The sequence below is a fragment of the Phyllobates terribilis genome, unplaced genomic scaffold (assembly GCF_046119375.1).
Source record: "Phyllobates terribilis strain yellow unplaced genomic scaffold, ASM4611937v1 Scaffold_11__3_contigs__length_659146591, whole genome shotgun sequence".
Classification (NCBI taxonomy): Eukaryota; Metazoa; Chordata; class Amphibia; order Anura; family Dendrobatidae; genus Phyllobates; species Phyllobates terribilis.
This window is the reverse complement of record NW_027362771.1, coordinates 173,243,594-173,387,772: the sequence shown is the minus strand read 5'-3', so window position 1 is coordinate 173,387,772 and position 144,179 is coordinate 173,243,594.

The following is a 144,179-nucleotide window of genomic DNA, read 5'->3' as shown; positions in this document are numbered from 1 at the left end:
TATCCGAACATGTGAAAATAATTACAGCTGCTGCGTCTGTGTCCCTATCTTCTACTAATCACTGCATCTGTGCTACTTACAGCCATTTGCTTAGTGATGCCTATGTGGAAAGCTGCCATGTAATTATAAACTCTGCTAAATGAGAAAAGAACTCAGGATGCAAATTATGAAAAGTTCACAATAACGTCACATTCTGTTTTTCTTGTTTACATACCCCTGAAATATATAAATAGTTTTTGACAATCATTTAGGTAATGGAATCATTTGCTTCAAAAATTATTTTACATAGTATTATTAAATTATTGGACATTGCAAATCAGTTTATGAACATAAAGAAAAATAACAAAATGTAGTTATGTGCTTGTAATAAATTACTTCACTACTCCATATATGGGATAAATAGAATTTTGCTTCATTTTACAAGAAAATCAAGTACCAAAAATTACTAAGAAGGCATGCAAACAGCTTTTAATGGCAAATGAATAGTACTGATTTAACAAAAAAGGTTTGACTCAGATAATATAGCTTTGGGATATTAAGCCACAGAAACAAATATAATTCAACAATTAACTTGACATCAGTCAATGGCTTCTGAAATGTTTTTTAAAGATGTATTTTCAAGTTATCAAATTGCTTTAATTAGTTAAAAAGCATGAAAATAAGCCAGTTTGCAAATGATTTACATTTTCTACCTGATGTCATTCTCCTGCAATGACCGCTTTTATCTTACACAGAGTACAACTTGTTTCCACGAACCTTGGCCATTAGTGCTTGCCCAGACCCTGCGTACCATCAGTATATGAATACATCACCAGAAACATCATGAGTAGATGAGTTCAGCACCAGATCCACCATCAGTACAGAAATACAACATCAGAACCATCATCATTGATGATACAACACCAGATACAACACCAGAAATGGCATCAGAACCACAATCAGTGCACAAATATATCACCAGACCCATCATTAGTATGAATACAGCACCACTACCACTATCAATACATACATAGAGCACCAAGCTTAATACAGTGATCAACTGCAATGCCAGGCCAGCCTCCCGCATATACTGTACTATTGGGTTGCATGAACCTGTAACTCCAAGTATGTCCTTAACAATGTTAAGAGAATGATAAGACTTGTTGTTAGCAGTGATAATCAGACTGTAGACAAGAAAGGAATAACCATACTGATTGCAGTAAGCAATAGCACTAAACATTTAAAGAGTAACTTACCTTTTATGAGATATCAAAGAACACACAAGGAGGGCACCATCAAATAAGTAGAATCGGCATGCAGCACGTCAAACAACTGACAAATTTAAGAAAGAGACATGCTTAATTGCAGTGATCACCACACATGTTAAATATAGAAAAATATAAGTTTTATTAAATACAAGCACAAAAGACTTCAAAAATTCATTAAAACACAAGTAAAAACCCAGTTATGCAAACCTAGGTAAGAACCCAAACAAACACTCCATCCCTAGATATAGATTGATAATTTGTACAGGCCCCTGAGGAAGCCACTTGGTGGCGACACGTATAGGGCAGCATATGCCCATCTACTAGTGTTAAGCGAGCACTAAAATGCTCGGGTGCTCGAAGCTCAGGCCGAGCTCACCGTGATACTCTGGTGCTCGACCCGAGCAACGAGCCCAATGTTAGTCTATGGGAGACCCGAGCATTTTTGCGGCGGTACCCACGGCAGTCTGTAGAAAGCCTAAAAAGTGCCCAAAACGATAGTGACAGTGCTCAAATGACATGGGGACAGCATGGGGATCGCCCCAGGAAGCATTTCAGACCTCCAGGTCACTGCTGTCAACAACGTGGTAAGAGGTATTAAGCCACTTTTACGGGCTCACAATAAAACGTTCAAAAACTAAACTGAAACTGTTTTCCTGTGAAATATGTTAAGGAACATCCTTTCCAGAGTTAAGACTTGTGTATAAAGTAAGAGGATTTAGATGAAAAAAAAGGATTTTTCCTGGCCCCTGAGACCTGGGGCTAAGTCTAGCAATTTGAGCAGCAGCAGCACACAGGACTGTAATGCAGTGTTTGTTGGTATAACCACTGCATCTCCTATACAGCCTGCCTGCCTGATATCTGTGATGGATATTAGTCCCCAGAAGGACTGTTTGTTTGATTTTGCAGGCTTTAGAGACCCTACACTACCTATTTTGCAGTATAAATCTCTTCCTAGCTCAGCAGCACTCTCCCTACACTGAACCGGAGCGACTGTGTACAAGATGGCGGCGCCCGGTTTTAAATACTCGAGGTTACGCTGTGCGGCCAGCCAATCACTGTAATGCCCACAACCAACATTTCCGCGGCATTACAGTGACTGGCTGGCAATCCCTGCATGTTCATTGGCTCTGTAAAGAGCGCCAAACATGTAGGGCGGAGACCCACCCGAGTAACCCGAAAATGTTCGGTGCTCGCTGAACATCCATTCCCGAGTAGTGAGATGCTCAGGCGAGTACCGAGCAGTGTCGAGCATGCTCGCTCAACACTACCTTATACACCTCTCTTTGATGCTTGCTTTTGCTTACCTTTTGTGAGACATCTTATATGTTTTAGGCCCTTTAATTCTAAGCAGATTGTGGTGAGTGTGGGAGCTTTGACCTCCACCGATCAGTAAAAAGCCCTAAAAGTGTGCAGTTCAGGAGACAGGAATAGAAAGAAAGCCTATAACTTTTCTACAACTTTCTACTGCATCTTCTCTGCACTGTGTGTATGCTCTTCTGTGGCCTGTGCTATGCACTTTTCAGAGGACTTTTGATTGATTATTGAAGTTCTCAGAAATGAGTCACCCATCGATCTGTTTACAATAAATAGACACAAGACACTGTTAGGTGCAATTTCACTGCCTGAAAATCAAAAAACAAATCTTGGTCTAACTATATGGCTTGTTAAACATCCAATGTACAAGATAAACCTTTGTTCATTGAGTGAAATAATTTTTAAGCTAGCTCAAATATAGTTCTCAGAAGTAGATCATCTATATAAGTGCTTTCGCAGGTTGACTGCACTTTCACGTGCACAGAACGATCGTAATATTATCATTAGGTGCACATAGAATAGCCTTGTTGTGATTGTCCCGTGTAAATTCATCCTTAGATCTAGGTAACTTATAGGTAACATTTTCTTTGATTGAAGTTATTCTCATTCCTTTCTTTGTCTTGTTGCATGCTATTGTTACTGTGCTGGATAGATATGAGGATGAGGAAGCATCCCCTGAAGCCAATACCCCAGACCTGCAAGAGTCCCAGGAAAACTCTGGGACTGCCCAGGTCAGGAACTTAATAGTAAAATCTACTTTGAAAAATGTAAGGGTATTAAATGTCGTTCCCCAGGAGACCGGAACCAGGAGATTGGTTTCTACAAGGGGCCAGGCATAATAATTGGTTCTATTAAGGTGAAAAGTGAAGAGGCGGGTAAAAGAGCGCCTCATCATAGCTCCAGAGGAAAAATCTATGGGTTATTATCTGTTGGGTCGAGTAAGAAAATTTAAGCCTGGAGATCTGGTACTTGAGTTAGTGCCCACGGGGGAGAGCAACTTGCTTACTCAGTGCGAGGGACTGTATAGGGTGATGGAAAAGGTTGGCGAGGTCAGCTATAAAGTACACTGACCAGGGAAAAGGAAGGCCTTTCCCATATGTTATGGCAACCTACTAAAACCCTGGAGGGGTAGGAAAACGCTCATAACCCTTTGCTTGTTGACCCAGTCTGAAGCTAACATTGCGGGTCTCAAAGTGGTAGGAACCTTCCATAAATCAGCATGAAAATTGGTACCCAAAAATACGGGCAGGTTCTTGGAGGTACTAGGTCACCTTAGTGTCATCAAGCATAAGCCTCAAGTTTGGGTCAATTTAAAGCTCTGTAGGCTCTATATGTTAGCAGATGGTGCCCAGCCCCTGTCTTTGGGCATTGGAGGGTGTTTGTAGCAGAGTCAGTTATGCTAGGGCTAAATCTTAGTTCTAGAGGCTCTGATTATTTGCACCCGGCTGGCATTGCATATAATCAGGCTAGGTGTTCACCTTTGCTATTTATTTTTTGCAGGTATTTAACTATTTTGTTTTTATCTTAGGTTTTTTTTCTGTTCACGCTGCATGCATGCCAACTTATATTCCAGCTCATCTCTTGAGGTTTTTGTTTTAGGTGTTCACCTTAGTTAGTCAGCTGGGGTAAGCTGACCAGAGTGGATTTGTGCTATTAAAAAAATCAGAGAGGAATTAATTAGATAATTTTATTATGTAAATGTCAGCACCCTATCTATATTATATTCATGAATCAAGTTTAGAAGAAACTCCTGCACAATGATACTCAAAAAATGAAAAGATGGAGTGTTGACTTCATATGTATAATCAATTAATCATCATTTATTTATCACAAAAATAGACTTGCAGCAAGTTATTTTGTATATAAACATAAATAGAACAGTGGTGCACATAAAGAAGGAATAGTGTCACCCTAGGAGAAAATGTATGGGCAAAAGATTCCCAATTCAAAAGCACAATTCAAAACTCATGACAAGAGGAGGGAAAAGGTAGTTCAATATGCCTAGTACTCTTATACAACCCGTATAGATATATGAAAGCAAAAGGAAATATGTTGCATGTGCATTTAACATAACTCATGTCATTTGTATCTCATGATGTTTGCTAACTAGCGATCATGAATTACATACCAACAAAGTGCATGTATACATAAGGGTCATAATTAGTAAAACTTAACCATAGTAAAGTTCTAGTGCATTCTCCCAGGGGACAGCTCTGATGCTCGTTTCGCTTTTGCTTTCTCACACGGGTGTCAAGATAGCCCTGTGAGAAAGCGAATGCGAAAAGAGCATCGTTTCACCTCCATTTCCTTATATTTGTGATGCCCTATGTGCGCTGACACCTCTACTTCATACTTTACATTTAGGCTTTGCTGACTGATCACAGTAGCACGAACAGCATGCTACCTGATGTTGTCGTATTGAAAAACAGCTTGTGATGCACTTTTGAGAAATGGCCGTATCACTAACTAATCAATGTAATTGTGAGCCGTTTATGTAACTGGAAAAAAAAATAGAGTGGTCCAACTACTGTACTTTATACCACCCCACACCATAATACTGGGTGTAGGACAAGTGCAACATTCCATCATGGATGCCTCTTCATGGCATCTCTAGACCAAATCTGGCTATTAATGCATGTAAGAAAAAATTGGGACTCATCACTAATGAGGATAAACCTCCATTCCATCCTCCACTGTTGTCTTGCTCTGCACTACAATAGCCTTTGATGACATCCAATTTTACTTTCAGGACAGAATGGATCACTTGTGGAACCAGTGATACGGCTCTTTTTCCAAAATGTCCCAGGAGCTGTTTTTCACCACATCATTGCTGAGCTGCATGTTGTTCATATATTTGTGAGCAACCTGCGTGACCTAAACATTCTAACATAGCCTGCAACAACTCTGGACTTCTCTCATCAAGCACATCTGGGAAGTCATTGGCCGGCAATTGCAAATAGAGCTGTCAGCAATGGATTTTCATGACTTGCATGCTTAAGTGCATTAAGTGTGGCAGAACATTCCTCAACAACCATTAATAACCACATTGATACCATCTCATACTCAGTACTAAACATTTTGAAAATTTCAGCAGCAGAAGGGAAGGAAGGGAGACACAGATTCTCTACTTTGTGGGTAGGCGGAGCCCCATAGGATAGTCACCTCAGATTGGAAAATGACGACCGGCTCCTCCTACTCCCATGTTCATCAGTCTTTTTATCTGAGGTCTCAGAGGATAGTCGCTGCTTCGGCAGCTCCTCAGAAGAGTTGTTATTTTATATCCAGCGAGTCCTGAACCCCCCGTGGTCTAGAGGTATCTGGGGGTCTCGGCGCTGCTGAGACCCCTGACCCTCCCCTGGCAGCTCTGTGTACCCCTTGAGGAGGTTCCCACTTATGCCTTCCGGCCCCGGGGGATACAGGGCGCTCCCTGGCGGAGGCGCACACCACACATCTGAGAGGGTCCCTGCATGTTCCGCCATAGGGGGGAGCAAAGGGCCATGGCGCCACACATCCCTGAGGATCCCTGTGGCGTTCAGCCGGGTAAGTGCTCTTTGGTCTAAAGAGTATCTTTGACGGCTACGGCAAGTGTACTGCCTGTGTGTTTCTTGTCTATTTCAGATGCTGCCTTGACTGGGGAGCAGAGTCGGAGGCCAGTAATTTTTATTTTTATTTTTTATTTGCGCATGCTTTTTCGTTTTTACTTCCTTCCTTTATTGAGGCAGGAAGCTCCCTGTATTGGCGCGCGTTTTCTTGCTTTTATTGACTTGCTTCCTGCCTACATAGAGGTAGGAAGTTTTCTGCCCTCGTTTTTGTTGTTTGAATAAGCACGGGCTTTGGTGGGGGGCGTAGCCTAGCGGGGGCGTGGCTTAGCGTCTCCTGGCTTCCTGCCTTCATTACTTAGGCAGGAAGCGCTTGGTTGAGCGTGCGCTGGCGGTCCCTGCTTCTCCCTCCGGCGTCCAGCGGCGCCTCCTGCTCTCTGCTCCCCGTCCGTCCACACACTTAGGAGGAGCGGTCGCCGCAGTACCGGTGAGTCCCCTCTGCCTCTGGCAGGGGTTCTTTGTCAGTGCTGTCTCTCCAGGCTACCTATTAGGAGTCCTCGTGAGCACTGCCGCTTTCTCTCCTAAAGCTATTTACTTCACTGACCTTTTAGGCTGCGCAGTATTATAGTTGCTGTGATGTTAACCCCTTCTGAAAAAGTGGAGCTTTAGGGGAAACACATGGTGTTTAAGGGAGTTTCCCCCTATTGATTTTTTGCTCGGCATTTCTGGGGTAGCTGTTTTCTAAGGGTGAGTTTTAACCCTTCAGAGCCTGTTGCATATATATAAAAAAATTAAAAAAAAAAGAAGTGAGTTTTGAAAACAGGCTGTACAGCTTTCACACTCTTTTGCCATCCTTGTTGTACATCTTGGCATCTGGTGTGGGTGGCATGTCGGATCAGGGGCCTGGGAGTGCGGATCGGTCTCCTGATCCATTTCAGGTTCAGTCGCACGCCTCTGATACACTCAGGCCTTCTACTACATCAAGTTCAACGCTCAGTGATGTTGAGGTGGAGGCGCTCACTCGCTCCATTGATAGTCTCTCTAGTCTCCTGGGACAGTGGGTGTCAGCTAGATCACACCCGATGCCACGAGGTAAAAAGCGCCGCAAGACTATGGTGGCGTTGTCTCCCTCGCAGAGCTCATCAGAGGCTTCGGATTCACCAACAGATTCGGTTGATGAAATTTCTGAGTCCGAAGAGGAGGATCAACAGGATCGCTCTGTTTCTCTTTCTGGTCGCGTAGATGGGCTTATTAAGGACATGCGGGAAGTATTAGAGCTGTCTGAAGAGCCGACAAGACCGTCTAGGTCGGGCCGTCTGTATCAGAAGACGCGCCGTGTTCGTTCTACATTACCTGTGCATGAGGAACTTAACGAAATGGTGGAGAAGGAGCGTCAGTGTCCGGATAAACGCTTCCGAGGAACGCGTTTTTTTGATGCCCTATATCCCTGTGCCAAGGAGATGGTTACTAATTGGGTTCCCTCTCCTGAGGTGGATATATCTGTCTCAGCTGACCAAGTCTTCCCTGCTTCCTGTTAAAGGGAGAGCCAATCTTCAGGATCCTTTGGACAGAAGATCGGAGTCAGCGGCAAAATCCATCTATGAAGCCGCGGATCATGGTTTCCGAGCGGCCTTGGGGGCCTTGTGGGCCGGTGAGGCTTCTCTGCGGTGGTTGGATCAGCTGCGTGTGGCGTGGCAGGATGGGACTTCGCGTTCAGAAGTGGAAAAGCTTTTTCAGCGAATGGAAGAAGCTATGTGTTATGGCAGAGATACAGTACTGGACACTGCTTCAATTCTGTCCAGGGCTCAGGCTTTGGCAGTCACGATTAGAAGAGCTCTGTGGCTTAAACAGTGGACCGGGGATGCAGTATCCAAACAGGGATTGCTTAGTCTGGCATATAAGGGCGGTCAGCTCTTTGGTTCAGATCTTTCGGAACTAATTGCCAAAGCTAAAGCTAAGGATGTTACTCTGCCTGGGAAAAAGGCAGTGGCATCCACAGCCAGCAGGACAGAGCCCGGCAGAGGTCTTCGGTCCTTTCGGGCCAGGGGACGATTCAGTCAGCCTTCTTGGAGATTGGGTCGTCCCTCATCCTCCGGCAGATCCGCCCAGAAATCTTGTACTCCTTGGAAGCAACGGTCCCGTCAGGACTGACGGGAGGTTGATAAAAAGTCCGCTAAGGCTGACTGACGCCAGGGATCCCCCCGAGGGCTCTCGGGTGGGAGGTCGTCTGCTACAATTCGGGTCGATCTGGGCATCCCACATAGCAGACGCCTGGGTGACATGGGTTATGTCGGCAGGCTATTTCATAGAGTTCCATTCGCTGCCTCCAGACAGGTTTCGTCTGACGGGCATTCCGTCCATGCCAAGACTGGCTGCCGCACTGTTTCAGGAGGTCGACTCTCTCCTACAGCAGGGTGTGGTGGTTCAGGTTCCTCCGGAAGACCAGGGAAAGGGTTTTTATTCCAACAGTTTTGTGGTCCCCAAAAAGGAGGACAAGTTTCGTCCGGTGCTGGATCTCAGGGATTTGGATATTTACGTCCGGACACGGAAGTTCCGCATGGAGTCTCTCCGATCGGTGATAGCGACCCTGTCGCAGTACAATTTCTTGGTGTCCATAGACATCCGCGACGCCTATTTGCATATCCCTATCGGCAGGGCTCACCAGCATTTCTTGCGTTTCGCTATAGGTCAAGCCCATTACCAGTTTGTGGCCCTGCCTTTCGGGTTGGCCTCAGCTCCCAGGGTTTTTACAAAAATTCTGGCTCCTCTCATGGCGCTTCTTCGAAGTCAGGGGGTTACAATCCTCCCCTACCTGGACGACCTGTTCATAGTGTCACCCACAGCGGCTCGCGATCTCTCCCTTCAGTACCTGATGGACTTCGGGTGGCTGATCAATTGGAAGAAATCGTCATTGGAGCCAGCACAGTCCATTCTTTTCCTGGGGATGCAGTTCGATACTGTTCGGGCAGTTGTGTCCCTGCCTCCTGTCATACAGACGAACCTTCGTCTTCTGGTCCAGGCTATGAGGTCGGCGCTGTCAATGTCCCTTCGGGAATGCATGCGCCTTCTGGGTCAAATGGTGGCAACTATGGAGGCAGTACCATTTGCACAATTTCATTCCCGGGATCTCCAGAGCCTTATTCTGACCCATTGGGATCAATCGCTAACTTCTCTGGATCGCTCGGTCATTATCTCCCGCAGGGTGCGAGAATCTCTTGGATGGTGGTTACGTCCGGAGACTCTATCCATGGGGAAATCCTTCCTTCCTCCGAGATGGTCGGTGGTGACAACCGATGCCAGCCGGACAGGCTGGGGGGGAGATTGGAACGACCTCTGGATTCAGGGGGTCTGGTGGCCAAAGGAGTCGTCTCTCCCGATCAACATTTTGGAGTTGAGAGCAATATTTCTCTGCCTCCAACATTGGACGTTCTTATTGAGCGGTCTACCTGTCCGGATCCAGTCGGACAACGCTACGGCTGTCGCTTACATCAATCACCAAGGTGGGACGAGGAGTTCCAGTCTCATGTCGGAGGTCTCTCGGATCCTGGTCTGGGCCGAGTCCAAAGTTCCAGCAATCTCTGCAATTCACATTCCAGGGGTGTTGAATATCTCGGCGGACTTCCTCAGTCGCGAGCAAGTGGAACCTGGGGAATGGAGTCTCCATCCAGAAGTGTTTTCTCTGCTGTGTTCCCGTTGGGGGACTCCTCAGGTGGACTTGATGGCATCCAGGCTGAACGCCAGGGTTCCGACGTTCATGTCCAGGTACAGGGACCCGGTGGCGGTGGATGCTCTAGTGGCCCCGTGGGGTCAGTTCAAGCTTATTTATGCGTTTCCGCCGATATCCTTACTACCTCTGGTGATCCGACGGATCAAACTCGAAAGGGTATCAATAATTCTGATAGCACCAGACTGGCCGCGGAGGACATGGTATTCGACGCTGGTGTCTCTTCAGGCGGCACCTCCGTTTCCGCTGCCCCTTCGCCCGAACTTGCTCACTCAGGGGCCCGTTCGTCATCTGGACCAGAGGTCCCTTCGTTTGACGGCGTGGCTCTTGAGACCGAGATCTTGACCCGTCGCGGTTTTTCGCCCGAGGTCATTGCTACCTTGCGGGCGGCCCGGAGTCCAGCTATGTCCAGGATTTATCACAGAACTTGGGAGTCTTTCTATTCATGGTGTTCTGGATCCTCAAGAAACCCGAGGGTTTTTTCCATCCCCAACTTCTTGGCCTTTCTGCAATCTAGTCTGACCAGGGGTTTGGCAGTTAGTATGGTGCTGGGACAGGTATCTGCTCTTTCCGCACTTTTTAGGAAGGCTATTGCCTCTCGCAGGGATGTGCGCTCTTTTATTCGCGGAGTCGCACGTCAGTTTCTGCCACGGAGGGCAATTGTGGCTCCATGGTGGCTTAATCTAGTCCTGGAAGCCCTTCAGCATAGGACTTTTGAGCCTATGGATTCTGCTAAACTTTCACTACTTTCTTGGAAGGTGGCCTTCTTGGTGGCAGTCACCTCTTTGAGAAGGGTATCGGAATTGGCAGCACTTTCTTGCTCACCTCCTTTTCTGGAATTTTTTCCGGATCGCGTGGTGCTTCGTACTCGGGAAGATTTTTTGCCTAAGGTAGTGTCACAATTCCACATTAATCAGGACATTGTGTTGCCTTCTCTTTGTCCAGGACCTAAGAATCCAAGGGAGCTTGCCTTGCACTCGTTGGACTTAGTGCGGGCATTGAAGTTCTATCTTACGATCACCCAAGGTTTTCGGAAGTCGGACTCTCTTTTTATAATTCCGGCAGGTCGTCGGCGTGGTCAACGTGCTTCCAAAGACACGATAGCTCGGTGGATCCGTTCAGCTATCCTGGAAGCGTACCGGCTCAAGGGCGAGCCTTGTCCAGTTAAAGTTAAAACTCATTCCACGAGAGCCATTGGCTCATCGTGGGCTTTTCGTCAGGGGGCCTCGGCAGCGCAGCTCTGCCGGGCGGCCACCTGGCGCTCCGTTCACACCTTTACTAAGTTTTATAAGGTGGACGTAAGTGCTTCAGCCGATGCGGCCCTGGTACGTAGGGTCCTGCAGGCGGCGGTAATTTAAGTTATCCCTTTACTTAGTTTTCCATTATTTTAGCGCGGTTTGCGCTCTTGCCTAAGTTTTGGGGTATGGAAGCTTCTGCCTCTATTTCCCACCCTTAAGTAGGTACTGCTTTAGGACGTCCCACGAAGTAGAGAATCTGTGTCTCCCTTCCTTCCCTTCTGCTGCTGAAAGCCGGATTTTGGTAAGAACTTACCTGTAAAATCCTTTTCAGCGAAGGAAGGAAGGGAGACACAGCACCCTCCCAGGGCAGAAGTGTTTTTTTGTGTTTCTAGATGCAGCGCGTCTCCTTCCTGATGTCGATCTTCTGGACTGGGTTTAGCGCTCTACGGCTCTCCTTCCAGTTTCGCCAGCTCTACACAGTTGTCAGGTCCAATGGGGTATGCCTAAGACTGTGTGTTTCTATTACATAACCTGTTTTCTCTCATTTCTGAAATTTCAGAAGGGGATATGTTGTTCTGCTGGTTGGTCTGCTCTTCCTTAGCTTGTGTATGGACTGATGAACATGGGAGTAGGAGGAGCCTATATACTGGAGGGGCCGGTCGTCTTTTTCCAATCTGAGGTGACTATCCTATGGGGCTCCGCCTACCCACGAAGTAGAGAATCTGTGTCTCCCTTCCTTCCTTCGCTGAAAAGGATTTTACAGGTAAGTTCTTACCAAAATCCGGCTTTTGCTTACATTGTTTTCATAATTTGCACATCATTTACACATCATTAACTTGCCTTTCGATATAGTGATTTTCATAACTCCAATACTTTTTTGTTGGTGTTGGAATTTCAATGTTGAGAAGTGTGTTTGTGTTTATATATACATGTACACAACACTAGCGTTCAGAATATAGTTTTTCTCCTAGTCCAAATTCTCTTCACATAGCTTAGAGGCTTTTTGCATAAAGATGTTATATTGAGCTTAAGGACAGCTGTGTGAATTGATATGCACTAAGCCCTCCCTCCAGTTGAGGCTGTGGGCAGCCTATAATCTAATAGTATGGCTTTAGGAAAAGAAGGGAATTTAGAGTCCTGTATCTCTCATATATATAAAGGAATAATTAGAAATCAATCAGCACAGAATTTGAGCCTCAAAATTAAAAGATGGTAAAACCTGGGGGCACATTGTATGGAAAGATTTAGATATATAACTGCTTGATTAGCACTTTCCTAATATATGCTTTTAAGAGGAAGACTTGTTTGCAGAGGGAGAGATTAAACATACAATGACAAATTATAACTACAGGTGGATTCACACTATTATTCTTTTGAGTCTGCATGTTTTTATATTCACGATATAGCAAAACTGATTTTTTTGCCGTCTACAAACAGCAAAGCCCCCCCAAAAAAGGGAAAAAATAATTCTCATAAACAATTTTTTAAGGGAATCGGTCAGCAGGATTTCACACCCCAAACTATTCATATATGCATGTAGCTCCTTCAAAGACAAATCTAGCAATTACAAGACAAGTCCATTCCATCATTACTGAGAAATCAGTATTTGAATTGATATGCAAATAAGGCTAAGGGGAGTAGAGTAACAGGAGCCAGGGTCGCAACTTCAGGAAGTTGTTGGCGGCTGCAGGAGTGGGGCGATGTTACGGGCTCCATCCTCTCAGAAGGCGCCTGTGAGCAGAGGTCCCCTCTCCTGAGATCTCAATCTGCAGATGCGCTGTCTCCAAAGGCCATTTTCCCACAGCCCAACACAGGGATGTGTACAGGAGAGAGGACTTCTGCTCACCTGCGCCGACGTCTTCTAAGAAGACATGGTCCGTAGCATCGCCCCACTCCTCCTGCCACCGTCACCTCCAATGGCCTTCTGAATCAGTGAGCCTGGCTCCTGTGACTCTTCTTTAAAGTCGCCACCCTCCAACATACCTCCGAATTGTAAGACGCCCCCATTTTTTCTCCCAAATTTGGGGGAAAAAAGTGCGTCTAATAATCCAGAAAATTCAGTAAGCAATATTGTTCTTAAAACCTTTTCTATACATAATTTGTAGTGAAGTACAGGGCATTATCCCGCTGAAAGAGGTAATAAGCAATAGAGAATACTTTTTGTAGTAAAATGAAGGTCGTCTTTTAAAACTACTGCTCATTCCGCAAAAAAACAAGCCTACATACAGCAATGTCAGTGTAAAAATAAAAAAGTGTAGCTTTTTTCTTGAAAAAAGGGGAGGAAAAACTGAAATAGCAAAAACAAATATTGGCTGCATCATTAGGGGTTAATGTTTAAGCCAATAGCTGTATATTGATATAGATTCACATAAATAGTAATTATTATAATTTACAAAGTATAAAACAACAATAATTTAAACCATCAACCTTACAGGTAATTTGCGGCATAAATAAAACAAACATTGTGAATTTATTTGTTGCGTGTAGATATATTACACATTGTACACCAGTAGATGTCACTGTTGCCAATAGACTTGGCAATAAACTACACTTGCACAGATGGAAATGTTCACTGTTGACCAACATAGCAACAGATACTAATTGCAAATCTCAATTCACTGCTTGCTTAACTTTCCCTGATGCTAGTGACATCCTTGGCCTTGGCCTTCATATCTAGTCTCTGTAGCTTCCAAGGATAATTAGTTTTATTGTTTGTTACTTTTTATAGCTAATGCATAGATATCTAGTATTCAAAAATGTGTTCTTGATCAGAATGTTATGACCGCACACATAATTTTATATTCTGTTGCTTCATTGTTTGTGTAGTCAATAAAATGTTGTTAAGAATTTAATTAATTAAATCTATGGTTTTACCTTAAGAGCTAAAGAATAATAGATAATGGGATATATTGTATTGTACTTTTGCCTTTCTGAATGTCATGAAATGATAAAAGCACTGTACTGTTAACAACGATAATTCATTTTTTCAGAATGTAAAAAAAATCTACAAAGTGTATGATATTATTTACTATAGCAAATCATAATACAATATAAACAAGATCTCTATATTTTGAATTTACTTTTTTGTGTTGCTTGTATTTATTACAGACAATCTAATTAATATTGAAGTGTGTGAAATTTAAAGGTCCCGGTGAATTGTAACAGTTTGCGATTTGATTTGCGCAAATCACCAATAAAATGTCCACTGACATTTTACACAATGCAGAAGATTGCATCAGTCACGCTAGATTTTCATGACTTCACCATAATCCTTTGCAACTATTATATCACAGGGTAAAGCACAGCCAATCAAGAGGGACTGTCATAGCGTGTATAAAAGTAAATTTATAAAAGTGATGATTTATGATAGTGAGATGATGTCAGAGCTCACAGCTAATCAACTGAGACATCGGACAAGTCCTCCAGACACTAATGTGTTGAAAAACTGCAGCAGTGAGGATGATGAGTGTATTAGTCTATGAATAATACAAAGATTCAATTGATAGGGGGTGAGAGAGATAGGAGAGTTACCAGCAGCAGTAGTGCCCAGACTCAGTGTGATTGATCAGTAATAGGTTATAGCTGGCTCTGTCCTGCTGTATTTGTATTGCCATTACACTATTGTTTACTTCATTCTTAATGCATTAGAAAACAGTAGCAAGCCACAGACTGGTGATAAGTTACATCACATTAATAAGTAACTCTAACATGGATGATGCCACAACAGAGCTAACTGAAAAATAATCTCTACTCCAAGGAAAGAATGCATTAGTGCAAAATGTCAAGGATAAGGCAGAGCTTCACATTACACACTTGCAAGAGGTTAGGCCACATCGATCAGTGTTAACCACAATCTCGATCTTCAAGATCATATTATTCCAGAAAGTCAACATTGCGTGATAACCTACTGAAAATTTGCATGAATGCAAAAGAAGCTACATTTAGAAGTTCCTTTGTAGGGAAGAAAGCAGAAGTGGAAGTGCAAAGAAATGAGATGAAGTTCCACAAAAAAAGCAGGTGTCTCAACTAAAAATTCACCAAATGGAAGAGGAAGATGCAGCAACCCTTGTAAACTAATGGTCATTGAGCAAGTATTAGGTCAAGATGCTTATCTGGACTGCCTCATTCCAGGAGAAGAAAAAGACCCAGCTGATCGCACTATGGACTAAATGCTAAGGCAATTATTGCTATTCCAGCATCACTTTCAATCTACCATATGGAAGTACAAGTACCGACACAGCAAAGGATGTCACCAACTACTACTGACAAGATAATTTCCAAGGCAAGCCCTCAATTTAAACTACAGCTTGCAGACCCTACAAAGACTAAACCATATCTTAACCTTTATGCAGCTTAGTTTTTCCCTGATACATTTTAGTCATATAAACTAATGAACTTACATGTCCCAGGCGCACCACAGGTAATCCAGCAACAATGAAAGGGATATTGGACATGTCTGACTTTGCCAAATACAAAATTCGCAGTGAACATTAACCTCAAAGTTTAACGACTGAGAACTATAGAACCTGGAAGTTTGACCTCCCAAGCTCTAATCCAAGATCTTAACTTCACTGGACTTGCTTGTTAACTGGTTATCTTTGCTTTGAAGCCACAGAAAGTACCTTAATAAAGAAATTCAAACAGTCTTAAGGATAACTAACAGACAGCAGCAAACTCCGGCATGTGAGAGATCTGCTAAATCAACTAGATCCATGTCTGTCAGGACTAAGTTACCCTGGCATTGCTCATAATATGATACCAGTGGTGTCTAAATTGCAGTACACAATGCAGGAAAAATGGATGGATCACGGCTAAAGGTACAAAAGAGCATAATACATCCTTTGCTCTCTTTTCATATTTTTTCCAGATTAATCAGCGATCAAGCTGGGAAGAAGAATGATCCCAGCTTCTGCTTCACTGAACCTACATCGCAAGCTTCATCATCAACCACTAGGTATGATAACACAGCCAACAAATGCAGAGAGTTAAGGGGTACAGTATGAAGACTGATGTTCCATTTCCTGCCCCTCCACTATTAAACAAGGTGCTATGTATCCTAAACTGGCTCCTTAAAACTTATAAGCTGCACTAGCATATAACCCTTCCTCAAATTATGGCAGGGAGCTACAAGCTCCTGATCCAACTGCAATCACTGTTTCCTCTTTATGAAGTAATGTATGTGGATGAGAGTCCGGTCCCAAATGCTGCACCAAGATATGTCTTGTCAAAGTATAGCAAGAAGGGCAACCTGACAAAGCAAACCTATATTCTTTGATATCTTCAATATAAAGGGGCAAACTGAAAATCAAACTTCATCATTCCCTCTTGAGGAACCTAGCTAATGCAATTCCTTCTATAGACATGAATGATTCTATTTTAATCCTGCTCGATTGGTACATCCCAAGGGTCCACGAGGTGTGTCCACAATGGATCAGCCCAGAGGATGCCCATATGCTCAAAGACTTAATGTAATCTATGCTGAGCAATCGTGGGTGATGTGTCTTTCATAAGAGTCAAGGACCTGGAAGAGTCATGAGTCAAAAACCATCTGAAGTCAACTCTGTAAAAACCTATGGTAGCACATCTCAATTTAAGCCATTCTCTTGGCGCTACTTGGTGAAAGCAAGGTTCTCCAAACTCATCAAGAAATTAAGTTCTCCATCTTCTCTGCATCTGTGATCCAATTCTCGCATGTGAGAGAATTGGATCACAATAAAATGACACTCGGCTCACGATCGCAGCAGAGTTTTAGCCGCGGCTTAATTGCATATAGCATCCTATTCTCTCCCATGAGAGAATCATTGGATGCTACTCACCAGTGTGAGCGAGCCCTTATGTTGATAGTTGTTGTCAAGTGTCATAAGTAGAAATAAGTAGATCAGGCAAAATTCAAATTAGTCTGTTAACGTGTTTTTTTCCCCGGAAATTTGGTTTGCCAAGAAGTTATTCTTCGCAAACATTAAGTCCCTTATTTTGCACTGAGCTCTATATAAATGACAGAACATAATATCTAAAAAAAAGTTCTTATATTCCCCTTACAGCTCATCTCTTTAGCCCCCCAATCCTCGCTCTCACTCGTCCAGTCCTTATCGCCGACTGCCGTCACTCGTTTGGATCGCCGAAACTTTCACTAAGATCCCCACAGATCCAGAAAATTATTTAGAACCATAAAAGGCCATAAAAATGTGAAAAAAATCCTTATACTCATCTCTCCACGTCACCCATCTGGTCCTCGCGAAATCTAAAGATTTCCTCCACTCGTGCTAAAATGCCCAGGCTTCTCATCTTAGGCCGAGACTTCCAGCTTTGATGAAAACTGGGAGGATTCTGCGCATGCACCCACAATCTTCGCACGCTTACACAGAACCCTCCTAAATTTTCATCAAATCCAGAAGTCCGGGCCTAGTGTGAGAGGTCTGGGCATTTTAGCGCAAGTGGAGGCAATCTGAATATGTGGCAAGAACAAGATGGGTAACACAGAAAGGCCAGACATGAGTATAAGGAATGTTTTTTAACATTTTGATGGCCTTCTACTGTTCAGAAAAATGGCTTTTTCTGGATCTGCATAGAAGCAAATTGCAAGAAATCTGCATTTTGGCAAATGCAGAATTTTGTAAAATTTGAGTAGAATTTAATTCCACTTGAATTTATTTGCTCATCTCTATTTATCAGCCTCTCTGTGGAAGACATTGGTCTGAGTAAGTTCACTGTGATATAAAATGTGCAACAGAATATTTTTGACAAGGAACTGAATTATATTTGTGAAAAGCAAGATGTTCCTAAAAACAGACCCATTGCTCACTTAAAAATAGTGATAGACTGTCAAAGCATGCTCGGCTTCATGGTTGTTTAAATTAATCTTGGTTAGGGGATGTAGAAAGGTATAATAGTATTAATAATAATAATAATAATAATCTTTATTTAAATAGGACCAACATTGTCTGCAGCACTTTACAATTCAGATGGGACATGTACAGACAATATCAGACATTGCAGAGAAACGTATAATTTAACAATAACAAGAGGATTAAGTGCCCTGCTTATAAGCTTACAATCCATCAGTAAATGTCACTGGTGTGTCAGATGTGACAGACAGTCGCCCTGCAGTTGGTTGCAGAAGATCTCTTCATTTGGCATTACAGACACCTTCTTAGATCTGTCTCTCTCTAGGAGCCAGCGGCTACCTCCCTCCTGCTAATTGACACCCAGGCCTAGGTGTTTAAATATTTTCTGTTTGCTACAGGGAGGTGCCGGTTATATTCACATGTTCCCTTGTGAAGGCTTGGAGCTATTGCAGTCTACTTACTTCCTCTCTGGTGGTAAGAGAACGTGTGGTGTAATCTCTCTGAAGTCGGCTCAATCAAGCTACTTTCCCCTGTGTTTGTCTCCCTTGTTGTCTTTAGTTGTTAGTGGGGACTGACTAGTGCTCATCCCCCCTTCCCTATCCAGGGGCAAACTCTAGGGAAATACAGGGTTTAGGTTCCAGTGCGGCGATTGGTGAGGAGCCAATATAGGGACAATAGGGGAGACAGGGTGATATCAGCTTGGCCTAGGAGGTCTCCACTCCCCCTTTCCCTAGTGTCTGGCCTTTCCTCTCCTCTTTCCTTTGTGTTGCACATTTAGAAAAAACAAAAAAAACTGACTATTGGGTCTGTGTGTTTTTTTTTCGGGCGTGGATTTTCTTTTTCCGTTCTCCCTTGGTCCAGTTGCAAAGCTCACAGAGCAGCTGCACAATCTGTCTGTGGAGGTGAATGACCTCTGCTGTGAGGTTCAGCTACAGCATCAGCGGCTACAGGTTTTAATGTGGGGGTCTCTGCAGGTAGTCCTGACTGAGTCACCTTGGCTGAGTCTAGGCTACGTCGCCTTCAGCAGGGGAATCCGTATGGGCAACGGATTCTAAATGGAATGACTCAGCCCTTAGATGGAAAATTGCAACAACAAATTTCTGACTTGCCAGCTGATTAGATTAGCACAAAGTGACCATTTACCCATGTTAGTTTAGACATCTTACGGCCATGTGTATGTTATACGCACGCCGCTAGGTTCAGATAGGGCGAGATGGGTTTCATGAATTCTTTGGAATCCTGGGGAAACCGTTACTCAGGGCGACCATAGGCTGCAGCTTCTCTCAGGCACACGATAGATTCAATTGCTGACCATACACATCAAACAAGAGTCTTTTTCAACCGTTTAACAGTGGAATTTAATCTGAAGCATGGCCAGTGCAATTAAGGGATATTACAGCAACAATCTTCATAACAGTACAGTCTGAGTTTCTTGAGCAACCGGCTCCAGTAACAATACAGTAATTTCTTCACAAGGCACAGTATGATAGTCTCTTCAGTAGCATAATTCAGCATAGATTAGATTTCTTAGCAGCACACTTCTATACATACACAACCACAGGCTTTTCCTTCATAAGCATGGAGATGTGGGGGGGGGTTTGATGAGGGAGATGATCCCTGTGACACAATTCCTTCCAGTCCTTATCTTTCTGCCCAATAATACTCTGCGCTGTTAGTTCTGGGAGTTTATCTGAGCTGTGTTTAGTCGCTCTCCTTATCTGAATCCTGTTCAGTTGCCTTCTGTCAGACCCAGATAACACGATTTTTCTCTTCGGCTTCAGTCAGACTACAATAGCAAGTTCCCCACAATCCCCCTGGGGCTCTGCTAAAACACTCCCTGTCTCCTGTGACTGTGTTAACACCTCTAGTTGCTTCTGAAGCACAACACTTCCTGTCTCCTGTGCCTGTGTTATTTGTAACAGTTGCTGGATGCTTTTTGAAGCAACAGCACTACTTCTGTTTGTCACATGTAGTCACTGTAGGTAGAACCAAAAGAGGTCACTATGAGAGCAGAGAATTGAGTGTGCAGTGTTGTTTACATGCATGAGCATATGTGTGATACACATAGAAGCATAGAATCTATGGTTACCTCCAATTCCATCAACGCCTTAAGATGATTCCTCAACATCACAGGACTTGTAAAACATTTGAGATCTAATTATGGATTCAACTTAGTAGGTGCCTGTTGAGAATTACAAATGAATTCAACACCACACAATGGTTATTCATGGGTCTTCAACCTTCCTCACGCTTCCCAAAAAAGCGTATCATGGGAAAGAATGATAGGCATCCTTCATAGGATAATAGAGTCTATGTTGATAAATTAGAACCTTTCAAGACTCTCTCATGAAACCTTGACTGCTTTCCCAGCTTAAGTGTCTGCTATTGTCAACTCATGACTAATTGTACCTACGGATCCAAAATTCTCTGTTTTTTTACTCTGGCAGCATTCCTTGCTTAGAAATAGATTATAACCCACCTTAAGACTCTATGTCCAGAAACAGATATCTGAAATGGTGAAACGTGCAATATCTGCCTAATTGTTTTTAAAGTATGTGGAAAAACTGAGTACCAAACTTTGCTAGAAAGTCAAAGAAAATAGCAATATATGAAGCAAAACGTAGAGGTAGGAGATCTTATTCTCATGAAAGACAAGAATGTGGAAAACAATGCATGGCCTGTGGATCTTATCTCGCAAACATTTTTAGCACAGATGGCAAGGTGCTAAAGTGGGAGAGATCATCTCAAAGAAGTGTGTCTCCTGGGCAAGCTGGAAAGAGTATTTCCTGTTACATCTATCCTTCATCCTTGTCACCTATATTTTCTCTATATAGCTGGTCAGGCTAGACAACAGAGAATAGTGAGTAACCTATCTTCGTTTGCTTGTACTGAGATTCATGTATCTTCAGACAAATCTCGCCTACGTACATCAGCAGAATGAAGGGTTAAAGAACTTGAATGGGGTTGAATACTGTCATGGCTCGGTTTCGGGACTCAATCCAGTGGCTTCTTGCTGCATGATCGGTTTCCCTCACTTCTGAGCCACAACCTGCTTGGTCTTTGTCCAATTGCTGATAGGTCTCTTGTCTTTGCTTTCCTTTCCTTGGTTTGCTTCTTTTCACGTCTCTCGCTTCCCCATTTTGTTCTGTCCTATCACAACTTGGGAGGGGTTATTTATACTCACCTTGCACCTGCCTTCTTTGCTGGCTATATTTTAAGCTTGAGGGTGTTTGGCGCTCCAGCTCCTTAGCTAGAGATGGTCTTGTTTTACTAATCTCAGTTGCTTTCCTTTGGTTTGTTCGTGAGTTATCCTCCCCACACCCTTTCCTTTCTACCACGTTTGAGGTCTGGGAGGTTTTCACTTAGTCTATTTCTTTTTTTCTTCTCTGCATTTTCCCCTGTCCATCCTACGTGAATGTGCTTTGTTTCTTACCCTGGGTCCTCTTTATTCCTTTTGTAGGATTTGTGTGTGGCCACCCCTCTGATTTCTCAGGAGATACAAGAAACCCATTGAAGGCCTATTAGGGAGACAGGTTTGAGGTCAGAGAAATAGAAGTGTGGTTTTGCAGTTCCATGGGCCATTTGTATCTAAAAAAAAAAAACAGTTTGAGTGTGTCGCTCACTGTTCAGCCGCAAATATATATATTTAAAAAAGTCTGGTATACACCACTAAATTATAACTGTGCTTTTGCTGTTCCATGGTAAAAAAATCTCTATTATCCTGCTTTTGGCAATTTTTTGCCGTAAAAAAAAGTGTCTCCCTGATTTTTCAGACACAAATATATCTGTTGAAAATAGTCTGGTGTAGGCCAGAGAAATACAAGTGTGGTTTTGCAGTTCCACGTTTCAAACCTCTATATTATCCACTTTCGGGCCATTTGTATCTAAAAAAAAACTGAGTGTGTCGCTCACTGTTCAGCCGCAAATATATATATTTTAAAAAGTCTGGTATACACCAGTAAATTATAACTGTGGTTTTGCTGTTCCACGGTAAGAAATCTCTATTATTCAGCTTTTGGTATTTTTTCCGTAAAGAAAAACAGAAATATTTGCTCCCTGATTCTTCAGGTTGTTTAAAAGAGTCGGGTGTAGGCCAGAGAAATAGAACTGTGGTTTTCCTCTTCCACGGTTCTAATCTACTTTTTATTACCCTTTTTCCATTGATAGTGCGAGTGTAAGCTATTTTAGTTCCTTTACAATGGGCAAGGTGAGTGGCAAGGGACGTGGAAGTGGACGTTCTGGTGATGGTGCGTGCAGAGGATGGGGCCGTGGCCAAGGTGAAAATGTGCCACAACCAACAGCCACATCTTCTCGCTCCCACTTCTTGACCGAATTTCTAGGGAAGCACAGAACACCAGTATTGCGAACTGATAAGTGTAAACAGGTTATTAATTGGATAGCAGATAATACTTCCAGTTACCTGGGCACCACCACCTCCGGCCTGTCTTCCACACGGTAGACTCTTAATAGCCATGAATCTCGACCGCATACTCCTCCTCACCCTGATGCTGCTTCCTCCCACCATGCCGAGTGTCGTCAGACAGCAACTGATCCCACACTTGGACACACTGAAGACCTGTTCACTGGTACATTTCCATATTTGTGCCCCTCGCCTGCTCCGCTTGAAGTGGTGGAAGAGGAGATCCCATGTAGAGATGCCCAAATATTTGAACAGCCACGGCCACAGGAAGTGGACGCTGGCAATATGTCACAAGAGGAGGAAGATGACGAGACACAATTGCCAGGAAGTGAGGAGGAGGATCGTGGTGCGCAAGTGGAAGAGGAGGAGGTGGTGGATGATCTAGTGACTGACCCAACGTGGCAGGAGGACATGCAGAGTGAGGCCAGCAGCACACAGGGGGAGGGAGGCTGAGTACCCCAACAGGCAGGAAGAAGCAGTGTGGTGGCCGCAGACAGAAAGTGGGCAACAGTTTCCCGTAACACCAACACGAGGGACGTTGCCAGTAGGTTTTCCAGAGTCTGGAATTTTTTTAAAGACTCTGCTGATAACCCTAAAAAGGCCATTTGTACCACCTGCCATGCCAGCATCAGCAGGGGTGACAAAACTACAAGTCTGACCACCACCAGTATGATCAGGCACTTGGCAGCAAAGCACCTGACTTTGTGGGGCGAACCCCAGGGTCCAAGACCAGTGTCAGCGGGTGTCACCACTGCTTCTTCCGCTGTTGTGCGTGCAATAGAACCCCCCCGTTTTGTGTGTGCAAGGCAATCCCCTGTCCATACTGCATGCAAAGATGCCCCCTCCTCTGTCTTCACTTGTTATGGCAGTTTCTCAAGAAACAGCGTCCACGTCCCACCGCAGCGTTCAATTGTCCATATCCCAGACCTTTGAACGAAAGCGGAAATTCGCAGCTAACGCCCCACAGGCCACAGTCCTAAATTCCCACATTTCTCGACTGCTTGCTTTGGAAATGCTGCCTTTTAGGCTGGTGGAGACGGAATCCTTCCGAAACCTTATGGCGGTGGCCGGCCCTCGGTTCTCGGTCTCCAGCCGACACTATTTTGCTCTGTGTGCCATCCCCACACTACACAAGCACGTGTCCCAAAACATCTGCCGTGCCCTCAACAACGCAGTTACTGGAAGAGTCCACCTGACAACGGACACGTGGACAGGGACGGTACATCTCCCTCACGGCTTACTGGGTAAACATAGTGGAAGCCGCGACCCTGTCGGACCTTGGGATGGAACACATCCTCCCCACACCGAGGATTGCGGGCCCTATGTCAGTCAGAGTAGCCCCCACAGTGTACAGCTCCTGCGCATCATCCTCCTCCTCCTCATGTTCAGCCTCCATCTCAGATGTCACCACATCAGTTACAAGCTGGAAGCACTGCAGTACTGCCTCCGCAGCAACAGGCTGTGCTGAAACTCATAAGCTTAGGTGAGAAACCTCACACTGCTTGTGAGTTGTGGACAGCTGTGAAAGAGCAGGCAGATCTGTGGCTAAAACCGCTTAACCTACATCCAGGCATGGTCATGTGTGACAATGGCCATAACCTGGTGGCTGCTCTGAGGTGAGGCGAGATCACACGCGTACCATGCCTGGCTCGTGTGCTTAACCTTGTGGTTCAGCGGTTTCTTAAATCGTACCCCGAGTTGCCAGATCTGCTTGTGAAAGTACGCCGCCTGTGAGCTCATTTTCGCAAGTCGGCTACAGCTTCCGCTGCCCTTGCTGTGTTGCAGCAGCGTTTGCAGCTTCCGGCACACCGACTGGTGTGTGATGTCCCCACACGTTGGAACTCTATCCTCCACATGTTGCAAAGGATTTGTGAGCAGAAGAGAGCAGTTGTGGAGTATTAGCTGCAACAAGGCCGTCGATATTCAGGTCAGACTCCACACATAAGACCTCAGGAGTGGACCTGGATGTCTGAGATCTGTACCATCTTGACAAACTTTGAGGAGTCCACCCAGATGGTGAGTGGCGACGCCGCCATCACTAGCATCAGCATTCCACTTGTCTGTCTTTTGCAATGCTCTCTGCAGAGAATTAAAGAGGAGGCATTGCAGCCAGAGTATGAGGAGATGGATCAAGAAGCCGCAGCGGTCGATTACACACAGCCCAGCCTCATCTCATCCCAACGTGCATTGGGGGACAATGAGGGAGAGGAGGAAGAACAGGAGCTTGTATCATGCGCTGTAGACGGTAGTAACTGTACAACTGTCATACCATCGGTTCAGCGTGGGTGGCCTGAGGACAGGGGGAAGGAGGAGGAGTAGAGCATGGTCAGTCATCATTTTGGTGAGGACACGGAAGTCTTACCCGTTACCAGTCTGGCATGCATGGCTGACTGTTACGCTGCCTTAACCGTGACCCTTGCGTTGTCAAAATGTTGGGTGACAGTCATTATTGGTTGGTGACACTTTTAGACCCACGCTACAAGGAGAGCTTTCACTCTCTTATTCCTGAGGTGGAGAGGTCTACAAAAATGGGGCAGTACCAGAAGGCCCTTGCTGCAGAACTGTTAAAAAAAAATTCCCATCTGAACACGCTAGCGGCAGAGGTCACAGTTCGTTGACCAACCAAGGCGTAGAAGCGAGAGAGAGGCAACTCCAATCCAGCAGAGGCAGGGGAACACTGTCAACGTTCTGGGACAGTTTTCTGAGACCTGCCCAGCTTACAGGCCCTGAGGCGCGGGGTACACTCACAAGGAGTGGAAAGTTTCAAAAGATGGTGAGGGAGTACCTTGCCGACTGTACCAGCGTCCTCCGTGATTCCTCTGTGCCTTTTAATTATTGGGTATCCAAGCTGGACACTTGGAATGAACTTGCTCTGTACGCCTTGGACGTCCTGGCCTGCCCTGCCGCTAGCGTGTTATCGGAGCATGGTTTTAGTGCCGCTGGGTAAATTATAACTGATAAGCGCACTCGCCTGTCAACTGACAATGCTGACAAGCTGACCCTTATCAAAATGAACAAGGGCTGGATTGGGCCAGACTTCTCATCAACACCAAATGACAGCAGAGTAACATAGTCAAATCCACTGTGTTATTTCGGGAGGTGTATTCCCATGCACCGCTTCACACCCACACATTGGTATACTCTTCCTCATTTTGGCTGTTTTATGTTCTTGTCCTTATCGTCAGCTTCCACCACCACTATACCACCAAGGTGACCGTTGTCCATGTTGCCATTATTGAAAGTTCCTCCGTCCTTATTTTTGTCAGCTTTTGCTTGGAAGGCATAAGCAAAGACTGTGGGAGACCCACTCCCCAATAATGGGAATAATATTTTTAAGATGCTGTACTGTATGGCTCTTGTAAGGGGCATTGCAAGTTCCTCCGTCCTAATTTTTGGCAGCTTTTGCTTAGAAGGCATAAGAAAAGCGTCTTGTTAAGCTACTGGGACCTCCACGTCTCTTCTGAGGGGCATTAAAAGCATCTTGTTAAGCTACTGGGACTGCCACCACTTTTCCGAGGGGCATTAAAACAGTCTTGTTAAGCTACTGGGACCTCCATGTCTCTTCTAAGGGGCATTAAAAGCGTCTTGTTAAACCACTCTGAACTCCACAGCTCTTCCAAGGGGCATTGAAATGTTTTTAATTAACTCTAACCTCCACGACTCTTCGAACGGGCATTGCATTTCCTCCTAATTTTTGGCAGCTTTTGCTTGGAAGGCATAAGCAAATACTATGGGAGACCCCCTCCCCAATAATGAGAATAATGTTTGTAATACGCTGTACTGCATGGCTCTTGTAAAGGGCATTGCAAGTTTCTCCGTCCTAATTTTTGGCAGCTTTTGCTTGGAAGGCATAAGCAAATACTATGGGAGACCTACTCCCCAATCATGGGAATAATGTTTGTAATATGCTGTACTACATGGCTCTTATAAGGGGTATTGCAAGTTCCTCCATCCTAATTTTTGCCAGCTTTTGCTTGGAAGGCAAAAGCAAAGACTATGGGAGACACACTCTCCAATAATGGGAATGTTTGTAATATGCTGTACTGTATGGCTCTTGTAAGGGGCATTAAAACGGTCTTAAGCTACTGCAACCTCCACCACTTTTCCGAGGGGCATTAAAAGCGTCTTGTTAAGCTACTGGGACCTCCACGTCTCTTCAAAGGGGCATTAAAAGCGTCTTGTTAAACCACTCTGAACTCCACAGCTCTTCCAAGGGGCATTGAAATGTTTTTAATTACCTCTAACCTCCACGACTCTTCCAACGGGCTTTGTATTTCCTCCTAATTTCAATGAAAAGGCGAAAACTAAGGGAGACCCACTCCCCAATAATGGGTAGAAGGTTTTTAGTATGCTGTAATCCATGTCTGTTTCAAGGGGCATTGCAGTTCCTCATAATTTTTGGAAAGCCTTCCATTAACTGCTTAGGCTAACAGTGTACAGGAGACCCAGTTGCTATAAATGGAAAAAACGGTTTAGTTAAGGTCCTCGGACCTCCATGTCATTTCCAAGGGGCATTGGAGTGCCTCAAAATTATTGGTAGGCATTGCACTCACTGTATGCCCTATAACTGTGTAGCCGAACCGCTCATTTTGTTACAGAAACATATCCTACAAGACATATGTAGTTGACTGGCCTGATATGGATGTGAATGGTCCCTGTTCCTCCTGCTCTTTCTCCTTTGTCACTACCTCATCCATCATTCATCACCTGAAGCTTTGTTTTAACGGGAGTCATGCTCCTCACCTTGGCACTCTCAACTCCCCTGATGGAGAAGCCAGGCCCACCGGAGGAGTCTGGTTCTCTGGTGGGCTCGTCCAATGCTGCCCTAAAGCAGGCCAGGCTAAGAAAAGTGTGTGGGGGGATGTTCCAAGGAGAAATAGGGGTGGCTGGAGACAGTTTATGGACACCCGGCTGCCCTCAGGTGGCTGGGGACCGTGTGTGGACACCCGGCCGCGGGGCGGCTGGGTACAGAGTATGGATACCAGGCCGCCAACGCAGTCATGACGTGGTGGCCAGATTCCGCCTCCACATGCCTAAAAGGCCCAATTTCAAGTGCAAGCAAGAAAGCAGTATGGTATTGCAGCCTGGGGGTGGGTGAGTGGCAGGCTGCATACTTGTGCTTGCATTGCAAGGAATGGGGGAGGTACAATTGAACACTGCCCTGGGACAAGAACTTGCACGGGGATAGTTGCAAATCTGCATCTTCTGATGCGGCAAGGATGACTTCTGATGGGCACACTTTTTGGCAGTGACCTGGGTCACACAGCACATGGCCAGATAAGGTTGTAAAATGTTAAAATGACATTTCCCGGTGAATGCATTTGTCACGGTTGAAAGCAATACAAAAGTGCAAAAAACGCATAAAAAATGCTACTTGTGAACATAGCCCAAGATGTGGAGTAGTATTTTTTTGGGGGGTTCTTTATTTTACCTTATACTCAAGTCTTTACCCTGGGAAGGAACTTCCTTAACATATTTCACAGGAAAGCAGTTTCAATTTCATTTTTGAACATTTTATTGTGAGCCCTTAAAAGTGGCTTAATACCTCTGACCACGTTGTTGACAGCTGTGACCTGGGGGTCAGAAATGCTTCCTGGGGCAATCCCCATGCTGTTCCCATGTCATTTGAGCACTGTCACTATCGTTTTGGACACTTGTTAGGCTTTTAAAAGACTGCCGGGGGTGCCACCGCAAAAATGCTCTGGTCTCCCATAGAGTAACATAGGGCTCATTGCTCGGATTGAGCACCCGAGTATCATGGCAAGCTTGGCCCGAGCTTCGAGCACCCGAGCATTTTATTGCTCGCTCAACACTACTAAATACCCTTTATTATTTTTTAACTGTGCGATCTACCCATTTACTTCCAGTTATTTGGGTATTTTTCTTGTCTTTGGTTTTTCTTTGTCTAATGGCCTTGTGTGAACATGCATTTACATTTTGCATGCACATCAATTTACTTTTCAGTTCAGACCTCCAGGTTTCTTCATTTTAACACTGCCTGATTGCAGTGAGCTCTAGCTGTGCTGTATGTATGTGGGGGAGATTCTCTCTGCACTGTTGGAATACATGTCTCATCTAAGGCACAGGTTGAGGGTGCAGGAGGCAGAAGCAGTGTAGGAAGTATTATACACAGATGTTTGGCCCACAAGCCTTGGGGATTTCAAGACTTGGGAGCAGCCCTTTCCCCGCCTGCCCCCACAGCCACCAGAATCACCCAGTGCCCAGTCAGAGATGTAATGCCCCTTGCCATGCTTGCTTGTCCCGATGTCAGTTGTGAAATACACAATGTCAGACATGGTTATTTTCAATGAACGGGTGATTTTGTCTGTGATGTGCTGGTGTAGCACAGGCACAACTTTCTTAGAGAAGTAATGGAATGGACAACTGGTACTAGGGGACTGCGATGGCCATCAGCTTCCGGAAACCGCCTGTATCCAACAGGAGGAAAGGCAGCATTTCTGTGGCCAACAGATTGGAATTGTGGCGTTCAAGCTCTTAGCTTTGGCATGTATAGATGGAAACAATTTTTTACGTGACCACAAATGCGGGACCGAGGGTTGGCTGCTGTGAAGAGAGAGGGTGGAGTAGGGTGAACACAACAAACTGCTGGACTGTGAGTGAGGTGCAGCCGGAGATGTTAAGGTGGATTGAGAAAGAAGTGGTGTGCTCTGTGAAACAAAAACAGCAGGAATGCCTACTTCCGTAACAGCTGATGGGCTCTCATTCACCCCGACTAGAGTGGGTAAACAACCGTAGGTTCTGCGGTCGGAGATCTAGGCAACCCTTGCCGCCCCTGCAAACTGCAGACCTGCAACTGCTGCTGGCCACAGCCAGAGTTGTTTGCGTGATGCAGTGCTGGTTGTGGCTGCATCACTCCGTGTCTGTGCGGGGAGGATGCAACGTAACTTCCTCATCTTCCTCCGTCTCCACCTCCACTGCTGAGCTATTCAGCTGCATGACTTTGGGTTCACACCAAATGGGATCTGCAATCTCCTTGTCATCCTCTCTGTTCTCCCAATCCTCACCCTGAGAGTCACTTTTGTCACTTCCTGCTCTAACAGCACAGTACAGTCCGCGTGCACCTCAGGTATCTGAGTCTCATCAGGAAAACCTCTCCCCTGTGGGTTAACATCTGGTGACAATGGTCAGGATTCTGCTCGAACCCTATTTCATCCAGCCCCAAATCAAACAGTAAACAATTTTGGGCATCAGAGCAGAATCTTTCCTCCTCTTAAGTCTGTGAATCTTTTGAGCATACCTCTGATGCCCATGGCATAGAATGTGTGAACAGCTCTGCAGGCTCGCCCATCTGTAGTTCCCTACAGTCAGTTGGGTGGTTGGAGAGTTGTGACGCGGGGGGAAACAAGGGTAACTGGGGTGCCACCTTTAAGGACTGTACTGTGTGTGATGCTGAGGTGGAGAAAGAGGAGGAGAGGCCATTTCATGCAGCGTTTGCAATCCACTGGAGCACATGCTCTCATCTACAAGGCGTACTGCTGTGCGGCTCCCAAGGAAAGGGAGTAGAGTAGCCTGTCCAGTAACAGAAGTTGTCAGTTGTCTTTGGATTGGATGTGACGGTGTTTGTTCAGTAGAGCTTTCACTAACATTACCACCTACCCCCATGTAAACCTTGAACACCAAGCCTATTCCACCTTCCACCAGACCTTGCTTTTCCCACTCATGTTGGATGTACCCTACCCCTCTTTTAATCGGTTGTTTCAGAATCCTAGGCCCAGACGTATCAGTCACTAAATTACCAAACAGTATTTGTTTGCTCAGATAGTGTGCCTGGTGCATGCTTTTAGTAACACAAATTTAGATGGTTAATGTGAATTCCTGGATGGAGCAGAATCTCAGCACAAAACAATTACAAGCTCATATGTGGCCTGATTTCTGTAGCACGATAGTACCAGAAAAAATGTAGAGATTCAAAAGTGTACTCCTGCATGGAGCACAATATCAGCACAACAGAGTTATAAGCTGAAATGTGGCCTGGTGTCTCTGTTTGGACCACACTATTAGCAAAAACGATTGATAGGCTGCAAGGTCAATTTCCCAGCCACACAGTATCCTATCTATCTAAACTATCTGACTTACAAGCAACTGCCTAGCTAACTATCTCACTCTCTCACTATTAGAAACATTCCCAAAAAACATGTCGGCTAGGACACATCAGCACACATGAGTGAGAGTGTGCCCGAACAACTCCATCAAATACTTGACAAACTGGAGAAACTAGGAGCTTTTTTCCATAAATATAACAAAATTCTTTATGAAATACATATAAATACATAGACAAGACATACAATTGTATAAAAACCAGTGTGCAAAGGACCAGTGCAAAAACGCCCCCTATGAAATAACCAGCCGAAGATAACAATTGGGGTGATCTGTATGGTATAGTGGAATATCATGGATCACTGTCCTAGTAAGAGGTCCCTGTCCTCAAAATAGTAACAAAGGCCCTGTGGTCATAATATGCACATAGCAAGTGCTGCAATAGTGCAGATAGAAATGGCCAGCAACCAGGAACACGTGTATGCCATATTAAGAAAAGAAAAAGATTGTAAGTAGCTGGAAATTCAAGACCACTTACCGACAGGCTAATGACCCTCAGACCCCCCCCCCCCTGCCCCGACTACCTACTTACAATCTTTTTCTTTTCTTAATATGGCATACACGTGTTCCTGGTTGCTGGCCATTTCTATCTGCACTAGCAGTCGGCCCTCACTATTGTTAGAGAGCCATCACCCAGCTATGCTTTGTTGTTCCCATTACTAAAGAGTGGGTCTCCTATACAGTTATTGCGCATGCAGTGAGTGGCGGGGGTACCCAAAATTTGGGCACACCCCAATACCCCTTTGAAAATTTGGACGCACCCCAATACCCATTTGAAGAGACTTAGAGGAGGGCCTCCTGAAAACAATGTTCCCATTATTAGGAAGTGGGTCTCCCATAGTGTTTGCCTATGAAGAGAATGCAAAGGCTGCCAAAAGTTTGGAGGCACCTCAATGCCCCTTGGAAGAGATTTAGAGGGCCTCATGAAAAAATGCTCCCATTATTAGGAAGTGAGTCTCCCATCGTGTTGGCCTATGCAATGAATGCAAGGGCTGCCTAAAATTGGGATGCACTCCATTGCCCCTTGGGAGAGACGTAGAGGGTCTCATGAAAAAATGTTCCCATTATTAGGAAGTGGGTCTCCCATAGTGTTGGCCTATGCAGTGAATGCAAGGGCTGCCAAAAATTGGGATGCACTCCATTGCCCCTTGGGAGAGACGTAGAGGGTCTCATGAAAAAATGTTCCCATTATTAGGAAGTGGGTCTCCCATAGTGTTGGCCTATGCAGTGAATGCAAGGGCTGCCCAAAATTGGGAGGCACTCCAATGCACCTTGGAAAAGATGTGGAGGAGGGCCTCATAAAAAAATGTACCCATTAGAAAGGAGCGGGTCTCCTATACTTGTAATGCCCATGCACTAAGTGTATGAGCTGACAAACATTTACCCCTGGGGGGTATACATGAACATACTGTATAAAAATTTATTTTTACGGGCATCATAAACTCCCTTTAAAAAATTTGTGGGTGTTGCATCACGGATCACGGTCACCCTAGTGATATGGTGGTGGAGGATGAGGATGAGGAGAAGGAGGAGGACAAGAGCAAATAGCCAAAATCAGGAATCGTATACCCATGTGTGGGTGTGAAAAGGTGCATGGGAATACACCTCCCAAAAAAAGACACTGGATTTGAGTTTTACACTGCTATCATTTGGTGGTGTTGAGAAGTTGGGCCCAATCCAGCCCTTGTCCATTGCGCTTATCAGTTATAATTCCACCAGCGGCACTGAAAACCCACTCTGTTGAAATGCTAGCAGCAGGGGAGGCCAGGACCTCCAAGGCATAGAGAGCCAGTTCATTCCACGTGTCCAGCTTGGATACCCAATAATTATAAGGCACAGGGGAATCACAGAGGATGTTGGTACGGTCGGCAAGGTACTCCCTCAGCATCTTCCCAAACTTTGCATTATTTGTGAGAGTAATCCGCGCCTCATGGCCTCTGCGATGGGAGGGGCTGAGAAAACTCTCCCAGAACTTTGACAATGTTCCCTGCCTCTGCTAAATTGGAGTTGTCTCTCTCACCTGTACTCCTTGGTTGTCCAACAAACTGTGACCTCTGCAGCCAGAGTTTTCAGATGGGAATTATTTTAATAGTTCTGCAACAAGGGCCTTCTGGTACTGCCCCATGTTTGTAGACCTGTCCACCTCAGGAATAAGAGAGTGAAAGTTCTCCTTGTAGTGTGGGTCTAAAAGTGTCACCAACCAATAATGACTGTCACCCAACATTTTGACAACGCGAGGGTCACGGGAAAGGCAGCGTAACATTAACTCAGCCATGAGTGCCAGACTGCTAGCAGGCAAGACTTTTTTGTGTCATCACCAAGAGGACAACTGACCATGCTCTCCTTCTCCTTCCTGTCCTCAGTCCATCCCCGCTGAACAGACGGTATGACAGTTGTGCAGGCAGTAGCATCTACAGCGCATGAAACTAGCTCCTGTTCTTCCTCCTCCTCTTCCTCATTGTCACTCAATCCGCATTGGGATGAGATGAGGCTTGGCTGTGTATAATCACCCTGTATGGTTCCTTGCTCCATCTCATTGTGCTCCGCCTGCAATGCATCCTCTTTGATTGTGAGCAGAGAGAGTTTCAGAAGATAGAGAAGCGGGATGGTGATGGTAATTATGACCAACATCTGCAGTGTAGAGTTGCAACCCGTGGGGACATCACACACCAGTCTGTGAGCCAGAAGCTGCAAACACTGCTGAAGCAAGGCAAGGGCGGCGGAAGCTGTAGCTGACTTTCTAAAAAGGGCACACATGCGGCGTACTTTGACAAGCAGATCCGGCAGCTCCGGGCAGGTTTTGAGAAACCACTGAACCACGAGGTTAAGCACATGGGCCAGGCATGGTACCTGTGTGAGCTCGCCTCGCCTCAGAACCGCCACCAGGTTCCGGCCATTGTCACACACAACCTTGCCTGGTTGTAGGTTCAGCAGTGTCAGCCACAGATCTGTCTGCTCTTTCAGAGCTGTCCACAACTCTTCAGCATTGTGTGGTTTGTCACCTAAGCATATTAGCTTCAGCACAGCCTGCTGCCGCTTGGCCGAGTCAGTGCTGCAGTGCTTCCAGCTTGTGACTGATGTTGTCATTTCAGAGATGGAGACTGAAGGGGAGGAGGAGGCTGAGGAGGATGAGGTGCAGGAGCTGTAGACTGTGGAGGCAATCCTGATTGACCTAGGGCCCGCAATCCTCGGCGTATGGAGGATGTGTTCCGTCCCAAGGTCCGACTGGGCCACGGCTTACACTATGCTAACCCAGTGTGCCGTCAGTGAGATGTACCGTCCCTACCCACAAGCACTTGTCCACGTGTCCATGGTTAGGTGGACTTTCCCAGTACGTGCATTGTTGAGGGCACGGCTAATGTTGTGGGACACGTGCTTGTGTAAGCTGGGATGGCATACTGGGAGAAATAGTGGCGGCTGGAGACCAAGTACCGAGGGACAGCCGCTGCCATTAGGTTGCGGAAAGCTTCCGTCTCCACGAGCCTAAAAGGCAACATTTCGAGCCAAGCAGTCTCAAAATGTGGGAATTTAGTAGTGTGACCTGTGGAGCTTTGGCTGTGTATTTGTGCTTGGTTCCAAGGACAACTGAACGCTGCGCTGGGACAAGGATGTGCTTGCTTTTGGTGCTAGTTGAGAGTGTGCAACAACAGATGCATGGCAGGAGGCATCTTCGCATGCACTATGAACAGGGGATTGGCTTGCATGCACAACAAAATAAGGACTGTATTCAAATATAATGTAATGTAATCAGGCGTAAATGTGTCTATATCAGAGAGAACCTACATATGTGACACATAAACTACATTATTAAAATAGACAATATTTATTGAATAGATAAGATAAAATATACATAGAACGATAAAATAGGGAAGGGATAACAGTGAAGAGATTACTGGGTAGGACAATACTCAGTATATAATAAATACATACTCAATCTCTATATACCAAATAGAACAAAACATATGATACCTGTATTTAGATGAAGTCCACAATAAAGTGCATAGTGCTAATGATGGACTCAGAGTAAAAATGAAAAGTGCTACATCATAAATAAGTAAATATTGTATGCAGAGACAGAAAGTGCAATAATAATAAAGTATGTACTAACCCAGATAGCCAAATCCAACGCGCGTTTCTCCAGGGGGCTTTGACGAGGATGTGATGTCAAAGAAGGAGTAGAGGATATTTATAGGGGGCCGGACCAATGAGCGATGTGTATATTAGTTGAATTCTTAATGTAAGTTTGAGACATGGCGCCATGTTTATTAAGCCGATGCACCACTGCCCCGCACTGAGCTGCGACTCCTGGGAGCACAGAGCAGGCAGGGGAACGAGGTGCCGGCGTGCGTGTCAGCGTGGAACGCAAACCGGAAGTGATGTGATAAACGTCATGTGAAGGGAGTGAAACAGGAAGTGCGTTCCACAGTGGAACGCATACGTGATTAAGAGTGCCAGTGTGACGATAGGGATGAGAATCGTCGGGATAAAGAGCAATAAAATTGATAAGTGTGAAGAGGTGTGGATATATGAATGTAAAAGATGATGTGAAAGGTGAACTAGTATGATAAATGGACAGTGATATAAAAAATGTATGAAAAATATGAAGTGTGCTGAACAGTGATATGTGTAAGTGCATGTATGTGTAAGTGGAAATATTAAACTGATAAGGAGTATAATGATGGTAGGATAGCAATGAATGGTGAATAAAAGACAATGTAATGATCATGTGATGTGAAAATGGATATAAAAGAGAAAAGAACACAGCCATATATAAAAATGGCAATAAAGGTGTGTAGGAGATTGAACAAAAGATGTGTCAGCAAGAGAAAGTACCATATATAATAGATGCATACAGATATATTAAAAAAGGACTAGCAATAGGACAAACATTAATAAATATAAATGTTAATAATAGAAAATACATAAGTCAAGTTAACATTTGAAATATTAATGTGTCAAAAGGACATGTTGTCACTATGAATTGATATATATTCAAACACATAGATATATATTGATATAATATCATGCTAATATAATTCTAATGACATATAAGCCAATATTTAGAGATATGAATATGATAATTGATTGAAGGAGAATGAAGGAGATGCAATGGGAGACCGGCCCCGGAAAGACAACCAAATGTCAGGGAATCGTCAGGCAAAAGAACTAGAACTATTCACTTATCTTCTCTGTTTGTTCTAGTAATTTCGCCTGACGATTCCCTGACATTTGGTTGTCTTTCCGGGGCTGGTCTCCCAGCCTGTAGGTAACTATTTTTAACAGCGCCAACCTCGTGCCAATAAGTTCACTGACAAACTGCAGCAAAATTTCAATGTAGGTCAGAAATGACAATATTTTCAACGCAATTATATGTGATCCATGTGACGGACAAACCACAGTTTTAAATAGCTGGATTTTGAGCGCTGTAATATTTAAAGGACCTGGCTGTATTCGACAGTGCCAACAAGCAAATGGCGCAGAAAAACGGTGTTCTTTGGATTGCTTTATAAGCAAATAATCAGGATTAAGATAAAAAAAAATCCAGCAGACAGAACTGGAATGGACCCTCTTGCAATGTGCACTGCAGTCTGCAATATACCCTACCCTAGCACTGATATCTCTGCAGCTGGATTAGTCCTCAGAAGGACTGCTAGTTGAGATGGATATGTGTCTCTAATATAGTCTGGTATACCTAAACTAACTAGAAACAAGCAAATCTCTCCCTAGCTCAGCAGCAGCTTTCTCTACACTGATTCCGGAGTGACGGTGACGAGCATGGCGGCGCCAGGTCTGATATAGACATGATGATGCTGTGCGGCCAGCCAATAACTGTAATGTCATAACCAACATGGCTGCACCATTACAGTCTGTGGCAGATAATCCCTGCATGTTCATTGGCGCTCTAAAGAGCGTCAAACATGTAGGGAGGGGACCCGAGCTCCTGCCGAGCAACCCCGGAAATACTCGGTGAGTGCCGAGCATCTCGAGAAGTGACATGCTCGGGCGAGCACCGAGCAGTAGCGAGCATGCTCGCTCATCATCAATAGCAACCCCTTTAATTATAAAATTAAGCACCGTAGCATTCCCAATCTTAAGAGCGTAAAATATGCTCACTGTGAGGGTTCAGTCTTCTTGCCAGTTTTAGCAGTCATCACGTGATTTTCATACTTATGGTCCCGTGCTAACTAGCTTCTCTTCCTGCATCTCTCAATTAAGTAGGGGTTGTAATATTAAACTGAACATTGAGAGAATTATGAAGAGCAACTAGCAGGTACAAAACTGTAAGTATGCAAATATGAACAGTCACATGATGACTACTCAAGCTGCTTAAGCTGTGTAAAGGAGGTGGCAACAAATTGAATTGTTGCCCTGGATGCCGGAAAACCTAGATCCACTTGTGACCAGATGTACTTTATTAGATTGATTTGCCCCATTATATATGTGGCTCTTACTTCTGTCATTTATATTACTGGAGTAAGCGATAGTCTGTCTGCCAATTAATATGTGGGGGAGGGGAACAGGAAAAGCTCTAGTGCAAAGCATAATGAAGGGATTAAGGAGCAGCCTGTGCTGTGTGTTTAGGAGTCATTTGGGTTCAGATGACTTCAGACTTCAATTAAGCAATGAAGCTATACACATTACATTAATTGATTATAGGTCTTGTGACAAAATCACTGGCAAAGTGCTGGAGGTAAGGAATGTTTCACTGAGGCTATAAGCTTCAGTGATTTGAAAACCAGAAGTTTTGCTCCAGCACACTAAGTGGTGCAAGAGGTTAAGCAGCCATTTTAAAAGGGCTGGGTTTTTTAGAACAATCATAGAGCAGGTGGGTGGTTGTTCTCCACATCTTCAGCCCAGGGTGTGGTTTGAGGTTTAAGTAGATGGCCTGCTGAGGTATTCAGTATTCATTAAGTCTGGAGAGGCGAACTCCAGATAGGTTTGTGTTGACCTAAACCGGAACCATGTTTAGTTGCTAAACTGAGTGGGCTTATCCTTGTTATGACAAGGACTGTGCTTTGTGTTACCACTTTGCTTTGTTTTTTCCTGTTTTGCCCAAAGGGCCATGTTTACTTTGATGATTTATGCCGCATTCTAATAAGCCAACATGAAATTTAAAGAGACAGCATACCTGTGTCTTTTTCTGTTTGCAGTCGAGTGAGCTGACCTCTCCCAGTCTGTACTGACAGAAGTACACATAGGCAGAGATAAAAAGTAGTCAAATACCCAACACTAACCCAAGAAAACTGTTAAGCAGAGATTTTGCTGTGTATGTTTAATATTTTCTTAATTATGACTATAGGTCTACTCCTGGTGACTATGACGCGCCCCCTGGGCCAGTGTTGTTTGGGGGATACCCGGAGCCGGATCAGATGGGGGTTGTAGTCTCCGAGTGGCGGTGACCCGGTCCGTGCCCAGGGTGTCAAGCTCAGTGTGTGGCAGTCCTACAGATGTTGCTGGATGTTCTTTAGTGTCGACTACGCCACCCGTTGATTTGCGGTCAATACGGCCACCGCTGCAGCAGGGTCCGCTGAGGCTGGTGGTGTGTGTGCAGCTTCTGGTGGTATAACCCCCAACGGGAGGGGTATAGCCTCAGGGGGTCAGTTGCAGAGGATGGTGGTTGTGGAGGTGCAGTGAGGATGGTAATGAAACTCAGAGTCGGGCTGTGCAGTTCAGGGCTTTTACTTACTGCTTTTGTGTTGGTCACTCCGGCCTTGAGTGACCACCCGAGCCCTGCTGCGTCCACCAGGTCCTGGACTCGGCCAACCCCCAGGTGATTCTGGAGCGTGTTCCTGAGCTCCCTTTCTGACTCTCTGGCCTTCCCCACCAGGGATCCACCTAAGTCCGGCTCCCTCGGGCCTCTTGTTGGTAAAACCCTTGTCTCTGGGTTCCCTGACCCTATTCTTGGTTTGCCTTCCGGGTGGATTTAGTGGGTGGTCGTGGCAGATCCTGCCCACGACCTCCGGTCTCTGGCTAAGGATTAGTGCCCTCCACCAGCTTGGGATCCGGTACCCTTGTGCCAACTCTTCACCCTCTGGTCTAATTTTGGGTTCTTGGAGTTCCCTCTTCTCCCCATCTGGGTCCTTCTTTTCTCCTCTCTCTCACTCTCTTGGCCTTGGAGCTGGCTGAGCTGCTCTGCTTGTCTGACCAAACCTCTACAAAAGACCCTGTTCTAAGATGGTTCCCACCTTATATACTCCCTCTATGTGTGAGCTCAGGTGACCAGCACCCAATGAGCTCCTAGCATTACCCAGACTGCTCCCCCTATCTGCCCCTACACTACTGGGATGTTCCACCCCCCTCCCACTCCAGCCAGGGACAGACGCTGTCGTACCTGCACATTTCTCTAGTGGGAGTACCATTGGTCTGTCCCCCGGAAATGGGATGTATGTAGTGCATGCAGCCTACTGAGCTCAGTTCCACACTCCATCCTTACCCGGGAGTGGAATATCACACCTCTGGCTTGAGGTGTAATACCCCTGTAGCAGCCGAATCCTCAGGGTGCTACAACTACATACACATTTGCAACTTTTCTTTTGACTGTGTTACTGGGTTATATCGTTATCAATACTGGATTATATTGTCAACTGGTTTTCTGACCATTAAAGTTGATTCCTAGGAGAAGAAACAATTTACAGATGAGGTTCACTGTGCTGCCGAAGATACGAGTAGATGAAACCAGGAGACCAAGAATATTTGTATGCGGTTTATTATCAATGTGTTTGAAAGTTAACAAACTGATGAGGAATTTTGTTAACTTTGAAACGCGTTGACAAACCATGCAGAAATATGCTTGGTCTCCTAGTTTCATCTACTGGTATTTCCTGGTTTCATCTACTGGTATTTTGGCAGCGCAATGAACCCCATCTCTCCATTGTGTTTTCTCCTCAAATTACCTTTCAGGTCTACAGTATTTGCAGCATTTCCAAGTTGTTTGAGTTGTGCTTCACACAACACCATCAGGTAAGCAATTCCCAGCACCATGATCATCCTTGTACACTGGATAAGACCCTATTGTTTATATAGCTTTTCTGCACTTAAAGATAATTCCTAGACTTTCCCTTAAAATGTTTCAAATATATCAGGGTTTCCTAAAAAAATATTTCTGAAAATTTTCATTTAAAAGCTCACTTCTTTTAATGTGTTTATATTACTATTCAGAGCTGGAAAAATATATTAATTTTTATTGTTATCATTCCTTATGATCTTCTGATTAATTTGTTAAAATGTTAACTGTGCTTTTTGGATAAGTCATTCAGAAAAATAAAAAAGATTGTCAATCATGTAGCGCACAGTATGCTAATTTGGTCTACTGATCAACTAATATGCCCAGTGGTGAAATAGGGAGAAGGTGTCATGGGTATTTTGGCACAGAAAAACTAAAGTACTGTTGACTTCATACAGTATGCAGTGACTTTTGTCTCTCACTCAGCACAAAGTCAAGGATTTGTAAATTACCAATATTCTTAATTGGTATTATTCCTAATACTTATATTACTGTCTTATTACAGTACTGGCTAATAAAGCTGTATAATTAGCATTAAGGTTTAAACAACAATATAATTAGCATCAGTAAGCTGATTATTTTTGTATACATAGGTGTAATCTTTAAATTAATGCAAATTCAAGACTTTGCACTCATTTAAAATATGTCAAAAACCTTCTAATGTTATAATTAGGTTACACTAAATTGCTTACACAGTTGATGTTATTACTTCCATTTTCCAGTTAGTCTGTTTTTTTTATGCAGATAAAATAGACCAGGAATCAAATTTATCTTGCTTACATAACCATTTATTATTCTTTTTTGTTATTGATGCCGTCATCATACTGGATGTATTAGCTTTCAACAGATTTTGAAAAGAGATTTGACTCGTTTGGGATGATTGAATATTTTCCATTTCCAACTTGATATACAGTGACCAAAATAGTGAATCTCCCAGCATTGTTCCTCAACTCATCGTCTTGCGACTTATACAATATTCCTCACCAGAAACACAACATACACCTACTGTATTGTTAAAATTTAAACAATGACCTAAATCGCACCATGAGAAAGATTTTTTTCCCCAGGAAATACCTCAATATCCTTACAGAATATGTTCAAATTCATGAAAATGAAAAAGGTTAAATAACTAAAGCTACCAAACCACATACAGTAGAACAATAATTTTTTAATTGTAGATTGAATTTACACACTCAGTTGAATATTGTATGATTTTTTGAAAGGGTTTTCCTATATGATAAAGTGATCGCACATCATTAACCCCTTCACCACATTGAATCTTTCCGTTTTTGCATTTTCATTTTTTGCTTCCATTCTTCCTAGAGCCATAACCTTTCTATGTTTCCGTCAATATGACCATGCGAGGGCTTTTTTTTTGTGGGATGAGTTGTACTTTTGAACAACATCATTAGTTTAACCATATCGTGTACTGGAAAATAGGAAAAAAATTCCAAGTGCGGTGAAATTGCAAAAAAAAAGTGCAATTCCAAAAATTTTTTTTTCTTTTTTACCATGTTCTCTAAATGCTAAAACTGACCTACCATTATAATTCTCCAGGCCATTGAGTCTGTAGATACCAAACATGTATAGGTTCTTTTCTGTTTATGTGGTGAAAAAAAATCCAAAGTTAGCCATAAAAAAAAAAATGGGTCATTTTCCGAGACTCATAGCGTCTCCATTTTTCAGAATCTGGGGCCGGGTAGGGCTTCTTTTTTTGCCTGCCGAGCTGATGTTTTTATTTGTTCCATTTTGGGATAGATATGATGTTTTGATTGCTCATTATTACATTTTATTGCAATGTTGTGGCAATCAAAAAAACATAATTCTGGCATTTTGCTTTTTTATATATTGATAGAGCAATTCTGAACGTGGCGATACCAAATATGTGTATTTTTTATTTTTATTGTTTTATTTTGAATGGGGCGAAAGGGGGTGATTTGAACTTTTAAATGTTTTAAATTTTTTAATATTTTTTAAAACTTTTTTTTACATGCTTCAATAGTCGCTATGGGAGGCTAGAAGCTGCGATCATCCGATTGCTCATGGTACACACAGCAGGGCTTCAGCAAAACTGCTCATCTGCTATGAGTGCTGGCCACTGGGTGGCGCTATCAGCAGTTCAGCAATGGCAACCACAGGGGTCTCCTGCAGACACTGGGTTGTAATGTAACTCATCGGTGGCCCGCGAACATGAGAGGCGTGCCAATGAGCAGAGTTAATGATGCGCTTTTGGCGAGATCATGTTAAATGCCGCTGTCAGAGACACCCGCAGCGTTAGGGGCACATGTCAGCTGAAGAAATCAGCTGTCGTGTGCCTAAAAAAGTGTGGGCTCATTGCCGGAGTCTGCACCAAAAAGGGGGAGGAGACCTATGACGTACCAATACGTCATAGGTCGTAAAGTGGTTAAAATATACCTTTGTCTAATGATATTGATTTCACCTATAAAACCCCTATGTGTCCTTAAAACAATGGAGCTGAAGTGCTATCTCGGCCCACTGCTATCCTTTTAATGTTTTTCTCTAAAAAAGTGCCACTACCCAGTTTTCTATTCAGTATGTAGAAGTCCGCTCTAAACATACATTTTGGTATAAAATGCAGCTACTATATAAAATAGTTATATTAGCAAATGACTAAACTTGCAAAATATAACTTGACTAATCATATTTTAGGGTAGCATGGTATCTCAGTGGTTAGCACTGTAGCCTTGCAGCGCTGCAGTTTGGGGTTCAAATCCCACCAAGGACAACATCTGCAAGGAGTTTGTATGTTCTTCCAATGTTTGTGTGGATTTCCTACTAGTACTCCAGTTTCCTTCCACACTCCAAAGACATACTGATAGGGAATGTAGATTGTGAGCCCCAATGGGGAGAGTGATGATGATATCTGCAAAGCGCTGTGGAATTATTGGCACTGTATAAGTGAGTAAAATAAATAAATAAATAAATGTTTTTGCAATGTTATATCGAAATGGTTTGAGAACTGTGATTCTCCAGTTTTTGTGAAATCAGCAGGCTTCTGGGAGTTGTAGTTTTACTACTTTTTAAGAGCTCATGATTGCAGATCACTGTTAAATTTTAAGGACATATAAACAATAAATGATCATCTGTTATAATTATCTGTTGTTAAAATGTGTAATTACTTTGCCATTTACTCAAGTTCATAATCTTGTGTTTAAAAAAAAACTCACTAATGATTTAACTTTAATGATTAATTCACTAGGTAATATGTAAAGTTCATCCAATCAATAAAATGATCAAATCTAAAAAATAATAGTTACTTAGTTTATAAGGCCGAAAAAAGACAAGCGTCCATCCAGTTCAGCCTATTTCTTGTGCACTGTAGCTATTCCGCAGCATTGATCCAGGGAAAGGCAACAAAAAATCATGCGGCATAGGCCAATTTACATCATTGAGGAAAAATTCACTTCCCGACACCAATCTGGCAGTCAGATTAAATCCCTGGATTAATTAACTAAGCATAAGATGTAATTTTATTGTTCTCAAGAAAGGCGTCCAGGCGTCTCTTGAACTCTTTAAGTGAGTTGGACATCACCAATTCCTCTCCCAGAGAGTTCCAGAGTCTCACGGCTCTGACCGTAAAGAATCCCCTTCTATGATGGTGCAGGAACCTCCTTTCCTCCAGACGCATAGTGTGCCCCCTCGTCTTTGTCACCATCCTTGGTATAAACAGGTCATGGGAGAGATCTCTGTACTGCCCCTTGATGTATTTATACATGTTTATGAGGTCTCCCCTAAGCCTTCTCTTTTCCAATGTAAATAGGCCTAATTTTGACAACCTCTCTGGGTATTCTAGTCCCTCCATTCCCTTTATTACCTTAGTCGCCCTCCTTTGTACCCTCTCTAGCTCCAATATGTCTTTCCTGAGCACAGGAGCCCAGAACTGTGCACAATATTCTAAGTGCGGCCTTACCAGCGCTTTATACAGAGGAAGAACAATGTTCTCATCATATGCCCCTATTCCTCTTCTGATGCATGCCATGACTCTATTTGCCTTCGCAGCTGCTGCCTGACACTGGGCACTCCAATTTAATTTGCTATTAACCAAGACGCCCAGGTCCTTCTCCATGTCAGATTTCCCCAACGGTTTCCCATTTAATATGTATGGGTGACTGCTGTTTTTCTTTCCCATGTGCATGACCTTACATTTATCGGCATTGAACCCCATTTGCCATTTTTTGGCCCAACTCCCCAATTTATCTAAATCCTCCTGTAGCTGTGCCCTATCCTCATCTGTATTAACTACTTTACAAAGTTTAGTATCATCTGCAAATATTGCTATTTTACTATGCAACCCTTCCACTAGATCATTAATAAATATATTAAATAATATAGGGCCCAAGACAGACCCTTGAGGCACCCCGCTAGTAACCCTGACACACCCTGAGCTTACTCCATTGATAACCACCCTCTGCTTTCTATCACTCAGCCAGCTATTTACCCACTTGCACACATTATCCCCCAGACCAAGCATTCTCATTTTATATGCCAACCTTTTGTGTGGCACGGTATCAAACGCTTTGGAGAAGTCAAGGTATACAACATCCACTGACTCTCCCCGGTCCAGCTGTGAGCTCACCTCCTCGTAGAAGGCCATCAGGTTTGTTTGGCAGGAGCGATCCCTCATGAATCCATGTTGATATGGAGTTAGACAGTTATTATCATTAAGATATTCTACAATAGCATCTCTAAGAAATCCTTCAAACAATTTACCCACAACAGACGTTAAGCTTACTGGTCTATAGTTCCCAGGGTCACTTTTAGACCCCTTTTTGAATATTGGTACCACATTTGCTTGGCGCCAGTCTAGTGGCACAGTCCCTGTCCATAAAGAGTGCTTGAATATAAGATACAGCGGTCTGTCTATCACATTACTTAATTCTTTTAGTACCCTGGGGTGTATGCCATCTGGGCCTGGTGACTTGTCTATTTTGATATTATTTAGGCGTTTCTGAACTTCCTCCTGGGTTAGGTGGGTGATATTTAGCGGAGGGTTTACTTTATCACTCTGCATTTCCTCCGATAAATTGTTTTCTTTTGTGAAAACAGTGGAGAAGAAGCTATTGAGTAGGTTTGCTTTACCCTCATCGCCCTCTATGATTTTACCCAGGTTATTTTTCAATGGGCCAACTCCATCAGTTTTAATCCTTTTACTGTTTATATAGTTAACCCCTTAAGCCCCGCGGGTGGTTTGCACGTTAATGACCGGGCCAATTTTTACAATTCTGACCACTGTCACTTTATGAGGTAATTACTCTCGAACGCTTCAACGGATCCCCCTGATTCTGAGATTGTTTTTTCGTGACATATTGTACTTCATGATTGTGGAAAAATTTCTTCGATATCACTTGCGTTTATTTGTGAAAAAAACGGAAATTTGGCGAAAATTTTGAAAATTTTGCAATTTTCAAAATTTGAATTTTTAAGCCCTGAAATCAGAGCGATATGTCACACAAAAGAGTTAATAAATAACATTTCCCACATGTCTACTTTACATCAGCACAATTTTGGAACCAAAATTTTTTTTTGTTAGGGAGCTATAAGGGTTAAAAGTTGACCAGCGATTTCTCATTTTTCCAACAAAATTTACAAAACCATTTTTTTAGGGACCACATCACATTTGAAGTCACTTTGAGAGGTCTTTATGACAGAAAATACCCAAAAGTGACACCATTCTAAAAACTGCACCCCTCAAGGTGCTCAAAACCACATTCAAGAACTTTATTAACCCTTCAGGTGCTTCACAGGAATTTTTTGAATGTGGAAGAAAAAAATGAACATTTAACTTTTTTCACAAAAATGTTAATTTAGACCCAATTTTTTTTATTTTCACAGGGGTAACAAGAAAAAATGGACCCCAAAATTTGTTGTGCAATTTCCCCTGGGCACGCAGATACCCAATATTTGGGGAAAAAATACTGTTTGGGCGCACGGCAGGGCTCGGAAGGGAAGGAGCGCTATTTGACTTTTTGATTGTAAAATTTGCTTGAATAATTAGCGGACGCCATGTTGTGTTTGGAGAGCCCATGTGTGCCCAAACTTTGGAGCTCCCCCACAAGTGACCCCATTTTGGAAACTAGACCCCCCAAGGCACCTTTCTAGATGCATAGTGAGCACTTGGAACCCCCAGGTGCTTCACAAATTGATTCGTAACAATGAAAAAGTGAAAAAAAAAAACACTTTTTCATTTTTATGAATCAATTTGTGAAGCACCTGAGGGTTCCAAGTGCTCACAATGCATCTAGATAGGTGCCTTGGGGGGTCTAGTTTCCAAAATGGGGTCACTTGTGGGGGAGCTCCAATGTTTGGGCACACAGCGGCTCTCCAAACGCAACATGGTGTCGCTAACAATTTGAGCCGATTTTCCGTTAAATTTGTTAGAGGACACCATGTTGCATTTAGAGAGTCCCTGTGTGCCCAAACATTGGAGCTCCCCCACAAGTGACCCCATTTTGGAAACTAGACCCCCCAAGGCACCTATCTAGATGCATAGTGAGCACTTGGAACCCCCAGGTGCTTCACAAATTGATTCGTAACAATGAAAAAGTGAAAAAAAAAACAATTTTTCATTTGTATGAATCAATTTGTGAAGCACCTGAGGGTTCCAAGTGCTCACTATGCATCTAGATAGGTGCCTTGGGTGGTCTAGTTTCCAAAATGGGGTCACTTGTGGGGGAGCTCCAATATTTGGGCACACAGCGGCTCTCTAAATGCAACATGGTGTCCGCTAACAAATTTAACGCAAAATTGGCTCAAATTGTTAGCGACACCATGTTGCGTTTGGAGAGCTGCTGTGTGCCCAAACATTGGAGCTCCCCCACAAGTGACCCCATTTTGGAAACTAGACCCCCCAAGGCACCTATCTAGATGCATAGTGAGCACTTGGAACCCCCAGGTGCTTCACAAATTGATTCGTAACAATGAAAAAGTGAAAAAAAAAACACTTTTTCATTTTTATGAATCAATTTGTGAAGCACCTGGGGGTTCCAACTGCTCACTATGCATCTAGATAGGTGCCCTGGGGGGTCTAGTTTCCAAAATGGGGTCACTTGTGGGAGAGCTCCAATGTTTGGGCACACAGGGACTCTCTAAATGCAACATGGTATCCGCTAACAAATTGAATGGAAAATCGGCTCAAATTGTTAGCGGACACCACATTGCGTTTGGAGAGCTTCTCTGTGCCCAAACTTTGGAGCTCCCCCACAAGTGACCCCATTTTGGAAACTAGACCCCCCAAGGCACCTTTCTAGATGCATAGTGAGCACTTGGAACCCCCAGGTGCTTCACAAATTGATTCGTAATAATGAAAAAGTGAAAAAAAAAACACTTTTTCATTTTTACGAATCAATTTGTGAAGCACCTAGGGGTTCCAAGTGCTCACTATGCATCTAGATAGGTGCCTTGGGGGGTCTAGTTTCCAAAATGGGGTCACTTGTGGGGGAGCTCCAATGTTTGGGCACACAGGGACTCTCTAAATGCAACATGGTATCCGCTAACAAATTGAATGGAAAATCGGCTCAAATTGTTAGCGGACGCCACATTGCGTTTGGAGAGCCCCTCTGTGCCCAAACTTTGGAGCTCCCCCACAAGTGACCCCATTTTGGAAACTAGACCCCCCAAGGCACCTTTCTAGATGCATAGTGAGCACTTGGAACCCCCAGGTGCTTCACAAATTGATTCGTAATAATGAAAAAGTGAAAAAAAAAACACTTTTTCATTTTTACGAATTAATTTGTGAAGCACCTAGGGGTTCCAAGTGCTCACTATGCATCTAGATAGGTGCCTTGGGGGGTCTAGTTTCCAAAATGGGGTCACTTGTGGAGGACCTCCAATGTTTGGGCACACAGGGACTCTCCAAATGCAACATGGTATCCGCTAACAAATTGAATGGAAAATCGGCTCAAATTGTTAGCGGACGCCACATTGCGTTTGGAGAGCCCCTCTGTGCCCAAACTTTGGAGCTCCCCCACAAGTGACCCCATTTTGGAAACTAGACCCCCCAAGGCACCTTTCTAGATGCATAGTGAGCACTTGGAACCCCCAGGTGCTTCACAAATTGATTCGTAATAATGAAAAAGTGAAAAAAAAAACACTTTTTCATTTTTACGAATTAATTTGTGAAGCACCTAGGGGTTCCAAGTGCTCACTATGCATCTAGATAGGTGCCTTGGGGGGTCTAGTTTCCAAAATGGGGTCACTTGTGGAGGACCTCCAATGTTTGGGCACACAGGGACTCTCCAAATGCAACATGATATCCGCTAACAATTTGAGCTGACAATTTGTTAGCGGATATCATGTTGCATTTGGAGAGTCCCTGTGTGCCCAAACATTGGAGCTCCCCCACAAGTGACCCCATTTTGGAAACTAGACCCCCCAAGGCACCTATCTAGATTCATAGTGAGCACTTGGAACCCCAGGTGCTTCACAAACTGATTCATAAAAATGAAAAAGTGTTTTTTTTTTCACTTTTTCATTTTTACGAATCAATTTGTGAAGCACCTGGGGGTTCCAAGTGCTCACTATGCATCTAGAAAGGTGCCTTGGGGGGTCTAGTTTCCAAAATGGGGTCACTTGTGGGGGAGCTCCAAAGTTTGGGCACAGAGGGGCTCTCCAAACGCAATGTGGTGTCCGCTAACAATTTGAGCCGATTTTCCATTCAATTTGTTAGCGGATACCATGTTGCATTTAGAGAGTCCCTGTGTGCCCAAACATTGGAGCTCCCCCACAAGTGACCCCATTTTGGAAACTAGACCCCCCAAGGCACCTATCTAGATTCATAGTGAGCAGTTGGAACCCCAGGTGCTTCACAAATTGATTCATAAAAATGAAAAAGTGTTTTATTTTCACTTTTTCATTTTTACGAATCAATTTGTGAAGCACCTGGGGGTTCTAAGTGCTCACTATGCATCTAGATAGGTGCCTTGGGGGGTCTAGTTTCCAAAATGGGGTCACTTGTGGGGGAGCTCCAATGTTTGGGCACACAGGGGCTCTCCAAACGCAACATGGCGTCCGCTAACAATTTGAGCCGATTTTCCATTCAATTTGTTAGCGGACACCATGTCGCGTTTGGAGAGCCCGTGATGTGCCTAAACAGTGGAGCTCCCCCACAAGTGTCCCCATTTTGGAAACTATACCCCTCAAAGATTTTATTAAGGTGTATAGTGAACATTTTGAACCCAGAGGTACGGCACATTATTTGTTTACATTAGGTCATCATATTGAATAAGTTTTCATTATTCTTGAGCGCAAGTGCTCGCTACTTGAGTTTGCATCGGGTACTCAGGTATGCACCATGTACAGCGTGTGCTCGAGTGACATGCTCGAGTCCCTGCTCTGCATGTTTCACGGTTATTAGACACCCAAAAAAAAACATGCGGGGATCGCTCGTGCATGGCAGGCAATCCCCGTAAAGTTTTTTGGCCGCGAAGCATATGGGGCAGAGACTCGAGCATGTCACTCAAATACCCACGATACTAAATGCATACCAGAGCACCCGATGCAAACTCAAGTAGCGAGCACTTGCTCTCAACACTAGTCGCCATATCGTCATCTTTTTTTCTTACTTTTGAAAAAAATCCCAACCCTAGCCCCAGCACAACCCTAGCCCCAGCACAACCCTAGCCCCAGCACAACCCTAGCCCCAGCACAACCCTAGCCCCAAACCCAGCCCTAACCCTAGCCCAATCCTAACTCAAGAGTTTATTTTTGACGCCGTTCCGTGTGCGGTATAAGTGATTAGACGACTTTATTCTTCGGGTCGGTGTGATTACAGCAATGCCAGAATCATATGGGGTTTTTATGACTGACAGCTGTCACACACTAAAAGACGCATTTTTTGTAAAATTTAGTTTTTGCATCGCCATATTTTGAGAGCTATAATTTTTCCAGATTTTGGCAGACAGTCATGTGACGGCTCGTTTTTTGCGGGATGACTTGACGTTGTTATTGGTGCCATTTTCAGGCACGTGACATTTTTTGATCGCTTTCTATTCCGATTTTTGGGAGGCAGAATAAACAAAAACCAACAATTCAGGAATTGTTTTTTTTTTTTTTTTTTTATTCTGTTCCGCGTGTGGTAAAATTGATGAGGCAGCTTTACTCTTCGGGTCAGTACGTTTACAGCGGTACCACATTTGTATCATTTTTCTATGTTTTGGCGCTTATACACAATAAAAGCTATTTTATAGAAAAAAAATATTTTTTAGTATCGCTTTATTCTGAGAGCTATAACTTTTTTATTTTTCGGCTGATGGAGCTATATGGCAGCTTGTTTTTTGCGGGACGAGATGACGTTTTCAGCGGTATCATTTTTATTTATATACGTCTTTTTGATCGCGTGTTATTCCACTTTTTGTTTGGCGGTATGGTGATAAAGCATTGTTTTTTGCTTGTTTTTTTTTTTTTTTTTTTTACCGTGTTCACTGAAGGGGTTAACTAGTGGGACAGTTTTATAGGTCAGGTTGTTCCGGACGCGGCGATACCAAATATGTGTACTTTTATTGTTTTTTTTTTATTTTTTTTATAATAATATTTATTGATGGGTACATTATATTTTTATTTTTGGTGTATTATTTTTTTTATTTTTTTATAATATTTTTGCACATTTTTTATTTTTTTTTTTTTCCACTTTCACACAGTTTATACACTTTATTACTTTGTCCCACTCTGGGACTTTCACTTTTTTTTTTCTGATCGCCTGCATGGCACAGGAATGGAGCACCATCCCTATGCCATGAAGGCTGTCAGAAGTGCACAGTGTGAAGATTGCTTGGAGATGCACTGCGCATGTCCAAGCAATCTTCCTGCTCTCTGGTGACCCGGATGTTGTCATGACGACATCGGGTCGTCATGGCAACACCCGGGAAGCCTTTGCAGACTGCGCTGGAAGCCGGAAGAGGAGGTGAGTATCGCCGATCACCTCCCCTTGCCCCCGCAATGCCGCGATCGACTTCGATCGCAGCATCACGGGGGTTAATGTGCTGGGAGCGGTGCGTGACCGCTCCCTGCACATAGTACCGGGTGTCAGCTGTGACAATCAGCTGACACCCGGCGGCGATCGCGCCCGCACAGCCTGTGTGCGCGCGCGATCGCGATGACGTACTAATACGGGTCTGGCTCTTAAGTCCCAGGGCACAGACGCGTATTAGTACGTCAGATGTTATTAAGGGGTTAAAGAACAGTTTGGGATTCGTTTTACTTTCCTTCGCAATTAGTCTCTCTGTCTCCTCTTTTGCTATTCTTATTTGTTTCTTACAGATTTTGTTTTTTTCCCTATAAGATATTAGCGCTTCCTCGCTGCCTTCTTGTTTAAGTTTACCGAAAGCCCTTTTTTGTTTTTCATTGCCCTCTTGACTTCCTTATTTAGCCAATAATAATAAACAAAACAAGCATGTAGAATGTCAAAGTAATGAACTCTCCTGCCATTTTCAACCATCCTATCCTTTTGCTAACAAAAACAAATAGCATGTCTCTTATAAAAGAATGAACATTTTCCTTTTCTGATTTTGTAATATTCAGTGATCCTGTAGGACAATTTTGCTGTACCACAGTAAATTAATGTGAAATTATGTTCATACATCTCCTACTGATCTTGTATTAGCACAAAGAAAAGTGCTGGCTTTCATGCAGTAATAAGCCAATCACAGTCCTCCGGCTTAATAATGACAACATCGCATTACAGAAAAATTGCAAACACTTTCTTCAAAAAAATGAATATAAATGACAGTATGATGTAATAGATCACTGGCATTATTAAATGGAAATGGAATTTCTTGTTAGCACTGGTCCATTAAACAGCGATATACAAAAACATCTTGTATTGTAAAATGTATATTGTATATATTTATGATTCACCAAAGTTGTTGAACTCATATCATAAATAAGAAAGATGAGTGAATCTTCCGAAATTTTATTTGGGCAGATTGGCTTGAATTGGCAGGGAGATTCAATTATTTCCCAATAAAATCAGTCCAAATCAGATCCGACCAGAAAAGACATGGGATACTGTGGGAGAGCTTGCTTTTTGTACCCTAAGCAGACGTTTTTATTGATAATATTTTAAGGCTAATATGATCTTTTGATCACTTCTTTTCAACTTAGATATGGTGTTGTGGCAGATGAAAAAACTCAATTACATAGTTACATAGTTTATAAGGCCGAAAAAAGACAAGCGTCCATCCAGTTCAGCCTATTTCTTGTGCACTGCAGCTATTCTACAGCGTTGATCCAGGGGAAGGCAAAAAACCCCATGCCGTATAGGCCAATTTACATCATTGAGGAAAAATTCACTTCCCGACTCCAATCTGGCAGTCAGATTAAATCCCTGGATTAATTAACTATCACTAAGCATAAGATGTAATTTTATTGTTCTCAAGAAAGGCGTCCAGGACTCTCTTGAACTCATTAAGTGAGTTGGACATCACCACTTCCTCTCCCAGAGAGTTCCAGAGTCTCACGGCTCTGACCGTAAAGAATCCCCTTCTATGCTGGTGCAGGAACCTCCTTTCCTCCAGACGCATAGTGTGCCCCTTAGTCTTTGTCACCATCCTTGGTATAAACAGGTTATGGGAGCGATCTCTGTACTGCCCCCTGATGTATTTATACATGTTTATGAGGTCTCCCCTAAGCCTTCTCTTTTCCAACGTAAATAGGCCTAATTTTGACAACCTCTCTGGGTATTCTAGTCCCTCCATTCCCTTTATTACCTTAGTCGCCCTCCTTTGTACCGTCTCTAGCTCCAATATGTCTTTCCTGAGCACCGGAGCCCAGAACTGTGCACAATATTCTAAATGCGGCCTTACCAGCGCTTTATACAGAGGAAGAACAATGTTCTCATCATATGCTCCTATTCCTCTTCTGATGCATGCCATGACTCTATTTGCCTTTGCAGCTGCTGCCTGACGTTGGGCACTCCAATTTCATTTGCTATTAACCAAGACGCCCAGGTCCTTCTCCATGTCAGATTTCCCCAACGGTTTCCCATTTAATATGTATGGGTGACTGCTGTTTTTCTTTCCCATGTGCATGACCTTACATTTATCGGCATTGAACCCCATTTGCCATTTTTTGGCCCAACTCCCCAATTTATCTAAATCCTCCTGTAGCTGTGCCCTATCCTCATCTGTATTAACTACTTTACAAAGTTTAGTATCATCTGCAAATATTGCTATTTTACTATGCAACCCTTCCACTAGATCATTAATAAATATATTAAATAATATAGGGCCCAAGACAGACCCTTGAGGCACCCCGCTAGTAACCCTGACACACCCTGAGCTTACTCCATTGATAACCACCCTCTGCTTTCTATCACTCAGCCAGCTATTTACCCACTTGCACTCATTATCCCCCAGACCAAGCATTCTCATTTTATATGCCAACCTTTTGTGTGGCACGGTATCAAACGCTTTGGAGAAGTCAAGGTATACAACATCCACTGACTCTCCCCGGTCCAGCTGTGAGCTCACCTCCTCGTAGAAGGCCATCAGGTTTGTTTGGCAGGAGCGATCCCTCATGAATCCATGTTGATATGGAGTTAGACAGTTATGATCATTAAGATATTCTACAATAGCATCTCTAAGAAATCCTTCAAACAATTTACCCACAACAGACGTTAAGCTTACTGGTCTATAGTTCCCAGGGTCACTTTTAGACCGCTTTTTTGAATATTGGTACTTGGCATTTGATTTTTTTCTCATTACAGTCTTTGCCAAACGGATTAATTACACATTTTGTTAGATAAGACTTTTACGGATGTAGAGATATCAAATATACATTTTTATTGTTTTTATTTCTTCGTCCCTTTAGACGACTTGAACCTGTGAACGTCATATCTCTTGTTCTTTACACAGTAATGACAAAATCTTGCTGTACATAGCAAAAATCACATTCTCCCATGAACGCAATGGGCTGGCTTTCATAAGAGCACCATCATCTACAGGTAGAGGGGTCTTTAGTAGACCCCTGGCTGTCATTGCAACCTATCAGTTCCAAGAAATCTGGTTACAGAGACACTGATGAGCAGTTAGAACAGGATGTCCACCTGGCCGCATGCTGTAAATGCCATTAACAGAGAATGACAGTGGCTGTTAGAGGCAGATGATGGCTGAATAACACAGCCATCATCTGCTTAGTATGATATAAATTCAGCACTGAAAATAAATCTTAATTTTTGTAAAATTAAACATTATACAATTTTCCATATTTCTGGATTAATTCTTTTGTTCATCAATATCTTATTATTCACAAGGAACTTTGTTTGCAATCTATCCTGATCATGTGATGGACACGAAGGTGCAGGATTGAATGCTGTCACAATACACACATTGATTCTTGAAAGTTTGTGAACCTTCAGTATTTTTCATATTTCTTTATAAATTAAACTTAAAACTACAAAATATTTTCACAAACGTCCTAAAAGTAGATCAAAAGAACAAAATCAAACAAGTAAAAAATATTAGACTCTGTTATTTTTTAAATGAGAAAAAGGATTTAATATCACATGTCTGTGAGAGTAAAAAGTATGTGAACTTTGCTTTCAGGAAAATATGCCAAATTATGGTTGCCCAGGAGGAGTTGGCGTGACTCTGAAACGTGTTGACAATAAACCAGCATTCTATACCTGATCGTGGATTGTCATATTTCCAGTAAATTCAGAAGTACTTCCATTGCCCTGGCATATATTCCTGATACTACCATATGGAAGCTGAAGTATCTGGAATACAGGCTTTTTGCCTCACACAACCCTATAAGATGAGAGCTTTTGCATGTGTTACTTGGATAAGACCCTATTGGGCTTTTGCATTTTATTTAACCTTTGCTTTCAGTATCCCAGAAGGACATCTTTGGTGAACAATAACTTCATCTAGACATAATTGTTGATGAGTCTTGCACATTGGCTTGGAGAAATTTTAGCCAATTTCTCCCTACAAAAGAGTCTATTATCTTGGTGGGTTTTCTTCCATGAACCACTCGCTTCAGGTCCATCCATAACATTTCTATAGGTTTAAAGTCATAATTTTTATTAGGCCATTCAAACAATTATTCAAAAGAGACAGTATCCCATCACAAATGACTAGTTTTGTAACTGTATTTGCCATCATTTGACTTATGGGTCATTCTATTGGGAAGGCACAAGGTAAAATGCAATTTTGATTTTTAGGCCTGCAGTGAAAGGAGGTATGGATTAGTGATGAGCGAACATGCTCGTTACTCAAGATTTACGAGCATGCTCGGGTGTTTTCCGAGTATCTTCATGGTGCTCGAATGTTATTTTTGAGTTACTCCGTGTGCATGATTTACGACTGTTTGACAGCTTTAATACATGTGAGGAATGCCTGTTTGTTAGACATTCCTCACATTTATTAAAGCTGTCAAACAGTCGCAAATCATGCACACGTAGTGACAAAAACATAACATTCGAGCTCGCCGTCAATACTCAGCGAGCACCCAAGCATGCTCAGCAAAAGGGTTAACAGAACAAGCTCGTTCATCACTAGTACGGATCTGTGAATAATAATGCCATACTGTTAATGAGGATTTATATAGGTGTAGAGTTATCCCCCCACTAAATGACCAGCACAAATGTTTACCTGGCTCAACTGCGAGGCATACTATGGTAGAGAAAATCATGTTGGGAGTAGTTTTGAGCCACCCCCGTAGTGTTCGAGTTCGGTTCGGTTCGTCGAACACCCGTGTGTTCGTCTAACTGTTCGTCGAACACCTTCGAACACCATTAAAACCAATGGCAGGCAAACAAAAACACATAGAAACACATAGAAAACACCTTCAAAGGTGTCCAAAAGCTGACAAACTGCTCTGAAGACACAACTAACACATGGAAAAGTGACAAGTACATATAGTCATGCGAAAAGAAAAGAGGTGGAGGAGTAAAAGGAGGGGGAGACACAGATATAGGCATGTCATGCCCTTCTAAAATCCAAAAAGTGAGAAGCCGACACGTTCAGTCCGCTCCTGCCCGTGCCACCTCCGCGTCGCCGGGTTTGTGCCAGAGCCGCGGTGAACCCTGACGGCCAGCCCCCCTCTCCCAATACTGGTGCCTGTCCGCTGGTGGGTCGAGCGAGCCCCCCTGTGGTGGAGGCAGCTCTAAGCTTTTTAATTTAAATTGTCTCTCTAATTTGAATGAATACACTTTAAATCCATTTACAAGGATCTATTGGAGGGCAAGTCTCATGCCAGCAGCCGCGTAATTCCAGCTCCAGTAGCGTCCACTAAAGCTGCTGCAGTTAAAAAGCTTTTATAAGGATCGAGCTCGGCTGTACACCGCAAGGCATCCTACTGCCAGTCCCAGCCCCTATGCCTTGGGGTGCCTCCTGATGCTCTTCACTGAGTATCCCGTGGTCCCGAAGCATTTCCTTTGAAAAAATTAAGTGTCCAAACTACAGGTGGTGTAGCTTGCTTAACAGCCGGGATAATCCGCTGACTAGCAGACACTGCTACTAGGCACAAAGTATTTCCTGGGCTAGATGCAGTTAAAAATTTGTAATTAGATACTCTCGTTGGATGCTGAGAAAGCATTCCATAGAGTCTCCTGGCACGCCATATATGATTCTCTTAAAAAGCTTGGGGTAGGGGTCTAGGGGACCCTTTTATAGCCAAAATCACGGCCCCGTATCGCAATACGTCACCTAGGCTGAAGATAAATGGAACTGTAGCACCCTGAGGGCTCGGTTGCTACAGAGGTATTGCACCTCACCCAGAGGTGTGATATCTCACTCTCAGGTAAGGATGTAGTGTGGATCAGGACCCGACACCTGCATTAATTACACCACATTGCCGTGGGGCAGGGCGACCAATATGCCCCTGAGATGGGCACGACAGTCCCTGTCCCTGGCTGGAGTGGGGGGAGGGAACACTGAGGAAGGGGAACCCTATAGTGCAGGAGCAGGGAGGAAGCAGTTCCTGGGTGCATTGAGAAGGGAGTATAAAAGGTGGGCACCATCTTAGTTCAGTGCAGAGAAGTCTGAGCAGAAGTGGCAGGGAGCAGGGGCTCTGCATGAGCTCTGCTCCAGAGGCAGGCCTAGTAACAGAGGCCCAGGCCTGGAAGAGTGAGAAGGAAGGAAGAGGAGCGGAGAAGGCTCCAGGAACGAAGGGATCCCAGGGGTGCGGACGGGCGAGTCGCCACCGCACGCCCGAATCCACCTGCGTGGAGGGGTCAGGCCAAAGGGGAAGACCGGTCCCCGAAACTAGTGGAGGCAGGAAAGGACCCTCAGCTAGAAACAGGAGGCTGTGACATTTTATGTGGCGCAGCCCCTCGCTACACCCGCTAGGAAGGCACCACATAGGGTCAGGGAAACTGGCGCCAAGTTTACCAAGAGGAGGCCCGAGGCAGCCGGACAGAAGGGTTGGTAAGAAAGGCCAGACAAAGGACACACAAAGGGGGTCCTGTGAAGCGCTCCAAAGTTATCTGGGAGTTGTTTGAGCCCCTCACCTGGTGAGCACAGTACGACGTGGGCAGCTGTTACCTGCAGACGTGGTCTGGATAATAAGAACTGTGAGTAAAGGCCCTGGACTGCATCACTGACTCCGTGTCGTTACTGCTGCTGCCCTGCACCATCACCCCCATCCTCCGCATACACTGCCCTGAGGCTATACTCCTCCCATGGGGAGTTATGCTACGCTCTGCTGCACCCACAACACCAGCCTCAGCGGTCTGCCCTGGAGCGGTGGTTCACTCTGACCGCAATCCACGGGTGGCGTAGTCGGACATTTAAACATCAAAACCACATAAATAGTTCCGCCACTGGTTTGACCGCCCTGAGCCACGGAACCGGGTCGCCACCACGGAGACTACAACCACCAGCATCCACCAAAAAGGGTCCGGCTCCGGGTGTCCCAAGGCCCAGGGGGCGCGTCAGAACATTTTCATCACCTTTCACAATCACCAATGGGACAAGGCAGGGATGTTCTCTGTCCCCTCTCTTATACATCCTAGTGACGGAGCACCTGCTCTCATCAATTCGCCATAACCCCAATATTAGGTGGATTGAGGTGGGAGGCACCGAGTACAAGTGCTCTCTATTTGCTGATGATGTCCTAGTATATATATCACTCAATCACATATATCCATCCATGCTGTTATGGCTGAAATAGATCACTTTGTTACATGGTCAAATTTTAAAATCAATGCAGCGAAGTCTGAGGCCCTCGATGTCTCCCTCCCCAAATCCATATAGGATTCCATGCAGTCCAACTTTCCCTTTGCCTGGCCCTCACAGGGTATCAAAAACTTAGGAATTCCTATTCATAGAGACCTCTCCCATCTATGTTATCTTAATTTTGGGCCCTTTATTGAACAACTCCATACAGACCACGGTTGGCAAGTTAGAACTGTAAGATTCACTACGTGAACCACTGGTGTTTTGTGGAAAAGCACATGTACACTGTGTTCCAAATTATAATGCAAAAAGTGTTTAGGAGTGATAAGGGAAGAATTTGTTTGTTTGTCAGTTAAACTCATTGATGGTGATGTGTGTCAGGGCTCTTTATATCACTGTAAGCAGTTGCAGACACCTGTGCTAATTAGTTTGGCAGGTGTGTCCAATGAAAGGCAAGTGTACTTAAGAAGGCTGTCTCACATTATTAAGCAGCCTACATTTTCTGCCAAAATGGGAAAGAAAAAGGAAGTGTCGGCTGCTGAGAAGCAACAAATTGTGGAGTGTTTAGGTCAAGGCATGACTACAATCAACATTGTGCGATGATCAGGATGAAGTGTCTTGGCAATCAAGAAGTATGTAGTTGATTCACAGTACACACGTGTGCGTGCTGATAAGGGCAAATTGAGGACTCTTTCCTACAGGCAATTACGTCAGGTTGAAAGAGCAGCGGCAAAAAAGCCTTGTCATAGCAGCAGACAAGTTTTTGAAGCTGCTGGTGCCTCCAACCTCCCCCGAACAACAAGATGCAGGGTCCTTAAGAGGTTTGCAGCTGTGCATACGCCATCCTGTCGACCTCCTCTATCCACTTCACACAAGCAGAAACGGCTCCAGTGGGCCAAACATTACATGAAGACTGATTTCAAAACTGTTTTGTTCACGGATGAGTGCCGTGCAGCGCTCGATGGTCCAGATGGATGGAGTGGAGGATGGCTGGTTGATGGACACCCCACGCAAACACGGCTACAGCGCCAACAAGGAGGAGGTGGAGTAATGTTTTGGGCTGGAATCATGGGGAGAGAGATTGTCGGCCCCTTTAGGATCCCTGAAGGCGCTAAAGATGAACTCCATAATGTATGTGGATTTTCTCAAACAGCACTTCCTGCCATGGTTCAAGAAGAAGAACCGTGTATTTCACAGCAAGATCATTTTTTTGCATGATAATGCACCATCTCATGCTGCACATAAAACATCTGCATCTCTGGCTGATATGGGCATAAAAGGGGACAAACTTATGGTGTGACCCCCATGCTCCCCTGACCTCTACCCCATTCAGAACCTTTGGAGCATCATTAAAAGGAGTGTCTATGATGGCGGGAGGCAGTTCACATCTAAGCAACACCTCTGGGAGGGTATTCTGTCCTCATGCAAAACAATTGAAGCAGAAACCATCCAAAACCTGACAAATTCAATGGACGAGAGAGTTCAGAAGCTCCTTTCGAACAAGGGGTCCTATGTGAAAATGTAACATCACCTAGAATAAAGTTTTGAGTTGAAAACTGTTTGATTTCAGTTTCTAACAAACTGCTAATGCTTATAATTTCAAAAATGACCATTTTTTTGGTCTTTATTAAAATGAAAAGGTTGATCGAAAAGTTTGGGGGATGTAAGAGTGTGGCAACCCAGTAGTCATGATTACTTCTAATTCTGACAATATGAGGGTCATGCTGCAGGTAGTGCAGCAAGAAGGCACTTATGTGTCTTGCGCATCTCGGAGCCCCAAAATTATTTTCCGGGCTAGATGCAGCTAAAAATTATTATTAATTTTAAATCTGGTGAAGCTTTAGTATAGATGGCCTAATAGGATCAGTGCTGCACACTGCTACAAAGCCCAAATTATTTTCCAGTCAAGATACAGATAAACATGATTAGTAATTTTAAATCTGGTGGAGCTTATTATAGATGGCCTAATAGAATCAGTGCTGCACGCTGCTACAAAGCCCAAATTATTTTCCAGCCAAGATACAGATAAACATGATTAGTAATTTGAAAGCTTAAAACGGTTGGTAGGGTGATTTTAACCAATCATCAAGCTTTTACTCTCCCCAGGATGACACAGGGGTAGAAAAGTCGTTTCGGATCCATGATTTGTTCATCTTTATGAACGTGAGTCTGTCTACATTATCAGTGGAGAGCCGCGTGCGCTTATCTGTCAGCACACCACCAGCAGCGCTGAACACACGTTCAGACAGAACGCTGGCTGCGGGGCATGACAAGATCTCCAAGGCGTAAGTGGCTAGCTCCGGCCATTTATCCAGATTGGAAGCCCAAAAAGAGCAAGGGTCCAGTGACACAGTCGTGGCTTCAATGTTTACTTGGAGATACTCCTGTACCATCGTCTCTAGGCGTTGACTATGTGTCAGACTTCTTGTCTCCTGTGGCCTTGCAAAGGATGGGCTAAAAAAGTGGTGAAATGATTCCGCAAAATTGATGTTACCAGCAGATACTGTGGTTCTGTTAAGGTTTGAGTGCTGAACACTTGACGGTCCCACGGTTGGCAAGTTGGAACTGTGAGATTCACTACGTGCACCACTGGTATTTTGTGGAAAAGCACATGTAAGATTCTGCAACAGTCTCTGCTGATACTCCTGCATGCGTGCATCCCTTTCTATGGCAGGAATAATTTCTGCAAATTTACTTTTGTACCGGGGATCTAACAGTGTGGCAACCCAGTAGTCAGGATTATTTCTAATTCTCACAATTCGAGGGTCATGTTGCAGGTAGTGCAGCAAGAAGGCACTCATGTGTGTTGCGCATCCAGGAGCACCAAGTCCCTGTTGTGTTGGTGGCGAGGTAACAATCATGCTTCCTTCCTCTGTCCTCTCCCCCCAACCTCGCACAACAGAAATGTGATCAAGGTCTCCCTCATCTGATGAGTCTTCTATCAGTTCGTCCTCCACTTCTTCCTGGGCTCCTGCACCTTCCTCACTAGTTTGGCTGCTACCATGCGCCCTGGTAAAACCATCTCCCCCACCCTCACATGCCTGCCGCCTTGGTGCTGCCGACCGTCTGGACCTTGCAGATGTTAGCCCTTCCGCATACAACTCCTCCTCCTCTACTTCCTCCACCTCCTCTTGTGCCACCACCTGACTCCGAATTCTGTTTAACATGTGCTCCAGCATGTAAATCACCGGAATAGTCATGCTGATAATGGCATCGTCAGCACTAAACATCTTCGTCGCCATTTCAAAACTGTGCAGAAGGGTGCATAGGTCCCTGATCTGAGACCACTCCTCCAGCGTGATTTGCCCCACCTCTGGATCTCGTTGGCCCAGGCTATACGTCAGAACGTATTGCACCAGGGCTTGTCGGTGCTGCCACAGTCGCTGCAACATGTGCAGAGTTGAATTCCACCGGGTAGGCACATCGCATTTTAGCCGGTGAAGTGGCAGGCCCAACGACTTCTGTAGAGATGTAAGTCGCTGAGCTGCGGGATGCGAATGGCGAAAGTGAGCACACAGCGACCGTGCCCTCTGCAGAAGGCCATCTAGTCTGGGATAGTGGGCTAAAAATTGCTGGACAACCAGGTTCAACACGTGAGCCATACAAGGCACGTGTGTGACATTGCCCCGGCGAATGGCCGCACCCAGGTTTGCAGCATTGTCGCACACGGCCTTCCCTGGTTTCAGGTCCAGTGGAGACAACCATTCATGAAATTGGTTCTCCAGAGCTGACCACAACTCCTCAGCTGTGTGACTCACATTTCCCAGACATTTCAATGTAAAAACCGCCTGATGACGTTGAGCCCTACTGCCAGCATAGTAAGGAGGTGTGCAGGATCCCTTCTGCGCAGTTAGAAAGCTTGTGGCATGACCAGACAGGCTTTGGGTGCAGGTGGAAGACCGAGAGGAGGTTGAGGAGGCAGAAGCAGTGGAGGAACTTTGACATAAAGAGGATTGACGCACAACTCGTGGGGACGGCAAGACTTGGACAGCAGCCCCTTGTCCTGCTGTCACCATAGTTACCCAGTGCCCAGTCAGCGACATGTAACGCCCCTGTCCATGCCTACTCGTCCAAGTGTCTGTGGTGAAATGCACCCTGTCACACACAGAGTTTCTCAAAGAAGCGGTGATGTTGTGTGCGACATGCTGGTGGAGCGCAGGCACACCTTTCTTTGAGAAGTAGTGCCGACTGAGCATCTGGTACTGGGGCACTGCGACGGACATAAGGTCTCGAAAATCCTCTGTGTCCACCAGGATGAAAGGAAGCATTTCTGTAGCCAAGAGCTTGCAGATGGTGAAATTCAACCTCTTAGCTTTCTCATGGCTAGGAGGAAATGATCTTTTACTTGTCCACATCTGAGGGACCGAGGGCGTGCTATTGTGCTTAGACGGGGTTGATAAGGGTGTCCCCGGCAAACTGCCGGTCTGTGAGGAAGATGCAGGCGGACATGTTAGGTTGCCTTGATCCAAATGTGGTGATATCGATGTCGGACAGCGCTCAACACCAGCTGGTGTTACCACCTCCAAAGAAAATGATGACCTGCCAATCACGCTGGCTGTTGCGGGTAAAGAGGTGGCAGGTCTGCGCCCCAAAACAGGTGTGACTGCTGTCCCCCCAGTCACAGAGGATGAAGAGGCCACAGATGCACAAGATATGGCAGACGGAGGTTGGCCCGGCCGGCTAGGCCGCATTGTAGCACACTGAGTTTCCCACTGCAACTTATGCTTCATGTCCATGTGCCGGTTCATGCATGAAGTACTCAAACTATGTATTTTTTGGCCTCTACTTAGCTTTTGCTGACAAATGTTACAGATAACACGAGTTGGGTCATCTTTATCGATCTGAAAAAATGCCCAGGCTATGCAAGGCTTAGCACCCATGCGACCTGATGAGCCACCACGACTTGTGGTGAGAGGCAGAGTTGTGTTTGAGGATGCAGTTGTTGACGTGCTTCCAGTACTACGTCTCTGTCCAGGAAGGTGCAACCTGACCTCGTCGTCACTAGCATCTTCCTCCACCTCCTCTGCTGACCTCATCTCTTGGCTGACTGTGGGTTGGCAGTAAGTGGGATCTCCAACCTCATCATCATCACCCTGTGCGTTATCACACCCGTCGTCCTCAGAGCCAACCTGTTCCTGCCCTGACAAAAAACTAAAGTTGTCGCTCCAATCAGGTATTTGAGTCTTATCATCGTCTTCCTCATTGTCTCCACCAACAGGAGTTACAGTTTGGGAATGAGGGTCTACATTATGGTCAGAACCTTCTGCGTCTGGTCCTGGATCCGACTCATAAAGATTCTGGGCATCAGTGCAGATCATTTCCTCGTCTGGATTCACAGAAGCGCTGGAGTCGACCTCTGATTCCCCGGCTATAGTATGAGTAAACAGCTCTGCAGACTCAACCATCTGTTCTACCTCATACTCAGACGGGCAGCTGGAGATTTGGGAGCTGTGAGGAAGCAAGTGCGATTGGGGTGACACCTTTGAGGACTGGAGTATTTGTGATGTTGAAGTTGATGTGGAGGAGAGCCCACTTAAAGGAGCACTTCATATCCGTTGAAGCACCTGCTGTTTTTGTGCCTCATCTGGAATTTGTAGCGATTGGCGTGGCCGTAAGAAAGGGATCTTATCACATTGTCCGCTAAAAGAAGTAGACATTTTAGTTTGGCTGGAAGATGGTCTTTCTTCTGCAGATGTTACTGCTGCTTTAACACCTACCCCACGGACACAACCTTTTTTCCCCTTCCCAACACGCCTATTCCCCTTTCCACCAGCAGCAGGCCTTTTTCCACTCATTTTGGTGGTTAACTAATTCACAACTCTGGAGTTGTTTGCTCAAAAAAACAATGGATGGGAACCGAGCAGAGCTGAGTGGCCAAACTGTGGTATTAGGCCAAAACTATTGGCTGGGTTAGATGCAGAAAAAAATTATATTCCATTTGCAACCTGATGGAGGTCAGTATAAATGGACTAATAGAGAAAGTCCCACACACTGCTAGAAGGCCAAATATTTTTTCAGAGCTAGATGCAGATAAAAATATATTCAGTTTGCAACCTGATGGAGGTCAGTATAGATGGACTAATACAACAAGTCCCACACACAGCTAGAAGCCCAATATTTTTTCAGAGGTAGATGCAGAAAAAAATATATTCAGTTTGCAACCTGATGGAGGTCTGTATAGATGGATTAATAGAACAAGTCCCACACACAGCTAGAAGCCCAATATTTTTTCAGAGGTAGATGCAGAAAAAAATATATTCAGTTTGCAACCTGATGGAGGTCAGTATAGATGGACTAATACAACAAGTCCCACACACAGCTAGAAGCCCAATATTTTTTCAGAGGTAGATGCAGAAAAAAATATATTCAGTTTGCAACCTGATGGAGGTCAGTATAGATGGACTAATACAACAAGTCCCACACACAGCTAGAAGCCCAATATTTTTTCAGAGGTAGATGCAGAAAAAAATATATTCAGTTTGCAACCTGATGGAGGTCTGTATAGATGGATTAATAGAACAAGTCCCACACACAGCTAGAAGCCCAATATTTTTTCAGAGGTAGATGCAGAAAAAAATATATTCAGTTTGCAACCTGATGGAGGTCAGTATAGATGGACTAATAGAATGATGCTATGCCCAAAAGATTTTACTTCACTAGGTGCAGTAAAAAAATTGGTATTCTGTACACAGGTGGTATATCTTGCAACACAGATAGGCTACTCCACTGACTAACACACTCTGCAATAGGCCAAAAAGGATTAGCTTTGCTAGATTCAGCCAAATGCTGTGAAAAAAACTTGCACAGCACTGGCACAGACCTGCCTGGCAAAAACTGATAGGAACTGATTTAACCTAGTCCTGAAAAGAACTCCAATTACAATTAATCTTTACTCCCACAATCTATCTATTTAAGAGCACAGACATGCCTGATAAAATCGTAGGAAATGCTGTAACCTAGTCCTTAAAAGGACTGCAATCACAACTATTCCCTACTCCCAAGCTATCTGTAGATTTGTGCGAAAATTGGCTTGAAATTAACAAGGTAAAGCGCACACAGCAACAGCGGTGCCGTCTAACACGCAGCTGCAGCAGTGAGAAAATGGTGGCGACGGGGAAAATGGCTTGGTCTTATAGGGCAAGGACATGTGACATACACTGCCAATGACACATGCCCTTGCTTGTGTGAAAAAAAGCACTTCGCTCCGTGTGTGCGCTGCTGATAGGCTGACAGATTGCACCTCCCCACTGTAAATGCGGGAAAGAGAAAAAAAAATGGAGATCTTCATTGTTCCTGCAGAGATCCATCCCCTGCCCCTCCCCCCACCCCGCTGTACACTCAAACTGCGTATTAACATTAATTTTCATCATTACTGAGAAAAAATCCAGTTATGACTTTGGTGCACGAACAGTTTTCGAACATAACCTCGAACAGCCGAATTTTTCTCAAATTGTTCGTGTTCGCCGAACACCGCCCAAAACAGCTCGAATTTGAGATTGGCGAACAGTTCGAGTAGAACAACGCTCATCTCTAGTTGGGAGTCTAATAGCCTCATCATAGTAGCACAAAATATGAGCAGACACTTACTTTGGCACCGCTTAAATTGTGCACAATCCTGCAGAAATTGAAATCCCAGTTAGCTCAGGTCAGGAGACCGGGTGATTGGGCCGGGTTTTTCAATCTAAATCTATTTGTACTTCAATATATATGAAACCGGCCTAAGGATGACCTTTTGATAATTAACTTGTACAGCTGCAATATCTATGTGGTTCTGGGGATCCAAAACAGATTAGAGTTTGTATCTTTTATTACAGTTTTTCTTTCTGTAGGCTCTCAACTACTAACTAAAATACTGATATGTGAAAGTGGCTTAAAGCTGGAAAATGTTAAAATCTGAATTATGCTTTAAGTCTGTATTTCAAAAGAAAATGCAAACCTGCTGCTATTGCTTTTGTAAAGTTGATTGAATAAGTAAAAGGTTCTTCAGTCTGAGTAATTGCCCAAATCCATAGAAATCGAATCTCTGATCTTGCCTGCCAGGTTGCCACTTCTCTTAAACTACTACTTCAATATCTGTCCTTTCTCAAATGTCCTAAAGAACATTTAAAGTTATAGAGAAAACAGCTTTTTCTTCATCACATTGTAACATTTGGCTAATTGACAGAGAACTTCATTTTCTGTTCAATTTGACTTATATTTTCAACAAAGTACTTTGCAGTGACTTCATACAGACCCATTTTATATGAAAAACTGACTTTTTTTTACATCTGTACAAACATTTTATGGCTGTCATTTCAGCCTGGCAAAGGAGTGTAAGTGTCATACAAGTAAAATACAGTACGTACCTTTTACAGTTTGTGCACAAAATCATTATCAGTAGTGTTGAGCGAACACTAAGATGCTCGGGTGCCTGAAGCTCGGGCTGAGCTCGCCGTGATACTCGGGTGCTCGACCTGAGCAACGAGCCCAAAGTTAGTCTATGGGAGACCCGAGCATTTTTGCGGCGGCACCCGCAGCAGTCTGTAGAAAGCCTAAAAAGTGCCCAAAACGATAGTGACAGTGCTCAAATGACATGGGGCAGCATGGGGATCACCCCAGGAAGCATTTCTGACCCCCAGGTCACTGTTGTCAACAACGTGTTAAGAGGTATTAAGCCACTTTTACAGGCTCATAATAAAACGTTCAAAAACGAAACTGAAACTGTTTTCCTGTGAAATATGTTAAGGAACATCCTTTCCAGGGTAAAGACTTGTGTATCGGGTAAAATAAATATCCAAAAACAAAAATACTCCTCCACACCTTGGGCTATGTTCACAAGTAGCATTTTTTATGCGTTTTTGCACTTTTGTATTGCTTTCAACCGTGACAAATGCATTCACCGTGAAATGTCATTTTAACATTTTACAACCTTATCTGGCCATGTGCTGTGTGACACTTGCATACAGTGCTGAAAAGACTTGGGAACAGCTTGAGGAAGACCCCTGGAAGCATCTCTGACACCCAGGTCACTGCCTAAAAGTGTGCCCATCAGAAGGGATCCTTGCCGCATCAGAAGTTGCAGACTTGAAACTATCCCCGTGCAAGTCCTTGTCTATCTAGGATGGATATTAGTCCTCAGAAGGACTCTTTGTTTGATTTTGCAGGCTTTAGTGACCCTACACTACCTATTTCGCAGTATAAATCTCTCCCCAGCTCAGCAGCACTCTCCCTACACTGTCTGATCCGGAGCGACTGTGTCCAAGATGGCGGCGCCCGGTTTTAAATACTCGAGGTGACGCTGTGCGGCCAGCCAATCACTGTAATGCCCACAAACAACATGGCTGCGGCCTTACAGTGACTGGCTGGCAATCCCTGCATGTTCATTGGCTCTGTAAAGAGCGCCAAACATGCAGGGCGGAGACCCGAGTTCCCACCCGAGTAACCCGAAAATGCTCGGTGCTTGCCGAACATCCCGAGTAGTGAGATGCTCGGGTGAGTACCGAGCAGTGTCGAGCATGCTCGCTCCACACTATATCAGTCATTAACATTAGCAGTAGATTTATCTACATTATAACCAGATAAAAACTCTAATATTAATGCACATGAGTGAAATCACTTGGTTGGCTATAAAATTATTATTAGTGATTTTCTGAGAAATAAGCTAGAATTATTTTATAAAGCATTGGACCCCAACTGTTCTTACCTTAAGAGCCACATTTAGCTCTGGGAGATGGTTGCAAGCCACATTCAGTGACCATTCCTCCAACTCCAACAATAGTGGAACTCAGAGCCTGGTATAATAACAGCCAAAGCTTTTCCAAAGAAAACACACAGAGATTGGCATACATCCATGGATTCCCACTTTACCCCCTTTCGGTATTCTTACATTAAGCACTCACACCACATTATTACATCCAGCTTTATGGACCACTCTAACTGGCAGTATCATCCTATCTCTAGCTTATTTTGTGTGTTCAGTTGCTCAGTATTCAGAATTTCTGCTTGTATTTACTAAATTCAAGAATTTTTGTTTACATTGTGTGGCAAGACGACTCGCTCGGCTCTCCCAGAGGCAGACTCAGGACACATTTTCTCAGGTTACCTTCTCGTTGGTTTATTATATGGCATAAACTCATGCAGGGTTCCACAGAAAAAATAAACAAGACCCCTCTGGGTTAAACAGGAAAACAAAACAAAATATAGCTTAGTCCATAGGTGGGCGGCTTCCTCTCGCTCTCTGTAGCACAAACTGCACAGGCAAAGTCCATGTAAAAAGCTGTGCAGCTTCCACAATACTGTCTGGAGACTTCACTCTCCAGAACACACCCCAGAGAAAAAAAAAGGGACTGAGCTTTTACCCATTGCTCAGCCACACCCTGAGGAGAGTTAGGGGGAATGGCATCCCGCCCTCTTTGCCATTCCCATAAAACCGCACACCCTTTAACAGAGTAAACCCACCAGCATATAACATGCTGGCAGAAATAAAATAGGTCGTAGTTCACACAGGAGAGCATCCTGAGTGACACATACCTCCCCTCAAATACAAAACCAGTGACACTGTCACATATTGCCCCCCTTTGCCCAAAGCTGGGGGTTTTGCCACCTAATGATACCAGGCAGGGAATCCTAGAGAGGGAATCTGCCTTCCCATGTAACTTCCCGGGCCTATGCACCACATGAAAGTTAAAATCTTGGAGCCCTAGGAACCATCTAGTTACCCTTGCATGTTTACCCCTCTTCTCCCTCAATCATCTCAATGGGGCATGGTCTGATACTAATTTAAACTTCCGGCCTAGTAGGTAATATTTCAGTGTATCCACGCCCCATTTTATGGCTAAACACACCTTCTCTACTATGGCGTAGTTCTTCTCGCAGGAGGACAGCTTTCAGCTCAGGTAGAGAATGGGATGTTCTTCCCCATTTATCTCTTGAGAGAGTACAGCCCCTAGACCAACCTCTGAAGCGTCCATCTGGACCACAAATTCTCTTAAAATCTGGTGCGACCAGGACCAGCAGCTTGCACACTGTTAGCTTCAACTGTTGAAAGGTGGTCTCCGTTTCTTCCGTCCATTTCTCCATGGTTAATTTGGTGCCTTTTAGAAGATCCATTAGTGGTGCGGCCATCATGGATAAATTCGGGATAAAACACCGGTAATATCCCACCATTCCCAGGAACGCTCTCACCTGCTTCTTGGAGAGCGGTTGCGGCCAGGTTTGAATTGCCTCCACTTTCTTGATTTGCTGCTTTATTTCTCCTCTCCCAATGACATAGCCCAAGTATTTGACCTCCTCTCTACCGAAGGCACACTTTCTCAGAGTTATGGTACATCCTGCCTCCAGAACAGCCTGTAGTTTAGGTAGGTGACTATCCCAGTGTGGGCTAAAGACCACAATGTTGTCAAGGTAGGCTGTGGCATACTTCTTGTGTGAGGCTAGGATGCGATCCATAGCCCTCTGGAAGGTGGCTGGGGCCCCATGTAGTCCGAACAACATCTGCGTGTATTAAAAACACCCATCAGGTGTTGAGAAAGCAGTCGTCTTCTTCGCCGTCTGGGACATTGGGAACTGCCATAGCCCTTCATCAGGTCAAGGGTGGTGATGTACCTCTCCGGTCCAAGCCGAACTCGATGAGTTCGTATTCGCGAGGCATCGGATACGCGTCACACTTGGATACCTCATTCAGTTGGTGGTAGTCATTACAAAACCTCCATTCTCCATTGGGTTTCGACATGAGGAGGATTGAGCTTGACCACCCACTCTTTGACTCATCTATTACGCCGAGGTCAAACGTCCTCTTCACCTCTGCTGAGATCACCTCCCGGCATGCTTCCGGAATCTGGTACGGCTTCAGATTCACTCGTACCTGCAGCTCTGTTAGCACATCTTGCTCTACAACATGAGTATGCCCTGGCAACTCTGAGAACAGCTCTCGATTCTGCTGTACTAATACTCGACATTGTTGCTTCAGGGCCGGTGATAGTCTCTGAAAGAGTGACTTCCTCCACCTTGCCTTCTGGTGCGGCTCCCAGGCAAGGAGTTTCCACAGGTTCCTGGTCCTGCCATGGCTTGAGCAAACTCACATGATATATTTGATGCGGCTTTCTTCGGCCAAGCTGGTGGACTTTATAATTAACCTCACTGACTTTCTCCACCACCTGATATGGACCTTGCCATTTGGCAAGGAACTTGCTCTCAACAGCAGGGATTAGCACTAGTGTTGAGCGAGCACTAAAATGCTCGGGGGCTCGAAGCTCGGTCCGAGCTCGCTGTGATACTCGGGTGCTCGACCCGAGCAACGAGCCCAATGTTAGTATATGGGAAACCCGAGCATTTTTGCGGCGGCACCCCCGGCAGTCTGTAGAAAGCCTAAAAAGTGCCAAAAATGATAGTGACAGTGCTCAAATGACATGGGGACAGCATGGGCATCGCCCCAGGAAGCATTTCTGACTCCCAGGTCACTGCTGTCAACAACGTGGTCAGAGGTATTAAGCCACTTTAACGGGCTCACAATAAAGCGTTCAAAAATGAAACTGAAACTGTTTCCCTGTGAAATATGTTAAGGAACTTCCTTTCCAGGGTAAAGACTTATGTATAAGGTAAAATAAATAACCAAAAACAAAAATACTCCTTCACACCTTGGGCTATGTTCACAAGTACCATTTTTTATGCGTTTTTGCACTTTTGTATTGCTTTCAACCGTGACAAATGCATTCACCGGGAAATGTCATTTTAACATTTTACAATTTTATCTGGCCATGTGCTGTGTGACACATGCATACAGTGCTGAAAAGACATGGGAACTTCATGGGGAAGACCCCTGGAAGCATCTGACACCCAGGTCACTGTCTAAAAGTGTGCCCATCAGAAGTGATCCTTGCCGCATCAGAAGATGCAGACTTGCAACTATCCCCGTGCAAGTCCTTGTCCCAGGGCAGTGTTCAATTGTACCTCTCCCATTGCTTGCAATGCAAGTATGCAGCCTGCCACCCACCCACCCCCAGGCTGCAATACCATACTTCTAGCTTGCTTGCACTTGAAATTGGGCCTTTTAGGCATGTGGAGGCAGACGCCGGCCACCATGTCATGGCTGCGTCGGCGGCCTGGTATCCATACTCAGTCCCCAGCCGCCCGGCGGCCAGGAGTCCACGCTCGGTCCCCAGTCGCCAGGGGGCGGCCGGGTGTCCATAAACGCTCCCCAGCCACCCCTATTTCTCCTTGGAACATCCCCCCACACACTTTTCTTAGCCCGGCCTGCTTTACGGCAGCTTTGGAAGAGCCCACCAGAAAACCAGACTCCTCTGGTGGGCCCTGGCTTCTCCATCGGGGTAGTGGAGAGTGCCAAGGTGAGGAGCATGATGATGATGATAGAAGTTAGCATCTGCTTTGTTTTCTTAGAATGCTAGCGCATGTATGTAGTAGTGGCTAGGCCTGAGGTGGTCAGCGTTTTGGCACATATCCTACCTCCTCCGAGGATTGCTGGATGTTTTCCTGCTACTATCCCAGTTCTATGACTCCCGTTAAAACAAAGCTTCAGGTGATGAATGATGGATGAGGTGGTGGCAAAGGAGAAATAGCAGGAGGAACAGGGACCATTCACATCCATATCAGGCCAGTCAACCACACATGTCTAGTAGGATATGTTTCTGTACCAAAAGGAGAGGTTCGGCTACACAGTTATAGGGCATGCAGTGAGTGCAATGCCTACCAAAAATTTCGAGGCACTCCAATGCCCCTTGGAAGTGACATGGAGGTCAGAGGGCCTTAACTAAACCGTTTTTTCCATTTATAGCAACTGGGTCTCCTGTACACTGTTGGCCTAAGCAGTGAATGGAAGGCTTTCCAAAAATTGAGGAACTGCAATGCCCCTTGAAACAGGCGTGGATTACAGCATACTAAAAACCTTCTACCCATTATTTGGGAGTGGGTCTTCCTTAGTGTTCGCCTATGCATTGAAAAGCAAAAGCTGACTAAAATTAGGAGGAAATTCAATGCCTGTTGGAAGAATGGTGGAGGTCGCATTAGCTTAACAAGATGGTTTTAATGCCCCTTGGAAGAGACGTGGTGGTCGCAGTAGCTTAACAAGATGGTTTTAATGCCCCTTGGAAAAGTGGTGGAGGTCGCATTAGCTTAACAAGACGGTTTTAATGCCCCTTGGAAGAGACGTGGTGGTCGCAGTAGCTTAACAAAATGGTTTTAATGCCCCTTGGAAGAAATGTGGAGGTCACAGTGGAAAAAAAAGACATTATCAATGCCCTTGGGAAAAGTGGTGGAGGTCGCATTAGCTTAACAAGACGGTCTTAATGCCCCTTGGAAGAGACGTAGAGGTCGCAGTAGCTTAACAAGATGGTTTTCATGCCCCTTACAAGAGCCATGCAACACAGCATATTCAAAACATTATTCCCATTATTGGGGAGTGGGTCTCCCATATTCTTTGCCTATGCCTTCCAAGCAAAAGCTGCCAAAAATTAGGATGGAGGAACTTGCAATGCTGGCAACACGGACCATGGTCACCCTGGTGGTATTGCGGTGGTGGAGGCTGAGGATAAGGAGAACAGCAAAAAAAAGCCGAATTGAGGAAGCGTTTACCCATGTGTGGCTGTGAAGCGGTGCATGGGAATACACCTCCTGAAATAACACAGTGGATTTGACTTTGTTACTCTGCTGTCATTTGGTGGTGATGAGAAGTCTGGCACAATCCATCCCTTGTTCATTTTGATAAGGGTCAGCTTGTCAGCATTGTCAGTTGACAGGCGAGTGCTCTTATCAATTATAATTCCCCCAGCTGCACTAAAACACGCTCCGATAACACGCTAGCGGCAGGGCAGGCCAGGACCTCCAAGGCGTACAGAGCAAGTTCATTCCAAGTGTCCAGCTTGGATACCCAAAAATTAAAAGGCACAGAGGAATCACGGAGAATGCTGGTACGGTCAGCAAGGTACTCCCTCACCATCTTTAGAAACTTTCCACTCCTTGTGAGAGTACCCCGCGCCTCAGGGCCTGTAAGCTGGGCGGGTCTCAGAAAACTGTCCCAGAATGTTGACAGTGTTCCCCTGCCTCTGCTGGATTGGAGTTGCATCTCTCTCACCTGTATGCCTTGGTTGGTCAACGAACTGTGACTTCTGCCGCTAGCGTGTTCAGATGGGATTTTTTTTTAACAGTTCTGCAGCAAGGGCCTTCTGGTACTGCCCCATTTTGTAGACCTCTCCACCTCAGGAATAAGAGAGTGAAAGTTCTCCTTGTAGCGGGGGTCTAAAAGTGTCACCAACCAGTAACGACTGTCACAAAAAAAGCTGCTGCAACACAGCAAGGGCGGCGAAAGCTGTAGCCGACTTGCAAAAATGAGTTGACAGGCGGCGTACTTTCACGAGCAGATCTGGCAACTCGGGGTACGATTTAAGAAACCGCTGAACCACGAGGTTAAGCACATGAGCCAGGCATGGTACGTGTGTGATCTCGCCTCGCCTCAGAGCCGCCACCAGGTTACGGCTATTGTCATGCACGACCATGCCTGGATGTAGGTTCAGTCGTCTCAGCCACAGATCTGCCTGATTTTCACAGCTGTCCACAACTCACAAGCAGTGTGAAGTTTATCACCTAAGCTTATGAGTTTCAGCACAGCCTGTTGCCGCTTGGCTGAGGCAGTACTGCAGTGCTTCCAGCTTGTAACTGATGTGGTGATATCTGAGATGGAGGCTGAACATGAGAAGGAGAAGGAGGATGATGCGCAGGAGCTGTACACTGTGGTGGCAACTCTGACTGACATAGGGCCCCCAATCCTCGGTGTGGGGAGGATGTGTTCCGTCCCAAGGTCCGACTGGGTCCCGGCTTCCACTATGTTTAATCAGTGTGCCGTCAGGGAGATGTACCGTCCCTGGTCACAAGCACTTGTCCACGTGTCCGTTGTCAGGTGGACTCTCCCAGTAACTGTGTTGTTGAGGGCACGGCAGATGTTTTGGGACACGTGCTTGTGCAGTGCGGGGATGGCACACCGGGCAAAATAGTGTCGGCTGGGGACCGAGTGCCGTCGGGCGGTCACCGCCATGAGGTTGCGGAAAGATTCCGTCTCCACCAGCCTAAAAGGCAGCCTTTCCAACGCAAGCAGTCGTGAAATGTGCGAATTTAGTACTGTGGCATGTGGGGCGTTGGCTGCGAATTTGCACTTTCGTTCAAAGGTCTGGGATATGGACAATTGAACGCTGCAGTGGGACGTGGACGTTGATGCTGTTTCTTGAGAAACTGCCTTAACAAGTGAAGACTGAGAGGAGGGGGCATCTTTGCATGCAGTATGAATAGGGGATTGCCTTGCACGCACAACAGGGGGTTCAATTACATGCACAACAGTGGAAGATGCAGTGGTGACACCCGCTGACACTAGTCGTGGACCCTGGGGTTCGCCCTACAAAGTCTGGTGCTTTGCTGCCATGTGCCTGATCATGCTGGTGGTGGTCAGGCTGGTAGTTTTGTCACCCCTGCTGATGCTGGCATGGCAGTTGGTACAAATGGCCTTTTTGGGGTTATCAGCAGAGTCTTTAAAAAAATTCCAGACTCTGGAAGACCTACAGCTTGTACTGGCAACGTCCCTCGTGTTGGTGTTACGGGGAACTGTTGCCCGCCTTCCGTGTGCGGCCACCACACTGCTTCTTCCTGCCTGTTGGGGTACTCTGCCTCCCTCCCCCTGTGTGCTGCTGGCTTCTCTCTGCGTGTCCTACTGCCACGTTGGGTCAGTTACTAGATCATCCACCACCACCTCCTCTTCCTCTTGCGCACCACGATCCTCCTCCTCACTTCCTGGCAATTGTCACGTCATCGTCCACCTCTTGTGACAAATTGCCAGTGTCTACTTCCTTTGGCCGTGGCTGTTCAAATATTTGGGCATCACTACATGGGATCTCCTCTTCCACCACTTCAAGCGGAGCAGGCGAGGGGCCCAAATATAGAAATGGACCAGTGAACAGCTCTTCAGAGTGTCGAACTGTGGGATCAGTTGCTGTCTGACGACACTCAGCATGGTGGGAGGAAGGAGCATCAGGGTGAGAAGGCGTATGTGGTCGAGACTCACGGCTACTAAAACTTGACCATGTGGAAGACAGACCGGAGGTGGTGGTGCCCAGGCAACTGGAAGTATTATCTGCTATCCAATTAATAACCTGTTCACACTGATCAGTTTGCAATACTGGTGTTGTAGTGTGCTTCCCTAGTAATTCGGTCAAGAAGTGGGAGTGAGAAGATGTGGCTGTTGGTTGTGGCACATTTTCACCTTGGCCACGGCCCCGTCCTCTACACGCACCATCACCAGAACGTCCAGTTCCACGTCCCTTGCCACGCGCCTTGCCCATTGTAAAGGAAGTAAAATAGCCTACACTCGCACTATCAATGGAAAAAGGGTAATAGAAAGGAGATTAGAACCGTGGAAGAGGAAAACCACAGTTCTATTTCTCTGGCCTACACCAGAATCTTTTAAACAGATATATTTGTGACTGAACAGAGAGGGAGTCACTATTACTGTTTTTTTTACAGCGATTTGAACCGTGGAACTGCAAAACCACAGTTAGTTATGCGGCGTACACCAGACATTTTTAAATAGATGTATTTGAGGCTGAATATCCACCGTGATGTCACAGTACAGGGGTAGTATCCACCGTGATGTCACAGCACAGGGGTATTATCCACCGTGATGTCACAGCACAGGGGTAGTATCCACCGTGATGTCACAGTACAGGGGTAGTATCCACCGTGATGTCACAGTACAGGGGTAGTATCCACCGTGATGTCACAGTACAGGGGTAGTATCCACCGTGATGTCACAGTACAGGTGTAGCATACATAGGGATGTCACAGTTCAAAGGTAGTATACACAGAGATCACTGTAAAGGGGTAGTATCCACCGTGATGTCACAGTACAGTGGTAGTATCCACCGTGATGTCACAGTACAGGGGTAGTATACATAGTGATGTCACAGTACAGGGATAGTATACATAGTTATGTCACAGCACAGGGATAATATACACAGTGATGTCACTGTAAAGGGGTAGTATATATTTAGGGTTGTCACAGTACAGTGGTAGAACAGATAGGGTTGTCACAGTACAGGGGTAGTATACAGTGATGTCACAGTACAGAGTGATTATACATAGTGATGTCACAGTACATGGGTAGTATGCACAGTAATGTCACAGTACAGGGTAGTATACACAGTGATATCACTTGTAAAGGGGTAGCATACACAATGATGTCACAGTACAGTGGGATTTTACAGTGATGTCATAGTACAGGGGTCATAAATAGAGATGAGCGGTGTTCGACTAGAACTGTAAGCCAATCTAAAATTCGAGCTGTTTTGGGCGGTGTTCGAGTCGTTCGACGAACTCGAATGATTTGCAAAAAATTCGGCTGTTCGAGGTTATGTTCGATAACTGTTCGTGCACCAAAAGCGTTTCCTGCATGTCTGGCGCTATTTAGAGCACCAATCATGCAGGGATTGTCTGCCACTCACTGTAATAACACAGCCATGGTGGTTGTGGCATTACGGTGGTTGCCCAAATCGATGGGAACAGTACTCACAGTGAAACATGAAAAGCCGGCAATTCAGCAGCGGCATACACCGGTACCCGACAATTTAGAACCGAAAGAATAGAGTATCATACATAGATTAGATACATAGAAACATGTCAGTCACATATATAAGAAGTGCAGTGACAGTGTTGGTTACTGTACTTGTCATTTAGTGTTAAAGGATTTATTTAAAACATATTAATGTTTTCATGCACCGTCTCTTTCAAAAAGCCGGCCGGCAATTCAGCATCGGTACCCGACAATTTATAACTAGTGTTGAGCCACCCCCGTAGTGTTCGAGTTCGGTTCGTTTCTTCGAACACCCTTGTGTTCGCTGAGCTGTAAGTCGAACTGTTCGTCGAACACCTTCGAACACCATTAAAACCAATGGCAGGCAAACAAAAACACATAGAAAACAGGTGTCCAAAAGCTGACAAACTGCTCAGAAGACACAACTAACACATGGAAAAGTGACAAGTACATATAGTCATGCGAAAAGAAAAGAGGTGGAAGATAAAAGGAGGGGGAGACACAGATATAGGCATGTCATGCCCTTCTAAAATCCAAAAAGTGAGAAGCCGACACGGCCAGTCCGCTCCTGCCCGTGCCACCTCCGTGTCGCCGGGTTTGTGCCAGAGCCGCGGTGAACCCTGACGGCCAGCCCCCCTCTCCCAATACTGGTGCTTGTCCGCTGGTGGGTCGAGCGAGTCCCCCTGTGGTGGAGGCAGCTCTAAGCTTTTTAATTTAAATTGTCTCTCTAATTTGAATGAATACACTTTAAATCCATTTACAAGGATCTATTGGAGGGCAAGTCTCATGCCAGCTGCCGCGTAATTCCAGCTCCAGTAGCGTCCACTAAAGCTGCTGCAGTTAAAAAGCTTTTAAAAGGATCTAGCTCGGCTGTCCACCGCAAGGCATCCTACTGCCAGTCCCAGCCCCTATGCCTTGGGGTGCCTCCTGATGCTCTTCACTGAGTATCCCGTGGTCCCGAAGCATTTCCTTTGAAAAAATTAAGTGTCCAAACTACAGGTGGTGTAGCTTGCTTAACAGCCGGGATAATCCGCTGACTAGCAGACGCTGCTACTAGGCACAAAGTATTTCCTGGGCTAGATGCAGTTAAAAATTTGTAATTAGATACTCTCGTTGGATGCGGAGAAAACATTCCATAGTCTCCTGGCACGCCATATATTATTCTCTTAAAAAGCTTGGGGTAGGGGTCTAGGGGACCCTTTTATAGCCAAAATCACGGCCCTGTATCGCAATGCGTCACCTAGGCTGAAGATAAATGGAACTATAGCACCCCGAGGGCTCGGTTGCTGCAGAGGTATTGCACCTCACCCAGAGGTGTGATATCTCACTCTCAGGTAAGGATGGAGTGTGGATCAGGACCCCGACACCTGCATGCATTACACCACATTGCCGTGGGGCAGGGCGACCAATATGCCCCTGAGATGGGCACGACAGTCCCTGTACCTAGCTGGAGTGGGGGGAGGGAACACTGAGGAAGGGGAACCCTGTAGTGCAGGAGCAGGGAGGAAGCAGTTCCTGGGTGCATTGAGAAGGGAGTATAAAAGGTGGGCACCATCTTAGTTCAGTGCAGAGAAGTCTGAGCAGAAGTGACAGGGAGCAGGGGCTCTGCATGAGCTCTGCTCCAGAGGCGGGCCTAGTAACAGAGGCCCTGGCCTGGAAGAGGGAGAAGGAAGGAAGAGGAGCGGAGAAGGCTCCAGGAACGTGGAACGAAGGGATCCCAGGGGTGTGGACGGGCGAGTCGCCACCGCACGCCCGAATACACCTGCGTGGAGGGGTCAGGCCAAAGGGGTAGACCGGTCCCCGAAATTAGTGGAGGCGGGAAACGACCCTCAGCTAGAAACTAGAGGCTGTGACATTTTATGTGGCGCAGCCCCTCGCTACACCCGCTAGGAGGGCAGCACATAGGGTCAGGGAAACTGGCGCCAAGTTTACCAAGAGGAGGCCCGAGGCAGCCGGACAGAAGGGTTGGTAAGAAAGGCCAGACAAAGGACACACAAAGGGGGTCCTGTGAAGCGCTCCAAAGTTATCTGGGAGTTGTCTGAGCCCCTCACCTGGTGAGCACAGTACGACGTGGGCAGCCGTTACCTGCATAAGTGGTCTGGATAATAAGAACTGTGAGTAAAGGCCCTGGACTGCATCACTGACTCCGTGTCGTTACTGCTGCTGCCCTGCGCCATCACCCCCATCCTCTGCATGCACTTCCCAGAGGCTATACTCCTCTCGTGGGGAGTTATGCTACGCTCTGCTGCACCCACAACACCAGCCTCAGCGGTCTGCCCTGCAGCGGCGGTTCACTCTGACCGCAATCCACGGGTGGCGTAGTCGGACATTTAAACATCAAAACCACATAAATAGTAATGCCACTGGTTTGACCGCCCTGAGCCATGGAACCGGGTTGCCGCCATGGAGACTACAACCACCAGCATCCACCAAAAAGGGTCCGGCTCCGGATGTCCCAAGGCCCAGGGGGCACGTCAGAACATTTTCATCACCTTTCATAATCACCAATGGGACAAGGCAGGGATGTCCTCTGTCCCCTCTCTTATACATCCTAGAGACTTAGCACCTGCTCTCATCAATTTGCCATAACCCCAATATTAGGTGGATTGAGGTGGGAGGCACCGAGTACAAGTGCTCTCTATTTGCTGATGATGTCCTAGTATATATCACTCAATCACATATATCCATCCCTGCTGTTATGGCTGAAATAGATCACTTTGTTACATGGTCAAATTTTAAAATCAATACACCGAAGTCTGAGGCCCTTGATGTCTCCCTCCCCACATCCATACAGGATTCCATCCAGTCCAACTTTCCCTTTGCCTGGCCCTCACAGGGTATCAAATTCTTAGGAATTCCTTTTCATAGAGACCTCTCCCGTCAATGTTATCTTAATTTTGGGCCCTTTATTGAACAACTTCATACAGACCACGGTTGGCAAGTTAGAACTGTAAGATTCACTACGTGAACCACTGGTGTTTTGTGTAAAAGCACATGTACACTGTGTTCCAAATTATTATGCAAAAAGTGTTTAGGAGTGATAAGGGAAGAATTTGTTTGTTTGTCAGTTAAACTCATTGATGGTGATGTGTGTCAGGGCTCTTTATATCACTGTAAGCAATTGCAGACACCTGTGCTAATTAGTTTGGCAGGTGTGGCCAATGAACGACAAGACTACTTAAGAAGGCTGTCCCACATTATTAAGCAGCCTACATTTTCTGCCAAAATGGGAAAGAAAAAGGATGTGTCGGCTGCTGAGAAGCAACAAATTGTGGAGTGTTTAGGTCAAGGCATGACTACAATCAACATTGTGTGATGATCAGGATGAAGTGTCTTGGCAATCAAGAAGTATGTAGCTGATTCACAGTACACACGTGTGCGTGCTGATATGGGCAAATTGAGGACTCTTTCCTACAGGCAATTACGTCAGGTTAAAAGAGCAGCGGCAAAAAAGCCTGGTCATAGCAGCAGACAAGTTTTTGAAGCTGCTGGTGCCTCCAACGTCCCTCAAACAACAAGATGCAGGGTCCTTCAGAGGTTTGCAGCTGTGCGTACGCCATCCTGTCGACCTCCTCTATCCACTGCACACAAGCAGAAACGGCTCCAGTGGGCCAAACATTACATGAAGACTGATTTCAAAACTGTTTTGTTCACGGATGAGTGCCGTGCAACGCTCGATGGTCCAGATGGATGGAGTGGAGGATGGCTGGTTAATGGACACCCCACGCAAACACGGCTACAGCGCCAACAAGGAGGAGGTGGAGTAATGTTTTGGGCTGGAATCATGGGGAGAGAGATTGTCGGCCCCTTTAGGATCCCTGAAGGGGTAAAGATGAACTCCATAATCTATGTGGAGTTTCTAAAACAGCACTTCCTGCCATGGTTCAAGAAGAAGAACCGTGTATTCCACAGCAAGATCATTTTCATGCATGATAATGCACCGTCTCATGCTGCACATAACACATCTGCATCTCTGGCTGATATGGGCCTAAAAGAGGACAAACTTATTGTGTGACCCCCATGCTCCCCTGACCTCTACCCCTTTCAGAACCTCTGGAGCATCATCAAAAGGAGTGTCTATGATGGCGGGAGGCAGCTCACATCTAAGCAACAGCTCTGGGAGGATATTCTGTCCTCATGCAAAAGAATTGAAGCAGAAACCATCCAAAACCTGACAAATTCAATGGACTAGAGAGTTCAGAAGCTCCTTTCGAACAAGGGGTCCTATGTGCAAATGTAACATCACCTAGAATAAAGTTTTGAGTTGAAAACTGTTTGATTTCAGTTTCTAATAACCTGCTAATGCTTATAATTTCAAAAATGACCATTTTTTTGGTCTTTATTAAAATGAAAAGGTTGATCGAAGAGTGTGGGGAATCTAAGAGTGTGGCAACCCAGTAGTCAGGATTACTTCGAATTCTGACAATCTGAGGGTCATGTTGCAGGTAGTGCAGCAAGAAGGCACTTATGTGTCTTGCGCATCTCGGAGCCCCAAAATTATTTTCCGGGCTAGATGCAGCTAAAAATTATTAATTTTAAATCTGGTGGAGCTTAGTATAGATGGCCTAATAGGATCAGTGCTGCACACTGCTCCAAAGCCCAAATTATTTTCCAGTCAAGATACAGATAAACATGATTAGTAATTTGAAAGCTTAAAACGGTTGGTGAGGTGATTTTAACCAATCATCAAGCTTTTCTCTCCCCAGGATGACACAGGGGTAGAAAAGTCGTTTCGGATCCATGATTTGTTCATCTTTATGAACGTGAGTCTGTCTACATTATCAGTGGAGAGCCGCGTGCGCTTATCTGTCAGCACACCATCAGCAGTGCTGAACACACGTTCAGACAGAACGCTGGCTGTGGGGCATGACCAGATCTCCAAGGCGTAAGTGGCGAGCTCCGGCCATTTATCCAGATTGGAAGCCCAAAAAGAGCAAGGGTCCAGTGACACAGTCATGGCTTCAATGTTTACTTGGAGATACTCCTGTACCATCGTCTCTAGGCGTTGACTATGTGTCAGACTTCTTGTCTCCTGTGGCCTTGCAAAGGATGAGCTAAAAAAGTGGTGAAATGATAACGCAAAATTGATGTTACCAGCAGATACTGTGTTTCTGTTACGGTTTGAGTGCTGAACACTCGACGGTCCCACGGTTGGCAAGTTGGAACTGAGATTCACTACGTGCACCACTGGTGTTTTGTGGAAAAGCACATGTAAGATTCTGCAACAGTCTCTGCTGATACTCCTGCATGCGTGCATCCCTTTCTATGGCAGGAATAATTTCTGCAAATTTACTTTTGTACCGGGGATCTAACAGTGTTGCAACCCAGTAGTCAGGATTATTTCTAATACTCACAATTCGAGGGTCATGTTGCAGGTAGTGCAGCAAGAAGGCACTCATGTGTCTTGCGCATCCAGGAGCACCAAGTCCCTGTTGTGTTGGTGGCGAGGTAACAATCATGCTTCCTTCCTCTGTCCTCTCCCCCCAACCTCGCACAACAGATATGTGATCAATGTCTCCCTCATCTGATGAGTCTTCCATCAGTTCGTCCTCCACTTCTTCCTGGGCTCCTGCACCTTCCTCACTAGTTTGGCTGCTACCATGCGACCTGGTAAAACCATCTCCCCCACCCTCACTTGCCTGCCGCCTTGGTGCTGCCGACCGTCTGGACCTTGCATATGTTAGCCCTTCCGCATACAACTCCTCCTCCTCTACTTCCTCCACCTCGTCTTGTGCCACCACCTGACGAAGATGTTTAGTGCTGATGATGCCATTATCAGCATGACTATTCCGGTGATTTACATGCTGGAGCACATGTTAAACAGAATTCGGAGTCAGGTGGTGGCACAAGAGGAGGTGGAGGAAGTAGAGGAGGAGGAGTTGTATGCGGAAGGGCTAACATCTGCAAGGTCCAGACGGTCGGCAGCACCAAGGCGGCAGGCATGTGAGGGTGGGGGAGATGGTTTTGCCAGGGCGCATGGTAGCAGCCAAACTAGTGAGGAAGGTGCAGGAGCCCAGGACGAAGTGGAGGACGAACTGATGGAAGACTCATCAGATGAGGGAGACCTTGATCACAATTCTGTTGTGCGAGGTTGGGGGGAGAGGACAGAGGAAGGAAGCATGATTGTTACCTCGCCACCAACACAACAGGGACTTGGTGCTCCTGGATGCGCAACACACATGAGTGCCGCCTTGCTGCACTACCTGCAACATGACCCTCGAATTGGGAGCATTAGAAATAATCCTGACTACTGGGTTGCCACACTGTTAGATCCCCGGTACAAAAGTAAATTTGCAGAAATTATTCCTGCCATAGAAAGGGATGCACGCATGCAGGAGTATCAGCAGAGACTGTTGCAGAATCCTACATGTGCTTTTCCACAAAACACCAGTGGTGCACGTAGTGAATCTCACAGTTCCAACTTGCCAACCGTGGGACCGTCAAGTGTTCAGCACTCAAACCATAACAGAACCACAGTATCTGCTGGTAACATAAATTTTGCGCAATCATTTCACCACTTTTTTAACCCATCCTTTGCAAGGCCACAGGAGACAAGAAGTCTGACCCATATTCAACGCCTAGAGACGATGGTACAGGAGTATCTCCAAGTAAACATTGAAGCCATGACTGTGTCACTGGACCCTTGCTCTTTTTGGGCTTCCAATCTGGATAAATGGCCGGAGCTAGCCACTTACGCCTTGGAGATCTTGTCATGCCCCGCAGCCAGCGTTCTGTCTGAACGTGTGTTCAGCGCTGCTGGTGGTGTGCTGACAGATAAGCGCACGCGGCTCTCCACTGATAATGTAGACAGACTCACGTTCATAAAGATGAACAAATCATGGATCCAAAACGACTTTTCTACCCCTGTGTCATCCTGGGGAGAGTAAAAGATGGATGATTGGTTAAAATCACCCTGCCAACCGTTTTAAGCTTTCAAATTACTAATCATGTTTATCTGTATCTTGGCTGGAAAATAATTTGGGCTTTCTAGCAGTGTGCAGCACTGATCCTATTAGGCCATCTATACTATGCTCCACCAGATTTAAAATTAATAATTTTTAGCTGCATCTAGCCCGGAAAATAATTTTGGAGCTCCGAGATGCGCAAGACACATAAGTGCCTTCTTGCTGCACTACCTGCAACATGACCCTCATATTGTCAGAATTCGAAGTAATCATGACTACTGGGTTGCCACACTCTTAGATCCGCCAAACTTTTCGATCAACCTTTTCATTTTAATAAAGACCAAAAAAAAGGTCATTTTTGAAATTATAAGCATTAGCAGGTTATTAGAAACTGAAATCAAACAGTTTTCAACTCAAAACTTTATTCTAGGTGATGTTACATTTGCACATAGGACCCCTTGTTCGAAAGGAGCTTCTGAACTCTCTCGTCCATTGAATTTGTCAGGTTTTGGATGGTTTCTGCTTCAATTGTTTTGCATGAGGACAGAATACCCTCCCAGAGCTGTTGCTTAGATGTGAACTGCCTCCCGCCATCATAGACACTCCTTTTGATGATGCTCCAGAGGTTCTGAATGGGGTAGAGGTCAGGGGAGCATGGGGGTCACACCATAAGTTTGTCCCCTTTTATGCCCATATCAGCCAGAGATGCAGATGTTTTATGTGCAGCATGAGATGGTGCATTATCATGCAAAAAAATGATCTTGCTGTGAAATACACGGTTCTTCTTCTTGAACCATGGCAGGAAGTGCTGTTTGAGAAAATCCACATACATTATGGAGTTCATCTTTAGCGCCTTCAGGGATCCTAAAGGGGCCGACAATCTCTCTCCCCATGATTCCAGCCCAAAACATTACTCCACCTCCTCCTTGTTGGCGCTGTAGCCGTGTTTGCGTGGGGTGTCCATCAACCAGCCATCCTCCACTCCATCCATCTGGACCATTGAGCGCTGCACGGCACTCATCCGTGAACAAAACAGTTTTGAAATCAGTCTTCATGTAATGTTTGGCCCACTGGAGCCGTTTCTGCTTGTGTGAAGTGGATAGAGGAGGTCGACAGGATGGCGTATGCACAGCTGCAAACCTCTGAAGGACCCTGCATCTTGTTGTTCGAGGGACGTTGGAGGCACCAGCAGCTTCAAAAACTTGTCTGCTGCTATGACAAGGCTTTTTTGCCGCTGCTCTTTTAACCTGATGTAATTGCCTGTAGGAAAGAGTCCTCAATATGCCCTTATCAGCACGCACACGTGTGTACTGTGAATCGGCTACATACTTCTTGATTGCCAAGACACTTCATCCTGATCATCGCACAATGTTGATTGTAGTCATGCCTTGACCTAAACACTCCACAATTTGTTGCTTCTCAGCAGCCGACACATCCTTTTTCATTCCCATTTTGGCAGAAAATGTAGGCTGCTTAATAATGTGAGACAGCCTTCTTAAGTACACTTGCCTTTAATTGGACACACCTGCCAAACTAATTAGCACAGGTGTCTGCAATTGCTTACAGTGATATAAAGAGCCCTGACACACATCACCATCAATGAGTTTAACTGACAAACAAACAAATTCTTCCCTTATCACTCCTAAACACTTTTTGCATAATAATTTGGAACACAGTGTACATGTGCTTTTCCACAAAACACCAGTGGTTCACGTAGTGAATCTTACATTTCTAACTTGCCAACCGTGGTCTGTATGGAGTTGTTCAATAAAGGGCCCAAAATTAAGATAACATAGATGGGAGAGGTCTCTATGAATAGGAATTCCTAAGTATTTGATACCCTGTGAGGGCCAGGCAAAGGGAAAGTTGGACTGGATGGAATCCTATATGGATTTGGGGAGGGAGACATCGAGGGCCTCAGACTTCGCTGCACTGATTTTAAAATTTGACCATGTAACAGAGTGATCTATTTCAGCCATAACAACATGGATATATGTGATTGAGTGATATATACTAGGACATCATCAGCAAATAGAGAGCACTTGTACTCGGTGCCTCCCACCTCAATCCACCTAATATTGGGGTTATGCCGAATTGATGAGAGCAGGTGCTCCGTCACTAGGATGTATAAGAGAGGGGGCAGAGAACATCCCTGCCTTGTCCCATTGGTGATTGTGAAAGGTGATGAAAATGTTTTGACGCGCCCCCTGGGCCTTGGGACACCCGGAGCCGGACCCTTTTTGGTGGATGCTGGTGGTTGTAGTCTCCGTGGCGGCGGCCCGGTTCCGTGGCTCAGGGCGGTCAAACCAGTGGCGGAACTATTTATGTGGTTTTGATGTTTAAATGTCCGACTACGCCACCCGTGGATTGCGGTCAGAGTGAACCGCCGCTGCAGGGCAGACCGCTGAGGCTGGTGTTGTGGGTGCAGCAGAGCGTAGCATAACTCCCCACGGGAGGAGTATAGCCTCAGGGCAGTGTATGCGGAGGATGGGGGTGATGGTGCAGGGCAGCAGCAGTAACGACACGGAGTCAGTGATGCAGTCCAGGGCCTTTACTCACAGTTCTTATTATCCAGACCACGTCTGCAGGTAACGGCTGCCCACGTCGTACTGTGCTCACCAGGTGAGGGGCTCAGACAACTCCCAGATAACTTTGGAGCGCTTCACAGGACCCCCTTTTTGTGTCCTTTGTCTGGCCTTCCTTACCAACCCTTCTGTCCGGCTGCCTCGGGCCTCCTCTTGGTAAACTTGGCGCAATTTTCCCTGACCCTATGTGGTGCCTTCCTAGCGGGTGTAGCGAGGGGCTGCGCCACATAAAATGTCACAGCCTCCTGTTTCTAGCTGAGGGTCGTTTGCTGCCTCCACTAGTTTCGGGGACCGGTCTCCCCCTTTGGCCTGACCCCTCCACGCAGGTGGATTCGGGCATGCGGTGGCGACTCGTCCGTCCGCTCCCCTGGGATCCCTTCGTTCCTCGTTCCTGGAGCCTTCTCCGCTCCTCTTCCTTCCTTCTCCCTCTTCCAGGCCTGGGCCTCTGTTACTAGGCCTGCCTCTGGAGCAGAGCTCATGCAGAGCCCCTGCTCCCTGCCACTTCTGCTCAGACTTCTCTGCACTGAACTAAGATGGTGCCCACCTTTTATATTCCCTTCTCAATGCACCCAGGAACTGCTTCCTCTCTGCTCCTGCACTACAGGGTTCCCCTTCCTCAGTGTTCCCTCCCCCCACTCCAGCCAGGGACAGGGACTGTCGTGCCCATCTCAGGGGCATATTAGTCGCCCTGCCCCACGGCAATGTGGTGTAATGCATGCAGGTGTCGGGTCCTGATCCACACTACATCCTTACCTGAGAGTGAGATATCACACCTCTGGGTGAGGTGCAATACCTCTGTAGCAACCGAGCCCTCAGGGTGCTACAGTTCCATTTATCTTCAGCCTAGGTGACGCATTGCGATACAGGGCCGTGATTTTGGCTATAAAAGGGTCCCCTAGACCCCTACCCCAAGCTTTTTAAGAGAATCATATATGGCATGCCAGGAGACTCTATGGAATGCTTTCTCAGCATCCAACGAGAGTATCTAATTACAAATTTTTAACTGCATCTAGCCCAGGAAATACTTTGTGCCTAGTAGCAGAGTCTGCTAGTCAGCGGATTATCCCGGCTGTTAAGCAAGCTACACCACCTGTAGTTTGGACACTTAATTTTTTCAAAGGAAATGCTTCGGGACCACGGGATACTCAGTGAAGAGCATCAGGAGGCACCCCAAGGCATAGGGGCTGGGACTGGCAGTAGGATGCCTTGCGGTGTACAGCCGAGCTCAATCCTTATAAAAGCTTTTTAACTGCAGCAGCTTTAGTGGACGCTACTGGAGCTGGAATTACGCGGCTGCTGGCATGAGACTTGCCCTCCAATAGATGCTTGTAAATGGATTTAAAGTGTATTCATTCAAATTAGAGAGACAATTTAAATTAAAAAGCTTAGAGCTGCCTCCACCACAGGGGGGCTCGCTCGACCCACCAGCGGACAGGCACCAGTATTGGGAGAGGGGGGCTGGCCGTCAGGGTTCACCGCGGCTCTGGCACAATCCCGGCGACGTGGAGGTGGCACGGGCAGGAGCGGACTCAACGTGTCGGCTTCTCACTTTTTGGATTTTAGAAGGGCATGACATGCCTATATCTGTGTCTCCCCCTCCTTTTACTCCTCCACCTCTTTTCTTTTCGCATGACTATATGTACTTGTCACTTTTCCATGTGTTAGTTGTGTCTTCAGAGCAGTTTGTCAGCTTTTGGACACCTTTGAAGGTGTTTTCTATGTGTTTCTATGTGTTTTTGTTTGCCTGCCATTGGTTTTAACGGTGTTCGAAGGTGTTCAACGAACAGTTAGACGAACAGTTCGGCGAACACACGGGTGTTCGACGAACCGAACCGAACTCGAACACTACGGGGGTGGCTCAACATTAGTCAGAACGTATTGCACCAGGGCTTGTTGGTGCTGGCACAGTCGCTGCCACATGTGCAGAGGTGAATTCCACCGGGTAGGCACATCGCATTTTAGCCGGTGAAGTGGCAGGCCCAACGACTTCTGTAGAGATGTAAGTCGCTGAGCTGCGGGATGCGAACGGCGGAAGTGAGCACACAGCGACCGTGCCCTCTGCAGAAGGCCATCTAGTCCGGGTTAGTGGGCTAAAAATTGCTGGACAACCAGGTTCAACACGTGAGCCATACAAGGCACGTGTGTGACATTGCCCCGGCGAAGGGCCGCACCCAGGTTTGCAGCATTGTCGCACACGGCCTTCCCTGGTTTCAGGTCCAGTGGAGACAACCATTCATGAAATTGGTTCTCCAGAGCTGACCACAACTCCTCAGCTGTGTGACTCACATTTCCCAGACATTTCAAAGTAAAAACCGCCTGATGACGTTGAGCCCTACTGCCAGCATAGTAAGGAGGTGTGCAGGATCCCTTCTGCGCAGTTAGAAAGCTTGTGGCATGACCAGACAGGCTTTGGGTGCAGGTGGAAGACCGAGAGGAGGTTGAGGAGGCAGAAGCAGTGGAGGAACTTTGACATAAAGAGGATTGACGCACAACTCTTGGGGACGGCAAGACTTGGACAGCAGCCCCTTGTCCTGCTGTCACCATAGTTACCCAGTGCCCAGTCAGCGACATGTAACGCCCCTGTCCATGCCTACTCGTCCAAGTGTCTGTGGTGAAATGCACCCTGTCACACACAGAGTTTCTCAAAGAAGCGGTGATGTTGTGTGCGACATGCTGGTGGAGCGCAGGCACACCTTTCTTTGAGAAGTAGTGCCGACTGGGCATCTGGTACTGGGGCACTGAGACGGACATAAGGTCTCAAAAATCCTCTGTGTCCACCAGGCGGAAAGGCAGCATTTCTGTAGCCAAGAGCTTGCAGATGGTGAAATTCAACCTCTTAGCTTTCTCATGGCTAGGAGGAAATGGTCTTTTACTTGTCCACATATGAGGGACTGAGGGCTGGATGTTGTGCTTAAACGGGGTTGAAAAGGGTGTCCCCGGCAAACTGCTGGTCTGTGAGGAAGATGCAGGCGGACATGTTAGGTTGCCTTGATCCAAAGGTGGTGCTATCGATGTTGGACAGCGCTCAACACCAGCTGGTGTTACCACCTCCAAAGAAAATGATGACCTGCCAATTACGCTGGCTGTTGCAGGTAAAGAGGTGGCAGGTCTGCGTCCCAAAACAGGTGTGACTGCTGTCCCCCCAGTCACAGAGGATGAAGAGGCCGCAGATGCACAAGATGGGGCAGACGGTGGCTGGCCCGGCCGGCTAGGCCGCATTGTAGCGCAGTGAGCTTCCCACTGCAACTTATGCTTAATGTCCATGTGCCGGTTCATGCATGAAGTACTCAAACTATGTATTTTTTGGCCTCTACTTAGCTTTTGTTGACAAATGTTACAGATAACACGAGTTGGGTCATCTTTATCGATCTGAAAAAATGCCCAGGCTTTGCAAGGCTTAGCATCCATGCGACCTGAAGAGCCACCACAACTTGTGGTCAGAGGCAGAGTTGTGTTTGAGGATGCAGTTGTTGACGTGCTTCCAGTACTACGTCTCTGTCCAGGAAGGCACAACCTGACCTCGTCGTCACTAGCATCCTCCTCCACCTCCTCTGCTGACCTCATCTCTTGGCTGACTGTGGGCTGACAGTAAGTGGGATCTCCAACCTCATCATCATCACCCTGTGCGTTATCACACCCGTCGTCCTCAGAGCCAACCTGTTCCTGCCCTGACAAAAAACTAAAGTTGTCGCTCCAATCAGGTATTTGAGTCTCATCATCGTCTTCCTCATTGTCTCCACCAACAGGAGTTACAGTTTGGGAATGAGGGTCTACATTATGGTCAGAACCTTCTGCGTCTGGTCCTGGATCCGACTCATAAAGATTCTGGGCATCAGTGCAGATCATTTCCTCATCTGGATTCACAGAAGCGCTGGAGTCGACCTCTGATTCCCAGGCTATAGTATGAGTAAACAGCTCTGCAGATTCAACCATCTGTTCTACCTCATACTCTGACGGGCAGCTGGAGATTTGGGAGCTGTGAGGAAGCAAGTGCGATTGGGGTGACACCTCTGAGGACTGGAGTATTTGTGATGTTGAAGTTGATGTGGAGGAGAGCCCACTTAAAGGAGCACTTCATATCCGTTGAAGCACCTGCTGTTTTTGTGCCTCATCTGGAATTTGTAGCGATTGGCGTGGCCGTAAGAAAGGGATCTTATCACATTGTCCGCTAAAAGAAGTAGACATTTTAGTTTGGCTGGAAGATGGTCTTTCTTCTGCAGATGTTACTGTTGCTTTAACACCTACCCCACGGACACAACCTTTTTTCCCCTTCCCAACACGCCTATTCCCCTTTCAATCAGCAGCAGGCCTTTTTCCACTCATTTTGGTGGTTAACTAATTCACAACTCTGGAGTTGTTGGCACAAAAAAACAATGGATGGGAACCGAGCAGAGCTGAGTGGCCAAACTGTGGTATTAGGCCAAAACTATCGTCTGGGTTAGATGCAGAAAAAAATTATATTCAGTTTGCAACCTGATGGAGGTCAGTATAGATGGACTAATAGAACAAGTCCCACACACTGCTAGAAGGCCAAATATTTTTTCAGAGCTAGATGCAGAAAAAAATTATATTCAATTTGCAACCTGATGGAGGTCAGTATAGATGGACTAATAGAACACGTCCCACACACAGCTAGAAGCCCAAATATTTTTTCAGAGGTAGATGCAGAAAAAAATTATATTTAATTTGCAACCTGATGGAGGTCAGTATAGATGGACTAATAGAACAAGTCCCACACGCTGCTAGAAGGCCAAATATTTTTTCAGAGGTAGATGCAGAAACAAATTATATTCAATTTGCAACCTGATGAAGGTCAGTATAGATGGACTAATATAAGGATGCTATGCCCAAAAGGTTTTACTTCACTAGGTGCAGTAAAAAAATTGGTATTCTATACACAGGTGGTGTAGCTTGCAACACAGATAGGCTACTCCACTGACTAACACACTCTGCAACAGGCCAAAAAGGATTAGCTTTGCTAGATTTAGCCAAATGCTGTGAAAAAAACTTGCACAGCACTGGCACAGACCTGCCTGGCAAAAACTGATAGGAACTGATCTAACTTAGTCCTGAAAAGGACTGCAATTACAATTAGTCTTTACTCCCAAGCTATCTGTAGATTTGTGCGAAAATTGGCTTGAAATTAACAAGGTGTAGCACACACAGCAACAGCGGTGCCGTCTAACACGCAGCTGCAGCAGTGAGAAAACGGTGGCGACGGGGAAAATGGCTGGGTCTTATAGGGCAAGGACATGTGACATACACTGCCAATGACACATGCCCTTGCTTGTGTGAAAAAAAGCACTTCGCTCCGTGTGTGCGCTGCTGATAGGCTGACAGATTGCACCTCCCCACTGTAAATGCGGGAAAGAGAAAAAAAATGGAGATCTTCATTATTCCCGCAGAGATCCATGCCCTGCCCCTCCCCCCGCACCGCTGTACACTCAAACTGCGTATTAACATTAATTTTCATCATTACTGAGAAAAATCCAGTTAAGATTTTGGTGCACGAACAGTTATCGAACATAATCTCGAACAGCTGAATTTTTTTCAAATCGTTCGTGTTCGCCGAACGGCTCGAACACCGCCCAAAACAGCTCGAATTTGAGATTGACGAACAGTTCAAGTCGAACACCGCTCATCTCTATTTATAACAGAAAGAAGAGAGCATCACACATAGATTAGATAGATAGAAACATGTCAGTCACATATATAAGAAGTACAGTGATAGTGTTGATTACTGTACTTGTCATTTAGTGTTAAAATAAAGGATTTATAAAAAAAAAAATTGGCGTGTGGTTCCCCGTAATTTTAATCTCTAGCGGAGGTTAAGCAGACGGCTGGGGCAGATGTTTGTAGCCTGGGAAGGGGGTAATACCCACGGAGCTTCCCAGGCTACTAATATCAGCCCCCAGCTGAATACCTAGCCTTTACTAGCTATTAAAATGGGGGACCCCCAAAAAAATGACATGGGGTCCCCCCTATTTTAATAGCTAGCAAAGGCTAGGCAGACAGCTGGGGGCTGATATTAATAGCACAGGAAGGGTGCCATGAATATTGGCCCCCTCCCAGGCTAGAAACACCAGCCATCAGCTGCCCCAGAAATGGCGCATCCATAGGATGCGCCAATTCTGGCACTTAGCCTCGCTCTTCCCACTGCCCTGTAGCGGTGGCCGTGGGGTTATAGGGTTTGGGTTGATGTCAGCTTATAATGCCAGCTGACATCAAGTCCAGGTTAGTAATGGAGAGGCGTCTATAAGACACCCCCATTACTAACCCCAGAGTCAAAGTTAAAAAAAACACAAACACCCAGAATAAAGTCCTTTAATTTAAATAAACACACAATTCTTTATTGTTCTAAATTAAACCATACTTACCGTCACGCCCATTCCACCTGAAGCCAATGTCTCCTGCAATAAAAGTAAAATAATAAAGCAACATCATCCTTACCTTTCCATGGTTCCCACGACAGCTTCAGCTCTGCCTCATTCATATGACAGGCTGGACCGCAGCAGAACGCTGCCATTCAGCTTGCCATGCCGCAGACACTGAGAAGCGCAGGCATGCTTGCGCTCCTCAGTGTCTGGCTGTGACGGCATCCAGATGAGCCGAGTTCATATCCAATGAACTCAGCTCACCTCATGCACGTCACTGACAGCGTGGGAAAATTCTCAGCGCTTGAGCAGAAGATGACAGGCTGGATCGCAGCTGAGCGCTGCCATCCAGCTTGTCATCCTTCAGAGACACTGCAGAGCGCAAGCATGCCTGCGCTCTGCAGTGTCTATAAAGGATGGCATGCTGGATGGCAGCGCTCAGCTGCCATCCAGCCTGTCATCTCAATGCCATCCCAGCGTGGGAGAATTCTCCTGCTCAAGCGTTGAGCATTTTCCCATGCTGTCAGTGACGTGCATGAGGTGAGCCGAGTTCTTTGGACATGAGCTCACCTCATGCACGTCACTGACAGCGTGGGAAAATTCTCCTGCACTCATCGCATGCGCAGGAGAACTTTCCCACGCTGTCAGTGACGTGCATGAGGTGAGCTGAGTTCATTGGACATGAGCTCACCTCATGCACGTCACTGACAGCGTGGGAAAATTCTCCTGCTCTCATCGCATGCGCAGGAGAATTTTCCCATGCTGTCAGTGACTTGCATGAGGTGAGCTGAGTTCATTGGACATGAACTCGGCTCATCTTTATGCCATCACAGCCAGACACTACAGAGCGCAAGCATGCCTGCGCTTCTCAGTGTCTGCGGCATGGCAAGCTGGATGGCAGCATTCTGCTGCGGTCCAGCCTGTCATATGAATGAGGCAGAGCTGAAGCTGTCGTGGGAACCATGGAAAGGTAAGGATGATGTTGCTTTATTATTTTACTTTTATTGCAGGAGACATTGGCTTCAGCTGGAATGGGCGTGACGGTAAGTATGGTTTAATTTAGAACAATAAAGAATTGTGTGTTTATTTCAATTAAAGGACTTTATTCTGGGTGTATGTGTTTTTTTTTGTAACTTTGACTATGGGGTTAGTAATGGGGGTGTCTTATAGACGCCTCTCCATTACTAACCTGGACTTGATGTCAACTGGCATTATAAGCTGACATCAACCCTAACCCTATTACCCCACTGCCACCGCTACAGGGCAGTGGGAATAGCGAGGCCAAGTGCCAGAATTGGCGCATCATATGGATGCGCCATTTCTGGGGCGGCTGACGGCTGGTGTTTCTAGCCTGGGAGGGGGCCAATATTCATGGCACCCTTCCTGGGCTATTAATATCAGCCCCCAGCTGTCTGCCTAGCCTTTGCTAGCTATTAAAATAGGGGGGACCCTATGTCATTTTTTTGGGGGTCCCCCATTTTAATAGCTAGTAAAGGCTAGGTATTCAGCTGGGGGCTGATATTAGTAGCCTGGGAAGGTCCGTGGGTATTACCCCCTTCCCAGGCTTCAAACATCTGCCCCAGCCGTCTGCTTAACCTCCGCTAGAGACTAAAATTACGGGTAACCCCACGCCAATTTTTTTTTTTATAAATCCTTTATTTTAACACTAAATGACAAGTACAGTAATCAACACTATCACTGTACTTCTTATATATGTGACTGACATGTTTCTATCTAATCTATGTGTGATGCTCTATTCTTTCTGTTATAAATTGTCGGGTACCGATGCTGAATTGCCGGCCGGCTTTTTTAAAGAGACGGTGCATGAAAACGCTAATATTTTTTTAAATAAATCCTTTAGCACTAAATGACAAGTACAGTAACCAACACTGTCACTGTACTTATATATGTGACTGACATGTTTCTATCTATCTAATCTATGTGTGATGCTCTCTTCCTTCTTGTCTAAATTGTCGGGTACCGGTGTATGCCGCTGCTGAATTGCCGGCCGGCTTTTTTAAAGAGAGTGTCTCCTGAGCAGTTTATCAGCTTTTAGACACCTTTTGAAGGTGTTTTCTATGTGTTTCTTTGTGTTTTTGTTTGCCTGCCATTGGTTTTAATGGTGTTCGACGGTGTTCTAAGGTGTTCGACGAACAGTTCCATGAACATCCCGGTGTTCGACGAACCGAACCCGAACACTATTGGGGTGGCTCAACACTAGTCGTAAACGTAGTGATGTCACAGTACAGGGGTAGCATGCACAGTGATGTTACAGTACCGGGGTTGCATGCACAGTGATGTCACTGTACAGGGGTTGCATGCGCACAGTGATGTCACTGTACAGGGGTTGCATGCTCACAGTGATGCCACTTTACAGGGGTTGCATGCGCACAGTGATGCCACATGCAGAGGAGGCTTCTGTATTGATACAGGCAGACATTTGTCCATCCCGCCTCACCATCCTGAATAAATTTTATTATACTCACCAGGGGCGTGCATAGAAGTAAAATACACTCCCCATAGTCCTCCATATAATATACTGCATAACTCATAGTCATCCATAAAGTATAATGCGCGTCGAGGTGTGGGTTGGGGCTGTGTTGTCTTAGGGTTCGTCCCCTGGTAAATGGCGTCTATGCTCTTTCTTTTCCAAGAAATTATCTTTGGCTGAGAGAAATTATAATGTGGGTAATAGGGAGCTTTTGGCGATTAAATTGGTGTTCGAAGAATGGCGACATTGGTTGAAGGGGGCTGTCCATCTTATTGTTATCACGGACCATAAGAACCTGTCATATCTTCAATCGGCTAAACATCTCAACTCTAGGCAAGCCAGATGGTCCCTGTTTTTACCAGTTTCAATTTTGCTGTCACTTTCCGTCCAGGGGTCAAAAACGTCAAGGCTGATGCTTTGCCCCGGAGCTTCCCTGGTGGTGACCATGAGAACCCTGCTCTGATTTTGCATAAGGGAGTAGTCATTTCGGCATTGTACCCTAAACTGGAGGGTTAGGTGATGGAAGCTCAGGGGGACGCCCCTGCCTCCTGCCCTTCGGGGAGGTTATTTGTACCATCTAATCTGCACCATAAAGTAATTAGGGAACATCACAACTCTGTGCTTGCTGGTCATGCAGGTGGTAAGGCAACTGTGGACATCCTTAATTGTCATTTTTGGTGGCCGGGGTTGCCTCGGGATGTGGTTTAACATGTGTCTGCTTGTAGCATTTGCACGTGTTCTAAAGCATTGCATGCCTGTCCGTCTGGTACTCTTCTTCCACTACCTATTCCTAGCTGGTCTGGGACACAGTTGTCCATAGATTTTATTACTGACCTACCGATATCTGCAGGCAAAACTGTGGTTTTGGTGGTTGTAGATAGGTTCAGTAAAATGGTTCACTTCTTCACATTACTGGCACTTCCGAATGCCAAGACTGTTGCTCAGGTATTTATAAATGAGATTGTGAAGCTTCACGGGGTTCCCTCCGAAGTGGTGTCAGATCAGGGGACCCAGTTGGTTTCTAAGTTCTGGAAAGCTTTCTGTACTCGACTGGGAGTGCAGCTGTCCTTTTCCACTGCCTTCCATCCTCAGTCGAATGGGCCGACCGAGCGCATTAACCAGAAATTGGAGACTTACCTTAGGTGGTTTGTCTCTAAAAACCAGGAGGATTGGGCATCTTACTTACTGTTGGCAGAATTTGCTATTAATAATCATCGTCAAGAATCTACCGGCAGATCACCGTTCTTTGGTGCATACGGTTTCCATTCACAGTTTGGTACTTTGAGTGGGGGAGGGGCTTCTGGAGTTCCTGAGGATGAACGGTTTGCTTTGTCGCTCTCCTCTGTGTGGCGTGGGTTCTGAGTAATTTGAAGATCATGGGAGACAGGTCCGAACCTGGCGAGCATTTCCTGTCAGCCATACGTTTGTACCTAAGTATGAAAGACTTTGTGTGGTTGTCTACCAGGAATATCAAGTTGAAGGTTCCTTCCTGGAAGCTGGGACCTACATTTATTATAATCTTGTCTTATTTTATACAATAAACGGCATAAACCAAAGCCAGTCTGTTTACTTTATGATTATATTTCAATCTGAGGTCTGCACCTGCAGGTATGTTTCAGATGCTTGAGGCCTTGAGAGGCCTGAAACGTCGCCACAGGTGCAGACCTCGAGTCGTCAGACAGCATCTCTGCCTCTCTGCTCCCACATGCCTGCTGTTGTCTGGAGCAGTTGGATTGATTGCACCGAAGTCTGTGTCCTTTACTCACTAAGGTGATAATGATGAATATTGATTCCCTGAAGCTGAATATTGACTTTATGAATATATTCTGAGGTTAATGTAAAAGATTGAAATGTAATCATAAAGTAAACTATTACAACCATTTATTATATAGCTTTGACTTTTAGCAGTGGAGAGGAATGACTGCATTTCGGCATAAGTCTGTATAGGATAAAGTAAAATTTAGTCAGTTTGCTGCACTGTTTGTGATGTTTTAATCACTGCTGGACTACAACAGTGCGTGAGCGCTGGTCCAACCACGATTCTCCTCTGATAAGCAGCTCACTGTCAATAGAATATGTACACAGAGAGCCCGGTGTGGGTGGGGTTTGCTTTCTCAGCTCTGCTATATTGCTACATCTAAAAAGGCTTATTGTGTCAAAACTGCTGCACCCTGTAAACTAAGTGATACATCGTTGGAATCTGGCTCACTTGCCCTATATTATGCTACTCTCAGATTAAATAGCAAAAACCTGCTGACAGATTCCCTTTAATGCCATTTACTGCACTGGTTTATAGATTTTATATTTTCATTATTTAGTATTTTACTGATGTGGTGATTAGTTTATTTTTGTTTTTTAATTTCTTTATTTTGGGGAGGAAAAATGGGGCCGATAAAAACTTTTATATATATATTTTTTACATTCTTTAGTATTTTTAGAAACTTTTATTTACTATAATTTATTTTAACACCATTAAGGAACTTTAACCTGTCATCATTGGATCGCTTGTACTATATATTGAAATACTTTAGACTTTCAGTATATAGTAAAAATGTCTCCTATGCAGCTGGGCTTCATAGGAGTACAGAGATGGCTGCAACAGGAAGGTCAATGGGTGACCACACATCAAATCCATTTCATTGTCAATGTCAGAGAAAGACAGTACTACCTAAATCGTTAAATCAGAGTGATTGGGCTAGCTCCAGTCGCAGCTGTTGAAGACTGGTCACGTAGGTAAGGAGGCACTTGCCAAAAGTATGGGCTAGTTTCAGAGAGAACTTCATATACTTGTACCTGATGTACAAGGATGTACATCCTCCATTGGGAAGGGCTTAAAATCATTATATTATTTTTAAGAATTTGAAGCAAACAATAGATTCAGAACTGACAGAAAAGTATGCTGACATTACATGTAAGTGGGTGCTGACGCAAAGACCCTTATCAGAGAGGCTAAATATAACTATTTTGTATGGTTTGTTTACTTGTATTTGGTGTGGTATATTGTAATTTGATTTATGATCAGTGAAATGTAAACGTTTCAAAAACAGTTTTGGATAAAATCACAAAGTTTGAGAGTCAGTTAAATAATTGTACTCAGATAACTTATTCTGCTCTGCAAATGCCATTTTCTAGTTAAGTATATGTATGTCAATGAAGATTCTGAATGTAAGCACACTTCCTAACACATAGCAAAAATCTGAAATCAATACAAAGGATGAGACATTCATTGTTATTCTAGCCAAATGTTATACAATTGACAGATGTTAAGCCTTCTTAAGTAAGCTGACACTCACAATAAATGACATTGGTTTGACTTTATATCTTTATTTTCTCTCTTTGTATCCTTAATATATCTGCATGACTATATATTCTAATTATAATCTATGTATAATTTTTAAATATACAACTAAAATACAGTTTTCCTACACCCTCTAGCGCTCTAAAAAATATTATACTTATTTAGAAATCCCCTTCTTTGGAACCAGGGGTCCACTTTTCCTTGAAATGCAGGAGCAAGCACTTCTGAAAGAACTAGAGATCAGGCATAATTAAAAGACCACTTGCTGATGTAGCATACATAACATGCTCGCCGGTAGGACAAAATCCACCATTTTGACAGAAACAAATCTTGAATAATAAAACAAACGTGTGTGTGTGTGTTTACTTCTGTACAAAGTTGAAAGTGCTGACAAGAAAATCACACAAAAATCATCAATGGAAATCAAATTTATTAACCAATGGAGGCCTGGATTTGGAGTCACCCCCAAAATTAAAGTGGAAAAACACACTACAGGCTGATCCAACTTTGATGTAGTGTCCTTAAAACAAGTCAAAATGAGGCTGAGTATTGTGTGTGGCCTCCACGTGCCTGTATGACCTCCCTACAATGCCTGGGCATGCTCCTGATGAGGTTGCGGATGGTCTTCTGTGGGATCTCCTCCCAGACCTGGATTAAATCATCCGCAAACTCCTGGACAGTCTGTGGTGCAACGTGATGTTGGTGGATGGAGCAAGACATGATGTCCCAGATGTGCTCAATCAGATTCAGGTCTGGGGAACGGGCGGGCCAGTCCATAGCTTCAATGCATTCATCTTGCAGGAACTGCTGACACACTCCAGCCACATGATGTCTGGCATTGTCCTGCATTAGGAGGAACCCAGGGCCAACCGCACCAGCATATGGTCTCACAAGGGGTCTGAGGATCTCATCTCGGTACCAAATGGCAGTCAGGCTACCTCTGGCGAGCACATGGAGGGCTGTGCAGCCCTCCAAAGAAATGCCACCCCACACCATTACTGACCCACTGCCAAACCGGTCATGCTGAAGGATGTTGCAGGCAGCAGATCGCTCTCCATGGTGTCTCCAGACTCTGTCACATGTGCTCAGTGTGAACCTGCTTTCATCTGTGAAGAGCACAGGGCACCAGTGGCGACTTTGCCAATCCTGGTGTTCTGTGGCAAATGCCAAGCGTCCTGCACGGTATTGGTCAGTGAGCACAACCCCCATCTGTGGACGTTGGGCCCTCATACCGCCCTCATGGAGTCGGTTTCTAACCATTTGTGCAGACACATGCACATTTGTGGCCTGCTGGAGGTCATTTTTCAGGGCTCTGGCAGTGCTCCTCCTGTTCCTCCTTGCACAAAGTCGGAGGTAGCGGTCCTTCTGCTGGGTTGTTGCCCTCCTACGGCCCCCTCCACATCTCCTGGTGTACTGGCCTGTCTCCTGATAGCACCTCCAGCCTCTGGACACTACGCTGACAGACACAGCAAACCTTTTTGCCACAGCTCGCATTGATGTGCCATCCTGGATGAGCTGCACTGCCTGAGCAACTTCTGTGGGTTGTAGAGTCCGTCTCATGCTACCATGTGTGAAAGCACAACCAGCATTCAAAAGTGACCAAAACATCAGCCAGAAAGGATTGGTACTGAGATGTGGTCTGTGGTCCCCACCTGCAGAACCACTCCTTTATTGAGGGTGTCTTGATAATCGACAATAATTTCCATCTATTGTCTATTCCATTTGCACAACAGCATGTGAAATTGACTGTCAATCAGTGTTGCTTCCTAAGTGGACAGTTTGATTTCACAGAAGGTTGATTTAGTTGGAGTTATATTCTGTTGTTTAAGTGTTCCCTTTATTTTTTTGAGCAGTGTGTGTGTATATATGTGTATATATATGTGTGTGTATATATATATATATATATATATATATATATATATATATATATAAATAAATAAAAGTATTGTGTGCAGAATTATTAGGCAAATGAGTATTTTGATCACATACTTTTTATACATGTTGTCTTACTCCAAGCTACATAGGCTTGAGAGCCAACTACCAATTAAGTAAATCTGGTGATGTGCATCTCTGTAATGAGGAAGTGTGTTGACTAATGACATCAACATCCTATATAAGGTGTGCTTAATTATTAGGCAACTTCCTTTCCTTTGGCAAAATGGGTCAGAAGAGAGATTTGACGCGTGATCACCGAACAATCAAGTGTTTCATGGCAAATAGCCAAAAGTGTCTCAAAAAGCGTGTTGGCCAAAAAAAGGCGCAAAATAACTGCCCATGAATTGAGGAAAATCAAGCGTGAAGCTGCCAAGATGCCATTCGCCACCAGTTTTGCCATATTTCAGAGCTGCAACGTTACTGGAGTATCAAAAAGCACAAGGTGTGCAATACTCGGGGAGATGGCCAAGGTAAGGAAAGCTGAAAAACGACCACCTTTGAACAAGAAACATAAGATAAAATGTCAAGAATGGGCCAAGAAATATCTTAAGACTGATTTTTCAAAGGTTTTATGGACTGATGAAATGAGAGTGACTCTTGATGGGCCAGATGGACGGGCCAGAGGCTGGATCAGTAAACGGCAGAGAGCTCCACTCTGACTAAGATGCCAGCAAAGTGGAGGTGGGGTACTGGTATGGGCTGGTATCATCAAAGATGAACTTGTGGGACCTTTTCCGGTTGAGGATGGAGTGAAGCTCAACTCCCAGACCTACTGCCAGTTTCTGGAAGACAACTTCTTCAAGCAGTGGTACAGGAAGAAGTCGGTATCGTTTAAGAAAAACATGATTTTCATGCAGGACAATGCTCCATCACATGCATCCAACTACTCCACAGCGTGGCTGGCCAGTAAAGATCTAAAAGAAGAAAAAATAATGACATGGCCCCCTTGTTCACCTGATCTGAACCCCATAGAGAACCTGTGGTCCATCATAAAATGTGAGCTCTACAGGGAGGCAAAACAGTACACCTCTCAGAACAGTGTCTGGGAGGCTGTGGTGGCTGCTGCATGCAATGTTGATAGAAAACAGATCAAGCAACTGACAGAATCTATGGATGGAAGGCTGTTGAGTGTCAGTATAAAGAAAGGTGGCTATACTGATCACTATTGTTTTTGGCTTTTGTTTTGCATGTCAGAAATGTTTATTTTCACCAGGTAAACCAATATCAGTGCACAAAATTTAGAAATAAACAAGTTAGATGGGATTATATTTTTAGTTTTTATTAAGTTGCCTAATAATTCTGCACAGTAATGGTTACCTGCACAAACAGATATCCTCCTAAGATAGTCAATTGTAAAAAAAACACTCAACTTCCAAAAATATTAAGCTTGGATATTTATAAGTCTTTTGGGTTGATTGAGAACATAGCTGTTGATCAATAATAAAAATAATCCTCTAAAATACAACTTGCCTAATAATTCTGCACACAGTGTGTGTGTGTGTTTATTTAAATATATATATATATATATATATATATATATATATATATATATATATAATTATATTTCATTATTCAGGATTTATTGCTTTAGATTTTATATTTATACTTATGCAGGCAATAAGCAAATCTTTTGAGATTGAATATTGCCAAAAATTATAGTTCACTTATCTCAATATTGCAGTCTTAAAATGCCTGGAAAAGATGTTTAAAACACTCTGCGGTTGCTTAGTAATGTATTCAATCTATTTTGAGCTCTTTCACACAAACACAAAAATGATCCCTATTTTGGGAATCATTTCTTCTTTCTGTACCCTGGAGAGGGTACACTTCCCAGCAGAAGTGCAGTATAGATATGTAACACATTGGAGAAATACAGAAGCTGCACTGTAGAAAATGTAGGCAAGGCAGGCAAGTATACTGTATGTATGCCAGTTTTAGCCAGCAAAGGCAGCTTCGCCAGCATTAGCACAGTATAGCATTATAATACACAGCCAGGGGCAGTATGGCTAGTGACGCTGTACAGTGGCATGAAAAAGTGAAGATATGACTTAACCTGGTTCAGCCAGTGCTACTGTTGGCTGAAGAATGTCAGGTTTGCACAATGATAGATAATACATCTGATCCATCAGGTAGCTGTAGCTGCGTTGGTTACTTGCTGTAGCTTTAATGCTCACACAAGCATGGGAGAGTTGGATCTGTGGAAAAAGTAGAGGGATCTCTAGGTCTGCCATGTGGCCATCTGGCGTTTGCTCAGTGAAATCATTGCTGAGGTGGTAACACAGCTTAACATGGTGGTAGACTAATTTGGACTCTCATTAAAAAACTATGAAAAATTCCCTTATTTTGCTTTTACATCTAAGATCTCAAAAGCATGGCTATCCAACAGTTATCCCTTCTCTTGATGGCAACAATACACCAGTCATTCCACAGATATTCTTGCATACAGCTTACCATACTCGTCAGCATGACTGAGGGCCCCGGTAGTTCATGTTCATCAGCCCACTATGGTGGATGATTGTCAGGGCCAACACCATTATTCAGTAACCAAAACAAGCAAAGAAAACCCCTTAAAATTTAATTTTATTAAATAAGGCTAAAAGTATTCTAATTAATATAACTGAAGACACAACCCATTAAAAATAGTTATATACTTCCCATATAAGGATTGGGTCATACATATGCACCCCTGGGTAGAGTGTTTTCTTTATTTCCATAATGTAACAATATTTTACTTACTGTTAGTTACCATGTTATACTTTGGAACATATGAATTGCCAGTTCTTGAATACATATGTATTTTTGCATTTTCTTTTGAGTATGCAGTTTGCGTTCCATTGCCTGGACGCATTTGGAATAACCTCCCTGTTTTTTGAGCCATGAGGTGAAAGTGACCATTACGCCATTGGAGCACACTGAGCGTTCTATCTCATCTGACGTGGCGGAAATTATGGGCACGCCGGTGGAGCTCATTCTGTGTTCCACTCCATCCGGCGCAGCGGAAGTGACGTCACTATACTAAACTGGCACCACGAAGGTGACGCTTCCCCCTGAGACATCTCCTTAGTCTGACACACAGGGGGCGTGTCAGGCCTTGCATTCCTGGTTTCTTTGATGCACAGGTTGGAGGTATTTAAATGCAATGTTTTCAATGTTGATTGGCACGGACATATTTCAGTCGGGTTACATTTCTTTCTCGCATCTGCCAACTCACCCACTGTGGATTTCTCCTAACATGGTCCCCTGATGAACCCCAAACTAGGAAGTGGGAGAAATGTGTTGAGACAGTTGCCACTGCTTATGTCTTCATCTGGGACAATTGGAAAATGTTGTGTCATCAGTTACAGAGAAGTCTCTTGTTTGGCATTGAACCAAAACGTTCTGTATTTTATTGAAAAAAGTTATGCGGCTAATACCTCAATTGTTTATATTCATAGAGGAACCATGAATCATGCTTGTAGTCCTATTTTTGATCTCTATATATTGATTTTATTTTAAATGTCACTTGTGATAATACCTTTTTGTTGGTGTGTCACTTATTGGGATATTGATGTTCCTTTTTATCATTATCTGATTATATGAGCCTGTCTATGGTGGTAGGGGCACATTGTTGTCCTCTTCATGTCCTATATTTATCAGCACTGCTTCACTTTATTTGTCTAACATTCTATAAGGATAGGATTTTTGCACGACCTATTACTATCTGACTATATGAGCCCATTTACGGCTAAGGGGGCAGAGTGGTGTCCTTTTCATATCCTACAATTATTAGCACTGCTGCACTTCATTGCTCCAACATATTCTAGGGACAGGGCAGCTTGACTCATATTAATATTTGTGCTATCCCCCTTATACTCTATAAATACTAGAAACCAAGCAATGTGAACTGAGGTCTAAGATGGTACACATGCAAGAAAAGGGAGCATGTTCACACTAGCAAAAAGAAGCAAAACCTACAGAAGACAAAAAATATATCTCATACCTTACCATCATTATATCTAAATGTAAAACAAAGTTGCATATTAAATATAGGGTACTTGAACTATTTTTGATCAAAAAAAGTATACAAGCCGTCCCACCAGCGACAAGGTGACCCTAAATTGGGACGGTACCTACACTGTCTATAATAAAAACCTTACTGTATATCAAAGTTTAAGTAAAGCATATAAAAGGGTAGACAGGACCGGGTCCCAACTTCAGACCACCTAGGCCATTGGTAAGCTACATATATACTAACCAGCTCAACAAAGGGGATGCCACACCCTTAATTTGTACAGAATGCAAACAAGACAAAAAAACCAGCAATGTGAACTGAGGTCTAAGATGGTACACATGCAAGAAATAGGAGCATGTTCACACTAGCAAAAAGAAGCAAAACCTACAAAAGACAAAAAATAGATCTCATACCCTACCATCATTATATATAAATGTAAAGCAAAGTTGCATATTAAATATAGAGTACTTAGTGAACTATTTTTGATAAAAAAAAAAGTATACAAGCCGTCCCACCAGCGACAAGGTGACCCTAAATTGGGACGGTACCTACACTGTCTATATTAAAACCTTACTGTATATCAAAGTTGAAGTAATGCATATAAAAGGGTAGACCGGACCGGGTCTCAACTTCAGACCACGACCCGCAGTTCACATTGCTTGGTTTTTTTGTCTTGTTTGCATTCTGTGCAAATTAAGGGTGTGGCATCCCCTTTGTTGAGCTGGTTAGTATATATGTAGCTTACCACGGGCCTAGGTGGTCTGAAGTTGGGACCCGGTCCTGTCTACCCTTTTATATGCATTACTTCAACTTTGATATACAGTAAGGTTTTTAATATAGACAGTGTAGGTACCGTCCCATTTTAGGGTCACCTTGTCGCTGGTGGGATGGCTTGTATTCTTTTTTTGATCAAAAATAGTTCACTAAGTACCCTATATTTAATATGCAACTTTGCTTTACTTTTATATATAATGATGGTAGGGTATGAGATATATTTTTTGTCTATAAATACTAGCACTGCTGCATTGTATGTATTTGAAATATGGGCACAGGATGGCCTGATTAATGTTAACATCTGTTAACTCTTTATACTTGCATTGGTGATATATTGTGTTCTGTATTATCTATCTCTACAACCAGTTCTATCCCTATAACATTACCAAACTGAGAGATTGTGAATATACCGCTTTTTTCAAAGACTCAGCGTGGTTGAACTTATACTACTGACTGTATCTATCATTTTTCTGATGACTTTTTATGTATATGTATGTCTGTTTAAGGGTTAATAGGGTCATTGAGAGAAAGCCAACATGGAGTGGGGGCACCAAACGGATCCGCTAGGGTGTTAAACCTCTGCTGTCAGGTAGGCCATCAGCATATTAGGGAATTCTAGGGCTGGCCTGCATGCTTATCACTTTGTATTTGCCCCGGTACCCTTACCTCAATACATATATACCTATTTTTAATGGGTCGTGTCTTTAGCTATATTGATTCGAATACTTTTAGCCTTATCTAATAAAAGTTAAATTTTAAGAGGTTTTCTTTGTTTAATTTTGGTTACTGGTTTGAGTATACCCCACCCTCTTTATTCTGCCTTTTGGTATATGGTCTTGTCCCAACATCATTATTATCATTTTCACTCTGTCAGTCCCATACCCTGCCTATGCCAAATTACCTGCTTCCCCTGTATAGTCATCTGCTGCTCCTCTCCCTGTCCATCCACAACAGATACAGGGTAGAGATAAACATGTACAAGTTGATCTTCTATCCACTGTTACATTTTACAAACATGGAGAATGAGGCCGCAGGTCTAGCGACGTTAACCTTTTATTAACTCACCCAATCAGAAAGGTCCCAATCTCAAATCACCTTGCTATCTGCTAACAGAGCCCAAAATAGATGGGGACAGAGTTGGACCTCTGCCTGACTGTGTTTAACATCGGTCTGTGGAAATTGAGTAGATAAGGTTCACATCCCAAGGGGACAACAACACTGCAAAGTGTACTTAGAAGAAATAACTGAAGCAAAAACACAAACAAAGCCTAGTATACCTGTAAGTAAAAGTGAAACATGTAGGTGCAAATACACACTGTGACAATTAAATAAATATAGCCTATAATAAAAACATAATACATAGAAACACTTAAGTAAATTAATAGTAACCCATGTAGAAAATATAGAAGCCATCCCACCGTGACAAGGTGTACCCAATCAGAATGGTCCTATCTCTAGCAATGTACTTTGCTATTTTCTAACAGGCCTCAAAAAAGATTTTGACTGTGTTTAACACCTGCTGTGGAAAGCTGAGTAGTGTTTGACTTTGCTGGGAACTGCAAATTTCAGGAAATTCAACTTGAAGTCGTTTTGCAGTGGATTAATCCGCTCATCTCTACCATATACACATATAATATCTTAAGTAATATGCTACACAGCACTTTACACTAATGGGCAACCTTACACAATTTTGCAAGAAAGTTGAGCATTTTGTTTCACAAGAAATGATAAAAATTCATATTTGGCAGTCCCAAACTCAGACCCAACCAAAGCCTGAGATACAAATGATCTACTGAATAAAAATTCAAGGTTTCTAGAATTCATACATGTTAAAAAATGTCATTGTCCACATATGGTATTTTCAGATATTCACTAGCATTAAATAGATCCAAAATCTCTGCAATATTATTGACAGTAAACAAGATTAGGTGCAGGGACCAAAAATTCTTCAAAACTGCTTTAGAAGAACTCCCCTTTAAATATTACAATAAGAAAGTCCATATCCTCTCTGATAAAGGACGTGTTAATCAAGATGTACAGGTGGTGACTTGACAACAAAAGACTATGGACTACTGATACTTTCCTTCTTCTCTTTATGCATAATTGACTGCTCCAAATCATGTATCTAAGACAGTATAATGAAACCAGGCTTCCCATAAGAGAGGATCAATACTTTGCACGGTAAATACAGCTAAAGCAGTTCTCCAGTGTAAACATAGTATCATTTCTTTTTGCTTGTTTACTACGACGTGACATGAGGGTAGAAGAGTGTCAGACTTTGCTCAGAAATATACCATTGAGTTGAACGATGTCACATAATTGTCAGTGTAATTAGAAAGACCAGCACAATGCAGCATTCTAAGAAAAGATTCTCCGTTATTTGTATTTTATGGAATAAGTAATTATCTTTACAATTAAGTTAGTTAAGTGCTGCGGAATATGTTGGCGCTATATAAATAAAAATTATTATTTACTAAAACACACTTGATGAAATCTAACAGGCCCGTTTGTTTCAATAGTACTATTTATGAAAACTTTTCATAAGAAAATCATCAACAAAGAGAAGGTTATGTCAAGTTAACAAACACTACTTTTATAGCATTCAAGTTATGAAATCTAAAAATATTACTCAAAGTTAAGGTACCTATATTGCTTAAATAGTGGTCAGATGAATGCTGTTATCTTTAGTTACGCCTCCAACTACTCTCCAAAATACAGGAATTTTCAATGAGGAGAGCGGATTAGCTGGGGACACTTTAAAAACGGCATGCTCTGTCCCTTTAAGAAACCGAGAGCACGTGTACGCCCTAAGCACAGTGCCTTCAAGCAGTGTGCACAGACCCTAGACAGCAGCAGTACGAGGAATAAGTGCGGGACGGGGGTCGTGGTGGTGAGGGAGTTGGCATCCCTGCCGGGGATGAGACAAGCGTTCAGGGAAGCTGGTATAATGCAGGTAAACAGTATGCAGCAGCGGAGATACAGACAAGCTGAAGGTTGATATCAAAGCAACCTGGGCTTCCATAACACCTCGGCAGTGCCACAGGCTGATCGCCTCCATGCCACGCCGCATTGATGCAGTAATTGATGCAAAAGGAGCCTGACCAAGTATTGAGTGCACTTACTGAACATACATTTCAGTAGGCCAACATTTCAGATTTTGAAAACCTTTTTCAAGCTGTTATAAAGTATTCTAACTTACTGAGATAATGACTTTTGTGTTTTCATTGGCTGTAAGCAATAATCATCAACATTAACAGAAATAAACACTTGAAATAGATCACTCTGTTTGTAATGACTCCATATAATAAATGAGTTTCACGTTTTGTATTGAAGAACTGAAATAAATTAACTTTATAATGATATTCTAATTTTGTGAGAATCACCTGTATGTGATAAATATTGTTTAATGTGGCCATGCACATTAAATGTTACCTAAAAATGGAGATGTAGAATCATGAATCAATCAACATTACATTTACTAATTGCATCTAGAAGTGCTAGTCTACGTTAACCAGTTCATCCCGAAGCCATTTACCCTTCTTTTGTGACCAGGTACATTTCGGGTCTTATTGTACAAGCTCTTTTAACAGTTGTAGAGTTTTTTTCTCTGTCAAATATGCAGATCATTTTAGCCTTTTTTCTTGGCAACACAGGGGGCTTAATTTTTCTGTCATTTTTTTTTCTATTTTCTGCTGATATCGGGAGAAATGCAATGAAAAATAGGACATATGTTTCTATTTTTCACTTATTCATTTTTCACAAAGGACCACTAAAAAATATTAAATTGAAATTCCATTTTTCCCTAAATTATTTTTCTATATTTTTACATATTTTCTCGATAGTTTCGGGGCTAGAAGCAGCAATTTAGACTGTCAGTGTCTTTTTATTTTTATTATTTATTTATGATCTCTGACCTTGCGGGAGGGGGAGAAGCATTTTAATGCATGAATACATTTTTTTGGTTCATTTCCCCTTTTAGTTGGGGCACCTATAATAACCTCAGCTACAGGACAATTTCAGCCTTCTGGCTGCACAGCAGAGCTGTCTGGATTTCCTAGGATGCAGCAGCTCCTGTTTTCTTCTTATACCCAGTAATCACATGTTCACTGTGTCCATAGGAGAAAGCAGAGTAAGTGCTTCCTAATTTGCATGCACAGTCCTAGTTTCAGAGTTTAAACATAGTAATAAACCATGTTTATTATTTCTCTGGGAAATCTGACTTTGTCCAACAGTCAGCTTCCTTCCACCACAGCTACATGATGTTGTGCAAGCTGATTGCAATGCATTGACATTTTACAATGTCAGTGCAGGGATAAGTGTGGACTGTCCGGATGTTTATAGTCTATGAGCAGTCCAGAAATAGTTAACTTACATGACAAGGTGTACGGGCCACATGACTCAACAGCCACTTAAAGGGAATCTGTCAGAAGGTTTTCACTATGTAATCTGGACAGCCCCTGGTTCCAACGATGTGTCACTTACTTAGCTATATTTTGCTTTTTTAATACAATCAGTGTTTTATCAGCAGAAGATTATCACTACAGGACAAGCTTCCTAGTCCAACCATGTCCCCAATACTGATTAGCAGCCTTCTGTCACTATACAATGTACGCAGAAGCAGTGGTATGGTGGGGTTGCACACAGCTCAACACTCTGAACTCTTCTAGGACCGCAGCAGAGAAAAACTGTGCCTATTACAATAATGGCTGCACCCAGTAAACTAAGCTATACATCTCTGGAATCAGGCTCTCTGGGAATCATAACTCATGCTGCTGTCAGATTACATAGCAAAAACCTGTTGACATTTTCCTTTTAATTAGAGACATTTGTCCTTTCACAATTGGAGCTTCTGAGTATGAAAATTGAACAAGTAACCGTGGAGTGCACAAAACCATGGAAGCAAGTTTTCCATGGATCAGATTAAGTATGAATCCATATTAGAATCAGAAAATCAAGCAATCTGAGTGCCTTTGAATGAGTCATAGATGCTAGAGTAAAACATCAGTGCACAAAAGAGCATTAAAATTTCATCACTGATCAGTCAAGTTGAAAAAAACATAGCCTTGTCAGACAAATCTAGATTTCTATGCTGATGGGAGGCATAGGCGGATTATAATGAGGGCAATTCGGGCTACTGCCCTGTGCCTGGGGCTCCGGGGGGCTCATGAATTGCTCCCATTATAATGCGCAATCTTTTTTTTTTTTTTTTTTTTTGTCACCGACGCGCTGGCCGAAGGTTCAGATCACCACCGCTGCGGGCCCGCAGCCGCAGGCGGCTTGAATCATGCTTTGCCGCCCTGCCAGTGCCACATGACGTCAGGCAGGGCAGCCACTCACAGACACTATGGCTGCATCACGTGGCCGCTTCCATAAAGCCACCGTAGCTGTATATTCATTATTGCTGCCAGTTTAAATGATGTTGGGACTGCCTTGCCTGATGTCATGTGGCAGGGCGGCCCCAACATCATTTAAACTGCCCGCGCTAGTAAATATACAGCTACGGTGGCCGGATGGGGTGGCCGCGTAATGCAGCCAGCGTGTCTGTGAGTGGCTGCTTTGAAAGTTGGGTCCTGCCCTGCCTGACGTCATGTGACATGACGTCAGGCAGGGCAGGACCCAAATTTCAAAGCAGCCACTCACAGACACGCTGCATCATGCAGCCACTCCCATCCGGCCGGCTGCAGATCCATCCGGGCGGGCAGTTTACATGATGCTGGGACCGCCCTGCCACATGACGTAAGGGAGGGCCCAGCATACACAGCGTGGGTGCTGGTCTATTAAAAAGAAGAAATGGCTGACATGAAGAGGAGCCGCCTGCTCCTACCCCATGCACCATGACCCAGAGCTTGCCTGCTGCCTCGTCTCCTGCTGAGCCCTGCTGCTCCAGTGTCAAAGTGTGTTTAAAAAGAATGTGTTTTGTGTATATTTATCAATAATGGTCCCCTGCCGTTTTATACAGAGTGCCTGCTGGCTGCCTTCTAGTGTTCCAATGCCACTTGCCGCAGACAAACATTAACTTAAATCATCGTGTGTCTCAGACAGTGTCTGTGGCAGTGGAACTGGTGGGCATCCAGCAGCACTTTGTATAAAAGGGCAGGGGACCATTGTCATTTTTCAAATTTCTACATAATGTTGGGGATGGGAGAGGAGTGGACTGAAACTACATAAAGACAAATGCCCCTTCACACTGTCTACTCCCTCCCCCCCATCCTCTTAGAATTTTTGCTTGCATCATGTATTTCATTATTTGTATAAATGTATGATGCAATGCAAGCAAAATCTCCAAGGTGGACAGCGCATAGTGTGCCGGGGCATTGGTCCCATGTAGTTTCAGTCCACTGCCATCAACACATTTTTTACACAATAAAAGGCTCCTTGCCCTTAGATACAGAGCGCCACTGCAAATTCTGCTTGTACATGCCCACAATCAGGAATGGTAGCGTTTTGAATGCAGCGTATTTCCGCTGCATCCAAAACGCTGCATTGTAATTACAGCACTTGTGTTTAGTTACATGCAGATTTACCGCATCTAATGGTCATACACTGAAGACCCTGGTCTTTGCCACAGAAATTCACATGCAGCCATGCTGCTTCTTGTAAACCCTTGTAAACTCACCTCACCCGGGTGAGATTACATAGCATTAGGTTGGTTTCACATGTCCGGCTATTTCCGGTACTGGAAATATCCATGTCCCGTGTGGCAACCATTTGCCACATCAGGACCGGCGCCTAGGAATAGAGGTACAGTTAGCGCTGTTCCCTAGCGCAGGTGCCGAACGCTGCCCTCTTAATAATAATAATTTTTATTTTTATAGCGCCAACATATTCCGCAGCACTTTACAATTTTAGGGAGGACATATACAGACAATACAGAATAAGCATAACTCATGTCAAAAGGAGTGAGGGACCAGCTCGCAAGCTTACAGTCTATGAGGAAATGGGGGAGACACAAAAGGTAGACTGTACATATATTGTATAATGCAGCCTTGATATACTAAATAGGATAAATAAAAACACATGGACTGGTAGCATGCCAGTATGTGTACAGTCCTGACAGGCTATTAAGTGCATGATTGGTATGAATCTGAAATTGAAGAAGATTTTAATATGGGCCAAAACTGGGACCGATAGATAAGTGTGTTGAGGCGATACGCCAGTCTAAAGAAATGGATTTTTAGGGTCCGCTTGAAACTGTGGGTTTGGGAATTAATCAAACTGTCCTGGGTAGTGCATTCCAAAGAAAAGGCGCAGCATGCGAGAAATCTTGGAGACGGGAGAGGGAGTTCGGATTATGGAGGATTTTAGTTTTAAGTCTTTGGCAGAACAGAGGGCACTTTTAGGGCGGTAGACTGAGACAAGGGAGGAGATGTAGGGGGGTGCTGAAGGATGGAGTGCTTTGTGGGTAAGCATGTTAAGTTTATATTGAGCTCTGTATTGAATGGGCAACCAATGCAATGACTGGCACAGGGCCTCGGTGTAGCGGTTGGCGAGGAATATGATCCTGGCTGCTGCGCTAAGGATGGATTGGAGAGGGGAGAGATTACTAAGTGGGAGACCGATTAGTAGAGAGTTGCAATAATCGAGAAAAGAATAAGAGCTACAGTAAGAGTTTTTGCCAAGTCAAAGGTGATTAAAGTCCTGATTCTTGAGATGTTTTTGAGGTGTAGATGACATGAACGAGCGAGTGATTTCATGCATGGGGTGTCCATCAACCAGCCATCCTCCACTCCATCCATCTGGACCATCGAGATCATCTCATGCATGATAATGCCCCGTCTCATGCTGCACATAACACATCTGCATCTCTGGCTGCAATGGGCATAAAAGGGAACAAACTTATGGTGTGGCACTCATGCTCCCCTGACCTCAACCCCATTGAGAACCTCTGGAGCATCATCAAAAGGAGTGTCTATGATGGCGGGAGGCAGTTCACATCTAAGCAACAGCTCTGGGAGGGTATTCTGTCCTCATGCAAAACAATTGAAGCAGAAACCATCCAAAACCTGACAAATTCAATGGACAAGAGAGTTCAGAAGCTCCTTTCGAACAAGCGGTCCTATGTGCAAATGTAACATCACCTAGAATAAAGTTTTGAGTTGAAAACTGTTTGATTTCAGTTTATAATAACCTGCTATAGCTTATAATTTCAAAAATGACCATTTTTTTGTTCTTTATTAAAATGAAAAGGTTGAAAACTCTGCTGTGCATAATAATTTGGAACATGCATTTTGAGTGCAGTTTGAGTTTTTTATTTTTTAAAAAATATACTGTTATCATAGGCAGTTTGTACAAAAACCTTTCAATTGTACTCTAATAGTTATTTGACTGGAAAATTACAATGACTGCAATTCATATAGGTAATTTGGGAAAATCTGAGAAAATATTATTTGCATAATAATTTGGAACACAGAGTATATATTATTTACCATTTAATGTAAATGGACTTAAAGGAGTAGTCCGGCACCTAAAATGTATTATTTAAATATCTATCCTAACTCCCTAATCACTTTTGTAATTTGCTTTATTACACAATACTTTATACTTCTTCCTAGCTAAGCCCTATTTTTTTCTGTTATTTACTGTGATGTTTTGTTTCGTCCATCACCAAGGATCCAGGACTAGGGATAAGCAAATGTGCTCGGTGATACTCTGATATCACTTGACTATCTGGGTGCTTGGATGTGCTTGTTACTTGGCATGCATTGGGCGATGCATGATTTCAAACTCTAATCCCGGCTCCGTATGTTTGGCGCCTGTTACACAGCCAATATGCATGCGGGGATTGCCTGCGAGTCACTGTAATGCCGTAGCCATCTTAGTAGTAGCATTACTGTGATTGGCTGGATGTATGACATCATAAGGGATTATAAAAGGACAGGTGCCGCCAGGATTCACGCACTGGCGCCATTGCACAGCTATGTGACAGTTCGTATTGGAGGGAGAGAGTGCTGGTCCAGACGTGTGTGCACAGTATAACTAATCAGAGTCCTTTAATCTTAGAATGTCCTTAAATTTTACCAAATACCTGTAGACACTGGATTGGCACTTCTCAAAATGCATAAATATAACCAAAGACCCCACCAGATGTTCTGTTTGCCCCTGGCGACAACTAGAAGTGACACATATTAGTTCAATAAAAAGATTTTTTATTAGATAATTCAAATTAAAAATGATTAGAAACAGAAAAGGTGCAGGAAAAAAGGTACAGTAGCTATTATACCCAATAAATGAAAGCAATCTTATATAAATTCAACACTGATTATAGTTCTAAGTCAAGCTCAAAAATACATATATAATTTATTTTTTTATTTAGCACATTGCTCCTTAGTCTAACTCATTACAGCACAATATCCTTATAATTAGTAGCCTAAAGCAAGGTGGCTAAATGCAAAAAATAGAGGAGTGCTCGAACAATTGCAAATATAAATTATTTAATATCATATATTGCACACTGCCCTCTGGCCTAAATGATTAATACATATACCCCAAGGTTTATGGTGCTATATCAAAGCAAAGCCTTCATATGGGGCATCAAATCAGAGTCCTGTAATGTTGATACTGGTGCTGAAGCTGAACCATCTTACAAAGGGCCCTTGTCAGGGCTAATCCTTTGCTTTGCTGCTTGTATCGCATACATTCTGCATTTAGTCTAGGGAGGGAGAGAGAGTTGCTGTAGCAGGGAGAGTGGCAGAATGCAGTCTGTAAGCAGGGAGTAGGTCTTGGTAGTCCCTTGCAAAATATATAGCTGACGCCTTTTTTTTGTGTGAAAGAATTAATTATATCGTTATCTATCGAGTAGTACGTGCTTTGTGGTACATTTTAATGTTATATAACACTCCAAGAAAGTGTTGATTTTTTTTTTCTGGGTAAAAATACTCACCCATAGAGTATTCCATGCTCTGGGGTACATTTCTGTGCCATATAACACTCCACAAATGCATTGAAATTTTTTTTCTGGATTAAATTACTCACCCCTACAGTACTCCATGGTCTGGGGTATATATCTGTGATATATAACACTCCAAACAAAGCATTAAAAAATCTTGCTGAGTGAAATTATTCACCCATACAGTAGTCCATGGTCTGGGGTGAATTTCTTTGATATATAACACTCCAAAAAAGCGTTAAAAAATTTTGCTGGGTGAAATTACTCACCCATACAGTAGTCCGTGGTCTGGAATACATTTCTGTGGTATATAAAACTCCAAAAAAGCTTTAAAAAGTTTTTCTGGGTGAAATTACTCACCCATAGTTTTCCGTGCTATGGGTCACATTTATATGATGTACAACACTCCAAAAAAGTGTTTAAAATTTTCTCTGTATTCAATTAGTCATCCATACAGAGTAACGTGCTTAAGTGGGCGACAGAGGTGGAAGAAACTAGCTAGACTCCAGAGGTTGTATCCAGAGGTATATTGGAGGCAGAGGAAGCTAGCACAACAGCAGAGGTGGCAGGAGCCTGTAGTCTGGATCCAGTCAATTTCCTGGAACCACCAAGGCCCGAACCCGGGCCGCATTCTTTACCATTGGGGTTCTTGCGGACTGCTGATGGAAGAGCCAGGATCCAGGAACTGGTGAGCAGACTGTGGGGCCTAGACTGGTTGGAAGAGACAAGGTGGCGAGCCAGGACCTGGTCTGGAGAAATGCTATCGGGCCTGCTAGCCACAAAGTACCAAGAGTTGGCATCCCAGTGGGTGGTCGTTGAGTTTGGGACCCGTCATCACATCTCGTTCAACCATCGAGCAGTAGAGACGGAAATTAAGTGGCTCTCAACTCAAGAGTAAACTCAAAGTCAGTCTTGAACATGCCAGAGGACAAGTTGCATCAGAATAGAGTTGTCAAGACTCCTTTTCTGCTCAGAATGCCAGTCATCAGGGATGAAAAGCAAGCAATCTGACAAAAGAGAAATAAAAACAAGAATATATTCATATTTTACATCAAGATAGCATCTAACCTCTGTGCTCCTCTATCCAGTAAAAATCTTCTACGAAAAAACTTTAAATGCATAAAAAATTATGCATGCTCGCATATATAGCTAAAAATAATATATCAATCTTATTTATTTAAATAATACATTGTGAGACACACAGATTAAAGAATAAAAAGACGTTAAAAACACACAATGCTGTAGCCCCTTTCAAAGGAAATTACTTGTGTTTCTTTACTTTAAAATACTTGATAGGACCCTCAACTACAACACCCTCATTTACTATATAGAAAACAATGTTAATAAAGAATAATGTATCAGTAGAAAATATTAATGGTAGATAGGACAAGACAGATAACAAATAACTATGTCTGTATCGGGAAATGCAAAAAATGAAATGCAAAATTACCCAATACTTAAAGCGCAGGATTGTGCTCAGTAAAAAACATACTGTCAGGTGGGCGACATTACACTGATTAAAATGATACCTTGGCTTATGAAATCCGTCCTGTCGTTCCTGTGTAATCTTTACTTTCAGTTTGGAGATAATGATATGCTCATGCTTCGGGGCAGCCTGTGGGGGGGCCCTCTATCTGGTGCTCTGCTTGCTTAATCATCTGTATGCTCTTATGACAGCTCACTGTGCCTTCACTGACCTGCCTCCTATTTTACCTAGCTCTGCACTACTAGATGCATTATGTAAAATGATACCTGGGTTTATGAAATCCGTCCTGTGGTTCCTGTGTCACCTTTACTTTCAATTTGGAGATAATAATATGCTCGTGCTCTGGGATGGACTGTGGGGGGCGCTGTATCTGGTGCTCTAATTACATATTCATCTGTATGCTCTTATGACAGCTCACTGGTTGTTCACTGATCTGCTTCCTATTTTACCTAGCCCCATACTACTAGATGCATTATAGGCAGGACAGTGAAGGCACAGTGAGCTGTCATATAAGCATACAAATGAATATGTAAGCAGAGCACCAGAGAGAATAGATAGGATTAGTGTTTAGCGAGCACTAAAATGCTCAGGTGCTCGAAGCTCGGGTCGAGCTCACAGTGATACTCGGGTGCTCGACCCGAGCAACGAGCCCAATGTTAGTCTATGGGAGACCCGTGCATTTTTGCGGCGGCACCCTCGGCAGTCTGTAGAAAGCCTAAAAAGTGCCCAAAACGATAGTGACAGTGCTCAAATGACATGGGAACAGCATGGCGATCACCCCAGGAAGCATTTCTGACCCCCACGTCACTGCTGTCAACAACGTGGTCAGAGGTATTAAGCCACTTTTACGGGCTCACGATAAAACGTTCAAAAATGAAACTGAAACTGCTTTCCTGTGAAATATGTTAAGGAACTTCCTTTCCAGGGTAAAGACTTGTGTACAAGGTAAAATAAATAACCAAAAACAAAAATACTCCTCCACACCTTGGGCTATGTTCACAAGTAGCATTTTTTATGCGTTTTTGCACTTTTGTATTGCTTTCAACCGTGACAAATGCATTCACCGGGAAATGTCATTTTAACATTTTACAGCCTTCTCTGGCCATGTGCTGTGTGACACATGCATACAGTGCTGAAAAGACATGGGAACAGCAAGGGGAAGACCCCTGGAAGCATCTCTGACACCCAGATCACTGTCTAAAAGTGTACCCATCAGAAGTGATCCTTGCCACATCAGAAGATGCAGACTTGCAACTATCCCCGTGCAAGTCCTTGCTCCAGGGCAGTGTTCAATTGTACCTTCTCCATTCCTTGCAATGCAAGCGCAAGTATGCAGCCTGCCACCCACCCACCCCCACCAGGCTTCAATACCATGCTGCTTGCTTGCTTGCACTTGGGCCTTTTAGGCATGTGGAGGCGGAATCTGGCCACCTCGTCATGGCTGCGTCGGGGGCCTGGTATCCATGCTCAGTCCCCAGCCACCCGGCGGCCGGGTGTCCACGCTTGGTCCCCAGCTGCCAGGGGGTGGCCGGGTGTCCATACTCAGTCCCCAGCCACCCCGCGGCCGGGTGCCCACACACGGTCCCCAGCCGCCCCTACTTGTCCCGGTGCGCCTTATACACAAGTGCGCATACCAAAACATTACCTGTGCCCTCCCAAGTGCATTTAGTGGGAAGGACAGCCTAACCACAAACACATGGACATGTGAATGTGGCCAGGGATGGTCCATCTCACTGACACCTTCCCACTGGGTTAATATTGTGGAAGCCGGGACACAGTTGGACACTGGGATGTAACATGTCCTCCAGACATAGAGGATTGCGAGTCCTGGGTCAATCAGGCTTCAACACAAAGTTCAGAAGGTAGACAGCAGCAGTGGTCGGCCCCCTACACAATGAGTAAATTATTCATGATCATGAGGCCATCCATCTTCTTAGCTTTCTGTTCCTTGAAATGCAAGCGCATGTATGTAGTAGTGGCTAGGCCTGAGGTGGTCAGCGTTTTGGCGCATATCCTACCTCCTCTGAGGATTGCTGGATGTTTTCCTGCTATTATCCCAGTTCTATGACTCCCGTTAAAACAAAGCTTCAGGTGATGAATGATGGATGAGGTGGTGGCAAAGGAGAAAGAGCAGGAGGAACTGGGATCACATCAATATCAGGCCAGTCAACCACACATGTCTTGTAGGATATGTTTCTGTACCAAAAAGAGCGGTTCGGCTACACAGTTATAGGGCATACAGTGAGTGCAATGCCTACCAAAAATGTTGAGGCACTCCAATGCCCCTTGGAAGTGACATGGATGTCAGAGGGCCTTAACTAAACAGTTTTTTCCATTTATAGTAACTGGGTCTCCTGTGCACTGTTGGCCTAAGCAGTGAATGGAAGGCTTTCCAAAAATTATGAGGAACTGCAATGCCCCTTGAAACAGACATGGATTACAGCGTACTAAAAAGCCTCTACCCATTATTGGGGAGTGGGTCTCCCTTAGTGTTCGCCTATGCATTGAAAAGCAAAAGCTGACTAAAATTAGGAGGAAATGCAATGCCCGTTGGAAGAGTCATGGAGGTTAGAGGTTATTAAAAACAACATTTCAATGCCACTTGGAAGAGCTGTGGAGTTCAGAGTGGTTTAACAAGACGGTTTTAATGCCCCTTGGAAGAGACGTGGAGGTCCCAGTGGAATAAAAAGACCATATCAATGCCCATTGGAAGAGTGGTGGAGGTCGCAGTGGAATAAAAATACAATATCAATGCCCCTTGGAAGAGTGGTGGAGATCCCATTGGAATAAAAAGACAATATCAATGACCCTTGGAAGAGACGTGGAGGTCACAGTAGCTTAACAAGACGACTTTAATGCCCCTTGGAAGAGACGTGGAGTTCAGAGTGGTTTAACAAGACGGTTTTAATGCCCCTTGGAAAAGAGGTGTAGGTCCCAGTAGAATAAAAAGACAATATCAATGCCCCTTGGAAGAGTGGTGGAGGTCGCAGTAGAAAAAAAAGACAATGTCAATGACCCTTGGAAGAGACGTGGAGGTCACAGTAGCTTAACAAGACTATTTTAATGCCCCTTGGAAGAGACGTGGAGGTCCCAGTGGAATGAAAAGACAATATCAAACCCCTTTGAAGAGTGGTGGAGGTCCCAGTGGAATAAAAATACAATATCAATGCCCCTTGGAAGAGTGGTGGAGGTTACAGTGGAATAAAAAGACAATATCAATGACCCTTGGTAGAGACGTGGGGGTCACAGTAGCTTAAGATGATTTTAATGCCCCTTACAAGAGCCATGCGGTACAGCATATTAAAAACATTATTCCCATTATTGGGGTGTGTGTCTACCATAGTCTTTGCCTATGCCTTCCAAACAAAAGCTGCCAAAAATTAGGACGGAGGAACTTGCAATGCTGGCAACACGGACCAGTGTCTCCCTGGTGGTATAGTGGTGGTGGAGGCTGAGGATAAGGAGAAGAACATAAAACGGCCGAAATGAGGAAGCGTATACCCATGTGTGGGTGTGAAGCGGTGCATGTGAATACACCTCCCGAAATAACACCGTGGATTTGACTTTGTTACTCTGCTGTCATTTGGTGGTATTGAGAAGTCTGGCCCAATCCAGCCCTTGTTCATTTTGATAAGGGTCAGCTTGTCAGCATTGTCAGTTGACAGGCGAGTGTGCTGATCAGTTATAATTCCCCCAGCGGCACTAAACACGCTCCGATAACACGCTAGCGGCAGGACAGGCCAGGACCTCCAAGGCGTACAGAGCAAGTTCATTCCAAGTGTCCAGCTTGGATAGCCAATAATTAAAAGGCACAAAGGAATCACGGAGGACGCTGGTACGGTCGGCAAGGTACTCCCTCACCATCTTTTGAAACATTCCACTCCTTGTGAGAGTACCCCGAGCCTCAGGGCCTGTAAGGTGGGCGGGTCTCAGAAAACAGTCCCAGAAATTTTGACAGTGCTCCCCTGCCTCTGCTGGATTGGAGTTGCATCTCTCTCGCCTGTACGCCTTGGTTGGGCAACGAACTGTGACCTCTGCCGCTAGCGTGTTCAGATGGGAATTTTTTTTTAACAGTTCTGCAGCAAGGGCCTTCGGGTACTGCTTCCTTTTTGTAGACCTCTCCACCTCAGGAATAAGAGAGTGAAAGTTCTCCTTGTAGCGGGGGTCTAAAAGTGTCACCAACCAGTAATGACTGTCACTCAACATTTTGACAATGCGAGGGTCACAGTTAAGGCAGCGTAACATAAAGTCAGCAATGCGTGCCAGACTGGTAATGGGAAAGACTTCCGTGTCCTCACCAAGATGACGACTGACCATGCTTTCCTCTTCCTCCTCCCCCCTGTCCTCAAGCCACCCACGCTGAACCGACGGTATGACAGTTGTACAGGTACTACCGTCTACAGCGCATGATACCAGCTCCTGTTCCTCCTCCTCCCTCATTATCCCCCAATGAACGTTGGGATGAGGCTGGGCTGTGTGTAATCGCCCGCTACGGCTTCTTGATCCATCTCATCATACTCTGGCTGCAATGCCTCCTCTTTAATTCTCTGCAGAGAGCGTTGCAAAAGACAGACAAGTGGGATGCTGACACTAATGATGGCGTCATCGCCACTCACAATCTTGGTAGACTCCTCAAAGTTTGTCAGGATGGTACATATGTCAGACATCCAGGTCCACTCCTGAGGTCTTGTGTGTGGAGTCTGACCTGAATATCGACGGCCTTGTTGCAGATGGTACTCCACAACTGCTCTCTTATGCTCACAAATCCTTTGTAACATGTGGAGGGTAGAGTTCCAACGTTTTGAGACATCACACACCAGTCAGTGTGCCGGAAGCTGCAAACACTGCTGCAACACAGCAAGGGCGGCGGAAGCTGTAGCCGACTTCTGAAAATGAGCTGACAGGCGGCGTACTTTGACGAGCAGATCTGGCAACTCGGGGTACGATTTAAGAAGCCGCTGAACCACGAGGTTTTAGCACATGAGCCAGGCATGGTACGTGTGTGATCTCGCCTCGCCTCAGAGCCGCCTCCAGGTTATGGCCATTGTCACACACGACCATGCCTGGATGTAGGTTCAGCGGTCTCAGCCACAGATCTGCCTCCTCTTTCACAGCTGTCCACAACTCACAAGCAGTGTGAGGTTTATCACCTAAGCTTATGAGTTTCAGCACAGCCTGCTGCCGCTTGGCTGAGGCAGTAATGCAGTGCTTCCAGCTTGTAACTGATGTGGTGATACCTTCGCTGAAGGCTGAACATGAGGAGGAGGAGGATGATGCACAGGAGCTGTACACTGTGGGGGCAACTCTGACTGACATAGGGCCCGCAATCCTCGGTGTGGGGAGGATGTGTTCCGTCCCAAGGTCCAACTGGGTCCCGGCTTCCACTAGGTTTACCCAGTGTGCCGTCAGGGAGATGTACCGTCCCTGGCCACAAGCACTTGTCCACGTGTCCGTTGTCAGGTGGACTCTCTTAGTAACTGCGTTGTTGAGGGCACGGCTGATGTTTTGGGACACGTGCTTGTGTAGTGCGAAGATGGCACACCGGGCAAAATAGTTTCGGCTGGGGACTGGGTACCGAGGGATGGCCACCGCCATAAGGTTGCGGAAGGATTCAGTCTCTACCATCCTAAAAGTCAGCATTTCCAATGCAAGCAGTCGTGAAATGTGTGAATTTAGGACTGTGGCCTGTGGGGCGTTGGCTGCAAATTTGCGCTTTCGTTCAAAGGTCTAGGATATGGTCAATTGAATGCTGCGGTGGGACGTGGACGTTGATGCTGTTTCTTGAGAAACTGCCATAACAAGTGTAGACTGAGAGGAGGGGGCATCTTTGCATGCAGTATGGACTGGGGATTGCCTTGCACGCACAACAGGGGGTTCTCTTACATGCACAACAGTGGAAGAAGCAGTGGTGACACCCGCTGACACTGGTCGTGGACCCTGGGGTTCACCCCACAAAGTCGGGTGCTTTGCTGCCATGTGCCTGATCATGCTGGTGGTGGTCAGGCTGGTAGTTTTGTCACCCCTGCTGATGCTGGCCTGGAAGGTGGTACAAATGGCTTTTTTGGGGTTATCAGCAGAGTCTTTAAAAAAATTCCAGACTCTGGAAGACCTTCTGTGTGCGGCCACCACACTGCTTCTTCCTGCCTGTTGGGGTACTCTTCCCTCCCCCTGTGTGCTGCTGGCCACGCTCTGCGTGTCCTCCTGCCATGTTGGGTCAGTTACTAGATCATCCACCACCTCCTCTTCCACTTGCGCACCACGGTCCTCCTCCTCACTTCGTGGCAATTGTCTCGTCATCTTCCACCTCTTGTGACAAATTGCCAGCGTCGCCTTCCGTGGTGTTCAAATATTTGGCCATCGCTACATGGGATCTCCTCTTCCACCACTTCAAGCGGAGCAGGCGAGGGGCCCAAATATGGAAATGGACCAGTGAACAGCTCTTCAGAGTGTCCAACTCTGGGATCAGTTGCTGTCTGACACTCGGCATGGTGGGAGGAAGAAGCATCAGGGAGAGGAGGATTATGCGGTCGAGACTCACGGCTACTAACACTTGACCGTGTGGAAGACGGACCAGAGATGGTGGTGCCCAGGTGACAGGAAATATTATCTGCTATCCAATTAATAACCTGTTCACACTGATCAGTTCGCAATAGTGGTGTTGTTGTGTGCTTCCCTAGTAATTCGGTCAAGAACAGGGAGCGAGAAGATGTGGCTGTTGGTTGTGGCACATTTTCACCTTGGCAACAGCCCCGTCCTCTGCATGCACCATCACCAGAACGTCCAGTTCCACGTCCCTTGCCACGCGCCTTGCCCATTGTAAATGAAGTAAAATAGCTTACACTCACACTATCAATGGAAAAAGGGTAATAAAAATGAGATTTGAACTTTGGAAGAGGAAAACCACAGTTCTATTTCTCTGGCCTACACCAGAATCTTTCAAACAGATATATTTGTGTCTGAACATTCAGCAAGACACTGAAACTGTTTTTTTATGCAAAAAGGTGGATTACACCCAGAGCCTACAGAGTCTTAGCTTTGTCTTTGATCACCCAGCCATCTCCTGGTGAGATGAACAGCTGCTAATTTAGCCACAAGCAGCTCCCACAATGCCCCTCACCTGATGGTTTAGTGTGTCCTATATATTTAGAAGCTCCTTAAGGGGTGCACGCATGCTGGGTTGTGCATGCGTCTTCTTGTGCAAAGTGTCTTCGGAGATTAGTGGCAGTTATTTCAGAGGCAGTTAGTAAGGGCAGCAGTCAGGTAACCAACACTTTGACCACTTACTCTCTTTTAACTGTGTTTCTGTTAGCTCTCACTTTTTCCTCTATAGTCCTCCACTTTCTAGTAACCCCTCAAATCCCTACACCTAGTAAGAAACTCTTCATCTCTCCCTCCATCCTCCCCATTCATCTCACCACCTCCTCCGAATTATTCCTCAACATTCAATCCTGGATCTCCAAACCCAGACAGCCACCTCATGCTCTCTCTTGCTCCCACCTGCTAACACTTTCTCTGCTCCTCCTCACTGCTGGAGATATCTCTCCAAATCCTGGTCCTCCTCGCCATATCCCCACAGTTACTTCTACCTCCTATCCACGACCTTCCACAAACTGTCGCAACCCTTCTAACCTCATACCCATCCAACTAATCCGCACTTCCTTAGTTGCTCTAACGCTCGCTCCTTCTGCAACAAACTTTCCTACATCCATGACCTTTTCATTACTAACAAACTTTCCATCCTCGCCATCACCAAAACATGGCTTACCCCCTCTGAAACAGCCTCCCCAGCTGCACTTTCATATGGTGTATTCCACCTTTCCCACACACTCCGCCCCAACGGTAAACATGGCGGAGGCGTAGGTTTTCCCCTGGCAGATACCTGCGCTTTCACCCAAATATCACTGCCACCCTCTGTTACACTCCCCTCTTTTGAGGTGCACTGTGTGGGCCGCTATTCCCCCTCTGACCTCCAACTGACCATCATTTACCGACCCCCAGGGCTAGCCACCACTTTCTTAGACCACTTCACCACCTGGCTGCTTCACTTCCTTTCCACTGACATCCCCACTATCATAATGGGTGACTTCAACATCCCCATTGACACTCCCCACTCTTCTGTCTCTAAGCTCCTATCCCTCACTTCCTCCTTTGGCCTTGCTCAATGGTCTTCGGCAGCTACTCATAAAGATGGCCACACACTGGACCTCATCTTCACCCGCCTCTGTTCCCTATCTAACCTCTCTAACTCACCCCTCCCTCTCTCTGACCATAACCTCCTCACATTCTCTACCCTCTCCTCTCCAGGTGCACAATCCCCAATCCACAAACTTACACATGCTCGCAGAAACCTCAAACACCTGGACCTACACTCACTCTCTGAATCCCTCTTCCCTCTTACATACATAAATTCCTTACACAATGCAGATGTTGCTGCCGCTTCATATAACACCACAATAGCTGCAGCTCTCGACTCGATCGCCCCTCTCACACATACCAAATCTCGCACAATCAACAGGCAGCCCTGGCACACCAAACTTACTAAAGAATTGCGACGGGCCTCCAGGGTTGCGGAGCGGAGATGGAAAAGGTCTCACTCCATCGAGCACTTCATCGCATTCAAACAATCCCTCACTATTTTCAAGTCCGCACTCACTACAGCAAAACAAACCTACTTTTCATCTCTCATATCCTCCATGTCTCACAACCCTAAACAGCTATTTAACACTTTCAATTCTCTCCTTAGTCCCCCAGCTCCTCCTCCCTCTTCTCTCATCTCAGCCGAAGACTTATGCCTCATTCTTCAAGCAGAAGATTGACACCATCAGACAAAGCTTTTGCTTAAAGTCCACACAACCCCTCCTTATATCTACTCAACCTTCCTCCTCCAAACCCCACTTTTCCACCATTACAGAAGGTCAAGTCTCCTCTTTACTCTCCAAATCACACCTCACCACCTGCGAAGTTGACCCAATCCCATCCCACCTCATCCCTCATCTTACCACAGTCTTCATCCCAACCCTAACCCACCTCTTCAACCTGTCACTAACAACCGGTGTCTTCCCCTCATGTTTCAAATATGCTGCAATCACACCCATCCTCAAAAAGCCCTCCCTTGACCCATCCTCTCTGACTAGCTACTGCCCCATATCACTTCTCCCCTTTGCCTCAAAAATACTAGAACAACATGTCCACCTTGAACTGTCCTCCCACCTCTCCTCCTGTTCCCTCTTCGACCGCCTGCATTCTGGCTTCCGACCGCATCACTCGACTGAAACTGCCCTGACCAAAGTCACCAATGACCTACTAAATGCCAAATCCAAGTGACACTACTCCATCCTCCTCCTTATGGACCTGTCATCTGCCCTCGACACAGTCTACCATTCCCTCTTACTACAGATTCTTTCATCTCTTGGCATCACAGACTTGGCCCTATCTTGGATCTCCTCATACTTAACAGACAGGACATTCAGCGTCTCTCACTCACGCACCAACTCCTCATCTCGCCCCCTATCTGTCGGTGTCCCCCAAGGTTCAGTTCTAGGACCTCTGCTCTTCTCCATCTACACCTTTGGCCTGAGACAGCTCATAGTCTCATGGCTTTCAGATTCACCTCTATGCTGATGACACACAGATGTACCTCTCTGAACCCGATATCTCCTCCCTACTAACCAAAATCCCACAATGTCTGTCCACCATCTCATCCTTCTCTGCCAGATTTCTAAAACTCAACATGGATAAAACAGAGGTCATCATCTGTGTGTGTATATATATATATATATATATATATATATATACACACACAGTACAGACCAAAAGTTTGGATACACCTTCTCATTTAAAGATTTCTCTGTATTTTCATGACTATGAAAATTGTACATTCACACTGAAGGCATCAAAACTATGAATTAACACATGTGTAATTATATACTTAACAAAAAAGTGTGAAACAACTGAAAATATGTCTTATATTCTAGGTTCTTCAAAGTAGCCACCTTTTCCTTTGATGACTGCTTTGCACACTCTTGGCATTCTCTTGATGAGCTTCAAGAAGTAGTCACCGGAAATGGTTTTCACTTAACAGGTGTGCCCTGTCAGGTTTAATAAGTGGGATTTCTTGCCTTGGGATTGGGACCATCAGTTGTGTTGTGCAGAAGTCTGGTGGATACACAGCTGATAGTCCTACTGAATAGACTGTTAGCTGATTTTTTCTTGCCATAATACAAATTCTAAGTAAAGAAAAACGAATGGCCATCACTACTTTAAAAAATGAAGGTCAGTCAGTGCGAAAAATTGGGCAAACTTTGAAAGTGTCCCCAAGTGCAGTTGCAAAAAACATCAAGCGCTACAAAGAAACTGGCTCACATGAGGACCGCCCCAGGAAAGGAAGACCAAGAGTCACCTCTGCTTCTGAGGATAAGTTTATCTGAGTCACCAGCCTCAGAAATCGCAGGTTAAAGGAAGCTCAGATTAGAGACCAAGTCAATGCCACACAGAGTTCTAGCAGCAGACTCATCTCTTCAACAAGTGTTAAGAGAAGACTTTGTGCAGCAGGCCTTCAAGGTAAAATAGCTGCTAGGAAACCACTGATAAGGACAGGCAACAAGCAGAAGAAACTTGTTTGGGCTAAAGAACACGAGGACTGGACATTAGACCAGTGGAAATCTGTGCTTTGGTCTGATCAGTCCAAATTTGAGGTCTTTGGTTCCAACCACCGTCTCTTTGTGCGACGCAGAAAAGGTGAACGGATGGACTCTACATGCCTGGTTCCCACCGTGAAGCATGAAGGAGGAGGTGTGGGGGTGCTTTGCTGGTGACACTGTTGGGGATTTATTCAAAATTGAAGGCATACTGAACCAGCATGGCTACCACAGCATCTTGCAAAGGCATGCTATTCCATCCGGTTTGCGTTTAGTTGGACCATCATTTATTTTTCAACAGGACAATGACCCCAAACACACCTCGAGGCTGTGTAAGGGCTATTTGACCAAGAAGGAGAGTAATGGGGTGCTACGCCAGATGAACTGGCCTCCACAGTCACCAGACCTGAACCCAATCGAGATGGTTTGGGGTGAGCTGGACCGCAGAGTGAAGGCAAAAGGGCCAACAAGTGCTAAGCATCTCTGGGAACTCCTTCAAGATTGTTGGAAGACCATTTCTGGTGACTACCTCTTGAAGCTCATGAAGAGAATGCCAAGAGTGTGCAAAGCAGTCATCAAAGCAAAAGGTAGCTACTTTGAAGAACCTAGAATATAAGACATATTTTCAGTTGTTTCACAATTTTTTGTTAAGTATATAATTCCACATGTGTTAATTCATAGTTTTGATGCCTTCAGTGTGAATGTACAATTTTCATAGTAATGAAAATTCAGAAAAATCTTTAAATGAGAAGGTGTGTCCAAACTTTGGGTCTGTACTGTATATCCCTATCACATGTAAAGCGCCATGGAACAAATGGCGCTATTATAATAAATAATAATAATAATTTGAACCATGGAAGAGGAAAACCACAGTTCTAGTTCTCTGGCCTATACCAGAATCTTTTAAACAGATATATTTGTGTATGAACACTCACAGGCACATTCAATTTTTTTTATTTGGGGGAAAAAATACCAAAAGGTTAATAATACAGGTATTTGTACAGTCTGACTGAGGAAAAAAAAAAGTGGATTTAGATGAAAACAAAAGGATTTTTCCTGGCCCCTGAGACCTGGGGCTAAGTCTAGCAATTTGAAAAGTAGCACCCAGGACTGTAATGCAGTGTTTGTTGATATAACCACTGCGTCTCCTATACAGCCTGCCTGCCTGATATCTGGGAAGGATATTAGTCCTGAGAAGGACTGTTTGTTTGATTTTGCAGGCTTTAGAGACCCTTCACTACCTATTTTGCAGTATAAATCTCTCCCTAGCTCAGCAGCACTCTCCCTACACTGTCTGATCCAGAGCAACTGTGTCCAAGATGGTGGCGCCCGGTTTTAAATACTCGAGGTGACACTGTGCGGCCAGCCAATCACTGTAATGCCCACAAACAACATGACTGCGGAATTACAGTGACTGGCTGGCAATCCCTGCATGTTCATTGGCTCTGTAAAGAGCGCCAAACGTGCAGGGCGGAGACCCGAGCTCCCGCCCGTGTAACCCGAAAATGCTCGGTGCTCGCCGAACATCCCGAGTAGTGAGATGTTCGGGCGCGTACCGAGCAGTGTCGAGCATGCTCGCTCAACACTATCCCACAACATTACCCGTGCCCTCCCCAGTGCACTTACTGGAAAGGACAGCCTACCCACAAATACGTGGACAGGTGTATGTGGCCAGTGACGGTACGGAGCCAGTCCACAGATTTTTTTGCTGAGAATTGTATTTAGCTCGGTGAAAGGACTGGCATAGAGGGAAACCGTTTCTACTCTGGGTGTCATTTCTCTGCCACCAGTTTCCGCCCATTGTCACACACGACCATGCCTGGCTGTACGTTCAGCGGTGAGAGCCACAGATTCGGCTGCTGTGTTACAGCTTTCAACAACTCTGCAGCGCTGGGCGGTTTGTCAATTAAGCATTAAGCATGTTCTCTTCAGCACAGCCTGTTGCCGCTTGGCCAAGGCAGTGCTGCAGTGCTTTCAGCTTGCGACTGATGTGGTCATTTCTGAGAAGGAGGAGGAGGTGCAGTAGCTGAACAATGTGATTACATTGAGGTTAAATTGGTGATGCTGTTTTTTATACTAAAGAAAGATCCTTTTTTTTTTTTTTTACGTTATTTTTTAAGACAAATGCATTCACCAGGAAATGTCATTTTAACATTTTACAACCTTATCTGGCCATGTGGTGTGTGACACATCATCAGACACATCCTGTTTCATTTATGATGGAGGGACTCTGAAAGTCACAAAGCCTATTTTTATAGGGCCATCAGACGGCCCTTGCTATTGCTAGAGAGCCATCAGCAGGCTATGCTTTGCTGTTCCCCTTATTAACAAGTGGGTCTCCTATACTGTTGTTGCGTATCCAGTGACTGCAAGGGCTGCCAAAAATTTGGACGCAACCCAATACCCCTTTGAAGAGACATAGAGGAGGGTCTCAGTAAAAAAAAAAATTCCCATTATAAAGGAGAGGGTCTCCTATAGTGGTAATGCCCATGCTTTGACTGCAAGGGCTGCCAAAATTTGGGAAAAACCCCACTAAGAATTCAAAGACACATAGAGCAGGGCCACAGTAATGACAACTTCCCATTAGAAAGGAGAGGGTCTGCTATACAATTATAGGGTGTGCAGTGAGTCCAACGGCTGACCAATTTTAGGAAAAACCCCACTAAGAATTTAATGACACACAGAGCAGGGCCACAGTAGAAAGTGTGACATGTTCCCATTAGAAAGGAGAGGGTCTGCTATACAGTTATAGGGTGTGCAGTGAGTCCAACGGCTGACCAATTTTAGGAAAACCCCCACTAAGAATTTAAAGACACATAGAGCAGTGCCACAGTAACAACAAATTCCCATTAGAAAGTAGAGAGTCTCCCATAGTGTTGGCCTATGCAGTGAATGCAAGGGCTGCCAAAAATTTGGTGGCACTTCAATGCCCCTTGGAAGAGACGTGGAGGAGGGCCTAAAAAAAAAAAATGTTCCCAATAGAAAGGAGCGGGCCTCCTATACTTGTAATGCCCATGCACTAAGTGTATGGGCTGACAAACATTTACCCCTGAGGGGTATACATGAACATAATGTATACATTTTTTTTTTACGGGCATCATAAGCGCCCTTTAAAAATATTATGTGGGTGTTGCATCATGGACCACGGTCACCCTGGTGATATGGTGGTGGAGGATGAGGAGATGGAGGAGGACAAGAGCAAAGAGCCAAAACCAGGAAGCGTATACCCATGTCTGGGTGTGAAAAGCTGCATGGGAATACAACTCCAAAGAAAAGATACTGGATTTGATTTTGCTACGCTGCTATCATTTGGTGGTGTTGAGTAGTGTTGAGCCACCCCGTAGTGTTCGGGTTCGGTTCGGTTCGTGGAACACCGGGATGTTCGAGGAACTGTTCGTCGAACACCTTAGAACACCGTCGAACACCGTTAAAACCAATGGCAGGCAAACAAAAACACATAGGAACACATAGAAAACACCTTCAAAGGTGTCCAAAAGCTCACAAACTGCTCAGAAGACGCTTTCTTTAAAAAAGCCGGCCGGCAATTCAGCAGCGGCATACACCGGTACCCGACAATTTAGACAAGAAGGAATAGAGCATCACACATAGATTAGATAGATAGAAACGTGTCAGTCACATATATATGAAGTACAGTGACAGTGTTGCTTACTGTACTTGTCATTTAGTGTAAAGGATTTATTAAAAAATATAATAGTGTTTTCGTGCACCGTCTCTTTAAAAAAGCCGGCCGGCAATTCAGCAGCGGTACCCGACAATTTATAACAGACAGAATAGAGCTTCACACATAGATTAGATAGATAGAAACATGTCAGTCACATATATAATAAGTACAGTGATAGTGTTGCTTACTGTACTTGTCATTTAGTATTAAAATAAAGGATTTATTATTAAAAAAAATTGGCGTGGGGTTCCCCGTAATTTTAGTCTCTAGCGGAGGTTAAGCAGACGGCTGGGGCAGATGTTTGAAGCCTGGGAAGGGGGTAATACCCACGGAGCTTCCCAGGCTACTAATATCAGCCCCCAGCTGAATACATAGCCTTTACTAGCTATTAAAATGGAGGACCCCCCCCAAAAAAAATGACGTGGGGTCCCCCCTAATTTAATAGCTAGCAAAGGCTAGGCAGACAGCTGGGGGCTGATATTAATAGCCCAGGAAGGGAGCCATGAATATTGGCCCCCTCCCAGGCTAGAAACACCAGCCGTCAGCCGCCCCAGAAATGGCGCATCCATAGGATGCGCCAATTCTGGCACTTAGCCTCGCTCTTCCACGCTGCCCTGGTGCGGTGGCAGGGGGTAATAGGGTTGGGGTTGATGTCAGCTTATAATGCCAGCTGACATCAAGCCCAGGTTAGTAATGGAGAGGCGTCTATAAGACACCCCCATTACTAACCCCATAGTCAAAGTTAAAAAAAAACACAAACACCCAGAATAAAGTCCTTTAATTGAAATAAAGACACAATTCTTTATTGTTCTAAATTAAACCATACTTACCATCACGCCCATTCCAGCTGAAGCCAATGATCTCCTGCAATAAAAGTAAAATAATAAAGCAACCTCATCCTTACCTTTCCATGGTTCCCAGGACAGCTTCAGCTCTGCTACATCGAGATGACAGACTGGACCGCAGCAGAACGCTGCCATCCAGCCTGTCATCCCGCAGACACTGAGAAGCGCAGGCATGCTTGCGCTCCTCAGTGTCTGACTGTGACGGCATCCAGATGAGCCGACAATGAACTCTGCTCACCTCATGTACGTCACTGACAGCGTGGGAAAATTCTCCTGCACTCAGCGCTTCAGCCTGAGAATTTTCCCACGCTGTCAGTGACGTGCATGAGGTGCGCCGAGTTCATTGGACATGACCTCGGCTCATCTGGATGCCGTCACAGCCAGACACTGAGTAGCGCAAGCAAGCCTGCGCTTCTCAGTGTCTGCGGGATGACAGGCTGGATGGCAGCGTTCTGCTGCGGTCCAGCCTGTCATCTCGATGTAGCAGAGCTGAAGCTGTCGTGGGAGCCATGGAAAGGTAAGGATGATGTTGCTTTATTATTTTACTTTTATTGCAGGAGATCATTGGCTTCAGCTGGAATGGGCGTGATGGTAAGTATGGTTTAATTTAGAACAATAAAGAATTGTGTGTTTATTTCAATTAAAGGACTTTTTTCTGGGTGTTGTGTTTTTTTTAAATACTTTACTAGAAATTCATGGTGGTCATGTCTAATATTGGCGTGACCCCATGAATTTCGGGCTTAGGGCCAGCTGATAATGCCAAGCTGGCCTTAACCCCTTTATTACCCAGTGAGCCACCGCACCAGGGCCCTGGATGAGTTGGGTACAGCGCCAGAAGATGGCGCTTCTATGAACGCGTCATTTTCCGGGGCGGCTGCGGACTGCAATTTGCAGCGGGTGGGGCCCAGAAAGCTTGGGCCTCCCTGCGCTGCAGATTCCAGCCCCCAGCTGCCTAGTTGTACCTGGCTGGACTCAAGAATAGGGCGAAGCTCCACGTATTTTTTTTTTAAATTCATGAAATTCATGGAATAATTAAGAAAAAAAGGGCTTCCCTATATTGTTGTGTCCGGCTAGGTACAAATAGGCAGCTGGTGGTTGGGAGCAGCCCGTTCCTGCCTGCTGTACCTGACTGGACACAAATATAGTGCGAAGCCCCACGTCAATTTTTTTTTCATTATTTCATGAATTTCCTGAAATAATTAAAAAAGAATTGACGTGGGGCTTCACCCTATATTTGTGTCCAGTCAGGTACAGCAGGCAGGAACGGGCTGCCCCCAACCACCAGCTGCCTATTTGTACCTGGCCAGACACCACAATATAGGGAAGCCCTTTTTTAAAAAAATTATTTCATGAAATAATTAAAAAAAAATTGACGTGGGGCTTCGCACTATATTTGTGTCCAGCCAGGTACAGCAGGCAGGGACGGGCTGCCCCCAACCACCAGCTGCCTATTTGTACCTGGTTGGACACAACAATATAGGGAAGCCCTTTTTTTCTTAATTATTCCATGAATTTCATGAAATAATTAAAAAAAAAAATGCGTGGGGCTTCGCCCTATTTTTGTGCCCAGCCAGGTACAACTAGGCAGCTGGGAGCTGGAATCCGCAGCGCAGGGAGGCCCAAGCTTTCTGGGCCCCACCCGCTGCAAATTGCAGTCCGCAGCCGCCCCAGAAAATGGCGCGTTCATAGAAGCGCCATCTTCTGGCGCTGTACCCAACTCATCCAGGGCCCTGGTGCGGTGGCTCACTGGGTAATAAAGGGGTTAAGGCCAGCTTGGCATTATCAGCTGGCCCTAAGCCCGAAATTCATGGGGTCACGCCAATATTAGACATGACCACCATGAATTTCTAGTAAAGTATTTAAAAAAACACAACACCCAGAATAAAGTCCTTTAATTGAAATAAACACACAATTCTTTATTGTTCTAAATTAAACCATACTTACCGTCACGCCCATTCCAGCTGAAGCCAATGTCTTCTGCAATAAAAGTAAAATAATTAAGCAACCTCATCCTTACCTTTCCATGGTTCCCACGACAGCTTCAGCTCTGCTACATCGAGATGACAGGCTGGACCGCAGCAGAAAGCTGCCATCCAGCCTGTCATCCCGCGGACACTGAGAAGCGCAGGCATGCTTGCGCTCCTCAGTGTCTCGCTGTGACGGCATAAAGATGAGACAAGTTCATGTCCAATGAACTCGGCGCACCTCATGCACGTCACTGACAGCGTGGGAGAATTCTGCTGCACTCAGCACTTCAGCGTGAAAATTCTCCCACGCTGTCAGTGACGTACATGAGGTCAGCTGAGTTCATTGGACATGAATGAGCTCACCTCATGCACGTCACTGACAGCGTGGGAAAATTCTCACGCTGAAGCGCTGAGTGCAGGAGAATTTTCCCACGCTGTCAGTGACGTGCATGAGGTGAGCTCATTCATGTCCAATGATCTCAGCTCACCTCATGCACGTCACTGACGGCGTGGGAAAATTCTCCTGCACTCAGCGCTTCAGCGTGAGAATTCTCCCACGCTGTCAGTGACGTGCAAGAGGTGAGCCGAGTTCATTGGACATGACCTCACCTCATGCACGTCACTGACAGCGTGGGAAAATTCTCACGCTGAAGCGCTGAGTGCAGGAGAATTCTCCCACGCTGTCAGTGACGTGCATGAAGTGAGCCGAGTTCATTGTCGGCTCATCTGGATGCCGTCACAGAGAGACACTGAGGAGCGCAAGCATGCCTGCGCTTCTCAGTGTCTGCGGGATGACAGGCTGGATGGCAGCTTTCTCCTGCGGTCCAGCCTGTCATCTCGATGTAGCAGAGCTGAAGCTGTCCTGGGAACCATGGAAAGGTAAGGATGAGGTTGCTTTATTATTTTTCTTTTATTTCAGGAGATCGTTGGCTTCAGCTGGAATGGGCGTGATGGTAAGTATGGTTTAATTTAGAACAATAAAGGAATGTGTCTTTATTTCAATTAAAGGACTTTATTCTGGGTGTTTGTGTTTTCTTTTAACTTTGACTATGGGGTTAGTAATGGGGGTGTCTTATAGACGCCTCTCCATTACTAACCTGGGCTTGATGTCAGCTGGCATTATAAGCTGACATCAACCCCAACCCTATTACCCCCTGCCACCGCACCAGGGCAGCGTGGAAGAGCGAGGCTAAGTGCCAGAATTGGCGCATCCTAAGGATGCGCCATTTCTGGGGCGGCTGACGGCTGGTGTTTCTAGCCTGGGAGGGGGCCAATATTCATGGAACCCTTCCTGGGCTATTAATATCAGCCCCCAGCTGTCTGCCTAGCCTTTGCTAGCTATTAAAATAGGGGGGACCCCACGTCATTTTTTGGGGGGGTCCCCCATTTTAATAGCTAGTAAAGGCTAGGTATTCCGCTGGGGGCTGATATTAGTAGCCTGGGAAGTTCCGTGGGCATTACCCCCTTCCCAGGCTTCAAACATCTGCCCCAGCCGTCTGGTTAACCTCCGCTAGAGCCTAAAATTATGGGGATCCCCACGCTAATTTTTTTTTAAATAAATCCTTTATTTTAACACTAAATGACAAGTACAGTAATCAACACTGTCACTGTACTTCATATATATGTGGCTGACATGTTTCTATCTATCTAATCTATGTGTGATGCTCTATTCCTTCTATTCTAAATTGTCGGGTACAGATGCTGAATTGCCGGCCGGCTTTTTTAAAGAGACGGTGCATGAAAACACTATTATTATTTTTTAATAAATCCTTTACACTAAATGACAAGTACAGTAACCAACACTGTCACTGTACTTCATATATATGTGACTGACATGTTTCTATCTATCTAATCTATGTGTGATTCTCTATTCCTTCTATTCTAAATTGTCGGGTACAGATGTTGAATTGCCGGCCGGCTTTTTTAAAGAGACAGTGCATGAAAACACTATTATTTTTTTTAATAAATCCTTTATACTAAATGACAAGTACAGTAAGCAACACTGTCACTGTACTTCATATATATGTGACTGACATGTTTCTATCTAATCTATGTGTGATTCTCTATTCCTTCTATTCTAAATTGTCGGGTACAGATGCTGAATTGCCGGCCGGCTTTTTTAAAGAGACGGTGCGCGAAAACACTATTATTTTTTTTAATAAATCCTTTACACTAAATGACAAGTACAGTAAGCAACACTGTCACTGTGCTTCTTATATGTGTGACTGACATGTTTCTATCTAATCTATGTGTGAAGCTCTATTCTTTCGGTTCTAAATTGTCGGGTACCGGTGTATGCCGCTGATGAATTGCCGGCTTTTCATGTTTCACTGTTGGCACTGTTCCCATCGATTTGGGCAATCACTGTAATGCCACAACCACCATGGCTGTGGCATTACAGTGAGTGGCAGGCAATCCCTGCATGATTGGTGCTCTAAATAGCGCCAGACATGCAGGACACGCTTTTGGTGCACGAACAGTTATCGAACATAACCTCGAACAGCCGAATTTTTTGCAAATCGTTCGGGTTCGTCGAACAACTCGAACACCGCCCAAAACAGCTCGAATTTGAGATTGGCGAACAGTTCTAGTCGAACACTGCTCATCTCTAGTGTTGAGAAGTATGGCCCAATCCAGCCCTTGTTCATTTTTATAAGAGTCAGCCTGTCAGCATTTTAGTTGACAGGTGGATATGCTTATCAGTTATAATTCCACCAGTGGCACTAAAAATCCGCTCTGATAAAACGCTGGCGGCAGGGCAGGCCAGGACCTCCAAGGCATAGACAGCCAGTTCATTCCTCGTATCCAGCTTGGACACCCAATAATTATAAGGGACAGAGGAATCACGGAGGACGTTGGTATGGTCGGCAAGATACTCCCTCAGCATCTTCCAAAACTTAGCACTCCTTGTGAGAGTACCCCACGCCTCAAGGCCTGTGCAATGGGAGGAAATGAGAAAAAGCTCCCAGAACTTTGTTTGTGTTCCCCTGCATCTTCTGAATTGGAGTTGTCTCTCTCGCCTGTACTACTTGGTTGTCCAACGAAGTGTGCCCTCTGCCGCCACCGATTTCAGTTGGGAATTTTTTTTAATAGTTCCGCAAGAAGGGCCTTCTGGTTCAGCCCCATTGTTGTAGACCTGTCCGCCTCAGGAATAAGAGATATAAAGTTCTCTTTGTAGCGTGGGTCTAGAAGTGTCACCAACCAGTAATGACTGTCACCCAAAATTTTGAGAACGCAAGGATCATGGGAAGGCAGCGTAACAAACTTAGTGGTCTGGCACGCATGGCTAACAGGCAAGACTTCCGTGTCCTCACCAAGAGGATGACTGACCATGCACTCCTCCTCCTCTCTGTCCTCTGGCCATCCACGCTGAACAGACGGTATGACAGCTGTGCAGTTAGTACCATCTATAGTGCATGAAACTAGCTCCTGTCCTTCCTCCTCTTCCTCATTGTCACCCAATCCACGTTGGAATGAGATGAGGCTTGGCTGTGTATAATCACCCTGTATGGTTCCTTGCTCCATCTCATTGTGCTCCGCCTGCAATGCATCCTTTTTGACTGTGAGCAGAGAGAGTTTCAGAAGACAGAGAAGCGGGATGGTGACAGTTAATATGGCGTCACCGCCGCTCACCATCTTGGTGGAGTCCTCAAAGTTTTGGAGGATGGTACATATGTCTGACATCCATGTCCACTCCTAGGTCTTATGTGTGGAGTCTGAACTGAATAACGATGGCCTTGTTGATGCTGGTACTCAACAACTGCCCTCTTCTGCTCACAAATCCTTTCCAACATCTGCATTGTAGAATTCCAACATGTGGGGACATCACACTCCAGTCTGTGAGCCGGAAGCTGCAAACACTGCTGAAACACTGCAAGGGCGGCGGAAGCTGTAGCTGACTTTCTAAAATGGTCACACAGGCGGCGTACAAGCAGATCCGGCAGCTCTAGTTAGGATTTGAGAAACTGCTGAACCACGAGGTTAAGCACACGGGCATGGTACGCCTCATCTCAGAGCCGCAACCAGGTTCCAGCCATTGTCACACACGACCATGCCTGGCTGTAGGTTAAGCCGTGTGAGCCACAGATTTGCCTGCTCTTTCAGAGCTGTCCACAACTGTTCAGCATTCTGCGGTTTGTCACCTAAGAATATTAGCTTCAGCACAGCCTGTTGCCGCTTGGCCGAGGCAGTGCTGCAGTGCTTCCAGCTTGTGACTGATGTAGTCATTTCGGAGATGGAGGCTTTAGAGGAGGATGAGGTTCAGGAGATGTGGAGCATGGGGGAAACCCTGATTGACCTAAGGCCTGCAATCCTTGACGTCGGGAGGACGTGTTCCATCCCAAGGTCCAATTGGGTCCCGGCTTCCACTATGTTAACCACGTGTGCCATTAGCGAGATGTACCATCCCTACCCACAAGCATTTGTCCACGTGTCCGTGGTTAGGTGGACTTTCCCGGTAACTGCGTTGCTGAGGGCATGGCTAATGTTTTGGGACATGTGCTTGCGTAATGCGGTACGGCACACCAGAAAAAATAGTGGTGGCTGGGGACTGAGTACCGAGGGACGGCCACTGCCATCAGGTTGCGGAATGCTTCCGTCTCCATGAGCCTAAAAGGCCACATTTTGAGCGCAAGCAGTCGCGAAATGTGAGAATTTAATAGTGTGGCCAGTGGGGCGTTGGCTGCATATTTGCTCTTGCTTTCCAAGGACTGGGGTATGGACAACTGAACGCTGCGCTGGGAGAAGGACATGGACGCGCTTCCTGATGCTGCTACTTGAGAGTGCGCAACGACTGGTGCAGGGCAGGAGGCATCTTTGCATGCACCATGGACAGGGCATTGGCTTGCATGCACAACAGCAGAAGTAGCAATGGTGCCACCTGCAGACACTGTTCCTGGACCCTGGGGTTCGGACCACAAAGTCGGGTGCTTTGCTGCTATGTGCCTGATCATGCTGGTGGTGGTCAGGCTGGTCGTTTTTCCACCCCTGCTGATGCTGGCCTGGCAGGTGGTGCAAATGGCCTTTTTTGGGTTATCGGCAGAGTCTTTAAAAACAACCAGACTCAGGAAGACCTAACAGTTGTACTGGCAACTTCCTTCATGTTGGTGTTACAGGGAACAGTCGCCTGCCTTCTGTCTGCAGCCACCACACTGCTTCTTCCTGCCTGTTGAGATGCTCTGCCTCCCTCCCCTTGTGTGCTGCTGTCCTCGCTCTGCATGTCCTCCTGCCAGGTTGGGTTAGTTACCATATCATCCACCACCTCGTCTTCCACTTCCGCATCCTGGTCCTCCTCATGAATTTCTGGCAATTGTCTCAACTTCTTCCACCTCTTGTGACACTTTGCCACCGTTGCCTAAGTATGACTGTGGCTGCTCAAATATTTGGGCATCGCTACACGCAATCTCCTCTTGCCCCGCTTCAAGTGGACCGGGCGAGAGGCATGAATATATAAATGGAAATGTGAACAGCCCTTCAGAGTGTCCAAGTGTGGGACCAGTTGTCTCCGGGCACTCGGCATGATGGGAGGAAGGAGGATCAGGGTGAGGAATATGCGGTCCAGACTTGACCATGTGGAAGATTGGGTGGTGGTGGTGGTGGCTAAGTGACTGGAAGCATTATCCGCTATCCAACCAACAACCTTTTGACACTGCTCTGGGTTCAATATTGGTGTGCTGCGGTCAGGAAGGTCAGGCGAGAAGATGTGGGTGTTTGTTGTGGCACAATTTCAGCTTGCCCACGGCCTTGTCTTCGGCATCTGCATGCACCATTACCATCACGTCCAGTTCCCCGTCCCTTGCCACGTACCTTTTTAACTGGAGGACAGTATCTTCCACGCTTACTACAAATGACTGAGTTTGGAGCGAACGTATATGTGATCCGTGTGATGGAGAAAACAGAGTTTTAAATACCTGGCCTGTAGGTAAGTAGTTTGATCAGCAAACTGCTGTGAATTGCTTCACTGACACACTGAAATTTTTAATGGAGGCCCGAAACGGCAGTATTTTCTGACAACGTATATGTGATCCATTTGACGGAGAAAACACAGTTTTAAATAGTTGGATTTTTAGAGCTGTAATATATAAAGGACCTGGCTGTATTCTGCAGTGCCAACAAGCAAATGGCGCAGAAAAACGGTTTTCTCTGGATTGCTTTTTAAGCAAATAATGAGGATTTAGATCCAAAGAAAGGTATTCCTGGCCCCTGAGACCTGGGCCTTTGTATAGAAATATCTAAGAGCAGCAGAAGGCAGAATTGGAATGGAGCCTCTTGTGCTATATGCACTGCAGTCTGCTATATACACTGCCTGCCTGATATCTCTGCAGATGGATTAGTTAGTCCTCAAAAGGACTGTTTAAGATGGATATGTGTAATGTACATTTTTTTTTCTCCCTATACTACCTAATACACAAGCAAATCTCTCCCTGACGCAGCAGCACCTCTCCCTACGCTGTCTAATTCTGGAGTGACTGTGACGAACATGGGGCACCAAGTCTGATATAGACCCGATGACACTATGCAGCCAGCCAATCACTGTAATGCCACAACCAACATGGCTACGACATTACAGTGAGTGGCAGGCAATCCCTGCATGTTGATTGGCGTTCTAAAGAGCGCCAAACATGCAGGGAGGGGACCCGAGCTCCCGCCAAGCAACCCCGGAAATACTCGGCGAGCATCTCGAGTCGTGAGATGCTCGGGCGAGCACCGAGCAGTAGCGAGCATGATCGCTCATCACTTGTTACAATGACTAGTGATGAGCGAGTATGTTTTGTTAACCCTTTCGCCGAGTATACTCTGACGAGCACCTAGTATTTATAGCATGCTCGGTGATATGTTTGAGTCACTCCCGTGTGCATGATTTGCGACTTATTGACAGCTTTAATGCTTGTGAGGAATGTGTAAGAAGCCGACATTCCTCACATGTAATAAAGCTGTCAAACAGTCGCAAATCATGCACACGGGAGTGATTCAAACATATCACCGAGCAGCTGTAAATACTCGGTGCTCGCCCGAGTATACTCGGCGAAAGGGTTAACAAAACATACTCGCTCATCACTAACAATCACCAAACAAATGTTATTACTAGCCAGTGCAAGCTATTTAATTTGTGCATCTTGGCAATTACAAAGTCAATAGATAGTCAAACTATGCAAATAGTGAAAGAAAAAAACAAGTGTTATTTAGAACAATCATTCAGCGGAAGCTTGCTATTTCTGTACATATAGAAGCATTGTAAAGGACCCTTCTGTGTTTTGGACCCACTCCTAGTTTTGGTTTACAAATAATCATGCAATACCAAAATACTGAAATGTCAAAGTGGCTGTAAACTGAGTGCTGAGTAAGTGTTTTAAGTATGCCCTATATGAGAATGAGGCATAGTAGGTATAAATTAAACTCAGCATGATAACATATTTGTTATTTTGCTGGTTTAGCCAAGTTACTTAGTTACTTTTTCCAGGTCCAGCGTAACCTATTGTGCAAACTCTACAGGGCATATACTTATTGCACTTGAAATATGAAGTGTACAATAATGGAAACATTGAAAGCTTCATATTATTGTTAGTATGAAAATGAAACAAATACTTCAAAATGTAATTTCTTCCTAAGCCTACTATTTATATGGACAGTTTATTTTCAGCTCTGAGCCACAGTAACTGTATTGTTGCCTGTGCTGACATCAGTATGAGACAGTTTGCAAATACTGCAAAAAGAATTCCGTAGATAGCTTTAATAATCAAAGTTTTTCTTGAACTTTGCCTTTTTGATAGTTCACAAAAGTTAATTTCCATGCTCTGCCCATTGAGAGACAAAGATTAATTGTCCCTCTTTATCAGAGCGTTCTGCGATTAAGAATGTACTTCTTTCAGTTGTATCTTCTATCACTGAATGTAGGAGCTCAATAAAAATATATTCTCGGAACGGGGCTTCCATTTTTCACCAATGCAATATGCAGCAACAGGTTACCAGTTTTGTAAAGCTATTACTTTTACTGTCAACATGACTGGGACTATAAGTTGTCTCATTAGATAGGATAAATTGAAACTGAATCAAAACATCTGACCAGACTAAAACAAGCGTTCTCTGGAGAATTTATAATAAATGATCTGAAACCTATCAGACACATCAAAAGCAAGAAGTAAAAAAAAGTAGCTGACCCTAAATGGCTGTTCCAGAGACTTTACAGATCAGGAAGATTAGAAAAATATAAATAAGTCCCATATGCTGATTGAAAATTGAAGAGTGATGTACTCCTATACTTGATGTGTCATTTAATAGAAAAGTGAGGACAGACAAACAGAATGTAAGACAAATCGAGAAAAGAGGACACAAATAGACATTTGTTTTGCTGCCATGAGAGGCATTTTAAGTATGTAATGTTCCTTGTGTATTTTTATCCTGGTTACAAAGGAAATGGGAATATTAATGAAAGTAAACTTGTATGGCTTTATCACCATACTACTGCTGTGAAATGTTCCTAATTTGGAATTTTCGACAGCTCATTTTGCTTTTTATTGGAATATACCATCAGTGAAAGTGGCAGACCTCATATTATTTCAGGCCAGAAAGGGCTGAAAAAACCATTGGGAGGTGTGAAACTCCTGTAACTTCTTTGTTTTTTTCTCTGTATTCTCAGTCTGGTATGGAAGGATAAAAGCACATTTGATCAGTAACGGTGAATACCTCTATCTTTCTTCATGGATAACTGGATGAACTAACAGTTATGTTAAACTGCTTAGCACAACCAATGATTAAAAACAAGTGGCTGCTCCATGCACTTGTGAATCTCCAAAAAATACACTGAAGTTCAGTTTATGCAGTGCAAATTCTATCCTTTGGTTAGTTAGTGTCCTTATAACATTTTGCTATTGCTGCAATAAAATCTTTCACTTTTTTTTCCCCATGTCATATTTTGAATACTTTAGTGATTCATATCAAGGAGAGTTTTTTTTTTAATACAGTACTCCCTAATCCATTGTATATTGTAAAACCTGAACATTGAATATTAAAATTGAGGTTACTATTGACAGGCTAATTTTTCAATTTGCCTTACTCTATGCATTAGTCATGAATGTGTCTTGAGGAGCCCAATACTCTTTTAATAGAAGTCAAACCCATGAATATTAAAATCAGCTACCTTTCATTCTCAGGATTAAGGCTGCAAATTAGAATTGCTAGTGCATTGGTGGGCTTCTTGATTGACAGGAGAGACCAGTCCCTGACTTGCCATCTGTCCAGGTGGGCAGATTCCTGAAGGGCCACACTTCTTGACCGCAGAGTGGCCAAGTCTCACATTCTCTCACCCACCTTTTCCAGCTATCAGATAGCACCAACAGTGCACGCAATGACATTCATTGAGGGTAAATATAGCATCTTATTGTTTCTCCAGGCTTCCTGTCTCACCACCTTGGCCCTCTGCTGTCATTACTACAGTCAGAGCCCCCTTCTATTTATTACCCATGGGCATGGCCGTATTTGGTGTTCATGCTGTCCAAGGCACTTTAAGTTGTCATGCCCCCTACTAGTAAGTTAGACTAAGGGTACATGCGCACATCTTTTTCAGGTGGTTCTGCTCCTTAACCCACCTAATAAAAACGCTAAATAAACTCTAAAAAGACTGAATCTATGTAAAAGGGTATGTAAATCAAAAGTATGTAAAAATGACTTGCTGAATATATGTTCAGTCATTTGAGCTTCTTTTAACAGCTTCAGGTTTCCAAAGATGCAAAGTGATTAAATGAAGTGACCCTCAAGCAACTTCAGCTTGGAAGCTGCTCATTAATTTATTCAATACACGAATAATACAGCAGTCTGACTGCACACTATCACTGACATCGGTGCATAGGGGTGGGTGGGATTATGGGCAGGGGTAGGGGTGAATATATACTCTTGATTTACATACCCTTGACTAGCCGGCGCTACTCAGAATTGTTCAGAGTTTATAGCAAGACAACAGGGCAAGGTACAGCATTAAATGTGTCATATTCTGAAAGGGCTGCCCAAGGCCTATTTCAGGATACTATTAGTATTCTATGAAAAAATCAAGTGTCAGATTTCCTTTAAATAAGCCCTATGCTGTACCCCATATAAATAACTGCCACTCAGTGTGATCCCTGCACAAAAAGTTGCCCCATACTGTCCCTCTTATCGTAAATGGTCTCCACACCTTCACCACCTCCATATACTATGACTTCCACATCGTTCCCCCTTATATATTATGACATTTACACTGTACCACTTAAATACTATGACCCCCTCACCATTCTCCCATATATACCATGACCACCACACTGTCCCCCCTTACATACTATGACCATCACATTGTAACCCCTTATGAATTATACTTTACCGCACCCTCCTCACTTATGAACTACAATCTCCACACTGTACACACTCAATGCTGCCCCCTCCTCAAACTGTCTTCCTCACGTTACCCTTATCCATACTGAGCCCGTTTTGCCCTTTTTCCATACTGAGCCCCCCATGCTGTCTCCTTTTTCATACTGAGCCCACCTGACCCTGCCCCCTTTTCCATACAAATCTAACTCCATGCTCCCCTCCTTTTCCATACATAGCTCACCCCATGCTGCCACTTTTCCATTCTGATCCCACCACTTCCTAAACTTTTTCCATTCTGAGCCCACCTCATGTTGCCTCTTTTTCCATATTGATCCCAGTCTCTGCAGTCAATGAGGGCACAGAGGGGAAGAGGTCCAGGAGGCACTTTCAAAGATACCATAAAAAAATCAAGAAAGAGAGGTAGAGCTTTAGTGAAATTGGTAGAATATAACAATTGAGACAAAGCTTTCCATTTTCAGGATTTCCGATGAGCATTAGTTTAGGTAAGAAATTATAATACGCGACTGATGCTTTGCTGACATCTATAAATGTGGTTTATCTAGTTACAAAATGTCTCATGGCACACACGTCTTACAGTACACAGTTTACATCCCTCACATGTCACAGCACATATCTCAGTGCTCATATTTCAGTCATGCATGCTGTGAGACATGAGTGATGTGTGCCATATGATGTGACCTGTGCATGTGTGACATGTGCTATTTGGTTATGTGACATACAGTACAGACCCAAAGTTTGGACACACCTTCTCATTTAAAGATTTTTCTATATTTTCTTGACTATGAAAATTGTACTTTCACACTGACGGCATCAAAACTA